The sequence below is a fragment of the Ostrea edulis genome, chromosome 5 (genome assembly GCF_947568905.1).
Source record: "Ostrea edulis chromosome 5, xbOstEdul1.1, whole genome shotgun sequence".
NCBI classification, from domain to species: domain Eukaryota; kingdom Metazoa; phylum Mollusca; class Bivalvia; order Ostreida; family Ostreidae; genus Ostrea; species Ostrea edulis.
Window position 1 is genome coordinate 11142521 of NC_079168.1, and position 115000 is coordinate 11257520.

Sequence of the window (115000 nt, forward strand, 5' to 3'; positions counted from 1 at the left end):
GGGGTTGCCTAAAAGCTCCGTGTAAAAGCTATAGTTTTTGGAGCCTGTATTTTTGATGTAGATTTTATGGATCAGCATAGAATTTTGAATAAATATGTGAAATTTCATAGAATTAGTTTTTATACACCCGTCTTAAGACGGTCGTATTATGGTATGGCGTTCATGTCCGTCCGTCTGTTAGCTTTTTCGTGTCCGACCCGTAACTTAAATACTACAAGGCCTAGAATCATCAAACTTTGTCTGTAGATACATCTTGGGTAGAAGGTGTGTCGCACATTAAATCCAGGTCACTGTGACTTTTCATTAAGAAGATATCCATCTGTCTGTCCGTCTGTTAGCTTTTTCGTGTCCGACCCATAACTTAAATACTACAAGGCCTAGAATCATCAAACTTTGTCTGTAGATACATCTTGGGTAGAAGGTGTGTCGCACATTAAAACCAGGTCACTCTGACTTTTCATTAAGAAGATATGGCCATATATGGCAAAAACTTGTCCGGCTCATAACTTGAAAACTATTAGACCTAGAATCACCAAAATTGGTCAACTAATGCATCTTAGGTAGAAGGTGTGTCGCATCCTACTTTAAGGTCACGGTGACATTTAATTAAGGTGATACAAAAAAAAATGTTTTAATGGGTACAATCTATACTGTTAACAATATGTGACGGGCGTATCATGTGCCGTGGCGGTGCACTTTATTATTACAGAGTACTCTGAACGTGTCGGCAAATTCGATGCTGAGAATTTTCATTACATTGGACAATTAGAAAATAATTTTGTGTTTAAGCAGTGAAACTTTGTACAATTTTTGATTTAGATGCGATATGTGCACTTATTAATCTGTCTGTTGTGTTTGTATCAGTGGATGGTTTCCTGTTCCTGATGATAGGCACAGCTCTTTATAATGAGCTCATCCACGTAGACTGCATTCCCTGCCTCCGACAGCCAATCAAAGATGTTGAGTACAGTGTCAACACCAGTCCTCGTCACCACGGAAACATACAAAGTGCCGAATTCTCCGACTCTGATGAAATTAACACTTCTGAAAGGACGCCATTGATACAGGATTAAAGTATACCTTAGTAGAAAACTTGTTTTTTGTCAGGACCATAAACTTTCTGTGTAAGTTACAAGTAGCATTATACATACAATTGATTATTCCATTATTTTTATACACCTGTCTTTTCATGGGTCATATTATGCTATTGGCTCGCCTGTCTGTATGTACAACTGTTAGCTTTTTCATGTATGGGTCATCTCTTTCATACTGTGAAGCTTAGGACTATCATACCTGATTAGTTGATGCATCTTGGGTGGGGGGTTAAAGTGTATCATGACCCAAAAGTAGGTCATTGTATCATGACCCAAAAATAGGTCACTGTGGCCTAATAGAATTTCATACTCGTATACATTTGAATACATACTCAATTATGTCCAGATCATGTTTTGCACGCTGTGATATTTATGACCATCAAACTTTGTCAGTTGATGCATCTTGGTGGGGTGGGGGGTCATGACCATATGCATAGTTCCTCCTGTATACCAGTATCTATAATCCCAAAACATTTTCAGCAGAATTAGGGCATGTACATATGTATATACTTTGTGTTGTTTTCACAGTTCTTCAAATCAGGAAAGTGTGATTTATATCAGGGATAGATAATGGTTCTGTTATTGATCAGCTCTTGAATGATAATTACTTATTGCTTGTGAAAATTCAAAGGAAGAAAAAAACTTTAAAAAGCAGCAATATATCTTGAATGACATTCCTCAAACATGCACTGTTTATTTTTCAAACTTCACATTAAGATTAAGTTGAGATATATTAATTGCAGACTCAAGGAAAAACCTTCAAGTGAAAATATGAGTAGCAGTTGAATTTTCGTAAGTTTACTCTTTTGTTTATAATGCATGAACAATATTAGGTACTGTATTGTTTAATCATGAATGTTCATACATGTAATTGTTTATTTCCTGTGATATTTCTATAAAAACATTAAAATTTATATATGTTGTGTGGAAAAGTGGTTTCAGTATTTTTTTTAATTTTTAATTTTTTGGGTTTTTGTTGTTGTATATTTTGAAACTTTCTCTATTTCCTTTTTGGAAGGTATTTTCATTGTATATATTCATTGTAAAATTACTCAACTGACTATATAGAATTGAGAAAATATTGTTCAAGTAATATAACAAAAGATGAAAAATTATTTTTGTATATGAGTATATGTTTTGATAATATGAAATAGAAGTATTATATGGGTGAATAGTGATATTGTTGTACAGTATGCTTGCATTCAGTCGTAGCTATAGAGTTTCAGGTACATGTTATGAACAATGGAACCTTGTGAGGAAATGTTCAGAAAATTTATATAATTGATAAAAAGATACTCAATATAGGTTATGTATATACTGTAATGATGTGCATTGTATATTTTTATGTTTGGATACAATCTCTTTTTTAGAAATATAAATTTTCAACATTGTGTATTGTTTTCATGGAACATAAATATATGTGACTTCAGACAGACTTTATTTATTTATATTGTGTTGAAATAAGTTAAAGACATATAGAACAGGCAGTATGTACAAGTATCCATCAATGGCAGATCACTAAGCATAAACGACTACATGAAACATATAATCCTTCTTGCTTTTGGTAAGTGTCCATGTACAAAAAATAATACACTAATAAATAGATTAAATCAAGGAACCGACAACCTCCAACTACAAGTGTACTGGAATGTGTGTGTGTGTATAAAAAGCACAGAGAAATTCATTATTATATGGATGCCCACTTCTGCCCCTGCTTGGGGTTGAATTCACAACCTGTGGAACCAAATCTCCTAGCAACGTGTGACCAGTGCGCTAGACCACTCGACTATCTAGTCAAGTAAAAAAAAGCTTGCTTTCGATGATGATGGAATTCTCGCCACGCTGTCACACGCTACACAGTCATTGAATATGGAAATGGGATACAGTTATTTGATGTAAATTATATATATTCACACACACACATCATGTGCTGACGTCATAATGCTTAACAGTATATTTAGAGTGAGAATGAGGACAATCAAGAGGTATAACAGTTTGAAAACAAATTTAAGAACACCATGAACATACAAAATACACATCAGAACACCATGAACATACATAATACACATCAGAACACCATGAACATACATAATACACATCAGAACACCATCAACATACATAATACACATCAGAACACCATCAACATATATAATACACATCAGAACATGAACATACATAATACACATCAGAACATGAACATACATAATACACATCAGAACAAATGAACATACATAATACACATCAGAACATGAACATACATAATACACATCAGAACACCATGAACATTCCTAATACACATATGAACATACATAATACACATCAGAACACCATGAACATACATAATACACATCAGAACATGAACATACATAATACACATCAGAACACCATGAACATACATAATACACATCAGAACATGAACATACATAATACACATCAGAACATGAACATACATAATACACATCAGAACATGAACATACATAATACACATCAGAACATGAACATACATAATACACATCAGAACATGAACATACATAATACACATCAGAACAAATGAACATACATAATACACATCAGAACATGAACATACATAATACACATCAGAACACCATGAACATACATAATACACATCAGAACATGAACATACATAATACACATCAGAACATGAACATACATAATACACATCAGAACACCATCAACATATATAATACACATCAGAACATGAACATACATAATACACATCAGAACATGAACATACATAATACACATCAGAACACCATGAACATACATAATACACATCAGAACATGAACATACATAATACACATCAGAACACCATGAACATACATAATACACATCAGAACATGAACATACATAATACACATCAGAACATGAACATACATAATACACATCAGAACACCATGAACATACATAATACACATCAGAACACCACGAACATGCATAATACACATCAGAACACCATGAACATACATAATACGTTTGCAAAATGTCAAAAAATCCTTTAAAATCACGTTCCTATCTTCATAAATTTTAAGAAAGTCTATCTTTTAAATCCAAAAAGCCTAAGAATTTGATCCCTCCATGTTCTGCGCGGTTTGACCATACAGAGTTCTTCTGCAGGAGAAAATCCCGTGGGGCTGACGAAACTATACGGTAAAGGCCTTGGTTTCGCGGGCTTGGTCTCCTCTTCTTTGCTCTTGGTGGCATCCTGGGATTCTGGTGCAAGTTTAAAGGTTTCTATACTCGACAGAAACAGCTTTCGGGGAATAAACTTTTGTATTTTCCCTGTTTCTAATGCAGCAAGATCCCCAGGTTTGTCCAATCCAAATTTGACTGACTTGGTTTTCTGTTTTAACTCTTGTAATTTAACAGGTTTCTGTAAACATTTGTTTTCCTGACTCGCATCTGAGGTGTTCACAATTTTTGTTTCTTCCAAAACACTGCCGTCATCCTGATCTAATTTCTGGACTGTTATGTCTTTGAGAACTATTGCACATGCATTTTCGATAATGTTCACGATGTATACTGCAACATCCTCTGTTTTTATATCAAGTTCTTCGCCACTTATTTTAGGAACTGAATGTGTGATTTGTCCGCTCTCAAAGGCTGCCTTGTCTTCTGACTTTTCCTCCAGCATTGCCTTTTTTGTCCCCGTGCTTGTCTCAAAGACATTTCTCTTCCTTTCCTTCGGTTTATGTAACTGCAAGAAATAATCATTATCAGCCCATGACGGCAGGAATGAAGACACATTTGCATTGACAGCTTTTAAAATTTCAATTTTCGAGATGGTCTCCTTAACTTGTTCATAAGGTACAAAGTCATTTTTCATATCATTGTCGTCTGTCATAGAGCGGAAAACATTTCTAGAGATCATCTTTTGATTTTCCATTTGCATTTTATCGCCTCCAAGCAATCACACGGTATGTTTATGTTTGGTCGCAAGGGTGAATGTGTTACGTCGTACACATTATGACGTGCTGTACATTGTGACGTAATAAATTGGTGACGTTTAAGAAATCAGATATTCTCTGAAAGAAGAGCATACACTTTCACCTCTTTCCTGTCCTGTTTTTCACTCACAAAGCATATGCTTAGTGTACAGTAAATGATTAATGTCAACCATTAATTTTTCATTTCATGAAAACGAATTCTTGAAATGAATTGATGATCATTGGGATAAAAAAAAAAAAAAAGAAAAAAAAAAGAAGCACTAAATACTATAGCAGCACCTCTTATCACATGAGCTTGAAAAATCATCTCAGGCGACCTAAAAAAAAACCACCAAAAAACGAGGGTTAAGGGTTTTTTCACAAACGCCCCATAGTTATTGATAAATTTTCATAAGATATAAAGTATTCATCTAAATATTAAAAAAAATTTAGGACTTGAAATTTGTTGTGAAGGGGGAAATTGGGTATCTAGTGTAGGGTTCTATCTAAAAACACATTTCATTTATTGTCGGGTGAAAATAACCGAAACAAATGTTCAATATAATTTTTTTTCTTTGTATGAGAATACCAAAACCAATACAAAGCTTGCAAATGGTCCCAGTAAAGCATATACGAGATTTTTTGTTTATTATCTGTGTTAGTATCTTTGAAAACGCTAAAGGGTCTCTTTTTGATATTTCATGTGCTTGAAAAACAGCATATAAAGTAAAATCTGAGAAATATTAGAATTATCAACTAAATCATTAGATAACCACACCATAGATATGCAGCCGAAAAATATACATGTAATCTCGTCTGTGCAGTCTGGCAATTAGACTCATTTGGGAAAAGTTTTTGGCCAAATAAAATTAATTAACATTAAAAGATTGTCATTAACAATACATTATATATCCAAGACACCCATGGAATTCAGGTCTGAATTATTTACAAAACCTATTGTCGTCTCTTTCAAGTTCACCAAAAGTGTTCTTTATCAACGTTTAATAGATAACTTTTGTTTACAATCATATCTCAAAAGACCAATCAACTTAAAAGGGAAAAAAATTATCCTTAAATTCAGAACGTCTTCACATTCTTTGAATATTGAAAAAGGCAGGCACAATAATGTTTTAAGGACTGCGAGGCTTTGTAAATTATGTGATTATAATGATATAGAAGATGAGTTTCATTTTATCCTGAAATGTCCATTTTACAACGATTTGAGAAAGAAATATATTAAGGGTTTTTATTACACAAAACCAAGTGTCTTTAAATTAGTTAAGCTCCTTAGTGTAGACAATACTAAAGAACTCAATAACTTGGGAAAATTCTTAGTACAAGCTGTGAAAATACGAAGTTTAGCATTGTAAGTCAAAAATGTAATTATAGTATTTTTCTAATAACATGTGCATCTCATAATGTGATTACATGTATATTATTTTATATTTGTATTTCTTTTCCTTCTATCTTCTCCTATCCACTCACCTGTTGTTTTATCTTATTCAATTAGATATATTGTGTATATACATGTACATGTACTAGATGTATTCCGATGAGTTGTATAACTCAAGGACAATAAAGAATTGAATTGAATTTATGTTCACTAGACTTTTGAACATGGAAATTGTATTGATTAGAAATGATTAATTTTCGTTATTCAAAGTCTAACCTAATTAAAGTCATCATCGTCTAATTTTGATCTTTTTTTTTTTTTTTTTTTGCTCATTACAACCGTTACCTAATAGGTATGGAGGTGGCCGGTGTAAATTCACGGTGTTGACAGGATAATTGTTTAACTGCTGGGTAAAGAACTGACCGGTCACACCGGACCCTGTCCGTGGCGTGAAGACATGATGCACTGTAACACCTCGCATCATTAAAAAAAAACGTCAACACCATGTACATTTATCTGTAATTACAAGAATTTCTCAAATTAAAGCTGTTCTGGTTTTAAAGTTTGAATTCGTACTTTAACTAGTTTTGTTTTGAAAATGGTTCCCTCATATTGAATAAAATTGGAAATCATATTTAATGATTTAAAGCTAGAAAGCAATACGACATTTTTTCTTATAGGTTAATTCACCAGACATCATACAGCCTTTATCTACATAAAGGATGTTCTAAAGGTTTTCATATATATGAGAGAATTCAACACGAACGTAGAATCACGAGACTCCTCACCGTGGATCGACGTCAGGCTTTGGGTCGATCGATATTCAAATGAAAAGTTGAACATGTTGACGGAATTTAAATAGTCATTTATATTTTCTCAATTTAAAATAGCAATTTTTTGAATGAACATATTGAATACATAAAAAAGTTAATTCAAACACACTATCTTGCCAAAATAGCACACATCTCTCCTACATATAGTATTTCTTATAGATTAGAAAAGTATGTGTACATTAAGATAAAACGGTGTCCAATCCATGGTGAAAACAGGGGACAAGGACAAATAAAATGTTTTAGAGATGTAGTACAAAATTTATTGAGATTTATTTTTTACAAATGAAATTTCAATTTTAATCACAGGCATTTATCTATATATGTGAGAGTTGCCCTTGATAGAATGACCTATGAATTTAATTCAAAATGTCAAGTACGCCTAAAATGAAAGTTTCTTAAGTAATCTGATTTAAAGTTGTGCTTGAAATGCAAATTAAATCAAACTTTAACCGTCATATTCATTAGTATGGTTTGTTGTTCGGAATTATATATACATCCACAAAGTTTTATATCTCCTTGACGTTTTCTTGTGTTACAATGATGTCTCAAATTTGTACTATGTATGGTACCTGAATTTGTGAATAAACCCATCCCTAGATACTATACACGCTCCTGTCCTACATGTAGAAAACCACAGCAGTCAGTTGTACTATTGTATCCGATATATTTACAATACTGTCAAAATGAAAGTAATAACTTTCTAATTTATGAAAAGAAATACTAGTCTTTCAGAACTGTTACCATCTCCTAAAGAAGACAAAAAATTAGATAGAAGAAATTAGTAAAAGAAAAATGTAAACTTAATGAAGAATCTTCAATTAAAACATCTCCATTTTTATCATAAAACATGTTGCATGTATTTCTTCATTCTTAACCACATGTATTTGAACTCTGTCCAGTGCACCAGGTGCAGAGAGATAAATATTGAATCAATCCACCTTCAAAGTTTACAGTCTAAAATTTTAATTATTGTGTTTAATAATATCAATTTTTTGTGTTTAATTATTCCTGCGGGTCAGCTTCATTGAGTTTCACGGTGTTGACAAATTAATTACACAGAGGCGTAATGGCCAAGATAGCCGTGAAAAACGCCCGGGCCAGTGGTCACACTTTCTTATCCCAAGGCAATAATCTCGCGTGTGCTCAGGTCATTTTAGCAGTCTCCCGATTCCAACGATTTCATTGGTTGAAATACAAGGAGTCCACAATCTTTATAAACTGTTGAAGGTATGAATTTCAGCATCATTCGCTGATTGCATTTCGGAGCAAAGAAACAAAATCAGACATGGCAGGGCTTTATTCTTTACCACAGTCTGCCTTCTATCCCAGTCAACCAGCGGTTCAGCTTCCCACTTACGACTTCTCCGCTTTAAAGTTTCAGACAACAACTGCTTCCAATCAAGCATTCCAAGGTATAATAATTTCTTATTTTCTCCACGTCCTAAACCGATTAAACGCTGTAAAGTATACTTTCATACCCTCAACCCACACGCAAGCACGCACTCATATATATATATATATATATATATATATATATATATATATGTATATTTACTGACTTTCATCACGGTGACCCGAGTGGAATACAGCAAATCGTCACTCTCTTTTTTATATATATATGGAATGCGGTATCTTTGGAGATATACTGTTAAAGCATAACATGTGTAATAATTGTGATGCAAGCAATTCATAGCTATGAAAACGAAGCTAAATTGTTTTCTATACATCGTATTTTTTTCACTTTAGGTCAGACCGGAATAAATCAGATGGGTGGGGCCTATGTTAATGGCAAGGCACTTTCCGAGTCCGTGCGACGACAGATCGTAGAGATGTCCCAGAACAACATTCGTGCTTGCGACATCGCCAAGCAACTCAAAGTTTCACATGGATGTGTCAGCAAGCTGTTGAAGAAATATCGAAACACAGGTTCTTATAAAGCTGGCTCGACAGGTGGATCCAAGCCAAAGGTTGCCGTACCGGAAGTTGTGAAGATGATTATGGGATATAAAGATGAAAATCCCACCATATTTGCCTGGGAGATACGGGAGAGGCTGATTAAAGAGAGAAAGGTTACAAAGTTTAACATCCCAAGCATAAGTTCCATCAACAGGATCTTGCGTATCAATCCATCCGACACAACCCGGCGTTCCTCCTTGGGATCTAGTTCTTCCCCGTCATCATCTGAAAGTTCTGTAAGCCCACCCATCCTTGTCAAGCGCTCCCCCGTTGGTTATAGTATCAATGCTATCTTAGGGCACCAGAATGCACCAGAGAATTCTGAAGTTTCCTCAACACCGATAATGCCTCAACTGCGGAAACGGAAGTTTGGTGAAATTGATGATGGCGATGATATTCTGAAAATTGCAGTTAAATCGGCTCGTCTGATAGAGGAGGATGAACCCCCAGAAAAAACAACAGAGAAATCGGATAGTACCGGATGTTCATTGCCAGCTGCTCCACAACCGCCCACTACTGATCTCTGCAAAGATCTGGGCTCTCTCCTTGATATGCTTCCATGGGTGCCTTCACAAATCTCCTCATTCAAAAGTAATCCTGCGAATCAGTTGGACGACTCCTTTGCTTCTCTCATTGGTTCCAATAAAGGCACATTAGGCAAAGATATCCAGGAAAATCAAACAGCACCTGACGAGAAAGAACAACACCAGTTACATGCGGTGGATATATCAAAGTCAAGCGTTCCAAAGATTGAGATGTTTCACACTTCTCTGCCAGCAGTCCAGCCTCACGAGAGTTCCTACTCTCAGCAGAAGTCACAGACCAGCGAGACAACAGTTCCGAGACCTGTACCATCATTCACGTGCTCCTCTGGGGCAGTGCCTGTACCATCATTCACGTGCTCCTCTGGGGCAGTGCCTGTACCATCATTCACGTGCTCCTCTGGGGCAGTGCCTGTACCATCATTCACGTGCTCCTCTGGGGCAGTGCCTGTACCATCATTCACGTGCTCCTCAGGGGCAGTACCTGTACCATCAACCACGTGTTCCTCAGGGGCAGTACTTATGCCATCATTCACATGCTCCTCAGGGGCAGTACCTGTACCATCAACCACGTGTTCCTCAGGGGCAGTACTTATGCCATCATTCACATGCTCCTCTGGGGCAGTGCCTGTACCATCATCCACGTGCTCCTCAGGGGCAGTACCTATGCCATCATTCAGCTGTTCCTCTGGGGCAGTGCCTAACAACCGTCCAGTTCCATCCACACCCTTCTACCCCGTGCCTTCCTGCTCGCAGCCCTTCATCACTGGTCTACCTTCCTACAGTTATCCAAGCTACGTCCCACCACCGTATGTAACAAACCAGAGGAGTCTCTACCCGGCTACCTCTTTCTCTTCGGATCCCCTCGCTTCAGCTTTCCATGCTCCGATCTCGACTTACACGGGATACCCAAGTTCATCTTATCCATATTTTTATCAACAGTAAGCGAAGTCACCTGTTATGTGTATAAATGTATCAAATTGCCAGAGAGTAATATATAGTTATTATTTATTTTTTGTAAATAAATTCTATGCACCTTTCTTTAATTCTATGCACCTTTCTTTAATATATGTAAGCAGAAAAATGTTGGCACTTTTCATTGATTTTTCGAATTTTTGTAATAAAAAATAAAGGAACAGAACTCCATGTATCACTAGTTTATATCTCTACTTTTAGAAAAGATCTTAATTTTTCGATCGTATAGGAAGGAAATACATGTACTATAATGGTGCATTTTAAACATGTTATCCAAAACGTCAAGTACTCCGTATCTCAACAAACAAAAGGCTTTTGCCGTAAAGGTCAGTTTTGACATGGCTTCAAGATGTGCTGAAAAAATACACGTAAAAAGTTTGGTGTGTGATTTGTACTTTATCTGCTGTGGCAAACTTGTACTCATACAGTATCGGTCGCGGGGATCAGTGGTCGGAGCGTTCCCCTCTTGACCGGAAGATCCTGGGTTCGAGTACCGCTCGCTTGTGGATTATTCCCTTGAATGATATACGCATCGGGTTAAATACAACTTTTAGACTTGGTCGTTGGTTGATTAAGGTTTGTGATATTTGCGACAGTACGTGTGGCGATTTTGGTATCTACATAGGTGACCTTGTGACCTACATGCACATATAACCTTTTGACCTTATTCGGGCTTGTGATTAATCCAAACAAAGAGGATATGCAATGTTGGCAATAGTTTAATGGGTTTTACTGTTATGCTAGAATGAGCTACAATCTAGCCTTTTTGGCGAGATAATGCGTGAGAGCTTCTGAGAGTTTCTGTCCTGCTACATTTACCCACGGTCATGGAAAACCATTTAATTAATTCAACACTGTCGCATTCTCTAATTACATGTATTTTTAAATGAAGTATTAGTATTTCAAGATATTTTTAACCGAAGTATTGTCAGCAATACTACCAATTAAAATTTGCTCTATGATCAGAATGGGAGGTGTAATTTAACATCCTTTTGAAGGTGTAACTGTAATCATTTAAAGCTGCATGCGTTGCAAATATTTAGAGAGCGTCACAATTGTTTAGATTTAAGATTTTTTTCCCCCAATTATGGGCCCATATTGTATAATGAAAGCACCATGTCTATCATGAAACACCAAGTTGAAGCGTTAAGTTCTCTATATCTTTAAATAATTAGCGATATATCATTAACGAAATTTAAGATATCCGTTATTTTAAATAGAGAATTCTCTAATTTATTTGGGAATACTTGAATTATTCATATCTGTGAATAGATTTGAGTGGCTGTTATAATTTGATTCAAAGTAATTTAATTGAAATTAACTGTTTTTTTTTTTTTCAAAGTGATAAGATGAAGATGGTCTTTCATATCAAAGAAAGCTGGTAAACACATAAATGCATTGTACTGAGTGCAATTCTCTTTAATGAAAGCAATTTAAAAGATGTCGTTACATTAAATTACAAGAGACGGTCAAAAACTAATTTCAACCAAAAAAATAGAACCATCAGATGCGGATCAAGGAATTGAAGTCAGTGGCGGAGGCAACTTCATGAGGCAAGGGTCTGCGGCTGGGGGCTGACTTAAGGTCTCCAATGGGTCCAGGGCAAAATCCTGGTGGGGTTAAGGGGGCGATGTCCCTGGAAGCTCCTGCATTTTCTATAGGGCTTGAAATATGTCTTTTATGTAGTAATTTTTACTATTTTCTGTCATTTTTAATGAGGTGAAATTAATTAAATGACACAAATGCTAAGAGTTTTTGGAATAAAATATAAGTTCTCCTAATAAAAGTAACAATGAATCAAAAGATCTCGTCATTTATTTCACTGAGAGTGGGAAAAATTATTCCTTCTTTTATCGAATTTGTTTTTAAAACAAAAGACCATGATTCACTTAAAACTAGAAAATTTTAGTAGGGGTGTGTGTCTGCCATTGACTATTAAAACAATGTTAGAGCACTGGGATAGAAGAAATCCCGGTCGTATCACCGTAATTAGATCACTTATTTTATCTTGTAATTTGGTACATTTATTTATTGCTATATCTAAAGATATCGATATCATTCAACAAATAGATCACATTTTGTTTGAATTCTTATGGAAGAGTCCTGTTCCCAAAATTAAGGGAACAAAATGTACACAGGATTATGAAATGGGGAGGAGTTAAAATGACTGATATCGAGAATTCTATATACATCATAAAATATCTTGAGGAAAAATTACTTAAAGGCCGAGATGATTTAAATTCACTTGGCCTGTGAACCCCCTGTCAATCAATTAAAATTAATCATCGGATTGGATTTTTAGATATATAGACATTTAGATTTATCGACGACGTTTTGTTTATTATCAGTAAAATCGTTTCGATTTTTAAAATTTCACAAACAAATGCAATCTGAAACAAATTTTAAAAGTGACAGTTTTTAATAGAAAACTCGAAGAAATGTTCATGCTGAATTTATTTTGTTTCACGAAGGCAGTTTTTTTTCTGAAATTCAGGGATATCCTCCTATTTTAACGCTAAAAATTCTTGTTAATACACGTCTTTTAAACTTGTAAAAAATGATTGAATCAAGACCTAAGTTCCAATTGGTTTTATTATATAGTAAATAACTTTATTTTATCGATCTTTCACGCAACACCTTTAGGGAAATTAACATGAGACTTGCAACACCTTTTTAATTATGATTACATACGCCAAAGAAATCTTGTTTTCAGCTGTGTACCATTTTACCAGGGGGTAAAACTCCAAACATGGTGAGAAAAGGTTCTGCAAAATGACAGGCGGTATTGATATCAAGGTTTTTACTTCCGGCAACTTTATGCTCTACAGAATTTGGAGATCTATGCAAGTCTATAAAACTTGCTTTCGATGACGATGGAATTCTCGCAACACTGTCACACGCTACACAGTCATTTAGAATGGAAATGGGATACAGCTATTTAACGTACATAAGAGGATCATACAAGATACACATTGCATTTGAAATATTTTATATAAAGCACAGAAATAGCAATGAACTCTTAAATGAACATTACTACCCTAAGTGAAGAAATATTTGATATAAAGCACAGGAAATTTCACTTTATTTGGATACCCACTTCCGCCCCTACTCGGAGTTGAACTCACGACCTGCGGAACCAAATCTCCTAGCAGCTTGTAACCAACACGCTAGACCGCTCGACTATCTAAGCAAGTCTATAATTACTAGGGACTGGACTTAATGACCAATTCATGACATCGATTTAGACAGGCTAGTCTCGTGCTTGAATTCAACTTCTTTGTAGATGGTAAATCAACATTGGACATTCCTTTATAAACTTTAATTAGGCCTAATGCATGCTAACCAATGATTTCTTTTACTGTAAATGTTTGTAAATAAATTGAAAAATCGTTGTAATTGTGTGTAATTGATTTTTGCTGGACTTAAAAAGGTGATTCCGACCCATAACAATGTTATGTTTAACCCTACAATTCAACACAATTTGAACACTTTGTGTTTAATGTACAAGTCCCAGATGTCTATTATAGAACCACGCGTTTTGATACAAATAATTTTCTCAAGATCGGTAAAGTTGGCTACTAGTAACCAGCTACTAGTAACTGGCTACTTAAAAAGAGAAAAGTTGGCTACTAGTAGCCAGCTACTTGAACCAGGAAAAGTTAGCTACTAGTAGCCAGTTACTAGTAGCCAGCTACTAAAAGTATGAAAAGTTAGCTACTCGTAGCCAGCTACTACAAAATATAAAAGTTATAATTACTGATAGCTCGCTACCAGATAAAAGTTAATGAGTTTGAAAATTATTATCTATCAGATTTATTTCTAAAGAGGACGAGGAGTCGTATGAAATTTCATGCTCAATTATCCCCAATTACATAACATTGCAATGCAAAATATGAATAAACTTTTTCAACTGAGTGTTTACTTTAAAAGTGATACGGATTGAATTCAGACCTTCAATCATTTGATATACCATCCATTTTGAGATATCTGCTACTTTTACAATTTGATTCGAGTTACCCTGAAATTTCAACATAAGTGTGAATACCGTAAGAAACTTTATGTTTGACTTTATGTTTGTATTAGATATCTGACGAATTTACGACTATACATATGGCAAGAAGTGATAGATGGTGTTTTGGTACTCCACGAATTTTCAGATATCGCTCTTTAGGAAATCAGTTACTTATACATTTTGATTATCGGTACAATGAAATTTCAAGATCCGTGTGAATACCTTAAGGAACTCCGTGTTTATATCATAAATTTAACTAACTTACAACGATACGTATGGCAAGTAGTGATATTGGGTATCGTGATATGTCATCAATTTTCAGATATCACGCTTAAGGAAGTCAGCTACTTATACCTTTTGATGGCAGGTAAACTGAAATTTCAAGTTTTTCGCAAATATCTTAAGGAACTCTGAGTTTGTATTAGATATCTGACGAATTTACAATTATCAAAGTGAAGAAGAGTGATATTAGGTATCTTGACATGCCATAAATTTCCAGATATCACGCTTAAGGAAGTCAGCTACTTATACCTTTTGATTCCTGGTATCCTGAAATTTCACGTTTTTCATAAATATCTTAAAGAACCCTGTGCTTGTATTAGATATCTGACGAGTTTACAACTATCCATGTGAAGTGGAGTGGTACTAGGTATCTTGATATGCCATTAATTTTGAGATACCACGCTTAAGGAAGTCAACTACTTATACCTTTTGATTGCAGGTAACCTGAAAATTAAAGTTTTTAGAAAATATATTAAGGAACTCCGTCTTTGTTTGAAATATCTGATTAATTTACCAATGCACATATGACAAAATCTGATACTAGGTATCTTGATATGCCATCATTTTTCAGATATCACGCTTAAGGAAGTCAGCTACATATACCTTTTGATGGCAGGTAAACTGAAATTTCAAGTTTTTCGCAAATATCTTAAGGAACTCTGTATTTGTATTAGATATCTGACTAATTTACAACTACCCACGTGAAGTGGTGTGATATTAGATATCTTGATATGCCAACAATTTTCGGATATCATACTTAACGAAGTCAGCTACTTATACCTTTTGATTCCTGGTAACCTGAAATTTCAAGTTTTCCGTAGATATCTTAAAGAACGCCTTGTTTGTATTAGATATCTGACTAATTTACAACTATCCATGTTAAGTGGAAGGGTATTAGATATCTTGATATGCCATCAATTTTCAGATATCACCCTTAAGGAAGTCAGCTACTTATACCTTTTGATTGCAGGTAACATGAAATTTCAAGTTTTCTATCAATATTTTAAGGAACTCTGAGTTTGTATTAGATATCTGACGAATTTACAATTATCAAAGTGAAGAAGAATGATATTAGGTATCTTGACATGCCATAAATTTCCAGATATCACGCTTAAGGAAGTCAGCTACTTATACCTTTTGATTCCTGGTAACCTGAAATTTCACGTTTTTCATAAATATCTTAAAGAACTCTGTGTTTGTTTTAGATATCTGACGAGTTTACAACTATCCATGTGAAGTGGAGTGATATTTAGTATCTTAATATGCCATCAAATTTTAGATATCACGCTTAAGGAAGTCAGCTACTTATACCTTTTGATTGCAGGTAAACTCAAATTTAAAGTTGTTAGAAGATAGTTTAAGGAGCTCCTTGTTTGTTTTAGATATCTGATTAATTTACCAATGCACACATGACAAGATGTGATATTAGGTATCTTGATATGCCATCAATTTTCAGATATCAGGTTTAACGAAGTCAGCTACTTATACCTTTTGACTCTAGGTAGCCTGAAATTTCAAGTTTTTCATAAATATCTTAAAGAACTCTGTGCTTGTATTAGATATCTGACTAGTTTACAACTATCCATGTGAAGTGGAGTGGTACTAGGTATCTTGATATGCCATAAATTTCTAGATATCACGCTTAAGGAAGTCAGCTACTTATACCTTTTGATTCCTGGTAACCTGAAATTTCAAGTTTTTCATAAATATCTTAAAGAACTCCTTGTTTGTATTAGATATCTGACAAATTTACAACTATCCATGTAAAGTGGAATGGTATTAGATATCTTGATATGCCATCAATTTTCAGATATCACCCTTAAGGAAGTCAGCTACTTATACCTTTTGATTACAGGTAACCTGAAATTTCAAGTTTTCAACAATAATTTAAGGAACTCTGAGTTTGTATTAGATATCTGACTAATTTACAACTATCCATATGAAGTGGAGTGGTATTAGGTATCTTGATATGCCATCAATTTTCAAATATCACCCTTGAGGAAGTTAGCTACTTATACTTTTTGATTCTAAGTAACCTGAAATTTGAAGTTTTCCGTAAATATCTTGAGGATCTCTTCGTTTGTATTAGATATCTGACTAACTTACAACCACCCACGTGAAGAAGAGTGATATTAGGTATCTTGATACCTATTATCATACCTCTTCACGTGGATAGTAGTTTACAGTCAGATATCTAACAGTTCCTTAAGCTATATACAAAACACTTTAAATTTCAAGATGTCTGGAATCAAAAGGTATAAGTAGCTGACTTCGTCGAACGTGATATCTCAAAATTGATGGCATATCAAGATACCTAGTACCACTCCACTTCACATGGATAGTTGTAAACTAGTCAGATATCTAATACAAGCACAGAGTTCTTTAAGATATTTATGAAAAACTTGAAATTTCAGGCTACCTAGAGTCAAAAGGTATAAGTAGCTGACTTCGTTAAACCTGATATCTGAAAATTGATGGCATATCAAGATACCTAATATCACATCTTGTCATGTGTGCATTGGTAAATTAATCAGATATCTAAAACAAACAAGGAGCTCCTTAAACTATCTTCTAACAACTTTAAATTTGAGTTTACCTGCAATCAAAAGGTATAAGTAGCTGACTTCCTTAAGCGTGATATCTAAAATTTGATGGCATATTAAGATACTAAATATCACTCCACTTCACATGGATAGTTGTAAACTCGTCAGATATCTAATACAAGCACATAGTTCTATAAGATATTTATGAAAAACGTGAAATTTCAGGATACCAGGAATCAAAAGGTATAAGTAGCTGACTTCCTTAAGCGTGATATCTGGAAATTTATGGCATGTCAAGATACCTAATATCACTCTTCTTCACTTTGATAATTGTAAATTCGTCAGATATCTAATACAAACTCAGAGTTCATTAAAATATTGATAGAAAACTTGAAATTTCAGGTTACCTGTAATCAAAAGGTATAAGTAGCTGACTTCGTTAAGTATGATATCCGAAAATTGTTGGCATATCAAGATATCTAATATCACACCACTTCACTTGGGTAGTTGTAAATTAGTCAGATATCTAATACAAATACAGAGTTCCTTCAGATATTTGCGAAAACTTGAAATTTCAGTTTACCTGCCATCAAAAGGTATATGTAGTTGACTTCCTTAAGCGTGATATCTGAAAATTGATGGCATATCAAGATACCTAGTACCACTCCACTTCACATGGATAGTTGTAAACTCGTCAGATATCTAATACAAGCACAGGGTTCTTTAAGATATTTATGAAAAACTTGAAATTTCAGGATACCAGGAATCAAAAGGTATAAGTAGCTGACTTCCTTAAGGGTGATATCTGAAAATTGATGGCATATCAAGATATCTAATATCCTTCCACTTCACATGGATAGTTGTAAATTTGTCAGATATCTAATACAAACAAGGAGTTCTTTAAGATATTTATGAAAAACTTGAAATTTCAGGTTACCAGGAATCAAAAGGTATAAGTAGCTGACTTCCTTAAGCGTGATATCTAGAAATTGATGGCATATCAAGATACCTAGTACCACTCCACTTCACATGGACAGTTGTAAACTAGTCAGATATCTAAAACAAACACAGAGTTCTTTAAGATATTTATGAAAAACGTGAAATTTCAGGATACCAGGAATCAAAAGGTATAAGTAGCTGACTTCCTTAAGCGTGATATCTGGAAATTTATGGCATGTCAAGATACCTAATATCATTCTTCTTCACTTTAATAATTGTAAATTCGTCAGATATCTAATACAAACTCAGAGTTCCTTAAAATATTGATAGAAAACTTGAAATTTCATGTTACCTGCAATCAAAAGGTATAAGTAGCTGACTTCCTTAAGAGTGATATCTGAAAATTGTTGGCATATCAAGATACCTAATACCATTCCACTTCACATGGATAGTTGTAAATTAGTCAGATATCTAATACAAACAAGGCGTTCTTTAAGATATCTACGGAAAACTTGAAATTTCAGGTTACCAGGAATCAAAAGGTATAAGTAGCTGACTTCGTTAAGTATGATATCCGAAAATTGTTGGCATATCAAGATATCTAATATCACACCACTTCACGTGGGTAGTTGTAAATTAGTCAGATATCTAATACAAATACAGAGTTCCTTAAGATATTTGCGAAAAACTTGAAATTTCAGTTTACCTGCCATCAAAAGGTATATGTAGCTGACTTCCTTAAGCGTGATATCTGAAAAATGATGGCATATCAAGATACCTAGTATCAGATTTTGTCATATGTGCATTGGTAAATTAATCAGATATTTCAAACAAAGACGGAGTTCCTTAATATATTTTCTAAAAACTTTAATTTTCAGGTTACCTGCAATCAAAAGGTATAAGTAGTTGACTTCCTTAAGCGTGGTATCTCAAAATTAATGGCATATCAAGATACCTAGTACCACTCCACTTCACATGGATAGTTGTAAACTCGTCAGATATCTAATACAAGCACAGGGTTCTTTAAGATATTTATGAAAAACGTGAAATTTCAGGATACCAGGAATCAAAAGGTATAAGTAGCTGACTTCCTTAAGCGTGATATCTGGAAATTTATGGCATGTCAAGATACCTAATATCACTCTTCTTCACTTTGATAATTGTAAATTCGTCAGATATCTAATACAAACTCAGAGTTCCTTAAGATATTTGCGAAAAACTTGAAATTTCAGTTTACCTGCCATCAAAAGGTATAAGTAGCTGACTTCCTTAAGCGTGATATCTGAAAATTGATGACATATCACGATACCCAATATCACTACTTGCCATACGTATCGTTGTAAGTTAGTTAAATTTATGATATAAACACGGAGTTCCTTAAGGTATTCACACGGATCTTGAAATTTCATTGTACCGATAATCAAAATGTATAAGTAACTGATTTCCTAAAGAGCGATATCTGAAAATTCGTGGAGTACCAAAACACCATCTATCACTTCTTGCCATATGTATAGTCGTAAATTCGTCAGATATCTAATACAAACATAAAGTCAAACATAAAGTTTCTTACGGTATTCACACTTATGTTGAAATTTCAGGGTAACTCGAATCAAATTGTAAAAGTAGCAGATATCTCAAAATGGATGGTATATCAAATGATTGAAGGTCTGAATTCAATCCGTATCACTTTTAAAGTAAACACTCAGTTGAAAAAGTTTATTCGTATTTTGCATTGCAATGCTATGTAATTGGGGATAATTGAGCATGAAATTTCATACGACTCCTCGTCCTTTTTAGAAATAAATCTGATAGATAATAATTTTCAAACTCATTAACTTTTATCTGGTAGCGAGCTATCAGTAATTATAACTTTTATATTTTGTAGTAGCTGGCTACGAGTAGCTAACTTTTCATACTTTTAGTAGCTGGCTACTAGTAACTGGCTACTAGTAGCTAACTTTTCCTGGTTCAAGTAGCTGGCTACTAGTAGCCAACTTTTCTCTTTTTAAGTAGCCAGTTACTAGTAGCCAACTTTACCGATCTATTTTCTCATCTAAGTACACTTCCCCACAAAGTTTCTTCCGAAGGATTTAAATTTTCTGGGTATTTTTTAAATATTGCTGATGAGATAAGCTGACCACTCTGCTGTAGCGCGTGCTACCGCCATATATGTGTGACCTCTCCGACTATTTGCATCTGAAATGGATGTAAACCAAATCCTCGATTGATTCATCTTTATAGTTTTACTAAGCAGGGAATTTCTGACGCACAGCTCACATCCTTGACACATCTAACAAAGACAACAGCGGATTACAACGTTATCTTCACTTTTCATACAGATTCTTACGATTTGTTTTTCTGATTTATATGTACTCACCGTCCAGCCCCCTCCATCTGTAGTCATGTCACAATACACATTCTTGATTTGACCATTGAGATTTATTGAATACATGTATACCTTTCAAGGTTGGGTCTCTGTAAAATCTCCGTGCAGCCTTCATGGTTCTTCAAGCACTCTGGAAGAGACATGGCCTATCAATTGCTACTAATGATATACTAGCGGAAAAAAGAAAATGTGCATTATAAAATTTTGTATATTTTTTCTATATTTATTGTTTATATTTATAAAATCTAAACAATTGATAAAAGTGATATTTTTTAACAATATCGGATAGTACCCGACTCAGGTACACGGACTTTTTCATGATTAGTGAACAAATGTTGTTTATTGAAGTGTTCGTACGCACGAGTTTTACTGGCCAACACTGTTTGGAGTAAGAAGTGTAAAAGGTTTGTTTGGACACTATTCGTTAAGGAAAGCACTTTAGTTTTGACAAAATTTACTCTTCTGTCATGCCACGCCTCAGCGAAAACCAACGTAATCGTGCTGTTGGGATGCTTCAGGCTGGAATGACACAAAATATCGTAGCAAGACACTTTGGAGTTCATCGGAACACCATCCAGTCATTATGGAGACGTTTCCAACAATCTGGTAACACTCGGGATCGACCACGTTCTGGGCGTTCTCGTGTGACGTCGCATCGACAGGACAACCACTTTAAACTTGTGCACCTGAGCAATCGTTTCCAGACAGCAAGTTTGACTGCTCGTAGCATTCCTGGACTTCGACCAATTTGTTTTGTATTGATGTCTGTTGATTACGTTTTTGATACTTCGTTTCGCATTTATGTCTGTTGGTGTAACTTTTTTGTTTGATTTATATATATTGATACTTGATGCTGATTTAATGTATATCTACATTGCAAAGAAGACAGTTGGTTTTGCATTTAGGACCATTAATTATAGGTTTTTTTTGGATTGTTGAATTTAATTACCATTGAATTTGTAAAAATGTATTTTTTTACCCTTTCCGCTGCCCATAATGAGGGTGTTCATGAGGAAAATCGCAACTAATCGTAAATGAAAAATAATGTGCACGTCTAGAAAAATGCCCTGTTTGGAAATACTGGCTATATTCGTCATCCAAAAGCACAGAAATATCCAGTGCACCTAATTTTGATAGATTTATCTAATTAAAAATTTACATACTACCTAGAGGTGAGAATTTTAAAAACTAAACACACAATATACACTGTGTAGCCCTGGGATACCGTCTCTGATTTGAAAAAAAAACCCACACATATAGAAGATAAACAGAAAACGGGCAGTGCTTTCTATCATGTATCACACGTGCGGCTTTCAAATTTCAGCAAGAAGGTACGGTTTTGGCCAAATTCTGCCCGGCTTTCGTGGGGAAAATTAATTTGCTTTCCTGATATTTTTTGTCTAATCTCTGAAAGAACACTATGTAACCATGTACAAATCAACTCATGTATGCGCATGCGTAGTACACAATCAAACAAAGTAAGGTTTATGAAGTAATTCATGGGTTCTTCTTTTATATATATATATTTTTTTGTATAGATAGTGAATTTAAACACCTCTTCTCTCGTCACCCGGTACAAATCTTATATGGATTAAAAATCTAAGCGAAAGAACAAGAGCCAAGTATGACCCTGAGTTATGAGTAAAATTAAGTATCTTCATTCCAAAATTTCATCATGGTATGGAATAGCTTAGACCTTCATCTTTATAAATCTAAAGTGTTTGTTCCGCGAAAATTCATGCATATAGAAATTATAACATTCAGAAATCATAACAGCATAACAGTAGTGTTATTTTTGCCAAAAATATATACAATGTATATAACAATTTCTAAGAATATCCACCAAAAATTAGTAAAATCCCCAGGCCTCGATCCAAAGAATATTAACGAATTGTAAACTATTATATTACATACTGCATAGAAGTAAAGAGTTTTTGTTTTTGTTTGTTTGTTGTTGTTGGTTGTTTTTTGTTTCTTTTTTGTTTTTGTTTTTGTTGTTGTTGTTTGGTTTTGTTTTTTTGATCGAAGCCATGGGGTTATGTAAACTGTTATGTCTTATATTCTGCAAATGACCGAAAGTTTACATCCCATGCACAAAATTAGAACATATTTTTCAAGTTATAGGTTAAATGCAAATCGTAATATTTAAAAAGTATATAAAGGGAATTGTTCCATTGTCTTTTTACAAAACCAGCAATTATTCATAATTAATAAGGTCTGATTATTTCAAACAATATTAATGAATTACAACCGGATCTACGCCATCTTCGGAATCAGGTTTCGTATGTAAATCGATCGATTTTTTCTCCGAACTTTCAAATATATATATATATATATATATATATATATATATATATATATATATATATATATATCAACCTACATTTTATAACATATACCGTATAATATTGATCAACAGAGTGAATTAAATCCTTACCAAACAAAACAGATAAATATTTTTTTTTGAATAAAGATACGTGTAGTTTCTCGAGGAGAAGCTCCATGTAAACATTTCTGTGTAAAATCACTGACATTAGTTTTCCTTGGAGATAGTACACAAAGTATCACTAACAAGAGGTTGTTATTGTAAACTTAAAACACGCAAAACAGAAGTGTCGGTCTATATAGGGTTGTTTTTAATATTCTTTTTAACCCTCACTAAGAACATTTTTACACTTAGTCTAGGGCAGACATCTATCCCTAGGTAGGCTTTTTTTTTTTTCCACAGAAGGTGTTTAGTGTGTTAGTAAATTTCAGAATCTATATTGATTTGAAATGACACAAATTAAAACATGCCTGAATTGTCTTAAATATCAACGCGATTTTCAATTTATTGGTGTATCATCAAATCTGCAAGTTTATGACAAGGTGTAAGCAAAATTTCGTTACATTTAGCAGAGACATATATACCATATGTCTCTGCATTTAGTAATAAATAAACTAATCAAGAAATAATTAATGATTCAACAAACATCTTCGAGATTATGCGAAGTCTATTTGGTGAGATTTACATTTCCTATGTGTTTACCTGCAAAATCTGTACCAATTGAAATGATAGCTATTTCCTCATGAATGTGAACAATGTGCATATGAATTTTGATGAATATACAATGTAGTATGACTATTTTAACGGCTGGGAATATTCCGACCACAAGAGTACCGCAAACGGTACATAATACGCCCGTGGAAATGCTTACATAAACGTCATGATTTTGATGGTACACCAATTTCATATTTTTATTCATATTTTTATTTATTTAGTTTCTACGCATTGCCTGGTGGTGTAATTGACAGGGTGATAATTTTCGATAAGAATAAAATTAAATTTAACCCAGTAGACCTGTTGTAGCTTTAAAAGTCTGATAAAATCGCACAAATTGCAATGGGAATTGAAGATAGATTATACATTTACAGGAAATATGTTTTTTAGATCAGATTTGTAGATTAGAGAGGGGTGGATCAAAGGGGCGTGGATCAAAACGCCGGGTGCCTGTGTGTTGAAAAATAAGCTTAAATTAAGGATATCTGAAGACTGCGTAACTCTTGCGTCATGTGTTATATGTGGTGTCCGGATAGAATCAATTACAAAAGCGCGACTGAACGTTAGTCACAACACACCACGCCAACAAGCAACTCACCTTCGCGCTCTCACGCCAACAAGAAACGCACCTTCGCGCCGTCACGCTAACACAACTTTACACAACTCGCCTTCGCGCAGGACGAGTCTACTTCACACTAACACAACTTTACACAACGCGCCTTCGTACCGACAAGCAACGTGCCTAATTCGCGCCGTCACGCCAACAAGAAACGCGCCTTTGCGCCGACAAGCAACGCGTCACGCTAACACAACTTTACACAACGCACCTTTGCGCCGACAAGCAACGCAGTCACGCTAACACAACTTAACACAATTACTCATGTCAGCTTTATGTAAGGACACTCGGGTCATCACCCAGGCAGCATGATGTAATTGAGAACAGAAGCGAAGGAAGATTTTCCTTTGTAGGATGTCGTGAACATCGCTAAAAAAAAAAAAACCTAAATGGGCGAATACCGTTCTAATGATCAAACAATGTGATTAGATAGTGACCATTTATTCTATGGAGCGCCATATTAGCATAAACTCAAATAACTGATGATATTTTTATTTTTTTGAAGATATCATCAATTCAATTATTGCGAAAAATAATGGAATTGATGTCCATCAAATCAGTTATCACTCTCATCAACTGAATTTATAATATCTTCAAATACGAATTAATTTAAAATAGCTTCCATTATTTAAGCTTATGTTAATTTGGCGCTCCATCTCATTCACCCGAACAATCCTCTTTTAAAGCTAAAAATTCAGAGAATGAAAGCTTCCGTCATGTGTTTAAACTTCTTACTGTAAACGTGGATTTTTATAGCAAGGGATATCACATATGTACTGAATTTGGCGATTACATTTAGTTTATTGTCGCACAATTCGCAGATATTTAGACCACGTGAATATTTCCACGTTTGCAGTAACACATTCAGGAAGCGATCATCTAGTCAAGGCTAATCCGAGATTCCTCTGACTCTTACCCCCGCTTTTATATTTGACATGTGCGGGGGAGAGTCAGAGCGGACTCCATATTGAAAAGTGGGAATTCAGTGACACCAGCTGGTGTCGCTGCTTTACCTACCTCTTACAACTTTATTTCGCGGATCTATCTTCCAAGACGTGAGAATTCAGTTAACGGAAGATAAATCTATAAATAGATCATGATTAATACGATGCTATCGCCGTTTAAACGGCCCTAACACCGACAAATGGAGCATCACTTGAATTAGGTCGCCGCCTCGCCATTTGATTTCTTTGCGCATGACGTCAGCACATGTAAACACAAAATTCCATCGTTTAAACGGCGATAGCATCGTATTAATCATGATGTATTTGTAGAATAATCTTCCGATAACTGAATTCTCACGTCTTGGAAGATAGATCCGCGAAATAAAGTTGTAAGAGGTAGGTAAAGCAGCGACACCAGCTGGTGTCGCTGAATTCCCACTTTTCAATATGGAGTCCGCTCTGACTCTCCCCCGCAGAAGTCACAAAATAAAAGCGGGGTTAAGAGTCAGAGGAATCTCGGATTAAGTCAAGGCCTGTTCACACTCACCGTTGCTTATTCTGTGTAGATTTATACACTGAGGCTTTTGAAGGGCTGGTGTAAGGGGATTCTTGAAAGCACACGCATGCACATGCACTGCTGATCAACATAGCAAATTTCCTACATTGAGTCTGCACACAAACGAGAAACAGCTACATCATGTAACTATTCTTATGCAAATTCGCTAGCAAAATTTATCTTATGTATAAAATAAAATACCATGCAAAATTTTTCTTGTAATCCTGTTCACAGATAAGCATACACATCAATTCACAAACACACGCATACACACATTAATACACACACATCAATTCACACACACACATACACACACAAACTCACACACACACACGCATACACACATTAATACACACACACACACACACACACACACACAAACTCACACACACACACGCATACACACATTAATACACACACACACAAACACACGCATACACACATTAATACACACACATCAATTCACACACACACATACACACACAAACTCACACACACACACACACGCATACACACATTAATACACACACACACACACACACACACACACACACACATTAATACACACACATCAATTCACAAACACACACATCAATTCACAAACACACGCATACACACATTAATACCCAAACATCAATACATAAACATACCACACGTATATGCACATTAATACACAAACATCAATTCACACACACACGCATACACACATTAATACACACATCAATACACACACACACACGCATACTTAATCATAAAAAGAAATCTGATTTATTCAAAGTCAAAATTGCATTGGAGGAAATGGATAGAACTGATCCACTCCTACTTAGAAAATTCCGATTTCTTGCGATCTTGCAACCCCGAGTCACGGGTCTTTCGGATTTGATCTTACAAACGACAAAGAACCCTCCCTGCTACTACCTTGGGCGCCATGCATTAGTCAAAGTTTTTGGTTCTTCACCAAAACAAATTAATTGGGATGTAAAACAGCATTCTAAAAAAGATATACAGCTACACATTTTCAAACGAATGACTGAATTTGATAAGCTACCTGTACATTGTACGTATGCACTATTCTAATTATGTATACGTACGCCTCTACTTGTATGCTTGACCTCCATTGGTCAATGTCCCGATCTTGTTTTGCCACGCTTCTTACACAATTGATTTGTACTTTAAGTACAAGAGGGTAAATAAGAAAACTATTTTTTTTTTAAAATACATATTTGTGTTGTGATTTGAACATATTAAAACAGATTAGACTTTAAAGAAATCTTTGAAGAAAAAACATTCCCGCAGAATGCGTGACCTCAGGCACCGGACCTTCTCCTCAGTGTGGATATGTGGCGGGCTATGAGTGTTCAACCTAACGGAATATTTTTATGGTTACACAAATTTTACTGAGTATGAAAGAGAGAAAATGAATGTATCTGCAAAAATAATAAGGAGAAAAAATACGTCCACTGGTTGTGTGTCTGTGAACCAGACACAAAATTATCAAGCTGATCTTTTGTAGAATCCTTTGAAAAATTGCTTTAAGTATGATGGCCAGACAGATATGAAAAATCATTGAATTCAACGTACAAGTCAACTACCTCTAAGCCGCAGTTACGCCATGTTTATAGAACTACTTAATTAGTCGAGGTAAATCTTACCATAATTATTTATGTATAACAACAACCACTAATACCCCTTTATCACTATGGAGTTTATCCAAAGAGGTTTTTAAAAAGACTCGAATCATAACCGGCATGTCATTGATGGTAATCGCACGCGAGACCTTTCGCTTAAAATCAAAGCTCCTTTTTTCAGGTTTACCCTTTTCATTACGTGCCCTGACTCGATAATGGAACCAATAATTGAATATGACTGGCAAAGGAGGACCCGGGTAACTTAGGGGTCGAGGATTGTGAAAGATTTGAGATGTAGCGATTACACGGTTTGATCACAGTTGGCCAGATAATTTAGTTGGTAAAGCAACTGATTGGTCAAATATTCAGGGGCCTTGCGGTTCGAATCCTTATCCGGTCTGTGTCATGGTCCCTCTCTTGATACACTGTAAGGAAAATAGTAATAGATTAATGATTTTAAAAATACTGTTTTATCCACATGACACGAAAACGCTAGATCGTTTTTACTACATCTTATGAATTATTCACGACGTAAAGAGAAAACGAATCCTTCAATTTAACATAAATTCCTGTATGTTTTGATTTAGTAGAATATGACAAAATAGGAATTTGAAATTGAAAAAAATATAAATATGAAAAAGAAAAGAAACACAATTTTATTTATTTTCTTGAAAAAGTGCAAAATATCGGTCATTTAATTTGAGAAAGACTAATTTATTTCGAAACAATGGACTTTTTTTATTCGTTTTTGAAAGTAAAACAAGTTATAAGGAGCATACACACCCGTTCATCAAATCATTCCTTATGACATATAAAAATTCAGCAGTGGAAAATGAAAAGGTTGAAAAAAAAATGTGTAGCATAAAAATGTTGCAACATCTCCTCAACACTATTGTAAGAGTTATAAAATGTTGCAACATCTCCTTAACGTTATTGTAAGAATCATGAAATGCTGCAACATTTCCTTAACGTTATTGTAAGAATCATGAAATGCTGCAACATCTCCTTAACGTTATTGTAAGAATCATGAAATGCTGCAACATTTCCTTAACGTTATTGTAAGAATCATGAAATGCTGCAACATCTCCTTAACGTTATTGTAAGAATCATGAAATGCTGCAACATCTCCTTAACGTTATTGTAAGAATCATGAAATGCTGCAACATCTCCTTAACGCTATTGTAAGAATTATAAAATTTGATGAAGTTGCACACGTGGATACACAAACACGCATTCCTTCAAGTGGCCATTGCTATACAGTGACAATAAACTGTTCCTGTCGTGAATGGAATTCCACAAAACCTAGCCTTTGTGCTAATTTGTACATGTAATCAAATTTAAACAGTATAAATCATAAGAGAAACCTCAGGTGAACGCAGGTCTTCGGAACGCATCGTACTTTAAACGTGTACAATAACTCAGTTGTCTAGATATTTTAATAGTATCTTTTAGATACGTTTAATCCCTTAAATCCATACTTTGTGTTATATATACTAACAGGAGTAGAGTACAATATTTCTTACACATCGATAAGTAAATAACTGCAAAACATGGATTATTAAGAAAAAAAATTCAAACTTTTCTTTAATAAAAATCTTGGGAGATTATTATGTCTTTAGGGAGAACACATTTACAATTTTCACATTTGATAAATATCAGTTTCAAAAATAATCATTAGATATCCAGTGGTCAGGATTACCAGGAAGCTAGAATAACATTTACGGCATATAAATATGATTTGCATGTATTTCTGAGTACAGTTAAGGCCTGTCATCATGAGGAGGACTTTGTATTTCGTCGTGTTCATCTCCTTCATTTTGGTTGTTCAGGGGGCAACGGTAAGTGAAGGGCTTCTGCTAGCAATTTTTCAAAGGATTCTATAAAAGATCAGCTTGATAATTTTGTGTCTGGTTCACAGACACACAACCACTGGACGTATTTTTTTTCTCCTTATTATTTTTGCAGAGTTATCAGTTTTCTCTCTTTCATACTCAGTAAAATGTGTGTAACCATAAAACAATATTCCGTTAGGTTGAACACTAAAATTAACTTTACAAAGAGGCATGCGTGGTAAAGGCCTATTCGGCTTTCTCAAAATGAATAAAATAATCTGGATTTTTAAACTACATTTCCCCAATGATTGCTTGAAAGTACTGTTACATTATGCATGGACATTTTCATAATCTCCAGAATACACAGATAAAAAAAACATGCAGTTATGAATTTTTTAAAATAATTATTCGGGAGTAGTTTTATCATACAACATGTACACGATAGTTAATTCCGAATACAGCAATATCTCGTCTATGGTAGGCTGCGTATCAGATTCAATAACCAAGCCTAGAATTACAAAAACGCAACAAATGCATAAACTATATGTAAAGTTGAATATACGTTTATTGAATGTAGATATCCACGTTTTTGATGATCTCTTCATTACATCACTGAGTATGAACATCAAAATGAAAGAAAACACATTTTCATGAAACTATTAAAACGACTTAAAGTAAATGTTGAAGAGCAATTGCGCATATGCATCGATTAGTCTTTTAAAATGTAAATTTTTGTTTCATAACTTTTCCAACACGATGACAAGTAAGCTTGATTTTAAGGTTCTCATTAGAAAAGCGTGTGGCTTTCACTTCAAATGCCTAGCAGAGAAACGGTTTGTCTCAGAGGCGGACTCTACCCGCACCAAGGAACTGCAGAACATACAAAATGTATGATTGCATTTTACGTGACCCACTACATGCTTACTCATTCTTATTGCAGTTATTGAAATTATAGTCTATTCCTTTTATTTATACATGACGGCATATTTCTGCCCTCTACATGCAAGATAATGTAAGTCAACATGAAGAATATTATGCTAACATGCAAGTTACCAATCTTTCTAGAGAATCTGATTTCGATTCTGGTAAATTTACTTACTAACGCCAGTGTCTGTCATCGTACATGCAAAAGATGCAACATGCGACTTATTCATGTCGACATGCGAGTTGATTAAGTCGAAATGCAACATACTTATATGGACAAATACGACCTATTCATAATTGTGGACGAGCAAAATATATGTTGCAAGTCAACATAATCATCTTGCATAAAAATGTCGACTTAATTAACTCGCATGTCGACATGAAATAGTCGCTTGTCAAAAATAATATTTTGCAAGTTGACATTTATAAGTCACCTTTCAATATAATTGTCTTGTATGTTGACATGAATCATGCATCGTGGCTGTAGAGAGCAGAAATATCCCACCATTAGTAAATTTACGAATATCAAAATCAGATTTTCTAAAATGATTGGTAGCTTGCATGTCGAAATAATTATCTTGCAATATGCTCCATATCTATATTTGCGTCTGATATCTCGTATTTGAGAGGTGGGTAATTGTGATGTAAAATTGATCAGAAAATGGCGTTAAATACCATCTCTCCATTACGATGGTTATATATGATTGTACAAGGCATTATGGGAAAAGATGAATTATTGCAAGTCCCCAAAATCGTTTAGAAACTAAAATTTTTCTTCAATTTCAGATTAAAAGAGAAAACAAGGAACACAAGAAAAGGGGTATGTACATATTGAGTAAATTTTTCGGGTTAGAGAAAGTGATGACATAAATTTACACGGTATTTAGAGGGAGTAAAAGATTATATCATACTTAATAAACAATTTCCTGATGAGGAGATGTGATGTCACAAAGTTAAAGTCAAGTAGATAGGAATTGGTAGTTACAGATCTGTTTGGTAGAAACTGTGTGTCTTGTTTAAAGGGGCGTTACAAAGCATTATTTCAGGGTGTTCTAAAATTCTCGACAAGTATCATTTGGAAAAGGATAAGATTGCATAGACTCTATAAAAATCATGTATGGTAATAACTTCGTAATATACTGTCTAATATCTACATTGTCATTATCGACCGACAGGAGGCGCGGGCAATTACATGTTATGGTTTTGGAAGGACGACAGTGATTTACTGCGGTCCTACATTATGAAATGATAAACATAGTTTATATAAAAAAAACCATCATTGTAATTTGATTTATCTATCAAATGAAATTACGGAAGTTACATATATTTAACAATCACGATTCTGGGTTGGTTTTTTTTAAAAATACATGAGATTTTTTTCTGCGAATCTAATTTTCGGTATACGAAATCTGCTAACTCGCAATATCTTTTTCGCATTGCTTCAGGTAATCAGCGTTTGTAGTATTCATTTTAACTTTGGTGTAAGCTCTATTTTTTTTTCTATACTCATAGATGAATACATTCTACGTGAGTATTTTTTATTTCTATAGAGATGAAAGCTTCTAAATACAATGGGATATTATCTCGACAGAATAGAGCAAACAAACAAGTGTGTTGGCAGTTTTTTGTCATGGCTTTACTTATTTTAAAATATAAGTCACAGAACAAAATACAATACAATGTATAAATGATAAATGAAAATTCACAATGAGCAATGAGACATCAATGATTATATTCCATATTCTCAATGACCAAGAATCGCCAATGCTTAACCAGTATTCACAATGAAGTCCATCATCAATAAGCGTTCAATATTCATAGGTCAATGAAGTTAAATGGTAAATGTTCGATATTTTCGATATATGATACACATTCAATGATGATCATCGACTTTTCCAATAGTGTATGACGTAGAGACAATGAAAATGGCACAGTGACGGAAGCCCAAATTATTGGTCACAGATTCTGAAAAATTAACAGAATCTGCGGCAGGGCTTCAAGCAAAATTCGGCCATATGTCCGAAGGTATTAGATCCCATTATCTGATGCCTGAAGACATGCGCCATAAGCGGGCATATTTTGCCCATGCCATGACAAAACTGCACTATTGCCGTAGAGGTGGATTTTGGAAATTTTCGCACAGTTTTGTAAGTCGGGGTAATTAATGTAGGCACCATTTCTAGCCATAATGAAATTGGACATGGAGCTGTTCATCCTAACCCTTGCTTTTTTGGCTGTGATGTGCGGAAACATGTGCCGATAATATTTCCGTGGTAAGATTTGAAACCAAATGATTCTATAGAGTGGATTTTAACAACTGATACGTTGCACAAGGTATTATATTTTGCCATTATATATACATTAACAATGTTAGTTTGGAAGCATTTAAAAAAAAAAATCATTAGTAACGTACATGTATATATACCTTTAAGATTAAAACTAAGAATTAAAAAAGTGTTAAACTGATAACTATAATTTGAATTACAAATAAAAAGTATGAATTTAGAATTGTTTAAAATTTAAACTTTATTTATTTGTCGACGATAGAATCGCTAATATCTGAAACCAAGTTACAAAGTAAAATATAAATATAAATTTCAAATCAATTACCGGGAATGTAATGGCAAACAAAAATAAAACTGTAACTATTAATCTAACTACTAGAATTAAAATTAGAACTAGAATTATTTAGAATTAAAACAAAATGAATTAAAAGTGATAACGAAAATGAAAAGATGGAGCGAGATTTGTGACACTGCTACGGGTATTTCTCCATATAAACTACACATGACATGGTAAAGGGTAATGGGGAACGATTTAAAAGATTTAAACCATTAAACAATGGGCTTGAAAATAGTACTCGTGCTAAGCAGAGAGAGAGAGAGAGAGAGAGATAGAGAGAGAGAGAGAGTAATTACGCACAACTTGTTGAAAATCCTTGTTTATGGTAATTTTTGAACGGATAATCCAGGGAAAATATATAACAATAGCACTAGCAGATAAGCTTGTGGCAACTTCGAAGTTAAAACGTTCAGCCTATATACTTTTAATTTGATGTGGCAAAATCAGATTTGTGTCGTAAGAAAATGCACAGACAAGTGATTCATCTCAAAATATATGCCGTATCATATACATTATACTGTTATATATATATACTTCGATTGTCATGAATATATCCATCCGTCCGGCAAAATGTGATGGACATCCCAAACTATTACAATCAGTGTCATATACTTACTACAACGATAAAAGGGAGATGTGTGAAAACCACTTTTAACCTTCTGACACAAAATACAATGTATATTTCTCATTACTCGCTTTTACAGCAAATGAAGACAACGGAAATGAAAACGGAGAGGAATTAACCGCAACTGGTATATAGAGTATAAGTTTATAACATTGATTATGTTTAATTCTGATTTTAATCCTTCCACCATTACTCTGTCGAAAACAATCTTATCATCTATGATAGCGACTGCGTACATGTAAGAGGTAAAATGTACATCTTCCTACTCGGTTTTTACAGCAAATAAAGACAAAGGAGATGAAGTAAAGGAGGGAGAAAGCAAACCTGTTGGTATGTCATGTCTGGTATAAATAATCCTGAGTATGTACTCTTGATTTTAATTACTCCGCCACCATCGCGTCTGAAAAGATATTTCAGAGTACAATGGTAATCTCAATGTACTCGCCTGCTAAAATAGATGTATTCATAGACTGTACATATTTATTTATTTTACCGCTTGAGTCGTAGGATTCATAGCATATGGTTTTCTTGAATCTTTATCTAGCTTTCGAAAATATCCAAGCTTGTTTTAGAAACCTGTTGTTGACTTCCTCTAATGTAGTTGTTTGGGAGTGCTAGAGGAAAGATGGTGAGCTTGTTGTAGAAGCATGTTGTTGACTTCCTCTATTGTAGTACTAGTTATTTGTGAGTGGTAGAAGGAAGGCGATGAGCTTGATTTAGATGTTGTTGACTTCCTCTAATGTAGTTGTTTGGGAGTGCTAGAGGAAAGATGATGAGCTTGTTGTAGAAGCATGTTGTTGACTTCCTCTATTGTAGTACTAGTTATTTGTGAGTGGTAGAAGGAAGGCGATGAGCTTGATTTAGATGTTGTTGACTTCCTCTAATGGAGTTGTTTGGGTGTGGTAGATATGAATAGCCATGTGACCAAGTCTATTTGCCTGACTGTTATTAACCGAGTTGCAACGAAGTTGAACTCGGCTATTGGTTTGGTGATGCGGACGGGCGGGCGTCAACAATTGGTTTCCGGATGATAATTCGAAAAGTTAACTCCGAATCAAATGAAACTTTGATATATTGTTGAGTACCAGGTTAGGAAGACCCCTAATGATTTTGGAGAAAAAAGGTCAAAGGTCAAGGTCACAGTGACCGAATATAGAATGAAAATTTCAGAAAAATTTGGTTTCCGGATGATAACTCAGAAAGTTTAAATTCGAATCAAATGAAACTTTGATATATTGTTGGGTACCAGGTAAGGAAGACCCCTATTGATTTGGGGATCAAAGGTCAAGGTCACAGTGACCGAATGTAGAATGAAAATTTCAGAAAAATTTGGTTTCCGGATGATAACTCAGACAGTTTAAATCCGAATCAAATGATACTTAAAGATATTGTTATGTACCAGGTAAGGAAAACCCCTATTGGTTTTGGAGAAAATAGGTCAAAGGTCAAGGTCACAGTGACCGAAAATAGATTTTAAATTCCAAACAATTTTGGTTTCCGAAGGATAACTCAAAAGATTTTGATTTGAATCAAATGAAACTTGGATATATTGTTGGATACCAGCACAGCAAAGCGCCTATTGATTTTGGAGAACAAAGGTCAAGGTCACAGTGACCGAAAATAGATTGAAAACTTCAGACAAATATGGTTTCTGGACAGTGACTCGAAAAGTTTAAAACAGAAATTAGGTCTTCACAATTATAAATATGCCACATCAATCCTGACTTTACAATGTATCCCATGCAACTCGGCTTATGCACCCCTGGGTGCATATATCGATTTTTGGTACTTTGAAGTGATATCACCTATGTATCATTATGCGAGGAAAAGAGGTCTTACAGCGCTCATATTGTAGACACAATAATTGTTAGCTGTCAAGTTTTAAATGAACTCAGTTTAAAAGTTGAAGTGTGAAGTAATGAATAATTTTGATCGTCAAATGTCGTGAATTCAGAATGATAATAGCTACCTTACTCAAAGGTTTCTTTTGATCAGAGGTTGATGTAGTACCATGAATTGTGATGCAGATATGTACACATTTATTTGGAAAATGATAGGTTCACAGGCGATAGTGACTATAATAGTAGAGATTGTCACATTCTAGACCACTTCCAATATCATATTGTAAAATGAATATTTCCTCTTTTAGTTTGTTCAAGTTGGCTAAAATTGAAGGACCAGAGTGATTTTGATTTTTAGAGGCGTTATCTCCCCTAGATTAAATTAAACATTTCATTTCAGCTGCATTGCCTTTGTGTATTTTGATAGTCCTGGTTTTATGTTGCATTAGACATTTTCTTTGCTTTCCATTATTTGCCAGTAATGGGTACTAGTATTTCCTATCGGATGCAATTCAAAATTAATTAGGCGGTAATTTTAAAGGATATAAATTCAAAATTCACTTGGTAAAATATTTTTATGACGGTGCCTTCACAGAGTCGCTCACTTCTGCTTCATACTTAGATATTTCATTAAAAGTAGGCAAACTGACAACTCAACTGTATGACAAACGGGATGATTTCAGCTTCTCCATCGTCAACTTCCCATATTTATGTAGCAATATTCCCTTATCACCTGCATATAGTGTTTATATCTCTCAACTGATTCGATACACAAGAATTTGTTCTGCGAATGGTCAGTTTTTAAATCGAGGCAAGCAACTGACAAACAAGTTGATGGTGCAGGGGTTTCAACAGTCTCGATTAAAGTCAGCATTTCATAAATTCTATGGTCGTTATAACGATCTAGTTTGCCAATACCACCTATCATTGGGTCAAATGCTGTCTGACGTGTTTATACCGATTGTTAGGCCGTTCTTCGCACACTGATTTTGACAACGGATAACTCCGTTTACCTGATATAGGGCTCAAGGTGGGTGTGACTGGTCGACAGGGGATGCTTACTCCTCCTAGGCACCTGATCCCACCTCTGGTGTGTCCAGGGGTCCGTGTTTGTCCAACTATCTATTTTGTTTTGCTTATAGGAGTTATTAGATTGATAACTGTTCGTTATCTTCACCTTTCATCTGGTGTAATTGTATATTGGATACCTTTAATGCAGATTTTGTTTGGCGAGCACACCATATTTATAAAATAGTCATCATGACAAAATACTGTGAACCAGAATTTACTGACTTTAAACGGGACTGTTGAAACTCCTTTAACATCAGCTTATTTGTCAGTAGCTTGCCTTGATTTAAAAATTGATCATACACAGAACATGCTCTTGAGTTGAGAGACATAAACACCATATGAACGTGATTATGAACGTAATTATGGAATATTGCTACATAAATATGGAAAATTGACGATGGAGAAGGTGAAGGAATACTATTTGTCATAAAGCTGAGTTGTTAGTTTGCCATGAACATCCATGTTCAATAAAACATCCAAATATGAAGTAGATATGAAAGATTCTGTGGTGTCTTTTTAATCGAGATCACTAGGATATATGGAATTGACATATGAATGAAAATGATTCTTAGGAATTGATGTTATTCTAATTTTAAGACTGAAGAATTTGGTTTTTAAAACTATTGTCTATTTGGATATTTCGAACACTATATCAATCAATTGTTACTCGGTTTTACAGCAAATGAAGATATAGGAAATAAAGATACAGAGGAAGAAACCACATCTGGTATGCTATGGCTGTAATGTTTATGATGATTGATTCTGAATTTCAATATTTATCATCAAATGATGCGAAAATAACGAGAAGTATTACTTGATTAGCCAGTGTAAATGTGCACGTATCAGATGAGCTTGAATTCTTCAGAACTAAACATGTTCTTTCATCTCGTTTATACATTAAATGAAGATGAAACAGAAGAGGGGAAAACCACATCTAGTATGTGAAGGTCAATGTTTGTTTGCAATGCTTCTTGTCAGTTCTATTGATTTTAATCATCCTATCTCCACACCAAAACAATTTTTCGAAAATGCGAGCTTTTTTCATTATCAATTATACTCTTCTGTAACTACAATGTTGTACTCGGTTTTAGAAAGTAAAGATGGCGGCGATCAAGCAGAAGAGAAAGACAAGACACCTGGTAAGCTATAGTTTACAATTTTATACCGATAATTTTCAAGAATTCTACTTTCAGATACCCCTATCAAACTTTTTCATATTGCAATGATTAAAATGGAAAAGTAAGTTTTCGTTTTCCCTGTTCTCGTAATGTATGAGTGTCGAGATTAAACTGTTCTGAGGTTAAACATGGTTTTGTTTCATCTCCGTTTCACAGCAAATGAAAATGAAGAATACACATACCTTGTATGTATTAGATTGTCTGGATTTGAAATAGAATTTTAATCAATGAAAATTTGCATTACAAACAAATATTAGACCCAGCATACCAGGTATGGAATTTCCATTCTTTGCTTCATTTGCATTTGCTGTAAAACCGAGATTTTAAAAAAGCATGGTTAGTTTGAAAAGAATTTAAACTCATCCAACACTAACGCATTGTACAGCGGCTAACAAAACATTTTATTTCTTTTTACAACCTTTGACAAGAGCATTTTATGCAAGCTAACCAAAAGTTTCATTTTTTTAAATACAACTTCGATAAGAATTTAAAAAAAAACCTGATTCAGTTACTATATCACCATTACAAACATATATTATAACATACCAGGTGCAGATTCGTCCTCCTCTTTTTCATCTCTTTGGTCGTTATTTTCTGTTTGAATCTTTCGCAATGAGTGGGCATGAAAACAAATATGTATATTTACATTTACTCTTCAATCCTGTGATAAAAAGCATTAGAGAAATTTGAATGGTATTTGCCTATAACTGCAAAGACCGAATCACTATAAATATGTTATGTCGATTTTGTAGCAAAAGACGACGAAAAAGATGGAACAGATAAGAATGAGGAAGAAACTACATCTGGTATGTCATACCTGTCTGTGTTTTGAATACTAATATAAACTGAGTCTTATTGAAAATATCCGATCATAAATAGTGAAATTGTGTCCTTCTCTTTGCCTTGCATTTATTTTCATTTTCGTCTCCATTTCATCTGAACATTGTCAGTGTCTTCTGTCCCTTCTGACACAGAATGTTTGTTTTTCTCGTTTTACAGCAAATAAAGACAAAGGAGATGTAGAAGAGGGGGGAGATATCACACCTGGTATGTAAATGCTGATATACTTTTGCAGTATGCTGTTCCTAGTTTTGACTTTTCTGGTACTCAATCTGTGTTTCGCCTTTGCTTTTGCAGCGAATGAAGGTAGAGGGGATAAAAAAGAGGAAGCTGCTGCAGTTGGTAGGTTATAGCTGATGTATGATCATTTGTAGCGCATGGTCAAACGTTGTGAAATGGAAAACAAACTTTGGTCACAGCCTGCATCAATGCACAAACATTGAGCTAGTTTAAAATCTTTTCAGATAAAAAAAAATGTTTTTTAATCTCGGCTTTACAGCAAATGAAGATAAAGCCAATTCTAGAAAAGCCACATCGGGTATGCTAGGGCCAATATTTGTTTGTGGTGCTAATTGTCATTGATTTTCATTTTGATAATCATATCACCATGTCCTAACAATTCTTCTAAAATGAAGATATAGTTTTTCTTTGTTGGAAGTAAATCATGTTTACAAGTATAGTTTTGTTAATTGGTTTTACAGCAAGTGAAAAAGCAGGGAATAAAACAGAGGAAGAAACGACGTCAGGTGGGCTATAGCTAGCATGTTTTGTAATGATCATTTTGAATAAAGCTGCTTTAATTAACCCATTTAACATTTTCATGTCGTTGTAATTAAAACGAAAGTGTAATTTTTCGTTTTGTCCCCTTTTCTTAAACTATGAAAGTGTCAAGCGAAATTAAACTCTTCTGCGAATGAACACTGTTCGTTATCTTCACCTTTTCTGAGCATAACAGGGGATGCTTACTCCTCCTAGACACCTGATCCCACCTCTGGTGTGTATAGGGGTCCGTGTTTGCCCAACTATCTATTTTGTATTGTTTGTAGAAGTTATGAGATTTATCACTGTTCGTTATCTTCACCTTTCATAAACACGGTTTTGCTTCCTCCCGCTCTTACAGCTAAAGTAAATGAAACTGATGATGTAGAAACTACATCTGGTATTTTATAAAAAAAAAAAAAAATCTGTGTTTGGAATACTGAGGATTTGATCCTCATTAAAAATATCCGAACAAAAATAGTCACACTGAGTTGCCCTTTGATATACTTTGGTTTTTGCTTTTACATGTTCTAAAAGTTTTCAACGGAATGCGACCCTTTTGACACAATATATGTTTATTCTTTCTCGTTTTCACAGGAAATGAAGCCAAAGGAGGTGAAGGAGACGGCGAAGAAACGAAATCTGGTATGACAGCTTGTTATATCTTGCATATTTCATATTGTAGGTGGTAACTTAATGCTGATTTCCTATATCCGACAACCATCCCACCTACGTAATGTTTGAGGAAATAAAGTTATTACTGATTATCGTTTGGACTCCCTATATATTTGTTTTCATGTCCGCTCATTGTGAAAGATTCAAGCTAGTTTTTACGCTTCTTCTACATATGTTTCTTCTTACCTGTATTTACAGGAAATGAAGACAAAGGAGATAAAAAAGAGGAAGAGGAAGCTATATCTGGTTTGTAATGGTGATAGTAATTGAATCAGTTTTTAAATTCCAAGCCTTGTCAAAGGTTGTAAAAAGAAATAAAATGTTTGAATAGCCCGCATACAATGCGTTAGTGTTGGATGAGTTTGATTTCTTTTCAGACTAACCATGTACTTTTTTAATCTCGGTTTTACAGCAAATGAAAATGAAGCAAAGAATGGAAAAACCACATCTGGTATGCTAGGAATAAAATTTGTTTGTAATGCTAATTGTCATTGATTTAAACTCTCCTATCACCACACCAAAAACAATATTTTTCAAAACTAAATCGTAGTTTTGTCATATAGTCAATACTAGAGTATTGTTACTTGATTTTACAGCAGGTGAAGAAGAGGGGAATAAAGCGACATCTGGTGGGCTATGACTTTCAATTTTTGTGATTATCATTTCAAATAAATCTGCTTTAGATACCTCATTAAACATGTTGATATATTCTTGATTACAATGAAAAAGTAAATATTGCTTTTATCTTCATTCCCGAAAGTGTAAAAATATCGAGCGAGATTTGACTGTTTTGAGAATTAAATCTCGTTTTTTAAAAACAAAATTCATGTCGAATTTACAGCAAATAATTACCAACAAAATGGAACAGATGAGGAAGAAACTATGTTTGGTATATCATACATGTACACTGTCTGTGTTTTGAGTACTGATAAAAATGGACCACAAATAAGGGAAATATCTTCGTCCATGTGCCTCATCATTTATTTTGGTTTTCGCCTCCTTTTCATCTGAACGTTGTCGGTGTCCTCTGACCAATCTGACACAGAATGCTTGTTTTTTCTCGTTTTACAGCAAATAAAGACAAAGGAGATGTAGAAGAGGGGGGAGATATCACACCTAGTATGTAAATGCTGATATACTTTTGCAGTATGCTATTCCTAGTTCTGACTTTTCTGGCACTCAATCTGTTTTTCGTCCTTGCTTTTGCAGCGAATAAAGACAAAGGAGATGAAAAAGAGAAAGAAGCTGCAGCTGGTATGTTATAACTGATATGTGATCGTTTGTAGCGCATGGTCAAACGTTATGAAATGCAAAAAAGTAATATTTGGCCCGCCTGCATAATATGCACATGCTTGATTTATTTTAGTTTCATTTCCCCTATTAAAAGTGTTGTTTCATCTCGGTTTTACAGCAAACAAAGATGAGGCAGACGACGGAAAAATGACATCGGGTATGTTAGGGCAAATATTTGTGTGTAATGCTAATTGTCTGTGATTTTGATGTTAATTATCCTCTTCGCCAAAAGAATGTTTCTAAATGAAGACTTAGTTTTCCTTGCAGTTATTAAACATTTTTGCAACTAGAATATTGTTACTCGATTTTACAGCAAATAAGGAAAAGGGGGATAAATCAGAGGAGGAAGAGGCGACATCAGGTGGGCTATAAGTAGTATTTAATTGTAATGATCATTTTCGAATAATTCAATTTTACTTGTTACACGCAATTTGATTGGTTCATTTCATTTTATCAATGCTTTATATCGTTTAAGTCCCGCTATATGACGTGATAGGAGTGACGTCACAATACGTTTGGCCGTTCATTTTCTATTTTGTTGATACGGCGATATTGGTCCACGTCATATAAAATTGAGAATGAAAGTAATTTTCATTTGTTTTATACGATATAAAGTAAGTGGGACAGTTTACGCAATTTTAGAAACCGCTTCGCGGTTTATAATGCGTAAACTGCCCCAACATACTATATATGGTATAAAACAAATAAAAATTACTTTCATCCCTTAGTAAAATATGGTAGAAATACTTGTAAAAAATTGTCCCTTGTTGTTCACTTTTGCAGCAAACGAAAACAAAGGAACTAAAGAAGATGGAGAAACCGCATCGGGTATGTGCTTTCTACTGGGCATTGATAAGGTGGTTGTATTTATTCTGATTTTTGCGCTTCTAGCACAATCCTTCAAACACTATTTGGGGAAGTACAAACAATAAGGTTGTCTGCGCGCTCTCGTATTATGTAAAATGTGATGGTCTAGTTAGGACTCCTTTCAGAATAACATTAATATTTATCATTTGGTTTTACAGCAAATGAAGATAAAGAAAGTGAAGGGGAGAAAGGGGAAACCACATCCGGTATGTTATATAGCGTATGATTGCAGTACTATTCATTCTAATAATCTAAATCTCAAGTTCTAAATTTTGGACCACTTCCCATTCTCAAGCGTTGTGTATGAAACTAAAAAAGGAAACTTTAAACCTTAGATATATACATGTATGTGTTTGAATTTGTATTTTCATTGTTACACTTTTAAGCATGGGTTATTATTCTCGCTTTTACAGTAAACGAAGACAAGGGAAATGAAGGAGAAGGCAAGTCAAGAACTTTTCTTTTCAAAAATAAACTTTATATTTGTTTATATGTAGATGATGGCGGGGTCGTTAATGTACAAGTGGATAAATCGACCTTAAATAATGTATTCTTCACAGAGACCAATGCATGCATATAGGACATTGTCAAATTTTTCTTAATACTAATGTATATGGACACTTTTTTCTCAAATGTGTCTAGTTTTGAAAAACCGATATCTATGTATCTTTCATTACAGTAAATAAAAATGGTGAAAATGTTGGAGAGGATAAAGGAGTCACAGCTGGTATGAAAGTATATATTTATTTACATTTTTCCTGCATTATAAGATTGATGATCATTTGTCATAAGACATCATTTCTGGAGAATGCATAAGAAGCAAGAGGTGTTTATGAAATACTGATGCCCTGCATGTCAGGAGAGGGATTCTGGTACACAAAGAAAGGTCTTCTCACAAGGAATACACAAATGAAATATGAAAGCCTTATCACCAACCATTCAAAATTATGTCCAATGTTTAATATTTTCAAAAGTAGATCAAACTCGCACTTCAAGGTCATTAGGTAAAGATTATTGGTACTAAAATAAAGTTCTTGTCAAAAGGAGAAAAAACTTGTGAAATAGGAAAGCTCTATCGCTAAACATTTCAAAGGTATGACCAAGGTTACAGTTTTCCTAAGTGGGTCAAACTCCAGGGTCATGAGGTAAAAAAATGTTGCCTACAAAATGTCTTAATTTCAAAAGGAATATACATGTGAAATATGAAAGCCTTATCACTAACCATTCAAAAGTTATGGTTTGTTTTATTAGAAAGTAGGTCAAACTCCAGGGGAAAGTTACAAGGTCAACAATTTTGATATCAGAAAAGGTATTGTTACAAGAAATGCGAATATGAAAGTTCTATTGCTAACCATTCAAAAGTTATGGCCAAGGTTAATTTTTTTGAAAAGTAGGTGAAACTCTAAGGTGGAGGTCACATGATCAAACATTACGGTACCACATAAAATGTTTTTTGACATGAAATACACATATGAATTATAAAAGCCCTATCACTGACCTTTCAAAAGTTATGATTTAGGTTAAATATTTTCAAAAGTACGTCAAACATCATGGTGAAGGTCACCTCACCTATCCTCTTCATGTCCACTGGCACATAAGACCCAAAAAGGTGAAGATCACAAGGTCAAACATTACGGTACCACATGAAAGGTATTATCAAAAGAAAGACACAGGTGGAATATGAAAGCCCTGTCCCTAACCATTCAAAGGTTATGGCTAAGGTTAGTGTTTTAAAAAGGTAGGTCAAAGGGATAGTAGAAAAATACATCATCAACGAATTGTTCTAACTAGAAGGTTTGTGTAGGGTTTTGAAACAAACACCTAGATTATCTTAGAGGGAAAATTAACTACACAGTGATTAAGGTAGAATGGTTATTTGCAAAATCGTGAAAACCACATTATTGAAGCTTTAGTGAAAAGAAGTCTGAAAAGTGCATCTATCCGGAGTCATTTCACTAGAGAATGCATACAGTTGCCCTTACCAGCAAGTATCGTACAGAAATGTAAAATATCTTATCAAATTCCGTATTTTATTTACTAAATTTAAAACCGACAAGTCTGACTTCGTTATTTCACGCGCTTTTGTCTTCTTGTTTTAAAATGAATCCTTGAAAACTTCCTATGGAGTTTCATTTATATTTTCATCCCCCCTTTTACATTCAGGCGCTATGGATGAAGGTGCGCTAAAACCACATGCGAGTATATCCATGATTGTGAATATTATACAAATTACGCAAACAGTTGTCCAAATTCTCGATATATCAGAGTCTCTCGACATTTTAGATAAGTTGAAAACCAAGATAGAAAAAAAAAAGACATTTACAATCCCACGAATTATTCATTATGCTTTTACTTTCACGCCCAACAAGTTAAAAAAACATTTTGTCTTTGTAGTCGTTGAAGAGAAATTTACAGATATAGTATCAAAGTGGTATGAGTTTGGTGAGTATGTCAACATACAGTATATATATAGAACAAAGTGTGTAGGTCAAACAGCGATATCGAGATTTGACAAATAGAAAAATAAAAGGAAATGTTACAACCAGTCGTAGTCATTCAAGAATTGATTCGACTTAAATATATCCAAATAATGTCATATGAACACAGTTGTTTTTTAATCACTGTGAAAACAAAACCAAGAAGATTTTCTCTGTTATGTGATTTTTTTCCAGTTACTGACAAGCCATATACAGAAGAGGTTACAGAAACGTATACAGGTATAAACGACAGAGTAAAAGAAATCCTTCTTAGTTACAGATCACTCTTCGTTATTCTCGTTTGGAAATGACTCTTTTGTGAATGACACTCTATTGTAAATGACTCTCTCTCTCTCTCTCTCTCTCTCTCGTAAATGACTCGCTATATTTTATAAATGACATGCTTAAATGAAAGGTGAAGATAACGAACAGTGATCAATCTCATAAATCCTATAAGCAATACAAAATCGAGAGTTGGGCACCTATAAGCAATACAAAATCGAATACAAAATCGAGAGTTGGGCACCTATAAGCAATACAAAATCGAGAGTTTGGCACACGAGGACCTCTGGATATACAAGATATGGGGTCAGGTGCCTAGGAGGAGTAAGCATTCCCTGTCGACCGGTCACATCCGCCGCGAGTCATATATGTCGATCAGCTAAACGGAGTTATCCGTAGTCAAAATCAGTGTGCCAAGAACGGCCTTACAATCGTTATGAAATAAGTCAGACAGCATTTGACCAAATGATAGGTTGTATTGGCAAACTAGTGTAACTCACGATGCGTTGATAGAATTACAACAACAGCGTAAATCCTTATTAAAAGTTCGTGTTTATATTTCATTCAAATAGTATAAATTGAATTGCCCTGTAACAAACAGAAAGCCGCATATGAAAATGTACATCACGTCAAATACATATATACATTTTATACATGTTATATATACATATAAATTGTATCATTTGAAACTTAGCATAAAGTTATATCAAATGATATTCAAGCACTTTAATCACAATTTTATAAAAGTGATCCACCGAACTTATTTATATTTAATAAGTGAGAAAAATAAGATTAAAAACAAAATATTGATATTATTGCTTTAGTTGACTTTTATATTGCTTAAACAGTCTAAATAGTATAACTTACCAAAGTTATGGACTTTAGGCTTGATATTTATCAAATGTAAAGCTGTAAACTATATTTCAAAGCTTCTTTGGTGCAACTGCAATAAAAGTTAAACATGCACTTTGTTAGATATTAGCAATGTAATTAAGAGCGCCAACTGCAATGCTTTTGCTTCCATAAAAACAAAGAAAAAGCAGACATACCACGATGGCGAAATAACTCCAACTATAACTAAAACTCAAACGTCTGAAGAATTCAAACCCACTGGACAATATGAAAAAATCCAACCCTGGTCTAAAGTCACATGACTATAAGAGGCGCCAAACGCTCACCAAACTTTTGGCGGGAAAATACTAATTACATCAAATTGGAAATTAAATAAAATCAAAGCTGCTTGCCATTGTTTTGGCATAAGTTTCTAGTAGAACTTTATTATACAATCTTATCAATTGCAAATTCAATTCTTTTTAATCATAAAACTTAAAAGTTATTTACAAAATTTTCACACGGCTACACTAGAATATTATAACAACCATAGATTTGCGAAATGTTGACTTTAAACGACACTGTTGAAACCCCTGTACCACCAACTTGTTTGTCAGTAGCCTGCCTCGATTTAAAAACTGACCATACGCAGAACACGCTCTTGCGTATCGAATCAGTTGGGATATATAAACACCATATGCATGTGGTAATGGATTATTAGTACATATATATGGGAAGATGACAATGAAGAGGCTGAGATCATCCCGTTTATCATAAACCTGAGTTGTTAGTTTGCCATTAATATCTATTTTCAATGAAATATCTAAGTATGAAGCAGAAGCGGAACACTCTGTGGTGTCTTTTATTTCGAGTCCACGGGGATATATCAACAAACTTGATAAAGTGATAGATTCTGATTATAAAGACTTCAAATGATACATTAGATTATGTAGATTCTATGACAAGTATTCATGCAATAATAAGTATTGTGTTCAATTTATGTTTTACATAAAGGTAAAGACTTCATGTTATCTATTAATACCAAACTATCACCCATTGAGTTAATATGCAGGTGGAAAGGACATATGAACTTCGTAGACTTTTTCGTTTTTGTTAAAAACAAGTGCATTTACGGATATTTAATTCTCAATCTTCATACCGTCCCATTACACAATCAAAAGATTAACTCGTTATCATTTACCCTTACTCCTACGCACGTGATCCCACTTCTGGTATATCCAGTGGTCCGTCTTTGTCCAACTTTTAATTTTGTATTCCTTATAAGGGTTATGAGATTGATAACTGCTCGATATCTTCACCTTTTTATTATTGCTCTTTTAATGTAATATTCGAAAATAAAATGGATTGGGGGGTTGAAGCACAAACGAAACATTTATCGAAAGTCAGAACGTTTTATATTGTGATCAAATATATATATCCGTATCACTCACTTTTAAGAATTCGAGAATGATTAATTTTGCGTATAGGATAAGACTTTATAAAAAATATATTCGATATGAAATTTTCAGATGATTTAAGTTGCCTTTACTCATAATCAATGATTTTGTAAAAATTTACAAGGTTAAATTTTGCCTTTTGTAAACATACCTCTTACTCATACCCATTTATTCCTAAAACTATGGTTAGACTTGATGTAATGGAATTGTTTAATGCTAGAAAGTGGATAGCCCTTTCAAGAGAAACAGACGAAATCGTACCGTGCAAAGCGTGCAGTGTACATGAAAGGTGAAGATAACGAATAGAGATCAATCTTATAACTCCCATAAGCAATACAAAATAGAGAGTTGGACAAACACGGACCCCTGGACACGCCTGAGGTGGGATCAGGTGTCTTGGTGGAGTAAGCATCTTCTGTCGACCGGTCAAACCCGCCGTGAGCCCTACATCTTGATCAGATAAACGGAGTTATCCGTAGTCAAAATCAGTGTGTCAAGAACGGCCTACCGATCGGTATGAAACACGTCAGACTGCATTTAACCCCATGATACGTGCATACTACCCAGTATCCCAGACATACCTTCTTTAATAAACCATCCAGCGTTCCGTACAAGATACAAGTACAGACTGAGCGTTCCGTCTGAAGACAAACTGAACTGGTGAAGGGAGCATGCTGTAGGATATGTACATGATGCAGCGCCGCAACATTGCTTTCCTATCCGAGGGATATTATGGGTTTCCTTTCCTTTGTAAACCACACACAAACAATGGCAACTGGTCATTTATCGCTATTAAAAAGTACTCGCGAAATATATGTATTCTTACTATTCTATGTTTCAAAAATGTTTTGGTTTTTTTTTTATTTGTAGAAAAAGGAAAACCAGAAGTTGATTATGTGACTCAAGTGTATGAATACAGTAAGTGCCGGAGTATAATTATACAGATATCGATCTTTGCGCTATACATTTATGAAATATAAAGAATTGTTGTTTCAATGTATTCACATTCACTAGGTTTTTCCTTTAACATTGTTACTAAAAATAGAATAAGGTTATTTGTTTTTAAAAACCAACGTTAACTATTAAAGTAGGCTAATAACTGCGTATCAATACATCTGACCTAAAGAGCACATCATGGGTTTATTTTAAAAAGCAATTAAAATGATTAAAATTAAAGTAAATATGATAAGAAATGTCTTTCAGGCTTTGGGAGTGTATGAGACTATAGAGCTCGAGCATCCTCACACTGACGTATACTTTATGAATCGCCTACGTACTACTTTCGGTTCATGAATCGCTTACGTACTACTTTCAGTTCATAAACATTCATCAGGGAAATAAACAATTAAGTTCAATTGAAATATTTAGCTGTTTAACAGTACCTCCTCCTCGGGATTTTGAGACATCATCAGATTTATGTGAAGTACCGCAAATTTTGACCTATGGATGGCGTTTACAGTTACATGTATAACAGCGAGGGTTCTTTCTCGTGAAACAAGACCCCCGTCTTTAAGGTCACGTCCAAACGATCCATGACTTTCACTTTTATTGACGGAGTTTTGGTGAAGGAAGAGTCACTACCTATCTTAAACTTAGTAGGGTTGACACGACACAGGGATCGAGAAGCGAATGGCCTAACCACTAGTCTATCTCAACCTGTTTTAGATTTAAGTACAGGAAATATATTCATATCAATATGTACATGTATGTTAGTGTCATACCTTCTGAATATTTCAAGAAATATCATTGGTGAAAATCAATGTCATTTTTTAGACACAGTAAGTAGCCTCGAATACAGTGGTGATACTCGGTCAGCTTGTCATGTTTACACTAGATTCAATTTGGCGGCAGGATAGACAGTTTACCTAAACCTTGGGAGTTTTAAACTGTATGCAAAGAATGCCCTTTTTTAGTTTAATATTTGAATTTTAGGCTAAATTTGCAAGTTTCAAAGTATTTCACGTCAGCACTTCATATCTTTATACGAAATAATACGAAAAGAAGTAGAATAGATAATAAAATGAGGTCAGCCCATAAAAAGTCAATTCATGAGGTATTTAGATAATGAAAATTTTATCTTAAAAATCCAGGACAGAAAGAACATCATAGAAGACAAATTTGTTTCACATATTGTAGTAGTAGCACAATGTCGTTCTCGGTTATACAAAATTTAGTGAATAAAATCAAATTTCAACTAACTAGATATACATGTGACATGTTGTGACATCACGAGAAAGATAATTTCAGTTTCAGCTGTGAATATGAAATATATGAAGTACTATACACGTGTATTTTGAAAATGTGTGAATTTTATCATTGATATAAATCCCCACTTATTCCAAGTATTGTTTCAACTAAACCCCTTTTCGATAAAATGCAAGCATTGGTTACTTTTACAAAATTTAATACTCTTTTTGTGGTTTTTCTAGTTACCGGATCGCCATACACTGAAACTTTCACAGAAGTATATACTGGTAAGACAATTCAATGTAAAAACTAGACATTGTTTAATGTTGTGATGACATGTGTTCAATCAATTTTTAAAAAACAGAGAAAAACATCATCAATGCATTGTCCTAAGAATATGCAACATTCAATACGTATTATGATATAATTATTAGGATGCATGTTTGTGAGTGAAAGTCTTTTCTTTGTAGAACCATATACAGAAATTGTGTACGAATATGGTAAGTCTGTATCGATCTTAATGAGGTCAAGAAAGGTGAGTCCCTCATGTAATAGCAGACGGTACGTATCTTAGTGGTAATATTATTCCATAGTTCGCAGTCTGTGTGATAGTGAAAATGTCAACAGAAAAATTATTCCAGAGAGTTTCTCCTGAAATAAGAAAAACAACCAATTCTTATGAGAAAAAGCAAAGGAAATTTTTGATTCAAGGTTGTTTTCTTTTTTCAATTGAAAAAAAAGAAGACAAAACCAAAAAAGTGTAATTTAGACCTCGTTTGATTCTTTGCATCGATCTGTTGTTTCCTTTGGGGAAGACTTTGTTGGGGGAATGTGGATCGAAGTTTTTATCACAATTGTGTGAGTTGAACGTGTGTGGATACATGCATTTATGCCATCAAGTGAATTCTCAAGAGAACGAAAGACCAATGGTAATGCCTATATAATGCATAATGATTCCCAAAGTATTTAAAGAATATCAAATCATGAATGTAAGCATGAAATTTCGTGAGAATCATATTTCACATATTTTTTATTCAATGTATACGATAACTAGGTATAATTACGCATAAATCATAATTTCGTGTTTCAGAAATATTTTGTCAATATTTTTTTTATTCCCAAATTATTTGCAGGGAATCATGGAAATCATATGATATTTTCCCCTTTCTTCTAGGTACTAAGGCCCCAGAAGCCCCCGTTAGTAAGTATTATGAAAGACAATGAATAAATGCTAATACAAATACAAGAATAAGGTATGCATGTAGTGTTTATTTGCCAGAAGTTGACGGTGTATCTTACAATTATAGGAAATATGTTCAGACCTTACGACCAATGTTTTAGTTGGTCAAAAATAAGTTCATCTGTGTATGATTTTTTTTAAAAACTGGTTCTATATGTTTTTGGTGGGTTTTTTTTTTTTTTTAGATATGCCATAAATTTGCATTTCAATTATTTAGATTGCAAAGATCATTTTCAATCTAAAGTGTTCAGATAATTTGTGAAATTGGTCACTTATTCTTGAATAATGTAATAATTAGATACGATATATCGACAACGATTTAAGAAAACAAATATTTATGATTTTGATGATGATCTATCAGTTTCCATATTGAAGTTGGTATATAGTTTTAGAAAATACGATGTATTCTTGTTGACAGAATGTGGGGGGAGAATTTCTGGAATATCAAAGGGAGAGGTCACCAGTCCGAAATTTCCAAAAAAATATCCATTGAACGTCGTCTGCATTTGGAACATAACGGTCTCAAAACGACATCTCATAAAGATGCAATTCCCTGTTCTTCGACTCGGAAAAGGCGACAGGATTGACCTTTATGATACCAAGACAGGGGAGCATATTGGAAGGCAATTACGTGTTCATTTGCATTTTACTTTTCCAGTGGTTGTTCAATTAATGGAGAACTTAATTTAGAAATGCTACATGTACTTAGTATACGATGTACCACGTTTCTCTTTTCATTTAGAGCACAAGGTCACGAGGACGGATTTGAAGAGATATCCCAACGTAACGAGGTCACGATGTCTTTCTCCTCAGACGGCGAATTCCAGGACGAGGGCTTTAAAATGACGTTTCGCGCCATTAAAGATCCATCAAGTAGGTGTATTTCAGGATAGTCTCTACATTTTATGAAAGGCAAAACATTGGTTTACGGTTGTGTTTTTTTAAAGATACCCTACGAATAAAGGTGTAAGCAATATCATTTTCGGCCATCATAGGAAGTAAATAAGTAAACGTTTTTAATTCTTTTAAATATACTTTGTTAATGTTTGATATTCAGTGTATAGAATATAGCAAAGGAAGTTAAAATTGTGTTCCGTATGTTTGTACGCGCGTGCATTCTTCATCTTAATTTTACTACCTATAAATAAAAAGAATTTTATCATTGCGCATTAATCTATCGCGTATGAAAAAAGAAGTCAGAACTACTTATCCGTATACCCTAATTAAGCCGAGTGGAAGATATCAAATTAAAAGTTTGCGGGATTTTTCTCTCTCTTGCAACAGTGTATATGTGAGAAACTATTTGACATTGATTAATGAATCTTGTATGGATGATATCGTCACACGCGGGTATATTAAGACAGACATACCCAATTATGCATATAAACAAATGGAAGAAGCTACCTAACTTTGTGTCATAACAAGGTGATAAATATTTGCTACGGTGCGAAGTTATTACATAGTTGCTATAAATAGATCCGGCTACACCTTAATAGCGAATGACCCCCCCCCCCCCCGAGTTAATTATCGAGTTAACGTTATTTACGGTAAAACGCCTAACGTTTATCCAAAGTGTTGCTAGAATCCTAATGTTTTCAGCAAAAACGAATTATTAATCATGTCAGCACGAAACCACCTCAGTTTCAGTTGTTTTACACTTTACACTGATGTTCTATAGTTTTCTTTGAAAGTCTTCTGAACAGATAACACTAGTAAAAATTTCCATGAACGTTAGTTTACTACTTTTCACCCAGCGTATAATAAGACTTTAACATTATTCGGCGTAGTTTTATACTTTCGTAGTTTCATTTCAGTGTACGACAGACAAAAATAAGACTAACATGCTGATTGGAATCTTTTATCATCCATGAATAAATTCGCAGTGTTTCACATAATCGAGATTATTTAAATTTATATCAAATAGTCCGTATTGATTTTGATACACCCTGTAGGTCGGGTCTACGTGACTTTAGCGGCTAGATGGTACAAGTTAATTTGTATGCACTACGTCACACTCGGTACTCCCTGTGATCGAACCCATTCATTACACTTTTCCAACCGAAGCATGGATTCCTTAATTAATATATGTTCCATGTCATTTGTCTTAAATGCTCCATATTTTGTCGATATTCACATGACACACTTAACAAATTCTTTTCATGTTATGTCAACTTCACTTGATGTACTATTATGAAATTAGCAGCAGTCACAAATTACACAACAGCACTGAGGCATTATTATTTCTTTCCATCGTAATAGTTAGGCATGTATAATTAATTTTATGTGTAAATAAAACTTACAAGCCATTAGAACTGGAATTATATGTAGATATACACGCTTAGTGATTTACTTATTTCAATTAAGCAATGACGTCACATTGTTTTACGGATTTTATCCCAGGCAATTTTCTTTGATTTGCCTTCATATACCCGCGTAGGAACTGCGTTGGTAAATGAGTATTATTTCAAACTTTCACATTTTACGTTAATTTTGAAAAGTTGTTTGGTTTGGAAGGTGTAAGATATATCAAATTAAACTGAAAACTCTTTTCAAAATTATCGTCCATGCGCACAAGCATGATATATGGCAACTTAACACTGGGTGCTTAATTTTCCTCTATGAAATTTTTCGAATACTACTTGACATTGGTTGATGAAAGTGACATAGATGGTAGACCTTTGTTTGTTGACTTCTGATATGGGTCTGACCTTATTTATTAGGCGTATTCGTCATGCTACATGTATATTTCAGAAACTATTTGACATTTGGTTACCAATTTTGAGTGACATAAAATGATTATAATATCAAACTTTTGTACTTTCACTGCTTTTTGGTGTTGTAGTATAGAACATACCAAAAAAGAGGTTAAAAGTATTGCCAGATCGAGAATAAAGGGAAAGACCGAGAACAGAATACCTTTTTGAGTAATTAATAAGATTCTAATTGATTATCTTTTTGTCTTTACTTTCAGAATCTACAGCGTCAGATAGAACCAAAATACAGAAGATTAAACATGGTTTGTGTCTCTGATAATCTATATATCATATATGATATTCGTTTATTAGATTAAAAAGTTTCAATAATTCAATAACGTATGTAGGCACAAAACATGATTTTTTTTTTATCGCAAAAATACGTGTACTGTTGAACGTTTAGGAATGGGAAAATCCTCAATCTCACCCAAAATGAAAATTTAAATACTAGTATACTTGATTAATTCAACTAACATATTTGATTTCTGTTTTTAAGGCTACAAAACTGTATATGCAATGAAGCATCATCTAAAATATAAAACTGGTAAGTTCTATATCACTCGTATGATACAACCTAGTATATTTGAATCAAAGACTGTCTGACATGTTTTATACCGATTGTTAGGTCGTTCTAGGCACATTGATTTTGTCGACAGATTACTCCGTTTACCTGATCAAGATATAGGGCGCACGGTGGGTGTGACCGGCAAACAGAAAATATTACTCCTCCTAGGCACCTGATTCCACCTCTGGTATATCCAAGGGTCTGTTTTTTTCCCAACTCTCTATTTTGTATTCCTTATAATAGTTATAAGATTGATCAATGTTCGTTATCTTCACTCTTTGGTAAATAATTGGCAATAGACCAATTTTTGAAAAAGTCCTGCATGGTTTTGTACTATGATCTTTATCTTTAGTAATAACATGAACACTTTCATAAAGATCTTGTCATAGGCAGTATCAGTTCTTTAAAAGGCTTCTGATTTATAATCCTTATGATCCTTATCATTCGAACAAGAAATGACCATACATTTCTGTCTCTTGTATTTTTCATGTTACCTGGTTATTTAAGAGAGAAATTGCTCTTCGTGCCCGCCCGGCATTGTTCTTCATGCATCCCTCGTAGATACATGAACAGTTCAATCTTCCTCTAACCGTTTGTCACCATAGTTGGAGTATAACAACTTTTAGGGGTAGGAAAACAACACATCTGATCTACAGTCAATGCACTCTAATTGCTCTAACTGAAAGGCGAAGATAACGAACAGTGGTCAATCTCATAAACCCCACAAGGAATACAGAATAAAGAGTTGGGCAGACTCGGACCCCTGGATATACCAGGTGGGTTCAGGTGCCTAGGGTGAGCAAGCATCCCCTGTCGACCGGTCACATCCGTCATGAGCCTTATGTCTTGAACAGGTAAACGGAGTAATCCGTAGTCAAAATCGGTGTGCCAAGAACGACCTCTAACTGTGATGCCGGAACTTTAAAAAAGACAGAGAAACTGAGTTTACAGATGTAATAAACATAAATGTGTCTATTAAAATCGTGAAATCCATAAATCTTGAATAAAAGTGTCAGATTCCAAAACAGACCCCAATAGATTATATAGAGAAAATTGTATGTTCTATTACTCTTCTAAATTCTTGAACATGTTGCAGACAAACTAGCTTTAAGTACCTAGTTGTAATAATTATTGAAGCCTCTACTGAAATTGTAAACTCGTTATTTAAAGGCCAGAAGTTCCGGTTCCAGCGCAAGTCTGTGTCGGTCAGGCGGTGAAAATGTTTGAAATCTTCGACATTTTCGTTATTCCAGAACATGTACATGTGAGACAAACTGAAAACACAATTGAAATGAACATGGAAGTCTGAACAAATATGGAACCCCTTCATCAGGGTTCAACCCTCAGAGCTAAATAGACAATCTAGCATAAATTAACCTTCAAAAATCTTGCTTTTATTTCGTAGCATGTGTCACAACATATCTCGGATTTGGTGTGTGGATGAAATAAAATTCTAAAGAACTTTAATTAATTTTAAAATCGGAAAACTTTTCTCAAATCAAGAACATGAAAAAATATGACTTTTAACACTTCACGATGAATTAAAGACTAGACTTTTTGACATCATATACAGTTGCTTCTTCAACAAAAATGGAAAAAGTATATACTCATATCTAGTGATCAGTCATCCAAAAAAAATCACTTTGTTAAACGCCACTCTGATTCCGCGCACAAGTACTCTAAAGTTGAAATGAAAAATATGCTGGAGTCCCTCATTGACAATATCTTCGTGATCTTTGGTGATGAAGTCTTCCAACAGTCTGTTAGAATTCCCATGGACACGAATTGTGCTTCTTTGTTAACTGGCACGTTTCTACATTCTTATAAGATATATTTTATTCAAAAGCTTTTACATGCACATGAGAAGAGAAAATCTTCAACTCGACATTTAGATATATCGACGACACTTTATCTTTTAACAATATATGTTGATTCGATATATCTCTGTGAATTCGAGATGAAAGACACCACAAAATCCTCCACATTTACTTCGCACTAAGATATTTTATTGAAAATGAATATCAATGGCAAACTAACAAGTCAACTTTATGATAAACGGGATGATTTCAGTTTCTCCATCGCCAACTTCCCATATTTAGGTAGCTATATTCCATTGCCACCTTCAAATGGTGTTTATATCTCTTAGCTGATTCTATACGCAAGAGCTTGTTCTGCGTACGATTAGTTTTTTAAATCATGATTTAAGACAAGGAATCACTTTCTTTTTTCTAGATTAAAATCACAAATAACAATACCAGAACTTATTACCAAAACTATGTCTGTAATATAGAAACTTTGAAATGATTATCACCAAACAGCAAATAAAGGCAACATCAAGTTTTCGCAGTTTATAACATGATATTGTTGTTCTGTGAATGCACAATTGTTATAATTAAATGGTTTGTTGTGTGATATTCAGGTTACTGTCCGATGCCATTTGACATGTTTTTGGTAAAATTAGTATTCAATGGCAATATATACAAAGAATTCGAAGTAATAAAATTCCACGACTCGCTCATTTACATTGCTACACAGTGATCATCTCAATAAGGGTCTGTCGACCTAAGGTTTTCCTCTAAGTTCTGTAAATCATGGAAAATATGATTTGGAAAAAAAACCTGAATCATTTTTGTTTGAATAATTTTCTCAATAATCATCATGTTGTAACTTCAAATCAATAGAATACGGCCATATTATAACAATTTGATTTCTTTTATAAATGTACACTGTATTAGAAATTTAAAAAATGTATTATCATACTCAGAATGATCAATCCGTTTTATTTTTGTTTAGGTATATTTAATTGACATGAATGGGATTATTTACAGGTAAAAAAGTAAAAGCCGAAGAAACACAAAACCGTGAGTTGAAATATAAATATTATTTCGTATTTCATTTGCATATCTTAAACTGAATATAACAATAGCTTACGAATAATAGATTAGATACAAAAGATATAAATTCAACATTTTGATAAGTGGGATGAAAATTTCTCCATCTTCAACTTTACATATTTATGTAGCAATATTCCATTCATTTCCATATGATGTTTGTGTCTCTCATCTGATTCAATACTTGAGAACATGTTGCGCGTATGATCATACTTTTTAAAAAAAAAATCGAGACAGGTTACTGACAAATAAGTTGATGGTGCAGAGGTTTCAACAATAAATTTTAAGATAGCATTTGGTAGATTCTATAGACATCATAACAAATACGGCGCGCCATAGGTTGAATGCTGTCTGACGTCTTTTATACAAATTGTTAGCTCGTTCTTTATATACTGAACTTGATCATGATATAGGGGTAACGGTGGATGGTACCGATCAATAGGGGATGCTTACTCCTCCTGGGAATCTGATCACGCATCAAGTGTTTCCAGGTGTTCGTGTATGCCGTACTCTCAATTTTATATTATGTCTGACATGTTTCATACCGATTGTTAGGCCGTTCTTGGCACACTGTTTTTCACTACGGATAACTCCGTTTACCTGATCAGGATATAGGCTCACGGCGGGTGGGACCGGTCGATAGGGGATGTTTACTCCTCCTAGGCACCTGATCCCACCTCTGGTGTGTCCAGGGGTCCGTATTTGCCCAACTATCTATTTTGTATTGGTAGTAGGAATTATGAGGTTGATCACTGCTCGTTATATTCTCCTTTCATTCTTTATCGTGATATTTATAAGATTGATAATTCGTTGTCTTCCCTTTTTGTTACGCTTATGATTAGTTTATAAATCAAGGCAAACTGCTGACAAATAAGTTGATATTACAGGGATTTCAACAGTTTTGTTTAAAGTTAGCAAATTCTATGGTCGTAATAATAATTTAGTTTGTCCATATATCCTATCAATGGACGAAATGCTGTTTGACATGTTTCATACGGATTGTTAGACCGTTCTAGGCACACTGATTTTGACTCCGTTTACGTGATCAAGACATAGGGCTCACAGTGGACTTGACCGTCAACAAGGGATGCTTATTCCTCCTAGGCACCTGATCCCACCTGGTATGTCCAGGGATCCGTGTTTGCCCATCTCTTTATTTTGTATTCCTTGTGGGAGTTATGAGATTGATCACTTTGTTATTTCATCTTTCATAATGCTTTTTGTGTTCTAACATGAAAGACTTGCAAGTTAATATTATACCAATATATTTCTCTAAATTATCTAACTAAAACTTGAAATTCACAAAGATTGAAAAATTTAAAAAAAATGAATTTAAAGAATAATCAACATTACTAATTTGCAGTAGATGCTGGAGAAGGTTTTACAAATAGTGATTGATGAAACCAAAACTCATAAGTTTATATTGTATCGATTCCTCCATATCATTCAATAAAAACTGAAAGTGCACTGATAATTAGAGATAATGAAATTGTTTTTCCCGCTTTACATATTCAGAGAGTTTCATTAACAAGGACCGTATTTTCTGAAAACTGAAACTATACTCGCATGCTGAAAATCAAAGATACGTTTTAAGTTTCCATTTCAATTACCAATTGAATATTTTTGAATACATGTAACAATCCTAGTTTACAGGTTCATACCTCTTTTGCGTTCATACATTTGTCGTGGTTGCTTTGATCGTGTGTATTAGAATTAATCGTGTAATGAAAGGTGAAGATAACGAACAGTGATCAATCTTATAACTCCTACAAGCAATACAAAATAGATAGTTGGGCAAACACGGACCCCTGGACACACCAAAGGTGGGATCAGGTGCCGAGATGTAGTAAGCATCCCCTGTATTGCACTTTTTCAGCTACCGAAATCCCACTTAATTAGACCAAAGCTCATTGATAAAACATCTCGCATCAAAATATGTGCAGAAATATACAATGTGATTACTTTAATTTTCATATACAACATTGTTATTAATAACAATGATAGTGTTTGCTAACAGCAATCGAAGCGCCAGTTAAACCGACCGATGTTTGTAAATTCACATTGTCGTCTGCTTCTTTCATATTGCGTACCGTAACTGCTCTTCTTGAACAATCGATATCTCTGGTTTGAATATAACAATTGTGAAACGACAAAAACTTACAATATATATGTACCAGCTTCCTGTTTCATATGTTGTATAGAAATACACAAGTGAATATTTTTTATTATACCCCCGCAACAAGTTGTAAGGGGGGGGGGGTATACTGAAATCGGGTTGTCCGTCTGTCCGTCCGTCCGTCTGTAGACGCAATGGTTTCCGGCCTCTAAAGCATTATCCTTTCCACGTACCGTCACCATATCATATATATGGACTACCCATGGGATGAAGATGTTCCCTATCGATTTTGGGGTCAAAAGGTCAAAGGTCAAGCGCACTGGACATCGAAGTAGCAATATAGCTTCCGGGCTCTAAAGCGTTATCCTTTCCACCTACAGTCACTATATCATACATATCGACTGCCCATGGGATGAAGATGTTCCCTATCGATTTTGAGGTCAAAGGTCAAGCGCACTGGACATTGAAGTAGCAATATAGCTTCCGGGCTCTAAAGCGTTATCCTTTCCACCTACAGTCACTATATCATACATATCGACTGCCCATGGGATGAAGATGTTCCCTATCGATTTTGGGGTCAAAAGGGCAAAGTTCAAGCGCACTGGACATTGAAGTAGCAATATGGTTTCCGGGCTCTAAAGCGTTATCCTTTCCACCTACAGTCACCATATCATACATATGGACTACCCATGGGATGAAGATGTTCCCTATCGATTTTGGGGTCAAAAGGTCAAAGGTCACGCGCACTGGACATCGAAGTAGCAATATGGTTCGGTTGGTCATGGCATTTCTTTTTTACACTCAGAAAAGAGGTAGTTTATACCTATTACCAACACTCTTTGGGAGATTGGGGTAAGCAGGGGGTATTCTTAGTGAACAATGTTCACAGAACCTCTTGTTTCACTTTATATATAATATTGGAGAATCTTATCAATAATCATTGCATTCTATTTTCAAAGCAACGGAAGCAACAGTGAAAGAAATTAAAGCTCGTAAGTTTATATTATATTAACTGATTATTTCATGTTTTGACGACGGATAACTCCGTTTACTTGATCAGGATATAGGGCTCACGGCAGGTGTGCCGGTCGACAGGGGATGTTTACTTCTTCTAGGCACCTGATACCACCTCTGGTGTGTCCAGGGATCTGTCTTTCCCCAAATATCTTTTGTTTTGCTTATAGGAGTTATGAGATAGATCACTGTTCGTTGTCTTCACCCTTTCATTGCTTCATAGAAACTGAATATGTATAAAAATGAGGATTTCAAATAATTAGTATGTTTATTTGGTTTTATAATGTTTTGGATTTCTTCAATAATGGGTGTATTCTGTGTTTGTAGCAACCGAAGTTCCAGTCGAAGAAACAAAACCACGTGAGTTTACATAATATTTAGGATACCAAATTTTGATTTTACATTACCTGCTAAAACAGTCATTCTACTCGCAAATTGAAACTTGAAAGACGTGTTTCTTGCTTTCGTTCACAGCTACCAACCAATCATTTTCATTAATGAGATTGTTTATTACCTTCATGCTGTTCTTTGATATCATGACCAAAACCAATATGTTTGTAGTATACCTGTTCATAGCATACCAGTCTTTTGTTGATGTGTAGGTCGTTTTTATTTTCATCGAGAATATCTCAATTAATTGTGTGTTGTATCCTCGCGTCCCAGTCAGAAACCACCAAAGCTCACTACTCCACCAACGTGTCGTATATTGTATGAATTGCTTCTTTCTTATTAATTAATAAAAAAAAAAGATGAAACACATTGAGAATTTGGAATGATGATTTTGTTTATTTCTTTTACATATTCATGGATTTTTACACATAATGAATATTTCGTTTTCACAGCAACGGAATCTCCAGTCGAAGAAGCAAAGCCTCGTGAGTTCATATCATATCAACTGATTATTTCATAGAAACTGAATGTGTATTGATGATTTCAAATGATGAGGGTCTTTATGTTTCTTCCCTTATTAATGGATTTTTACACATGTCATAATTACTGCATTATGTGTTCACAGCAACGGAATCTCCAGTCCAAAAACCCAAAGCTCGTAAGTTCCAATTATATCAAAATATGTCTTCATATTACTTGATAGAAACATAATATGTATTGAGGGTTTTAAATAATGAATATCTTAATTTTTCTTCACATATTCATTGACTTCTACACATAATGAATATATTCGTTTTCACAGCAACGGAATCTCCAATTGAAGAAACAAAGCCTCGTGAGTTCATACATGTATCATCTTTAGTATAACATCTGACGCTTTCTTATAATATCCTAAAAGTTATAACTGCTCTCATGCATACATATTACAAGATGTGTTTTAAGTTTCCAATCACAGCTACCAATCAATCATTTGGAAATAACAACCACAGTCTAGAAGTTCATATTATACCACTTTTTCACTAATTTATCATATCGTTAAGTTTACATCAACAACATTACGATTACTTTCGTTTTGTCTTACTACTTCCCACCTGTCAACATCCCACTCACCAAACTCCCATTCAAATTGACCAGACCTCACTATTCAATCAACTTGCTGATACTGACAATGTTTTCTTTTTTCTGTACATCTTAGAAATTCTTACAAGTAGATGTAACGATGATAGTCTGTGTTTACAGTAATTGAATTTCCAGATGGTACAGGGGTTTCAACAGTCTCGACTGAAGTCAGCAGTTCGCAAATTCTATGGTCGTTATAACGATCTAGTTTGTCAATACAGCCTATCATTGGGTCAAATACTGTCTGACGTGTTTCACAAGCCGTTCTTGGCACACTGATTTTGACTACGAATAACTCCGTTTATCTGATCAGGATATGGGTCTCACAGCGGGTGTGACCGGTCGACAAGGGATGTATACTCCTCCTAGGCACCTGATCCCATCCCTGGTGTATCCAGGGGTCCGTGTTTGCCCAACTATTTATGCTGTATTGCTTATAGGAGTTATGAGATAGATCACTGTTCGTTGTCTTCACCCTTTCATTGCTTCATAGAAACTGAATATGTATAAAAATGAGGATTTCAAATAATTAAGTTTATTTCGGTTTATAATGTCTTGGATTCCTACAATAATGGGTGTGTTCTGTGTTTGCAGCAACCGAAGCTCCAGTCGAAGAAACAAAACCACGTGAGTTTAAATAATATTTAGGATACCAGATTTTGATTTTACATTACCTGCTAAAAAAAGTCATTGTACTCGCAAATTGAATCTTGAAAGACGTTTTTCTTGCTTTCGTTCACAGCTACCAACCAATCACTTTCATTAATGAGATTGTTTATTATCTTCATGCTGTTCTTTGATATCACGACCAAAACCAATATGTTTGTAGTATACCTGTTCATAGCATACCAGTCTTTTGTTGATGTGTAGGTCGTTTTTATTTTCATCGAGAATATCTCAATTAATTGTGTGTTGTATCCTCGCGTCCCAGTCAGAAACCACCAAAGCTCACTACTCCACCAACGTGTCGTATATTGTATGAATTGCTTCTTTCTTATTAATTAATAAAAAAAAAAAGATGAAACACATTGAGAATTTGGAATGATGATTTTGTTTATTTCTTTTACATATTCATGGATTTTTACACATAATGAATATTTCGTTTTCACAGCAACGGAATCTCCAGTCGAAGAAGCAAAGCCTCGTGAGTTCATATCTTATTAACTGATTATTTCATAGAAACTGAATGTGTATTGATGATTTCAAATGATGAGGGTCTTTATGTTTCTTCCCTTATTAATGGATTTTTACACATGTCATAATTACTGCATTATGTGTTCACAGCAACGGAATCTCCAGTCGAAGAAGCAAAGCCTCGTGAGTTCATATCTTATTAACTGATTATTTCATGTTATTTTATAGAAACTGAATGTGCATTGAATATTTCAAATAATGAATATCTTAATTTTTCTTCACATATTCATTGACTTCTACACATAATGAATATATTCATTTTCACAGCAACAGAATCCCCAGTTGAAGAAACAAAGCCTCGTGAGTTTATACATGTATAATATTTAGTAAAACATCTGACGCTTTCATATTACATCCTAAAAGTTATAACTGCTCTCATGCATACATATTCCAAGATATGTTTTAAGTTTCCAATCACAGCTACCAATCTATCATTTGGAAATAACAACCTCAGTCTCGAAGTTCATATTATACCACTTTTCATTTATTTATCTTTTCGTTAAGTTTACATCGACAATATTACTATTACTTTTGATTTGTCTTACTACTTCCCACCTGTCAATAGCCCACTTACCAAAATCCCACTCAAATTGACCACAGCTCACTATTCAACCAACTTTTTTCAAAATATATGCTAATACTTACAATGTTTTCTTTTTTCTGTTCTTCTTGGAGATTCTTACAAGTACATGTAATGATAATCGAATCTCCAGACGAAGAACCCAAAACTTGTAACTTCAAATTATATCGACCGACTTCTTCATATCAATTAATGCACGATTAAAATGGAAGTACACTGATAATTTCAAATCACGACCTGTTTATCCCGTTTCATGAATTCCTACAAAGAATGCGTGTATTCTATGATCACAATAAACGGATCTCTAGTGGAAGAAACAAAACCACCTGAGTTCACATATTCTTTAGGATACCAAATTTTGATTTCAATTTACCTACTCAAACAGACATTGTATTCACAAATTGAAAATTGAAAGATGTGTTCCATGCCAACGAAACATTTTCATTTATGAGATTATTTGTTTTCTTCACCTCGTTCTTTGAAATTACGACCGAAGCCAATAAGTTCAGATAATACCAATCTTTCGCTTATGTATCTGGGGTTTTTCATTAAGAATATCACAATTTTGTGTTGTATTCTTGCTTCTCCGTCAGAAATCACTATTCAACCAACTTCTTATAGATTGTTTGAATTGCTTCTGTCATATCAATAGAAAATGAAAACACAATGCGAATTTGGAATAATGAATATTTTTATTTTGTTTTACATATTTATGGTTTCTTACCCATAATGAATGTATTCGTTTTCACAGCAACGGAATCTCCAGTCGAAGAAACAAAACCTCGTGAGTTCATATCATATCAACTGATTATTTCATAGAAACTGAATGTGTATTGATGATTTCAAATGATGAGGGTCTTTATGATCCTTCACGTATTAATGGATTTTTTCACATCTATTAATTACTGCATTATATGTTCACAGCAACGGAATCTCCAGTCCAAAAACCCAAAGCTCGTAAGTTCCAATTATATCAAAATATGTCTTCATATTATTTCATAGAACCTGAATATGTATTGAGGATTTAAAATAATGAATATCTTAATTTTTCTTCACATATTCATTGATTTCTACACATAATGAATATATTCATTTTCACAGCAACAGAATCTCCAATTGAAGAAACAAAGCCCCGTGAGTTGATACATGTATAATATTTAGTATAGCATCTGACACTTTCAAATTACATCCTAAAAGCTATAACCGCTCTCATGCAAACATAATCTAACGTGTTTCAAGTTTCCAATCACAGCTACCAATAAATCATTTGGAAATAAAAACCTAGGTCTAGAAGTTCATATTATACCAAATTTACATCGACAACATTACAATTAGTTTCGTTTTGTCTTACTACTTCCCACCTGTCAATATCCCACTCAAATTGACCACAGCTCACTAATCAACCAACTTTTGTTTTCAAAATACATGCTGATACTTACAATGTTTTCTTTTTTCTGTACTTCTTAGAGATTCTTACAAGTAAATGTAACGATAATGTCTGTGTTTACAGTAATCAATTCTCCAGACAATGAACCCTAAACTCGTAACTTCAAATTATATTGACCGACTCCTTTACATCAATTAATGTACGATTAAAATGGAAGTACACTAAGAATTTCAAATAACGACTCATTTCTCACGTTTCATTAATTCATTAACGGCAAATTGACAAATCAACTGTAAGACAAACGAGATGATTTCATCTTCTCCATCGTCAACTTCCCATAATTATGTAGCAATATTCCATTACCACCTGAATATGGTGTTTATATATCTCAACTGATTCGATATGCAAGAGCTTGTTCTGCGTATAGTCAGTTTTTAAATCGAGGTAAGCTATAGACAAACAAGTTGATGGTACAAGGGTTTCAACAGTCTCGATTGAAGTCAGCATTTCGCAAATTCTATGGTCGTTATAACGTTATAAAGTTCGTCAATACAACCTATCATTGGGTCAAATGCTGTCTGACGTGTTTCATACCGATTGTTAAGCCGTTCTTGGCACACTAATTTTGACTGCGGATAACTCCGTTTACCTGATCAGGATATAGGGCTCACGACGGGTGTGACCGGTCAACAGGGGATGCTTACTCCTCCTAGGCACCTGATCCCACCTCTGCTGTGTCCAGGGGTCCGTGTTTGCCCATTTATCTATTTTGTATTGCTTATTGAAGCTATGAGATTGATCACTTTTCGTTATCTTCACCTTCCTACAAAGAATGAGTGCATTCTATGTTCACAGTAAACAAATCTTCAGCTGATGAAATAAAACCCCGAGCGTTCATGCAATATGCAGTTTACCAGTTGATACTTTCATATTTTGTTTTAATTGTACTGTACTCGTACTTCGAAAATAAAAGATGTGATATAAGTTTAGACTGACACTTAACAAACACTAACCTTTTATTTACGATCAAAACCTCTAAGATTGTGTTATATTTCTGTTTCCGTTCACATTTGCTCCATATTGGTTTTCATACAAAATATTACAATTGATCCTTTTTTGCTTCACTACATATATGTATATCCCAACTACCAAATCTAACTTTAAATTGCCACAATTCATTATCAAATCAAATTCCTTTTTTTTTTTTAAATATATGCAAATATTTGCATGGTTTTCTTTTTGCTTTACGCAATCAATATTGTGACAAGTAGTGATCATGTTCTATCTTCACAGCAACCGAATCACCAGTTATACCGACAAAACCTGGTAAGTTCATATCATATTAATTGAGAATTTGGATGTTTGTTTAATCTCTAATTAATCTCATTTTTACGTGTTTATCAAAGCTTAAAAGGAAATCTCAACATATTTCCACAATATAGTCTGTAATTAATCAGGGTTATGTCTGAGATTAATTGGGGTTGTGTTATATGCGTCCGAGAATTTGGCTCCACTTTTTTGGCACGCTGTTTTTGGCTATATTTAGCTCTAAAACTTCATATTTATTTCGGATTTCAAACATTTCGGTTTAGCATCACTAAAGAGACATTATTTGTCGAAATGCGCATCTGGTGCATCAAAATTGGTACCGTATAAGTTTTACATTAATCAGTGCTTTCTAACTTTCTCGAAATTAAAGCAATAATCATGCACCAATCTGGTATGAACATTGGAATGGCACCCTAGCTTGCATTCATGTGCTCTCTTTTTTAGATACCAAAACTCCCAATGAGGAAAAGCCTATGGGTGAGTATGTGTTACTAAGTAATGACACATCTTTCTTATGATAACTATTTTTTACAGATATGTTCTCGACTTTGCAATCTTTAAGGGATTTATGAGATTAATCACTGTTTGTTATCATCACTGTTTCATCTTACATAATATGCAACATATCTATGTATGAAAAAGTCGAAGTATATGAATATACTATATTATATGAAAAATTCATAATCTGTAATGACCAAGGACATTAATGATAGCGAATTGTCACATATTCAGACAACCAGTCCTTTTTCCATGACAACAGCAAAATTACATAGGAAGGAAAGTCAAGTTAATGTAATAAACACGAAGACAAACAACTAAAACTATATTAAATGTACAAAGGCTTTAAACAGAACCAGGGTGTCTACATACCGAAACGGTAAGTTTTTTTTATGGAGCTATAAAACTACGTTTGTTCTCAGAGGGGGTCAAGAATGAACTCAATTACATTAATTTGACTTTCATATCTATGAAAATATTCTGCTGTCATGGAGAATTGCTGAGTCTTCCCGAAAATTTTACAATTCCATATTGTTTGTGTCGTTGGGTCACTTTAGTATTTATATATCTTTATTTATTTAACCCCGTATCTGTATTCAGATCCGACACTTGGGATGTTGAATGTTGTTAGGTCTATATAGATCAATATATAAGACTGACGGCGGGTGTAGCTGGGCACCATCTGGTGTATCTAGGAGTCTGTCCTTGTCTTAATGTTGTATTCTTTATCAGTTTTTGTTCGTTATCTCACCTTTTTCATTCTGGATAGGACTCACATGCCTGCTGGAATTACTCACGGTTCATTGTGTTCTTTTTTTCAGGTACAAAACCATTAAGTGCAGCATCGTTCTGTTAGAGATATTTTGTAAATATTATTTCGGGGATTTATGCATATTGTGTTAGCAAAATTTGATACAACATTCTTATCAAATTAATTATGTTTTCAACATTCACATACGTACTTCACATGTCATGGGAAATTCAACCAGTGTACCCAGTAGTATTTGGATTCTATGAATTTACTTATTTTAGATACCACAGGACATTTAACCATGTCGATAACAGTATATGACTCTGAATTTAGAAGGAGTTACTGATTATTCCTTTGATTTTATCATTGAAATCATAGGATTTTAAATGACAAGAATAAAATTTGTTTTTAAAGATATATCAGACGGACTATCTCCTGTTCCATTAATTATCATTTCATCCTCTTTTTCAGGTAACAAAACACCAACACTACCCTGGAAATGCAGTAAGTAATGTGATGTCTAAAATTGTGTTTAACAGTGTTTCATATATTGTACAGAAGAAAAGTCATTGTGTTCAATGTTTCCTTTTAAAGAAATTGTAATATCCAATCAAGTTTCATCTAACGTGCAATGTTAATTCATTGATATGATAACCGTGCTTTGGATTCAAAATATAACAGGTGTAGACATTTTTATTTTCATGTTCGCATATTCAAAGGAAGCTGAATGATTTATAGTACATGTACAGTCATATTGTGAATTCAATATGTAAAGTTTCATATTCCGGAAACGAAGACGGTCAGTAATGTATATAGATAAAATAAAACGTGTTCTTTTGTCGACAGATTGTGGAGAAAATATTTCCGGAAAATCACATGGAGTAATCACCAGTCCCAATTTTCCTAGGAACTATCCAGTAGAGAGGCTTTGCAGCTGGAATATATCTGTACCGGAAGAACATGTTATTTTGTTAAATTTTCCAGTTCTTCGAGTTGAAAAAGACTACGATATGGTTTTCATTTATGACACAATCACCGGCGACCATATCGGAAGGTGATTATAGGATTTATGGAGACCACCTTCAATTATTTCTTTCTCTTTTCCAGCTTGCAAGAGATTAATTTTTTATTGCTCTCTAATTACCATAAAAAAACTTAAAGGGGAAGGCAACCCAAAAGATTTTTACATGATAAATGATAGGATTGATTATACGATAAAGATTTGTCATACTATTCTGTTGATATACGGCATAGATAAGTTTCAGTACTAATTTGAAAACGTTAAACATTGAAATTCCCGCTATCTATAGAGGCTGCCATGATGTAGAACTCTTTTGTATGCAAGACCACAAAAAAGATGTGCATGTGGTAGATCTTACGAATAAATTTGTTGATGCCTTCCTGTCAAACAGTTAGTTACACTAATGCAAAGGGGAGATGTAAAAAGTTTTTTTTCGAAATTCCTCATCCAACCAAGTCATTTGAAAAGAAAAGACGACGTAAACTGTGGATCAATCATTTGCGTAATGACATTTGTATGAAGAAACGATTACTGTCTGCCTGGTCTGCAACTCGACTGAACGTCTTCTTAATTTCTTCTTGCAAAAGAACGGGCTCAAGCCTAAACGGCTCCAAACTTAACTGTTCATGACTTGTCATGTTTACAATACTACTGCAATCGTAACTACTCGGCTATTTCCGTACCCGCAAATAAACCTTGTGTGTGGATGGACGCCGACAGCGTTTGGTTGCTACGTATATATAAACGTACCTATGACGTCACAGTCGTACAACACTATGAAACGTGAACTTTCAAATGCATCTAAGATATTATACACATCTAAGGTATTGTACCACTATCAATTTCCACTTATATGTTTATGTATTAGATTGAATAAAACGTTAATGATACCAAAACTGAATCTGTGGTGAAAATATATATAACACATTATTCAGGGATTCGGTTCTGGCCTTTTAACCTCATCCACGGGCGCGATTCCGGCGAAGAAATGCATCGATTTGATGCCATTCTTGCGCCGATCCACGTTCGAGTATTCTTACCGGTTACGAAAAGGACGAGGAAGTGATCCGATTGAATACTACTGATGAAATAAACCGGAACAGACGGTGTGACGTCATAAATTAAACTTCAATGGCCGCTCTCTTACAGGCGGGTAATCTAAAATATGATAGAATAATATTGATTTAATTGTTAAGCAAGGCTTTTTGTTGTTAAAGACTGTCATTTACGATATCGGTAAGTAATACTTTATTCATAAAAGCAACAATGTGGTTAGGGTTGCTTTTCCCTTTAAATCGAGTTTGATGTCAACATGTTTTAAACATTACTTGTCTAGAAGCTTGGAAGCGCCTCTAAATTAACCTACATAATGAGAGTGTTCGAAAATTGGACAGTACATATCGATTTTAGTATTATTGGCATAATAACATCGAATTACCCACTCTTATGTAAGGAATGATTCCATGGTATAGCAAGGAGTCCGTGTTTGCCCAACTCTCTATTTTTGTATTACTTATAGAAGTTATGGGATTGATCACTGCTCGTTAAATTCACCTTTCATTAGTGAAAACCTAAGCAAGATATATGCATGAATTGAATCATAACAACATGTTTTTCTAAAATATATTACAATTACTCAGACATTCTCCAATATATTTCATTATGACTCATTTTTTAAAAACCAAATATGTTTATTTTTTTGAAATAGGTTAACTGGCAACAAAGACGACTTCCAGACGTTATCTCCGAGTAACGAAGTCACCATATTCTTTTCCTCAGATGATTACAGGGGTGATATGGGCTTCAACATGACATTTGAGGCTATCAGTCTCCATCCCGGTAAGCGGCATTGGTTTTACATCATTTTGTAGATACGTATTTGGCCAAAACGTAATATTCTGAGATAGAATGTAGAAGAGTATACTTTATCTTAAATTCTGCTTTTCGAAAACAGAATAACCCATTTTCTATATAAATGTAAAACGTAAAAGGTGAAGGTAAGATGTATAATGAAAAGGGTAAAAAACTAAAATAAACTAAAAAGAATTATTTTCTAAAATACATTTTGTGCTGAACACAGCATATCAAATCCAATGTTCGAATATGGAAATGTTTACTGCTTCCCTATATATTTAATTTGTACTCAACTCATAATTTTATTGGTTGATTGACAGTCATTAAAATGATTTGTGCAATGTAATTATGCTTTATTTCGATATACCCTATAGCGGCAAGAGTAACAAAACAAGATAGCGTTGTTATTGCCCCGCTTCATATCAAATTAATTTTTCTTTTGATAAGAATGCTGATGAATTATAATAAATGTAGCTATGTAAACCATTTTATACGATAGAACCTGGCTTGGAATAGTTATTATTCCACTCTTCGTTGTTGTACTTTCTGTCCGTCTGTCCATCAGAGAGAACCTTGTGAACACTTCTCCGGTATGGCTTTTCGGATGGACTCAAAACTTTGCACAATGCTTTATTGCCATATGCATAGTATCGGAACGTGAAAACTCAATTAATTTCCTAAACGTTATAGTGGATCTAATAGGGGTGGGGGATGTAAAATTGCTAGTGAACATTTCTCCTTTCATATGGGCAATATGATGGACTTGAAACTTTGAACAATGCTTTATTGCCATTTGTACATATTGTCGGGATGTGGGAATCCAATTATCAAAGTCGATCTAAGAGGGATGGAGGATGTAAAATAGCTTGTGAACACTTCTCCTAAATAACTTACCCGATAGCCTTGAAATTTCGTACAATACTTTATTATCATTTAATGATGTTCACATTGTTGTGACCCAAGCATCTAATATTTTCATAAAATTCACAGTGGATCAAAGAGAACTGTTTTATACCTTTTTTCATGTACTGGTGCTTCAGCAAAACAGTACTATACAACAATGACATTGGTCACATCAATGTTAGAAATTTTCTCCATCTTTTTCCTGAATGCACAAAGTGCAATTCATGATGTCTATGTTCCTGCTCATGTTTTATCATCCATACCATTAAGTACATCAAGGGGAGGGGTGTGATTTGGAGCACTTTCAATTTGGGGAGTTGGGGAGACATTTGTTTTCAACAAAAGCAAATTATATTTTACATTTTTTCATACACCTATTCGCGGAATATAAGGCGTAAATCACTCAAAAACAAGGCATACGTTCATATCGTTCTTTGAATATTTTCCATGACAATAAATGCTAAGTAATCTTCTGTGTAATCAATGTATTATGTATCATTGTTGATTTCTTTCTTTTATATTTTCATTGCAGCTACTGAAGCACCGACAACAAAAAGCTCAACAAGTGAGTTCATTAAGAACCCAATTACAATCTAGTACCATTAGTCTTGCCAAGATTGACGTCTACGCCGACGATCGGGAGGGTCCCTGATAATTCATATCTAGAAAGTTTCCCACTACCATCTAGCTGGATGTTACGGCATAAGTGTCGGCGCCCAGTTTTTCGCCTGCCTTCTTTTTCTCTATCATTATTAAACATGCAAGCCTCACCTTTAAAGAGTGAAAACTTCCAACAGTAATTCCAGCAGGCCTGTTTTCTGCAAAAGTCAACATGGTCTCCACACCATACATAATTTCCTATAAATCTTGGAGTATATTTCAAAGTAATCTGATAAAATTAGCAAAAACCAAAAACGGGGGAGGTGTATCTTATACGAAGAAGAGGTGATTTACACTTTCGCTTTCACTTTAGATTGATGTTCTCAAGAGAAATGATTTATATTCCAGCAACCAAAATTCCGACCAATGAAATCATTACAATGAGTTCATTTAAAGTTATATTTCATGTAAACAGTTATAGTGTCCATCTATTCAACTGGATCAGTGTAACCTCAGACACTGTGAAGTAGTAAACCATATATACAACCAAATATACAACCAACTGGATCAGTGTAACCTCAGACACTGTGAAGTAGTAAACCATATATACAACCAAATATACAACCAACTGGATCAGTGTAACCTCAGACACTGTGAAGTAGTAAACCATATATACAAAAAATATACAACCAACTGGATCAGTGTAACCTCAGACACTGTGAAGTAGTAAACCATATATACAACAAAATATATAATTTTCTTTCTTCTTTCAGTTTTCACGTTTTCTTCAAATCATAAAATACATGTGTATAGATGGTACCTCTGCAGAAATTTATTAAGAAAACACAATTTTTATTTAATTTTTATGAATTAGGAAAATCATTCTTTAAAGTAGATGAACTTTTAAAGATATTTTCTACAAAAGAATTTATTCATTATTACCGTTTCAGGCACTGTAGCACCAACAACACCAGCTCCGATAAGTAAGTTCATATATATGATTTGTGATAATGATAGAAATGTAAATCATGTGATTCAATGATTATTTACCAAAACGAAGAAGACAAAACGTTCAGTTGATATTATGATATAGAAGGAACACGTCAAAGTCTTGAAGTGTGTTTTAACAAATCACGTGTTTCTATGATAAATAATTTTCTTGACAGAATGTGGTGGAGATATTACTGGAGAATCCAGCGGGGAAATAGAGAGTCCAAAGTTTCCCTCCAACTACCCACCAGGAATCACCTGCAGATGGAATATTACAGTGGCGGAAAGAGAAATTATCAAACTGTTCTTCCCTGTTCTGTGGACAGAGGCTGACTTCGATAAAATTGTTATTTATGACACATCAACTGGCGAGTACATTGAAAAGTATGTATATCTTCATAAGCAGTAAGGAATAAAGTGTATAAATTGTATAACAGGAAAATTGTATACAATTGTCTCATTTCAATAATATTATTTTCTATAATACCTTTGACAATCAATTCAATTTGATTAGAACAAGAGCACGATTTGAACTAAAACTTTTCAAATTTTATTTTCCACATGTTTACATTGCTTAACTACGGTAATTCTAATGGTCAGAAACATTTTGAATGTCAGTTGTTGAATTACAAATGAGGTACAGCACTCACAATTCTTTGTATTGTGAACAAGGCTTGTGCCATGGTGTTTTTTTTTACATAAAGATTGCTTAAAAGGAAATATCATGTTAAAACAAATTAAGATGTGACAAACACTAGAAACTGTTCAATTATGTTCAGAATTAACTTGAAATTGAAAAACAAATCTTGTACTAGTATATTTAACGTTGAACCATGATAAGACAGTGTATGGCCTTTGACTTTGGCCTTTTGTGTAAAGGTCAAATGGTAGAATTTTAGGGGCATCTTTATCTTGACCATACCGTTTTTGTCTTTTGACATAGGGTATATATATTTGATATGTTGGTAAGTTTAATTTACTATCACATGATCACAATACTGTCACCTTAATTAGGTGACTGTTATGTACTGTAACTTAATTTTCCACTTTAGAGATCGTTCCTAAAAATGTTTTGAATACTATGGAAAATGGAAGGGGAAATGTCAGTTTTTAGTGTACTAAAACAATTTTTCCTAGTTCTATTTGTTTTATGAAAACTTTTCAAAAGTAAGTTAAATTCGAAATTTAGATTTGGGTCTATTCTCACGCTATGGTATTGAGGCCTGAACTATGCATGTTCAATTTTATGGTATTAAAATTCCGTCTTGCTGATAAATTATTCATTTCCTATTTTAACAGCCTCAGTGGTCATCGAGACGGATTTGAGACCCTCTCAATTAGCAACAGGGTGACGATATTCTTCTCTGCAGATGATAAGAATTCGGAAATGGGTTTCAATATGACATTTGAGGCTATTACCCCTACACCAGGTAACTAATTCTGATTTCGTATATATATATATATATATATATATATATATATATATATAAACTCTAAACACTTTCTAGAAATATTTCGACCGTGTTACCGGTCTTCTTCATTCATGTTTATCTGTCATAGAAACGTAAGGCAAGACTACATACACAAAAGTACTATGGCGTCACAGTAATTATTATACAATTGAAAATTAACGTCAGCAACAGATAAACACGACTGAAGAAGACATGTAACACGGTCGAAATATTTGTAGAGAATGGGTTTTTTTTAAAATTTTACTGCAAAAAAGAGACTATTTCATATATATATATATATATATATATTATATTAATTACTGATTTTCATTGTTGTTTGATCAAATAATAAAGCGTTCCACGTAAAAATCCTACTTCAGTTGATGAGTTCAAAATATTGAGTATCCTATGACCTTAACTTTTATCAAAGTTCTCAATTCATGGGCTTATTTTTTTTTTTTTTGAAATCTTCACAAAACGAGATAATTTTTATGCAATCTGCTTCCATCTACAGCTGAAGTCAAATCTACTGTACCTCCATTCCGTAAGTATTATAACATATTATCCAATGAATTCAATAAATAGAATAACGAATATGATATTCTAATACTCTTCACGTCTTAGATATAATATTAGATACTTACGATTTTAATTGAACATTGTGCACATGTTTTCATGTTAATATTATCAAACGCAGTCTGTTCGTCTGTCTGTTACATATCGACCTATAATTTTCTAATGGAAAGACGTTACTGGCGCAAAAGTTGCTTATGATGATCTAATATTTGTCCTTTTATCATATACGAAGGGAATTTTGCCATCAAATTCACTTTGTGATGTTTGTCAAGGTCAAAATTTGTAATGAAAAAACAACATAAACACAGATTGTACTTGGCATACAATTTACATACCTGTATGATGAATTAAGGTATTTTGCCCCAAAACAAAAATGCCACAATGTGGATAAGCCCTTTCAGGGGTATTAGTACCGTTATAATAATCTAATGAGGAAAATTGTCTTCTCAACAGAGTGTGGAGGAGATATTTCTGGAAAATCGGAAGGAGAGATTGATAGTCCGGGATTTGGAGTTGAAAATTACCCAAAGGACATAACCTGCACTTGGAAAATAACAGTTGAAGAAGGAAAGCTCATCAAGATATTTTCCACATATGTGAACACCGAAAGCGACGCTGACATTATATACTTTTATGATACAACCACAGGGAAACTGCTGGACAGGTTAGTTCCCCCGGAGGATCCATTGCAGTTCTATTCATATTTTTATAGGTAGACGTTATGCTGATATTGCTGTGTCTTGAGATTGCATCAGATAAGCGTCATAGCGAGTATAATGTCAATGGTTTCAATAAGGGGGGATGTACACAAAACGTACTAGTTTATAATTTCCATTTCAATGCATTGTCAAAATACATAAATATATTTTCTGATTTTGCTTCGGACGCTAAATGATACTTACCGACATTTCTTTACTGACCAACTGAAACCTGATAATTCCATAATACCGAATGTGATGTTATGTAAAGCTCTAAGAGACCAAAGAATGTTTTTTTTCTGTTAACAATTATTCTTTTTGCAATGATCACACTTAATTTGAACATTTATGACGTAACAGCCTCGCTTGAAGGGTGGACGGGCTGATATATCATTTAAATATATGTTTAGAATTATAAATTGTGCCTGAGCAGTATTTACTGTGTCATTTTACAGGTTGTTGACTGAATATCGGGAAAATACCCGCTGTTCGACCGGGCAACAACATATGTTCTGTCATTAAATGTTTTAGTGCACATTCCCCAATTCTACGCAATTTAAAATTCTAGAAGCGCACATTCCTATACATTTTATCGCAGGTGAAGAGTTTACGTCCATCATTATTTGTAAGTTGTGACGATACAATTGAGTTAAAGGAGGTTCCGGTCATTTATAGTGCAGGCTTTTGTAATAAGGGAGGGGGCACTCTTGGTAGAATCTATACGGAAAATATCAAAACATGCAATAAATGATTTCTACCTTGAATATCTTTATATATCTATATATTTACATTCAAGGAATCTTTTATTAAATGTTTTTATTGAAATTGACCTTGCTTTCATCTGCGACAATGAATGTATGTTTGTTGCAAACTAGTTCGATCCAGTTTTTAGTACCACCTATCTGTGTAATCATTACGAAATATGGAACGTCATCAATGTCAAAGGATGCATTTCCTGTTCTGTTTAACGTAACGAATGGTCATCCATATATTTTAGTACTTAAAACTAGTTTATATTTTAAAACAATGCATAAAAATATAAATATAAACAATAAAATGTCTATCTTTGTTGTTTCATCGGGTAGCAATCATTGCGGAAGCATTCACATAACCCACATAATGCTAATTATCTTCATCACCCGATTAAACAACAAAGGAAACATTTTATTGTTTAAATAATATCAACTTTAAGTGTCCCTAGATTATGTTAGAAAGGGGCTCTACAAACCTGAGAGAAGAAATGGAAGGCTTCAAAAATAAAGTTTGAATATAAGTGAAAAGATTCAAATTAATCAAACTGTAAAATAGTAGGTCATTTGCATTGTGTATAAATACAGATATTGTAGAATAAAATATATCCACGTTACTTTGATGATTTGAAAATGGATATTGTTATAAATTGAATAGGACTGTGTATTTGAAGGTATAGATTGAATAGGACTGTGTATTTGAAGTTATAGATTAAATAAGACTATGTATTTTAAGTATATATTGTCATCTTGTTTTATCATTTTAGTGTTAGTGGCTACTCGAAAAGTTTTGAGACTTTTTCGCTCAATAACACCATTACTGTATTTTTCTCATCGGATGAAAACACGACTGCCACCGGTTTCCAGTTGGAATTTAAGGCTTTTAGTCCTGCCACAGGTACACATGCACAAATAATACTAATGTCTTGCTTCCTTTAATAAATTTGAAAATTATGAATTTTATGATGTTTTCATATTCATGGTATTCAAGATTTACATGTTTGTTTTAATATTACGGAATGCTAAGAAGTTATCGCAAGATGTATTATGACATAGACCATATATGTAATATAATTCAAGCATTCTTTTATAGAAAGGAGCAAGTATTTCTGTTACCTAAGTGCTACATATCCGATATCTTAAAGTGTTATATAATGTTTTAAACTGCAAGCTCTTTTTGTTTCTACAGAAGCTCCTTTTACAGCAGCATCAGGTGAGTTTCACATTTTCCGCCTTTGTAGTTCACAACATAAATTGTCTTGTTATAATCAGTGATGTACATTGGAACCACGGACAAGTTGTTGCATAGTTCTTTCAAATTCCATGTGACAAATTCTAGCCCGCCATTCCTTTACTAAATCAAGTGCGATCTAAATCAACATCATCTGATCTGCACATTCTTCAAAACTGTCATTAGTATAGGGCGAATGTTCAAGATTGTGAGGTGACAAGGGGTGAATAAAAAGAATATAGGAAATTATTCCAAGAATTAAATGGAAAACTTGAGGTTCTACAGAAGATTTAATTTCCTATGGGAAATAATAATTTCATAAGATAAAAAATTCCCTTAGGAACATTTATAACACCTAAACATCTGTTGAAATCCCAAGATAATATAGTTTTTCCTCATTATAAGTCATTGACTTTTCCTCCAAGAATCTAAAAAAAAAAATGAAAATTTCAAGATATGTCATCTGGAAGGTTATTCCAGAAATGTGCTGCAGCCCAAATTAGTTAGCGTTTTTCGCAATTTTTGCACTCATGACTTCATCAACTTAGGCTTGATTTAAAAGACTTCTATGGAAGGAACAATATTTATATGTCAAAATTTTGAATTGGGGTCAATAATGGAATTGAAGCCAAAGGAGGTTCACCAGAATCAGAAATATGAAAAGTCTATTTAAGGGTTTTGAAAGTAACCATTGGATTTTTCTAATCCCGTACGAAATTTAACCCACCGGAAATGCATTTTCCCAATAGAATATATTTATTTTATTGGAAAGATGACTTTTTAAGTTGACATTTGAACTATAGTCAGTAAAAGGTAATCCATTGTATGGCATTTTGGGGTTTTCTTGGTAAAACACTGGTGGGGTTGAATTTACTTGCTTGGCAAATTTATCCGAAAACGTGAACACACCTTTAATAAAACATGATTCTTTGAAATTTCAAGTCATTTGAAGATATCTTGATTCAATTTGACATTATTTTCACAATGACAACCTTCATATAGCTGAATATTTCAGAATATTTTATTTGTTAAAATCACTAACGAGTAGTTATTTGCAAGCATTGCAAATTCAGAATGCATTTATTTACAAAATTAGAAATAAAGTATTTATGGACATGATCACAAAAATGCATTTATTACTAAAACATGTCACATATTTTACACAGTATGTGGAGGAGAAATATCGGGGAAATCCGAAGGAGAGATTGCAAGTCCTAATTTTCCCTCCGAATATCCATTGGATATCAACTGTACCTGGATTATAACGGTCGCAGAAGGAAAGTTCATAAGGCTGCTTTTCCCCATTGTTCAAACGGAAAAGAATCATGATCTCATTGTCGTTAAAACGGGCAATTATTATGACGAGTAAGTTGATATATAACTATAGTACTATATATACTCATATCCATGAATTTCCGTGCACTTAATGATGCATTTTGTTTTTCTAATCACAACATTGAAGTTCAATATCCTCTATAAATGATCCAAAAACAGGCCCAGTAACAACTTATCGGTCACCTAGTGCAAAAGTATCACTACTCCAACGGGCTATGAAATCTAGAAAAAAAAAATCCTATTCTGAATACTTAAGCTAAATTCTAATGTTCAGCAACAGTGTAAAAGTGCATACACTGATGAAAGGCTTAAAAAAAAGGTGTATTAACATTAAAACATCAAACGATATGACTAATTTGGACCCATCCACAAGTCATAACCCTGGGTTGTGAAATTCACCATTTTTTGTACATCCTTTTCTGCTTAATTCCTAAGTATGCATTTATATTTTATACAGTATCAGCAAACTTACACATAAATACTATATACTAGGTTTGGCCCCACCCTGGGGGTCAGAACCCCATCTCTGGGGATCATCAGATTTACAATTTTGGTAAAAGATTACCTGCTCCATCCATTTAGTTTCAATTTAGTATCAATAGCACTAATGAAGATGTTATTTAAGTGTTTTATGCATAAACACTATAGACCAAGTTTGGTCCCACCCTGGAGTCAGAAATCCAACCCAAGGGATCATGACATTTACAATTTTGATAGAGGCCTTCCTGCTCTACATCACTATGCATTTAGTTTGTCTTACATGTGTGCGGTTCTTAAGAAGAAGATTTTTGAAAATTGGTCTATTTTGGACAGTTTTTGCCCCGCCCCTAGAGCCCCAGGGGTGCAGAACTCCTGAAATTTACACTTTATGCCCCCCTTATTCCAAATATGTTTCATACTAAATTTGAAAAGAATTGGAATGATAGTTATCAAGAAGTTAAAAATGTCTATAGTTCACACATTCAATAACTGACCATTTTGGCCCCACCCTGATATCAAAACCCCTACCCCTGGGATCATCAAATTTACAATTTTGGTTAAAGACTACCTGTTCTTTCTAAATATCTATTTACTTACAATTTAATATCAATAGCACTAAATATGTTATTTTAGTGTTTTACACATAAACATTATATACCAAGTTTGGCCCCGCTATGGGGTCAGAACCCCTACCCTGGGGATCATTAGATTTACAATTTTGGTAGAGGCTTTCATGTTCTACATCACTTTGCATTTAGTTTTTCTTACACATGTGTGGTTTTTGAGAAGAATTGGAATGATAGTTATCAAGAAGAAGTTAAAATGTCTATTGTTCACACATTTAATAACTGACCATTTTGGCCCCACTCTTATACCAAAACCCCTACCCCTGGGATCATCAAATTAACAATTTTGGTATTAAAAAAAAGCTATCTGTTCTTTCTAAATATCTATTTACTTTCAATTTTAGTATTAATAGCACGAAAGAAAATGTTATTTAAGTGTTTTACGCATAAACAATATATACAACTGTACCAAGTTTGGCCCCGTCCTGCGGTCAGAACCCATACCCCGGGGATCATGAAATTTACAATTTTGGTAGAGGCCTTCCTGCTCTACATCACTATGCATTTAGTTTTCTTACGCGTGTGTAGTTCTTGAGAAGATTTTTGAAAATTGGTCAATTTTGGGCAGTGTTTGCCTCGCCTCTAGGTCTCCAAGGGTGCTGGATTCCTGAAATTAACCATTTATGTCCCCATTGTCCCAATGATGCTTCATACTAAATTTGAAAAGAATCGAAATGATAGTTATTAAGAAGAAGTTAAAAATGTTCAATTGTTAACGCACGACGGACGACGCACGACGACAACCAGTTGCATTCATTTTAAACTCTGACTTGAGCTGAGAGTCAAGTACATTGTAATCTTGTTGAAAAATGAATTAACTGCGACGCTTCACGCCGGCATACTGCATGACGTGCGTTAACGTTAGTGCTTCATGGAGAGTATGCCGCCATCAAGCGTTCCAGTTCATACCTTCCTGTATTTTCAAAATTGAAATTTGTTCTTCATATTTACATTCTATTCATATTTCTATCGGAATTCCTAGCTGTTACATCGACATACTATATTTATCAAGATTCACAAGTACATGTACATCACCTTCGTGGGAAATGCCTATCAACACAATTTGTAAAGTTATCAAAGGCGTAACCATTGGAAATGTAAATGAAAGGCGAAGATAACGAACAGTGATCAATCTCATAATTCCAAAAATCAATACAAAATAGATAGTTGGGCAAACACGGACCCCTGGACACATCAGGGGTGAGATCAGATGCCTAGGAGGAATAAGTATCACCTGTCGACCGGTCACACCCGCCGTGAGCCCTATATCCTGATCAGATAAACCGAGTTATCCGTAGTCAAAATCAGTGTGTCAAGAACGGCCTAACAATCGATATGAAACACGTCAGACAGAATTTGACCCAATGATAGGTTGTATTGACGAACTAGATCGTTATAACGACCATAGAATTTGCGAAATGCTGACTTCAATTGAGACTGTTGAAATCCCTGTACCAAATACAATAAAATAATTGTAATGCGATACTCCTTGCCCTTGTAGTCCCGTGGCACTAGTGCATGCAAAGCTACCGTAAAGTACCATATATAATTCTAGAGCGATCCGAATTCCAATATGTATTGTAAGAAAAACATTAATGCCTGATATTTTATCTGTCAACAGTTTTATATAATGAAATGTCTTTCTCCAGCAATAAAGTATTATAAATGTACTATTTTACAGATTAAGTGGTCGAGAAAATGATTTCGAAGTGTTTTCAGAGAGTAATAAGGCAACCATATTCTTTTCCTCGGATTCCAATGTTCCTGATATGGGTTTCAACATGACGTTTCAGGCATTAAATCCCAAAACAGGTTAACATTTTCAATATTCATTCTCAATGGATTATTTATGGATAATTCTTTTACTTCAATACTCTGAAATTACTTGAAACAGAGTTGTAGTAAATCACTGTGGTAGCATGGTCTGCGTTAACTGTTGTGGTACCTCCGGCAATTTTAAACCAATATGGTAACTGTCGGCACAATCGATACATCTACAAGCAGAACCTCATCAAATGTAAAGGTTAAACAAAAGGCTATCATTTAGGTTAATACCGCCTAAGCATTTGAAGCGAATATTTTAAAAGCAACTCAAATGTTTTGTTTTAGTTAAAATCAAAAGTCTTTAATTTCTTACACGAAAAACGTCTTACAATTTTGCTTGGTTTCTTTCAACAAGTGAAGTAGACACGCGAAATACATAAACGGTCATCTTACTTGTTTAAGCCGAATATATGTAGTCCTGTATGCATCAGTCTTAATCAAAACGATCATCTTTTTCATAGCACAATGGTTTGAGGACTGTATTATCCAAAATCTCAGGTCTATGATGTTGAAATTTTGAAAACAAAATATATGGGACATGATATATAAAATTCCAATTACAGAACCAATCTTAAAATCGTGTCTATAGTGTGAACTATTACGTGAAATAATGAAAACATTCTTCTTTCCACACCCAAACTCCAAACACTTATCTTTATAGTAAAACAAAAGCTTGCAGATAAAGAGAAGGAACGAACAGAATCAAATTCAGGTATGTTATCATTATTTTGTTGTTGTTTTTTGGTTATTCAAAGATATTTTCTTGTATGAAAATCTTGAAATCATGTCAGGGTAAATATTAGTGTCTACATGCATGCAAATGCCAAAATAGAAGAGAAATCGAGATGTATGTGATTATCAACTGAACAGCATTGAATTTGACGTATTTACACTTAAAATTCAACATTTATATTTCATATTTGTCAAAAGCAGCAAGATACTGAATTTCATTTTTGCTTTTACAAAAATCATAATTATGCAACTTTTGAAGCGTCGTATTTAATGTTTTCATGATAGTTCGTCTTATCAGCATTTCTGCATTTCAAACATTCCTGTATATAATTTCTTAAAATTCTTTTCAATTTCTTACATTTACGTTTATTTCCTCAACATTTTCATTTGAAAACATCTGTACATTAGTGACATCCATCAAACATTTGTTCAATAGTAACATACATCAAACATTTGTTCACTACTGATATCTATCAAACATTTGTTCAATAGTGGCATCCATTAATCATTTGTACCAACCACCAAACATTTATACAATAGTGACATCCATCAAACATTTTACATTAGTGATATCCATCAAACATTGTACATTAGTAACATCCATAAACTATCAGAATAACTCAGTTTTATTCGTTTTCACAGATCAAGAAACCCAGCAAGGAGATGAGACGGAGAAAGACAGCACTAAATCTGGTACCCTAGTCTTTCTGTGTTTTATGCAAGGACAATTTCACTGTGTACCAAGATTGTATGCCATAATATCATTTTCAGCCAGTCTAATCAAAAGAATTGTCCTTTTACAATCACCAGAAATCATTCTTTGTTGTAAAAATGAGAATTTAAAATTCAACAATCAAGATCAGGGGTAGATGGGTGTATATTAAACAGAGAATCAATTATTTTGTGGTTTACAGTTTTAATCGTTATTATGCTGAAATTTTTCTCTATCTGAGATGTGGAAATGAGAAAAAATTAACGAAAAGATTGAAATGTGAAATTGGGGAATGTAAAACTTATACGGTACCAATTTTGATGCACCAGATGTGCATTTCGACAAATAATGTCTCTTCAGTGATGTTCAACCGACATTTTTGAAATCCGAAATAACAACATACTTGTTAGAGCTATTTTAGGGAAAAACAGAGTGCCAAAAAAAAGTGGAGCCAAATTCATCGAAGGATAAGAGCTATGCATGAGGGGGATAATCCTTAATTTTGAAATGAATTTCTATATTTTATCACTGGAACTAAATATACATCCGTATTTTCAAAGCTAGTAACGAAGTACTTAGCTACTGGGCTGTAGAAACCCTCGGGGACTAACAGTCCACCAGCAGAGGCCTCGACCCAGGGGTCATAATGTAAAACTTATACATTATATATATATATATATATATATATATATATATATATATAATATAATTCTAGAAATCCAATTTTCTAATTATGTCCATAGAAAACAAGATGTAAATATGATTATGGTGTACATTTTTCAAATAGTATCCTACATCTTATGAGCAAAGGCTAAAGACACGTTTTTTGGTTGTTGTTTTTTTACACTACCACCTCCTTTTAATTGTAGACAAAAACTTGCCGAATGGTAAAAAGACAGAAGAGAAAATATCCAAATCGGGTGTGTTACTTGCGTTATTTTCTAGATCACTTGCCTTATTTTTAGATAGATATTCTTAAAGTCTTTCTGTAAACTCAACACATATTTCATTAATCGTGAAAATGAATAATTGGAAAATAATTGCATTTCGTTACCTAATAAAAGTTTTCAAATATGTTGATCACAATAAAAACTTTTAATAAATTTAAACAAACATTTGTACATTAGTAACATCCATCAAACATTTGAACATTAGTAACATCCATCAAACATTTGAACATTACTGACAACCATCAAACATTTGTACATTACTGACAACCATGAAACATTTGTACATTACTGACAACCATGAAACATTTGTACATTAGTAACATCCATCAAACATTTGAACATTACTGACAACCATGAAACATTTGTACATTAGTAACATCCATCAAACATTTGAACATTACTGACAACCATGAAACATTTGTACATTAGGGATATCCATCAAACATTTGTACATTAGTAACATCCATCAAACATTTGTATATTACTAACATCCATCAAACATTTGTATATTAATAACATCCATCAAACATTTGTACATTAGTAACATCCATCAAACATATGTACATTAGCGACATCCATCAAACAATGTACATTAGTGATATCCATAAACCATCAGAATAACTCTGTTTTATTCGTTTTCACAGATCAAGAAACCCAGCAAGGAGACGAGACAGAGAAAGACAACACTAAATCTGGTACCCTAGTCTTTCTGTGTTTTATGCAAGGACAATTTCACTGTGCACCAAGATTGTATGCCATAATATCATTTTCAGCCAGTCTAATCAAAAGAATTGTCCTTTTACAATCACCAGAAATCATTCTTTGTTGTAAAAATGAGTAATTTAAAATTCAACAATCAAGATCAGGGGTAAATGGGTGTATATTAAACAGAGGATCAATTATTTTGTGGTTTACAGTTTTAATCGTTATTATGCTGAATTTTTTCTCTATCTGAGATGTGGAAATGAGACAAAATTAACGAAAAGATTGAAATGTGAAATTGGGGAACATAATTCTAGAAATCCAATTTTCTAATCACCTCCATAGAAACAAGATGTAAATATGGTTATGATGTACATTTTTCAAATAGTATCATACATCTTTTATGAGCAAAGGCTAAAGACACGTTTTTCTTTGTACATTAATGCCTCTTTTTAATTGCAAACAAAGAAGTGCCGAATAGTAAAAAGACAGAAGAGAAAATATCCAAATCGGGTGTGTTTTTGGATTTTTTTTCTAGATCACTTGCCTTATTTTTAGATAGATATTCTTAAAGTCTTTCTGTAAACTCAACAGATATTTCATTAATCTTCAAAAATGAATAATTGGAAAATAATTGCATTTCGTTATCTAAAAAAAGTTTTCGAACATGTTGATTACAATAAAAACTTTTAATAAATTTAAACAAACATTTGTACATTAGTAACATCCATCAAACATTTGAACATTACTGACAACCATCAAACATTGTACATTAGTAACATTCATCAAACATTAATTTTGAACATTATTGACAACCATGAAACATTTGTACATTAGTAACATCCATCAAACATTTGAACATTACTGACAACCATGAAACATTTGTACATTAGTAACATCCATCAAACATTTGAACATTACTGACAACCATGAAACATTTGTACAATAGTGACATCCATCTAACATTTTACATTAGTGATATCCATAAACCATCAGAATAACTCCGTTTTATTCGTTTTCACAGATCAAGAAACCCAGCAAGGAGATGAGACAGAGAAAGACAACACCAAATCTGGTACCCTAGTCTTTCTGTGTTTTATGCAAGGACAATTTCACTGTGCACCAAGATTGTATGCCATAATATCATTTTCAGCCAGTCTAATAAAAAAAATTGTCCTTTTACAATCACCCAAACTATTCTTTTTGTTTTGCAAAGATGAGTAATTTAAAATTCGTCAATCACGATCAGGGCAAAATGAGTGTATATTAAAGAGAGGATCAAACATTTTGTGGTTTACAGTTTTAATCGTTATTATGCTGAACCTTTTCTCTATGTGAGATGTGGAAATGAGACCAAATTAACGAAAAGATTGAAATGTGAAATTGGGGAACATAATTCTAGAAATCCAATTTTCTAATCATCTCCATAGAAAACAAGATGTAAATATGGTTATGGTGTACATTTTTCAAATAGTATCATACATCTTATATGAGCAAAGACTAAAGACACGTTTTTCTTTGTACATTAATGCCTCTTTTTAATTGCAGACAAAGAAGTGCCGAATAGTAAAGAGACAGAAGAGAAAATATCCAAATCGGGTGTGTTTTTGGATTATTTTCTAGATCACTTCCCTTATTTTTAGATAGATATTCTTAAAGTCTTTCTGTATACTCAACACATATTTCATTAATCTTGAAAATGAATAATTGGAAAATAATTGCATTTCGTTATCTAATAAAAGTTTTCAAATATGTTGATCACAATAAAAACTTTTAATAAATTTAAACAAACATTTGTACATTAGTAACATCCATCAAACATTTGAACATTAGTAACATCCATCAAACATTTGAACATTACTGACGACCTTGAAACATTTGTACATTACTGACAACCATGAAACATTTGTACATTACTGACAACCATGAAACATTTGTACATTAGTAACATCCATCAAACATTTGAACATTACTGACAACCATGAAACATTTGTACATTAGTAACATCCATCAAACATTTGAACATTACTGACAACCATGAATCATTTGTACATTAGGGATATCCATCAAACATTTGTATATTAGTAACATCCATCAAACATTTGTATATTAATAACATCCATCAAACATTTGTACATTAGTAACATCCATCAAACATTTGTACATTAGTAACATCCATCAAACATTTGTACATTAGTGACATCCATCAAACAATGTACATTAGTGATATCCATAAACCATCAGAATAACTCCGTTTTATTCGTTTTCACAGATCAAGAAACCCAGCAAGGAGACGAGGCAGAGAAAGACAACACCAAATCTGGTACCCTAGTCTTTCTGTGTTTTATGCAAGGACAATTTCACTGTGCACCAAGATTGTATGCCATAATATCATTTTCAGCCAGTCTAATCAAAAGAATTGTCCTTTTACAATCACCAGAAATCATTCTTTGTTGTAAAAATGAGTAATTTAAAATTCAACAATCAAGATCAGGTGTAAATGGGTGTATATTAAACAGAGGATCAATTATTTTGTGGTTTACAGTTTTAATCGTTATTATGCTGAATTTTTTCTCTATCTGAGATGTGGAAATGAGACAAAATTAACGAAAAGATTGAAATGTGAAATTGGGGAACATAATTCTAGAAATCCAATTTTCTAATCATCTCCATAGAAACAAGATGTAAAAATGGTTATGATGTACATTTTTCAAATAGTATCATACATCTTTTATGAGCAAAGGCTAAAGACACGTTTTTCTTTGTACATTAATGCCTCTTTTTAATTGCAAACAAAGAAGTGCCGAATAGTAAAGAGACAGAAGAGAAAATATCCAAATCGGGTGTGTTTTTGGATTATTTTCTAGATCACTTGCCTTATTTTTAGATAAATATTTTTAAAGTCTTTCTGTAAACTCAACAGATATTTCATTAATCTTGAAAATGAATAATTGGAAAATAATTGCATTTCGTTATCTAATAAAAGTTTTCAAATATGTTGATCACAATAAAAACTTTTAATAAATTTAAACAAACATTTGTACATTAGTAACATCCATCAAACATTTGAACATTACTGACAACCATCAAACATTGTACATTAGTAACATCCATCAAACATTAATTTTGAACATTACTGACAACCATGAAACATTTGTACATTAGTAACATCCATCAAACATTTGAACATTACTGACAACCATGAAACATTTGTACATTAGTAACATCCATCAAACATTTGAACATTACTGACAACCATGAAACATTTGTACAATAGTGACATCCATCTAACATTTTACATTAGTGATATCCATAAACCATCAGAATAACTCCGTTTTATTCGTTTTCACAGATCAAGAAACCCAGCAAGGAGATGAGACAGAGAAAGACAACACCAAATCTGGTACCCTAGTCTTTCTGTGTTTTATGCAAGGACAATTTCACTGTGCACCAAGATTGTATGCCATAATATCATTTTCAGCCAGTCTAATAAAAAAAATTGTCCTTTTACAATCACCCAAACTATTCTTTTTGTTTTGCAAAGATGAGTAATTTAAAATTCGTCAATCACGATCAGGGCAAAATGAGTGTATATTAAAGAGAGGATCAAACATTTTGTGGTTTACAGTTTTAATCGTTATTATGCTGAACCTTTTCTCTATGTGAGATGTGGAAATGAGACCAAATTAACGAAAAGATTGAAATGTGAAATTGGGGAACATAATTCTAGAAATCCAATTTTCTAATCATCTCCATAGAAAACAAGATGTAAATATGGTTATGGTGTACATTTTTCAAATAGTATCATACATCTTATATGAGCAAAGGCTAAATACACGTTTTTCTTTGGACATTAATGCCTCTTTTTAATTGCAGACAAAGAAGTGCCGAATAGTAAAAAGACAGAAGAGAAAATATCCAAATCGGGTGTGTTTTTGGATTATTTTCTAGATCACTTCCCTTATTTTTAGATAGATATTCTTAAAGTCTTTCTGTATACACAACACATATTTCATTAATCTTGAAAATGAATAATTGGAAAGTAATTGCATTTCGTTATCTAATAAAAGTTTTCAAATATGTTGATCACAACAAAAACTTTTAATAAATTTAAACAAACATTTGTACATTAGGAACATCCATCAAAATTTGAACATTACTGACAACCATGAAACATTTGTACAATAGTGACATCCATCAAACATTTTACATTAGTGATATCCATAAACCATCAGAATAACTCCGTTTTATTCGTTTTCACAGATAAAGAAACCCAGCAAGGAGATGAGACAGAGAAAGATAACACTAAATCTGGTAACTTTGTCTTTCTGTTTGTTACGGAAGGAAATTATTTGTTATGCTGCTCATATATTTCTCTATCTGAGATGAGGAAAATCAGACAAAATTGAATAAACTATTGAAATGTGAAATAGGGGAAGAGAATTCTAGAAATCCAATTTCCTATCAATGTCCATATGATTATAGTGTATATTGTTTCAATAGTATCATACATGTAATGTGAGCAAAGCTTAAACAAACATTTTATACACTGCCGCGTCTTTTGAATTGCAGACAAAGAAATACCGAATGGAAAAGAGACAGAAGAGAAAATATCCAAATCGGGTGTGTTACTTGCGTTATTTTCCAGATCACTTACCTTATTTATATAGATATTCTTCAGTCTTTCTGTATTCTAAACACATACTTTAAAGTAAACTTTATTTCATAAATCTCGAAAGTGAAGTATCCGGAAATAAGTGCAATTCGTTATTTAAAACAAGTTTTCAAATATGTTGATCAGATTGAGGATTTTCAATAACTTCAACCAAACATTTGTACATTAGTAACATCAATCAAACATTTGTACATTAGTGATATTTATCAAACATTTGTACATTAGTAACATCCATCAAACATTTGTACATTAGTGATATCCATCAAACATTTGTACAATAGTGACATCCATCAAACATTTGTACATTAGTAATATCCATCAAACATTTGTATATTAGTAATATCATCAAACATTTGTACTTCAATAATATCATCAAACATTTGTACATTAGTGATATCCATCAAACATTTGTACAATGGTGACATCCATCAAACATTTGTACATTAGTGACATCCATCAAATACTTTCACATTAGTGATATCCATTAAACATTTGTATATTACTAACATCCATCAAAGATTTGTATATTAGTAACATCCATCAAACATTTGTACATTAGTAACATCCATCAAACATTTGTAAATTAGTAACATCCATCAAACATTTGTACATTAGCGATATCCATCAAACACTTTCACATTAGCGATATCCATCAAACATTTGTATATTAGTGATATTTATCAAATATTTGTACATTAGTGATATCCATCAAATATTTGTATATTAGTAACATTATCAAACATTTGTACAATGGTGACATCCATCAAACATTCGTACATTAGTGATATCCATCAAACATTTGTACATTAGTAATATTTATCAAATATTTGTACATTAGTGATATCCATCAAATATTTGTATATTAGTAACATCATCAAACATTTGTACAATGGTGACATCCATCAAACATTTGTACATTAGTGATATCCATCAAACATTTGTACATTAGTAATATTTATCAAATATTTGTACATTAGTGATATCGGATTTCAAAGATTTCGGTTGAGCATCACTGAAGAGACATTATTTGTTGAAATGTGCATCTGGTGCATCAAAATTGGTACCGTATAAGTTTTACATTATGACCCCTGGATCGAGGCCTCTGCTGGTGGACTGTTAGTCCCCGAGGGTCTCTACAGCCCAGTAGCTAAGTACTTCGTTACTAGCTTGAAAATACGGATGTATATTTAATTGCTGTTACAAAATTTAGAAATTCATTTCAAAATTAAGGATTATCTCCCTCATGCATAGCTCTTATCCTTAGACGAATTTGGCTCCACTTTTTTGGCATGCTGTTTTTGGCTATATTTAGCTCTAAAACTTCATAGTTATTTCGGATTTCAAACATTTCGGTTGATCATCACTGAAGAGACATTATTTGTCGAAATGCGCATCTGGTGCATCAAAATTGGTACCGTATACGTTTTATATTATAACCCCTGGGTCGAGGCCTCTGCTGGTGGACTGACATTCATAAAATATTTATATAATAGTGACATCATCTAACATTTGTACATTTGTGACATTCCTCAAACATTTGTACACTATTGACATCATCAAACATTTATACACTAGTGACATCCATCAAAGATTTCTACATAGGTGATATCCATCAAAGATTTCTACATAAGTGATATCCATCAAACATAAACCATAACAATGACTCAGTCTTATTCATTATCACAGATAAAGAAACCCAGCAAGGAGATGAGACAGAGAAAGACAACACTAAATCTGGTAACTTTGTCTTTCTGTGTTTTATGCAAGGACAATTTCACTGTGCACCAAGATTACATTAGTGATATCCATAAACCATCAGAATAACTCAGTTTTATTCGTTATCATAGATAAAGAATCCCAGCAAGGAGATGAGACAGAGAAAGACAGCACTAAATCTGGTAACTTTGTCTTTCTGTTTGTTAGGGAAGGAAATTAATTGTTATGCTGCTCATATATTTCTCTATCTGAGATGTGTAAAATTAGACAAAATTAATGAAACTATTGAAATGTGAAATTGGGAAAGAGAATTCTAGAAATCCAATTTCCTATTGATGTCCATATGATTATAGTGCACATTTATTCAATAGTATCATATATGTAATCTGAGCAAAGTTTAAGCATACGTTTTTAGCTCACCTGAGCTGAAAGCTCAAGTGAGCTTTTCTGATCGCTTTTTGTCCGTCGTCTGTCTGTCTCTCTGTCCGTCTGTCTGTCTCTCCGTCTGTCTGTCTCTCCATCTGTCTGTTAAACTTTTCACATTTTCAACTTCTTCTCCAGAACCACCGGGTCAATTTCAACCAAACATGGCCAAAAGCATCCTTGGGTGAAGGGCTTTCAAGTTTGTTCAAATGAAGGGCCATGTCCCTTTCAAAGGGGAGATAATCACAAAAATGCAAAGATAGGGTGGGGTCATTTAAAAATCTTCTCACGAACCACTAGGCCAGAAGAGCTGAAATATACCTGACAGCTTCCTGACATATTGCAAATTCAAGTTTGTTCAAATCCTGGCCACCGGTGGTAGGATGGGGCCACAAGGGGGGATCAAAGTTTTGCATACAGATATATAGGGAAAAACTTTAAAAAATCTTCTTCTCAAGAACCACTAAGCCAGAAAAGCTGAGATTTACATGAAAGCTTCCTGATATAATGCAGATTCAAGTTTGTTCAAATCATGGGCCCCTGGGGTTGGATGGGGCCACAATAGGGGATCAAATTTTTACATACAAATATATAGGAAAAATCTTTAAAAATCTTCTTCTCAAGAACCACTGAGCCAGAAAAGCTGATTTTTACATGAAAACTTTCTGACATAGTGCAAATTCAAGTTTGTTCAAATCATGGCCCCCGGGGATAAGATGGGGCCCCAAGGGGGGGTCAAATTTTACACACAAATATATAGGGAAAAACTTTAAAAATCTTCTCAAGAACCACTAAGCCAGAAAAGCTGAGATTTACATGAAAGCTTCCTGATATAATGCAGATTCAAGTTTGTTCAAATCTTGGGCCCCGGGGGTTGGATGGGGCCACAATAGGGGATCAAAGCTTTACATACAAATGTATAGGAAAAATCTTTTAAAAACTTCTTCTCAAGAACCACTGAGTCAGAAAAGCTGATTTTTACATGAAAACGTTCTGACATGGTGCAGATTCAAGTTTGTTCAAATCATGGTCCCCGGGGATAGGATGGGGCCACAAGGGGGTATCAAAGTTTTACATACAAATATATAGGGAAAAACTTTTTAAAAATCTTCTTCTCAAGAACCACTAAGCCAGAAAATCTTAGATTTACATGAAAGCTTCCTGACATAATGCAGATTCAAGTTTGTTCAAATCATGGGCTCCGGGGGTTGGATGGGGCCACAATAGGGGATCAAAGTTTTACATACAAATATACAGGAACAATCTTCTTCTCAAGAACCACTGAGCCAGAAAAGCTGATTTTTACATGAAAACTTTCTGACATAGTGCAGATTCAAGTTTGTTCAAATCATGGTCCCCGGGGGTATGATGGGGCCACAAGTGGGATCAAAGTTTTACATACAAATATATAGTTAAAATCTTTTTCTCAATAACCACTGAGTCAGAAAAGCTGATATTTACAAGAAAACTTTCTGACATTGTGCAGATTCAAGTTTGTTTAAATCATGCCCCCCCCCCCGGGGGGTAGGATGGGGCCACAAGTGGGGGGGGGTCAAAGTTTTACATACAAATATAGGAAAAAGATTTAAAAGTCTTCTCAACAAGAACCATTGGGCCAAAGAAGTTGACATTTACATGAAAGCTTTCTGACATAGTGTAGATTAAAGTTTGCAAAGGGTAGTTTGGGCCATAATAGGGACTAAGGTTTTACATGCAAATATATATGGAAAGTCTTCAGATATGGGCCAAGGTGACTCAGGTGAGCGATGTGGCCCATGGGCCTCTTGTATACACTGCCGCCTCTTTTGAATTGCAGAATCTGGTGTATTACTTGCATTATTTACTAGATCACCTGTCTTATTGTTAGATAGATATCCTTAATATCTATCTGTCTATTAAACATATACTTTAAGTAAAATGGATGTCCTAAAACTTAAAAATAAAGAATCGGAAATAAGTGCATTTCCTTATGCAATAGGTTTCATAATTGTTGATCATAATAGGGACTTTCAACAAATTTATCTAGACATTTGTAGAATAGTAACATCCATCAAGCATTTGTATATTAGTAACTTCCATGAAACATCTGTACATTAGTAACATCCATCAAACAATTGTACATTAGTTACATCCATCAAGCACTTGTACAATAGTAGCATCCCTCCAACATTTGTACATTAGTGATATCCATCAAACATTTATACATTATGATTGATTGATTGATTGATAAAACATTTGTACAATAGTGACATCCATCAAAAATTTTACATTAGTGACATCCATCAAACATTTGCAAATTAATAACATCTATCAAACGATTATATAGTATCAAACATTTGTACATTAGTGACATCCATCAAACATTTGTACCTTAGTGACATCCATCAAACATTTGTACATTAGTAACATCCATCAAATATTTGTATATTAGTAACATCATCAAACATTTGTAAATTAGTGACATCATCAAACATTTGTATATTAGTAATATCAAACATTTGTAAATTAGTGACATCATCAAACAGTTGTTCAATATTGATATCCATTAAACATTTGTATATTAATAACATCCATCAAATATTTGTATATTAGTGACATCCATCAAACATTTCTATATTAGTGACATTCATCACACATTTGTACATTAGTGACATCCATAAACCATTAGAATAACTCAGTTTTATTCGTTTTCACAGAGAAAGAAACCCAGGAAGGAGACGAGACAGAGAAAGACAACACCAAATCTGGTACTTTAGTCTATTTGCTTTTCATGCGAGGGCAATTTTACTGTGTACCAGTATTGTGTGCCCTAATATCATTTTCAGCCTGTCTAATTGAAAAACAAACGTCCTTTTACAAATCATCCCAAACTATTACTTACTATTTAGGGTGGATGAGTAATTTGAAATTCTGTAATTCACGATGAAGACTAAATGGGCGTATATTACAGTATTAATTGTTATTTTGCTGAAATATTTCTTAATCTGGAATGTGGAAATGAGACAAAATTAATGAAAATATTGAAATGTGAAATTGGGGAATACAATTCTAGAAATTCAATTTTCTATCGATGTCTATAGAAAAGAAGACGCAAATGTGGTTATGGTGTACATTTTCCAATAGTAACATACCTGTTATATGAGCAAACATTAAACAAACGTTTCTTTTTGTACACTGTCGCCTCTTTTTAATTGCAGACAAAGAAGTGCCAAATGGAAAAGACTCAGAAGAGAAAATATCCAAATCTGGTGCGTTACTTGCATTTCTATTGTGTACAGTGCTTAACTAACGTATTTCTATTGTGTACAGTGCTTAACTAACGTATTTCTATTGTGTACAGTGCTTAACTAACGTATTTCTAATGATCAACGAAAATTTGAATATCAGTTTTTGAGTTACAAGTGAGATACAGCACTAAGAATTCTTTGTTATGTAAACAAGGCTCGTTCCATGTATTTGTTTACGTGTAGATTGCTTAATAGAAAATAGTATGTTTAAACATAATAAGATGTTCTAAACACTACAAACTATAAAATCATGTTCAAAATTAACTTATAATATGAAACATCTATCAAACATTTGTACAGTAGTGACATCCATCAAACAAAAACCATACAAATGACCCAGTCTTATTCACAGATAAAGAAAACCAACAAGGAGACGACTCGGAGAAAGACACCACTAAATCTGGTACCTCAGTCTATTTGTTTGTTTTGCAAGGAGATGTTCACTGTGTATTAGGATTGTATGCCCTCATATCATTTTCAGCCAATCTAATTAAAAACGAAATGTCCTTTTTCAAATACACCCCCAAACTCTTTACTATTGTGGGAGGATGAGTAATTTAAAATTCGCCAATTCACGATAAGGGCTAAATAAGCGTATATTAAACAGAGGGTCAAACATTTCGTGGTTTTCAGTATCACTATTTATGTTGATGATATTTTTCTCTATCTGAGATATCGAAAAAGAGACAAAATTAATGAAACGATTGACATGTGAAATTGGGGAAGACGATTCTAGAAATCCTATCGATGTCCATATAAAACAAGATGTTAAAATGATTATGTTAAAACAGCAGTCATTTTCTAAAGAGTTAAACACGCAACCTATCCGTCCATGCTTAAAAACCCTCCTGATGATCAAAACATTTTAGAACAACTCGAGCTTAACATATCATAAATACATCCTCAAAGGACATGTAAATGGTTTATAAGTATTTAGGAATCCAAGATTGTTTTGAGCCAAATCCAAATTTCAATCAAGTAAAGTTCTGGTTGGTTGGTTGAATATTGTTTAACGTCCCGCTCGAAAATCTTTCACTCATATGGAGATGTCACCATTGCCGTTGAAGGGCGGCAAAATTTAGGTCTAAGCTCGGCGCTTACGGCATTTGGGCAGGGAGGGATCTTTAGCGGGCCTCGGTTTTTGAGGTCTCATACGAAGGACCGCCCCATTTAGTCGCCTCTCACGACAAGCAAGGGGTACTGAGGACCCATTCTAACACGGATCCCCACGGGACGTTGACTTAGGCCAAATTCAGGTAGTTCCATCCTCATGTGACTTATAAATATTAATGGTTGAAAGTGTAAAAACTGTATTAATTACCACTCAATATAGTTAAATTTAATTAATAACCAAAGCAAATGTGTATGTTGCCACCTTTTCAAAACATGTCAGATATACAAAAACAAAAGTATATATCAACATCAGAAAATCACACATTTTGTGAGCTCGAAATAAAGGACACCACAGAGTCGTCCACTTCTGCTTCATACTTAGATATTTTATTGAAAGTAGACATTAACGGCAAACTGACAACTCAACTGTATGACAAACGGGATGATTTCAGCTTCTCCATCGTCAACTTCCCACATTTATGTAGCAATATTCCATTATCACCTGCATATGGTGTTTATATATCTCAACTGATTCGATATGCAAGAGCTTGTTCTGGGTATAGTCAGTTTTTAAATCGAGGTAAGCTACTGACAAACAAGTTGATGGTACAGGGATTTCAACAGTCTCGATTGAAGTCAGCATTTCGCAAATTCTATGGTCGTTATAACGATCTAGTTCGTCAATACAACCTCGCATTGGGTCAAATGCTGTCTGACGTGTTTCATACCGAAAGTTAAGCCGTTCTTGGCACACTGATTTGACTGCGGATAACTCCGTTTACCTGATCAGGATATGGGGCTTACGGTGGGTGTGACCGGTCAACAGGGGATGCTTACTCCTCCTAGGCACCTGATCCCACCTCTGGTGTGTCCAGGGGTCCGTGTTTGCCCAACTATCTATTTTGTATTGCTTGTAGGAGTTATGAGATTGATCACTGTTCGTCATCTTCACCTTGCATACAGAATAAGAATAGATAAAAATTTCCTGAAATGACAAAATTTTAAATGTCAACGGTTTAGAAAAACTGCTAATACATACATATGTATAAATTAATTGTAGATATTGTAGAAATCATTGTATAATAGACATGCAGTAGACGAAATACCAGCATAGGAATTATTGTCCTTGACAACATTTTTTAGCTCTTCTGAGCCGAAGGCTCAAAGAGCTAATCATATGGCCATATGTCTGGCGTGCGGTGTGCGTCAACTTTTTGGGAAAAGGGCTATATCTCAAGAACCCCTTGGCCAATTTTTGTCAAATTTGTCACAGGGTATCTTTGGCCCAAGGGCTTTTATTTGTACTAAACTAGGGTTGTGACCCATTAAAAATAAGGGGAGATAATTAGGAAAATGCAAACAAAAGTAGTGGTTGCTAAAAAAAATCTTCTCAAGAACCACTGGGCAAATTATCACCAAACTTATGCATAAGGATGAGGATAGGTTATAGATTAAAAATTGTTCAAGGCATCATCCTGGAGCAAAGGGTGTGGTCTCAAGGTCACTTCAAAGTTGACCTTAAATTTTGTTTTGTTAAAACTTTGATATTTTGCTTAGTATAAGGACTAGGGTCATCAAATTTTGTCAGTTGATGCATCTTAGCAACTAATATCATATTGTCACAAAAGTAGGTCATGGTAACCTACTTTTTGAATTTCGCAGGTAATTATTATTAAATGGATTTTGATGCATATCTTGGACACTTTTGAGCCTATGGTCATCAAAAGTTGTCAGTTGATGGATCATGGGACCTTGAACTGCGTCATGTGAAAAGTATGTCACCATGACCTACTTTCTGAATTTTATGGCTAATCATTTATGAATACATTTTAGGTTGTTATTTCAGATACCGAGAGGTTTAGAATCATTAAACCTTGTAAATTGATGCTTCTAGAGGCCTCAAAACATATTTATTTTAAAAAAGTAGGTCACAGTGACCTACTTTTTGAATTTTGCAGACATTCAAATTTCACATTTTCAATTTTAGATGCATATTTTGAACACTATGATAGCTAGGATTATCAAACTTTGTCAGTTGATGCATCTTGAATCTTCACAGTTTGTTGACCAAAAAGTAGGTCACCGTGACCTACTTTTGGAATTTAACTGCTATATTTTGATATTTCAGATACTATTTGACTGACAATTATCAAACTTTGCCAGTTGATGCATGTTGAGTCTTCAGAGTGTGTTGACTAAAAAGTAGGTCACCGTGACCTATATTTGGATTTTGACGGCTATATTTGAATATTTCAGATACTATTTGACTTACAATCATCAAACTTTTTCAGTTGATGGGTCTTGAGTCTTCACAGTGTGTCGACCAAAAAGTAGGTCACTGTGACCTACTTTAGGAATTTGACGTTTATATCTGAATATTTCAGATACTATTTCACTTCAGTTATCAAACTTTGTCAGTTGATGCATCTTGAGTCTTTGGAGTGTGTCGACCAAAAAGTAGGTCACTGTGGCCTTCTTTTGGAATTTGACGGCTATATTTGAATACTATTTGACTTGTCAGTTGATGCATCTTGATTATTCAGTGTCGACCAAAAGTAGGTCACCGTGACCTACTTTTGGACAGTTACATTTAAATTTTGACTTGACATCATCAAACTTTGTTAATTGATGAATTTTGGTTAGTGAGAATTTTTGCTTGTTCTACAATGTATCAGAAGAGCGATTCTAGGCCCATGGGCCTCTTGTTTTTATTATAAATAATTGATTATCTATGAAAAATATTTTTAAAAAATCAGCATCAATAGTTTACCCAATTTTTTAAGATACATTTTTATCATGCGCAAAGTCTAATTTGATAAAGATTTTTGCAAAAACCTATGGCATCACATGAGGATTCATCTTCACAAGTCAAGGGTTATTGATTCGCTACCTCGCACTAACCCTTGACATCAGTCGCTATTTAAAAGTTGGGCTCGAGAAGAAGCATATGATTGGTTTGCAGCCTGAAGCAGATAACGGCTTTTATAATCGGTCGAAAACAAAACTAAACAGTAAACACGCATGTCGACGGCATTATGGTGTAGAATTTGTGGCCAATTAGTACAAGACAGATACCGTCGATTGATTTTCGGGAGTTCGTTTTGCTTGAAGAAACAATTAGACGAGGTTTTGGGGTATGAGCCGAATGAAAATGATGGATTGTCGAAGTACGTTTGTCGACTATGTTTTAACAAATTAAACAAATTGTCCAAAATAATGGGAACAACTTCGTAAGATAGCGAATTACCACTGCCGGTTTTAATCCCAATAAAAACATCTTTTCCTTCACTGATACATGATATCGAAAGCTTTTGGTTTTCAGTCAAATGATCGATTTGATGTTTTTCATATATCTTTTCGTCAACGGACGCCATTTTTTACTTTCTGTTTATTCCCTTACCAAACTCTCATCTGAAACAAGAAATCCCATTGGCTGATTAATTTTAGCGTATTGCGTCATCCTTCTTCTCGAGCCCAACTTTTAAATAGCGACTGATGTCAGCGTTACCGCGAGGTAACGAATCAATAACCCTTGACTTGTGAAGATTATGAGGATTGATCAATCTTAATTAGAGTAAGAGTTGACGGAAAGAAATGTTATTTATGAGGAATCCAGCCATTTTTTTCTCTCTCAACTCTTATTTCACTTCTTGTTATTTTCGCGGTTTTGTGTCGAAAGTTGTTTTTCACTCAATTTTAAATAAAGATTTTTCGCTCAGTCCATATATATGTTACGGTCATGTTATATTCACTAAATCTTTAATGTCACAGTTTCTTTGTCGTTCTACAGAGAAAATACACAAGATTAAATTCATTAGATTTGTTCCTATAGTCCGAATTATTGCCTTGTATTACAGATTTATTTGCTATTCAATGGAGCATGTGTTTGGTATGGAGTTGGTTTGTGAAATATTTTCATTTATTTCTGCTTATGAACTTATTTTCTTTTATTCTAGAAAAGAAATCTGAAGAATTGAAGGTGGCAGACAAACTTTAATGCACTTCCTCGCAAAGATCTAATGTGAATAAAGTTCACAGCGGAACATAACGAACTGAGGTTTACGGAGACGCATTTAATTGGAGTATTCCAATCGAAATTATATATTAAGCAGAGACTGATTGTAACATGACCTGCTAAACACTGAAAAAAGTCACAAGAATAGAATGTGTAAAACAAAATTGATATTGTATATAGTTAATAGAAAACATTTATGTAGTACTTGTTGAATAAATTGCATCGATAATCCTTCTTTCTGAATTTCAACAACAAAGATTGATGTATCACAGGTACATAAAGGAGTATGTCTACCTTTACTTACGTAAGGTCAAATGCTGTCTGGCGCGTTTCATACCGATTGTTAAGCAGTTTGTGGCACACTGATTTGACTACGGATCACTCCGTTTACCTGATCGACATATATGGATCATGGTAGGTGTTGGCAGGGGATGCTTACTCCCCTTGGTCCCACCTCTGATATATCCAGCGGTCCTTGTTTGCCTATCTCTATTTTGTATTCCTTATACGAATTATGAAATGATCACCGTTCGTTGTCTTCACCTTTCATCTAGTTTATCATATATTGACTGCAAAACAATTTATATGCCGTGATTTTACATTTAACAGTCTTCATGAAAAACTTTGTGAAGCACAGGCCCTTCGGGCCTCCCAGTATAATAATTTTGCAAGCCCGAACAATATTTTAATGGCCCAAAATGTTTTTTTCTAATTTGACCACTTGTCATTTGCAAGGTACAAGCATGTTCTACTGTAGGAAAATACATATCCAGATGACCATAGTTAAAGAACAACTGACATTATTATATCTTATTTTATTTTTCAACAGATGACATCAGAAGCTCATGTTCTACTGTGTTTTGTATACACCACATACAAAACATTGTTTTCTCCCGAATTGAATCTCAGCAAAGGCCCACCCTCGGTCCAATGGAGCTTAACTTTTCCATCTCTTTTTCTCCTTGTACTACTGGGTTTTCTTTTTATTTATTTATTTGGATCTGATGGTTGTGATTGCGAAATACGCTTGTGGGGTTTGGAATTTCACTGACGAGCCCCCTCCCTACACGTGTTGAATATTATTTTACGTCCCTCTTGAAAATATTTCACTCATATGGAGACGTCACCACTGCCGGTGAAGGGCTACATAACTTAGGCCTATGCTCGGCGCTTATGGCCATCGAGCAGGAAGGGATCTTTATCGTGCCACACCTGCTGTGACACGGAACCTCGGTTTTTGCCGTCTCATCCGAAGGACCGCCCCTATTAGTCACCTCTTACGACAAGCAAGGGGGTACTGAGGACCTATTCTAACCCGAAACCCCACGGGAATCCCAACACGGACATTGGAAGTTAATGTAAATATATATAGTATGTGCATGTATTTTTTTTTTATATATGCACATACTATATATTTACATTAACTTCCAGTGCTATTCCTCCCTATATTTCATAAAAGACAGGATGGTTGATCATTTTTCGATGCGAAATTTCATTGCTACATGTAAGTCATGACAAAGTCTGAGTCAATCTCACGCTATATGTGTAATATATACAAAACATACAATAAAACATTTACAGGCGAAGAATAACACACTTTAAATGAAATCTAATTCATTGAATGCACATGCAGTTAATTCAGTGAATGGGTAAATATTTTGGCATTATTTCCGAAGTTACAATGCACATTTAAAAGAGTATCTATTAACTCCCCATGGTGCAAAATTAAAGAGGGTTATACACATGCATCATTTAATTGATAGTAGTATCACCAATTCAAAATATTGAGCAGATAATTTCTTCCTATGTCAAGAGTGGATTGACTATATTACCTAAAAATCAATAGGGGTCATCTACTTCTTATATATGCTGTACCAGTGTACCTTCAAGTTTGGTGTCAATCAAGCAATTAATTCTTAAAATATAGGAACAATATATTATTATGTCCAGTTTAACCCTTGACTTTTGACCATGTGACCTCAAAATCAAGAGGGGTCATCTTCTCCTGAACATGTACCAGTGTACCAAGTTTGATGTTTGTCAAGCAAAGGATTCTCAAGATATCGAGCGGACAGTATATCCCTATGCACAGTTTGACCCTTGACCATGTGACCTCAAAATTAATAGGGGGTCATCTTCTCCTGAAGATGCACCAGTGTACCAAGCTTGATGTCTATCAAACAAAGGGTTTTCTAGACATTGGGTGGTCAGTATATTCCCATGTCCAGTTTGACCTTTGACTACATGTATGTGACTTCAAAATCAATAGGGGTCATCTACTCCTTAGGATGTACCAGTGTACTGTGTTTGATGTCTGTCAAGCAGAGGGTTCTCAAGATATTGAGCGGATAATGTCTTCCTAAGTCCAGAGTAGATTGACCTTTGACCTTTTGACCTGAAAAACAATAGGGGTCCTCTTCTACTCATAACCAACCCACATATGAAATATCATTACCATCAAGTAAATGGTTCTCAAGATACTGTGCGCACAACATGTGGTCTACCGACCGACAGGTGCAAAGCAATATGCCCCTCTTCTTTGCAGGGGGGCATAATAAATCTGTTAATTTCTTACTATGGATAGTAAACTTCACTTTAGTTTTCATTGGTTTTGTTTCAGTCTGTCTTTCCCGCTGTATCTCCTCCGGGTTGAACACTAATCCGCAGGTACGAACTTTCACATAAATTCATCCCAGATGAGGCAAACCTTTTATATACACAGGACTCGTGCGCTTTTGAATTTGATGTGATACATGAATGTATATTATACCAGGTGTAGAACTAAATTCAAATTCAATTATCCTAAAAATATCTACATGTAGTTAGAATAAAACCAAGGTCGATTTAAAAAGGCTATGTTTGGGGGAAATTGTTTTTAAAAAATTTATTTTATTTTTTACAATGTTATTTTCGGGTGGGATTGAGAGGGGGGCTTTGATTCATTGGATATAAAATTTGAAAGGGGTTACATTATAATTCAAGTCTTTTTCAGTATGTTTATTCTTTTTTCATTATTTGTGAAAGAACATACATGTACTGTCTTCATTGGGGAAGTGGGGGCAAAAAATGACAAAGCCAGGGGAAAACGGGGGGGGGGGGGGGGGGTTAGAAAATGACAAAGCCGGGGGAAACGATGGTACCCACAGGCGCTTCATTAAAATTTTTCATGGTAAGTTACTGGTTTTAAAATACTTAATTATGCATTAGTATGAAGTATATTAAACGGTGGATTCTGTGGATTACTTCCCGTTTTCTCTGTAATTTCTGCTTTCCCTATTCATAATAAGCCTTTTGATTTCACAGGTGCTTGTGGACAGGACTTCCGGTACCCCCCTTCTTGTATTTTTAAATGTTCAATTCCTTGGGTATTTCGGACGTATTTTTGATAAAATATGTAACTTCAGAGTTTATATATTTCAATGGAATTAAAAAATCTCGTATAGAAACCGTTTTTAAAAATGTCATATCACCGATAATGATCGGTGATATGACATTTTTAAAAACGGTTTCTGTACGAGATTTGTTAATTCCATTGAAATATATAAACTCTGAAGTTACATATTTTATCAAAAATACGTCCGAAATACCCAAGGAATTGAACATTTAAAAATACAAGAAGGGGGGTACCGGAAGTCCTGTCCACAAGCACCTGTGCTCTCTAACAGGAAACATTGGAATACATGTACACTAGGGTGCTTTGGATACAGTCTTTATAAAACCTGTTATATAAACAACTTTAAATATAATGTTTTCTTTAGTTTTTGCAAATATTGCAGGAAAAATGCATTACTCGCAGTGCAGTTTAATGCTAGTTTTCCCCCGCATAGTTTCATTCAGATCGTCCTCAAAATTTGTCTATTGTTCATGTCGTTGACCATTTTAGTACCACATATATATTGATTGATTGTATATTGTTTAACGTCCCTCTCGAGAATTTTTCACCCATAAGGAGACGTCACCACTGCCATTGAAGGTCTGCGACATTTAGATCTATGCTCCGCGCTTACGGCCTTTGAGAAGGGAGGATTCTTTATCGTGACACACCTGTGGCACGGGGGCTCGGTTTTTGCGGTCTCATCCGAAGGACCGCCCCATTTAGTCGCCTCTTACGACAAGCAAGGGGTACCGATGACCTATTCAAACCTGGATCCCCCCCCCCCCCACACACATATATATATATATATATATATATATATATATATATATATATATATATATATACACATTCAAGTACGGGAGGGGGTGGGGGCCTCCGTGGCCGAGTGGTTAGAGCATAACGCTCAAAATCACACGGCCTCTCACCTCTGTCGGCGCGGGTTCGAATCCCATTCGCTCCGATAAGTGAGAAAGTTTCCCAGTTTACTTTTGGAAGGTCGGTAGTCTCCTCCCAGGTACATTAAAGTTTAGATATCACTGCATTGACCTGTAAGTTATATATACATATAATATATATATATATATATATATATATAACTTAATTTTATGTTTGTGTAAATGTTTTAATGCAGGACCACAATGGAAACTAGCTATATGCTAATTTGTGTTATCCTGGATAAATAAAGGCTATTATTATTATTATTACAGGTCAATGATATCTAAACTTTAATTTTATGTACTTGAATGTAGTCACACACACACACACACACACACACACACACACACATACACACACACACATGAGTTATGAGATTGATCACTGTTCGTTAACTTCACCTTTCATATATAACAAGTGAAAATCACATGACCTTAAGTTGTCCCCATACTTGGTGTTTAAAACGATGATAAAGGGGAAATAGTCCCAAAAGGAATTAACCATCATATCATTAAAAAGAATCAATATTTGTTTGTTTTTAATGAATGGTAGTAGTTCAAAAAGTAGCTCTTGAAATTTATATATTCATACACGGCAGAGGGCACTAAAAGCCGGATCGAACTAGTACTAGATTGAAACAATATGTGTTTTCATTGTTGCAAATAACAATCTACGGATTTCAATAGAAATTAAGCAGAAAACACACAGTGAATGTGAATATAAAAGAGGTATACAGACTTGTTCGAGAACAGTATTTTTATTTTCACCATTAGTTTAGAACAAGTCAATAGAATATGTCCATGCATTATAACATTTTTATTTGTGAAAATTCTCAATAAAACTTAGACGGTCCGTTGCAGTGGCCCTAGGTAAACAATTGATCGTCTTCGATTGTCGAGCATGTCATATATATATACTTTCGCATGAAAAGGATGTGAATTTCTGAATTTAACTTATTCCATTCTATCATTCTATCAGTAGGTAACGTATACCTGAATGTTCGTGCAAACATCTAAAAGTAAATTTTTTCTTGACATTGTGAATCATTGTGTCTAAATGATCCAAACACTGTAGAATGTCCAAGCAATTAATGTTTTGTAAATTTATGATCAATTTTAGCAATCCGTAGTGTTTTAAAACTACATCTAATTAATGATGAAAAAAAAGCAATATCAGTCCGTATACATTTGGGGTTTGTTCTGTTTTTCTTAAAGTAGAAAAGATGGAACAAGATATAATTGTGAAATAGCAGTTGTCAATAGATACATTGTAGATGAAAGAGAACACAGAATATCTAGAATTCTCATAGTGCAAATTTACAATCAATTTCCCCACACTCCATCTGAACTAATACCTCTATTTCATATACGATTTTTTTTTTTAAATGAAGAAAAAAATCCAGAATCCATCAAATACAAAACTGGGTCTTACAATAAAGTTTGCCTTTTTCTTTTGAAATAAAGATCCTCAGAATGCTAATATCTTTTTACCAGAAGTATGCAAAGGCTCACTTCGTCCCGGATGGACCGGTCGTAATAACATCCGCCACGGGGTCGGCTTGCCATAATTAACACTGATATCAATTTTCCTTGGCACTGCGATTTTCTTATTTTGAACTGTCGATTTTAGGAAAAACTCCTTTTTAGTAAGATTGAACTTTTTGAAATTTCTGGAATGTTCAAATGACACAGAATCGCTGATATGAACATTCGTATCATCTGCATCCATGTACCCTTTGAAAGAAACGGGGGTAGAGGAGCGAGATTCCTCTCCTTCTCCGTCAACCTTCTTATTTCGTGTGCACAATGTCGTCTGCTGTCGCCAAAGAAATTCGCGTGCTTCTTTCATTGAATGCGATGTGTCAAACATAAAATGGTATGTTTGTTCTCTACGACAAGGGAACTGCAAACATTTTTTCCCGGAACAAATGTCGACATTGACAGATTGCGAATGAGTATCCGATAATCCACCGCAAAGTTGTGGCGATACAGTATTCTTTCTGTGGTGTGATCCAACTAAATGATTGAATTTCGTTTCAAAATACCTATCAAAATTCGAGACGACGTCGTTTGATAACTTTTCCTTGTGTTCCATCTCTAGTAACTTGATTCTTCTAACATGTTTTCCATATGCGGACGTTGCACCCAATTCCAATTGACGAAGTGATTTTTCGAGCTGACGTTTTCCTCTTCTTTCGAGAAGCAGAGCTAAATTACAAGTTGATACGCTTCTCCCTCGAGCTCTTTGTAGTCGGCCTGCCATTCGCTGTTGCATATATTTTTAATTCTAATATATATTCTATGAATTTTTCAGGGCAAAGTTGCAAAATTGTACAATACACCAATAAGTACACGAGATTATGCTGCTCATATCAAATTGTGGCCAGGAGAAGACGTCAATTTCCGCCCATTGCACAATTGCTAGAAAATCGATGGCGATGAATGTTTTATACACTTTTAAAAGCCCCATTAATTAGTTTAAGCTCCGCGCTGAACACAAATTAAATATGAATTCTATAAAAAATAAACACACTGGCCGGATCGAATAAACAAATTGTGTTTGCAGAAAGAATTTCTATTCAGCAGTATTGATTCATTTTTAACTTTTCGCTCTTTTTAAAATCACATTCGCCATTACTATGAATATTCCGTGTTTTTTAACAGTAAAACTTCCAATGCCATTAACAAGTAATAAGGAAATGAATTTCAACTGATGTCTGGTAGGCAGTTTGATGAAATGATCCCAATCGATAGAAGAGGCAGACTGTAAGCTTGGTTTGATATACATGTACCTGTATACCAAACAATCAGATCTTACAGCGATATCTGATATATATGTTTTGCTTTTCATTAATCTGTTACTGTAGAATGTGTATCCACATAGGACTCGTACACATTAGTATATATCAATGTCTGTGTGGATTAAAGGAAACAAATTGATGAATGATGTGGAGTTATTTTCAATGCGTTAAATCTAAATCTGTTTTCACTATATATACGGTGTAGTGCCATAAATGAGTCAACGTTCACGGTTTACGCTATAGTTATAATTCCATTAAGAAATATCCTTTCTTTGAACAATCATTCTAATGCCTCGTTCACACGGATGCGCATTAAATTTTACTTCGCATCAAATTTGATGCTAAGTAAAATAATGCGCATTAAATTAATTCGAATTATATAGCGTTCACACGGCGGTAATATTTAATGCGAAGTAAACTAATGCGCATTAATTTCGTATGCATCTCTATTAAAGGGTGCGCGAAATAAATTGAAAAATAGACTATGTTATTGAAAATTATTTTTATAGATATTTTAATGAATATTGTGTAGATACAGGATTCTTTGTTCAAAACGCTATATATATGTAGTATACTACATGTTTACAATTTACATGCTGATCTACACATAAGGAGTTTTGCCGTGTTTATTTATATGTTCCTAAGAAATCACTTGTTATTTCCTCTGACGACCAGCATTCAATCTAGACAATATATTGTTTCTTCATGGGCCCAATTTTAAAACTTTGGAACGTCTTTTTCAACATTCCGCTGACTACTGTTGTGACGCAATTTTTAATTACTAATACGTCAAACTTCCACCAGAGTTCTTCCACTTAGGCATTATGGGATAGCGATTTCTTAGGCCGCGTATACTGTGACGTCACTGTAGAATGACGAAAAAACATAACGTCAAACGTAAACAACTTTCAAAACAAGAACGTAAACATCAAGTTCATTACTTTACACAATAATTTGAACAGAGTCTCCCTACTTTTTAATGATCTTTTGATCATTTTATATTTAAGATAAAATCCATACTTTTATATTAATGTTCTTAATATTAATATCTTCAAACTTTTAACTGCGAACTACTTCTTTAGTGTAATTTGTCTGCGCGATAATCGCGGACTCACAATATACAAATCTGTATATTGTGGTGCGTCACATAGGAGAGGTCTATTCGTAGGTGACGTAATGAGGCCTCGACGGGGAGTTTGACTAATACGTAATATGTATACGGTGTGACCGTTGGACCGAGCGAAGCATGTAATGGTCATTGGAGTATCCCAAGTGGTAATCATAATTCTGTTAAGTACGGTAGATTATGATTCATTTAAAAAGATATATTTTTAATGAAATTTTCCTTGCGCTAAAAACCCAGTAACATCTCAATATTCAAGGGTTTTATATGGGGAGAACAGTTTTACAGGATCCGCCTATTCATTGAACGCGGGAAATAAAACGCAAGGCGACGTCAACTATGCATTGTGACGTCACATTTAGCCTCGACTTTTTTTTCTTTTTCAAAGCAAACTACAATAATACATTCCGTATGCAATGAAAAAGGCCGTTATAAAACTAAACAAAATTAAACAATCAATTCAAAATGGTAAAATGTAACCGTAATTTTATCGTATATTCTTATTCAAAGAAACTCATGAACTCGTTCATCTATTTAGTCGTATTACGGTTTTATATGTAATTATTTGCTTAAACCTGTTATAATGATAATTATACAATTCACTTTGAACAAATTGGGTGTTTAAATTACGAATTGCACGTCAGAGCCTTCTATTATTGGCATTCAAAATAAAACACGAATAACTGTTGAAGCAGGTAATGAAAAAATAAATGGCGGCGCCCATATGGATCACGAAAATTTCAGTGAACGTATATAGAGATTATCTCTTTTTATTTTGCTGAATTTGACTTTTTCTTTTACATACGTGTTACCTTTAGAGCCTTGCTTCGCGGACGGGCCTTCGGCCCGTCCGAGCTTTGCTCGGTATTATAAGTCTACTATGACGTCATATGGTATAAAAAATTAACAATGAGCGGCATATTTGTTTTAAAAAATGTAAAAAAGAAAATCATATTATCACTATTTTAAAACATTTTTGTCGTATTTAAAAACAATTCCTTCCACATGTATTACTCAGTATGCCTATGCAGAGCACATATTTACGTATGACATTATCTAATGACATGCTGTTTGTACATGTTTTTAGTGATTATTATCATTTTGCTTAGTTTTTCGTACAAAACTGACATTAATATATATAGCTGACCATGGGTTTGATGCATGTGACCCAAATTTGCCATTACGCATGCGTGTACATTTAATGCGAATTAGCTTCGCTTAGCGTTCACACGGAGCTAATGCGAAGTAAATTTAATTCGCATCGCGACGTCAATTTTAATTCGAAGTAAACTAATGCGCATTAAAATCTCCGTGTGAACGCGGTTCAGATTTAATTCGCATTAATATACGTTTAATGCGAATTAAATTCTTCGTGTGAACGAGGCATGAACTCAGTTTTGCACCAACTTTTATGAAATTTAAAACATATATTACAAAACATCTGGACATAAATTCTATTCATGATTTTCAAAACTTTTACCAACAATTGCAGAATTATGACTAATAAAATTTTAACATTATATTTTAGCATTCCATTTTCCTTATATAATCTTTTTGTAAGAGTGGAACGAAAACCGTGAGTGTGTTGTTCTTACAGTCCTATAATATATGTATGGTTGGGGGGGGGGGGAGGGAGGGGGGGCACCGAGACCATAAACTGCAAATATAATATCAGTGCTGTTAATGGTGTAAAAGTTACTATAAATTGAAAAATTGAATCTTGATAAGTTTATGAAAGTGGTTGTTTTCAATTAATTATGTGGTAAAATAAATAAAAGTTTACTCAAGTATGGCACTATGCTGTACAACATATATTCAACGATGACAAAATACACATGATGCACTATTATTTAAATATGGATTATGTGTTATATATGGAGTAAAATTTGAAAAAAATCTCTAAACACTTTCTAGAAATATTTCGACCGTGTTACCGGTTTCTTCATTCGTGTTTACCTGACATAGCAACGTAACGCAAGATTACCATAGAATTACGTTGCTACGTCAGGCAAACACGACTAAAGAAGACCGGTAACGCGGTCCAAATTTGGTAATGATGTCCATATTTGAACAATGGTAAAGCGAAATAGTCCAAGATAGACAAACTCTGAATTCATATGATAAACTGTCGTATAATGTATGCAAGCGTTATTCGGTTATCTAAATTCAAATAAAGCGTTAAAAAAAAAAAAAAAAAGCAACGATTTCAACAATGCCATGCAAAAGGTCGCGGAGTTCGACAGACGACTCTAAAACCGATTTAACTTGATTCAAACAAAATGTGTCTTGATATAGCAATTAATGTAGAACTTATGCAGAATACGCACAGTGAATGTAAATTTATAACTATAAAAAACATAAAGATGTGAACCAACATTTTGACATTTTCTACCCCTGTATCAAGTTTTCTGGATTTACGATGGAGCTCAAACTGAATATTTATATTAGTATATCAAATAGTCCTCTTCACTTCTGTATATTGTAAATGAATACTTTATGATTCGTTATGAAGACCAAATGTATAGCCCTAAACCAAAATTGTGAAATTTCCTAACGCTGCGTAAGGGGTTCAAATTCTATAGTATGCAACCGAAAGATGACAGAATGGTGCAAATTCTTGAGAATTCACGCTTCCACTGTCGTCAGGGGAGGTGAGGTTATCATCTCCGCACAGCCAATCAGAATCGCAGAAGAATTGTCCGCCATTACCTCCGTCAAAACTTGTGATGACGGAGGTTTTGAGGTACAAATGTTTTAGCCTGATTAACTTCGAGTTCTCATAAAATTGGTGGAATTTTGTGCGTCGGGGAAATGCAACAGTGATTCACGTTACCCAGAAAGGATATTAAAAGTGGTGTTTATCCTATTTCCAAAGCCAAAATCACAAAAAGATTAATGTTTACGTTGGATAAAGGCGTGCGGTAGGCCCCACAGTAAGAGCAGAATGGACCGGCACACAAAGTAAGTTAGTCTTAGCAGACACTTATGTATTAGATAATAGTAATAGTTAAATCAGGGACTGATAATAATACATGCCCATGTCATGTGTATGAATGTACTAAGAGCTACAGGTGCTTGGGTTTAAGACCCCCCCCCCCCCCTTCTCCCGAATAACCTGCACGACTTGATTTAAACTATTTCTTGTTGAAAATCTCACTAATGCATGTCAACAATGTCTTGCATACCCCAAAATAGCTCTTTTTAAAAAATTACCCCCACTGGATATAACAATTCGTGTAGCTAGGTTATTCAAGGGGGGGGGGCGGTGTCATGAACCCAAGCACCTGTGCTAAGAGCTACACAATACTTTTTTTTTTTTTTTTTTTACTATAATATTATCTATTAAAAAGAATCCCATATCTAAACTATTTTCATATCTAGGGTCAATTCATTTAATGTTTACACCAATATATATGCAGTTTCTGGTCTGGTGTCTTAAATTTTCCTTGCTCAGCCATGTATATCATAACATGACTGTAAGAGCGCCATATTCAAGGTTTTCTTTTCATGATTCCTACAATAGATCATACCAGGGGATAAAGTTCTAAAGTTTCAGTAATCAGACTGATTCAGTGGTCAAAGTTTTTAAATATCAACAGAATTTATGTCCATATATATTTTATAATACATGTAAATGGTTTTAAATTAGAATTTAGATTTCATAATAATTAGAGCAAACTGAAATAAGTAGTTAATAAATTGTTGGGTGTAATGTATGCATAGGAACTTTCATATAATAGGTCAGGTCACCTTTTAAAAATTCCATGGCCCCTCTCAACATCTATGTTTTACTTCCAAATGCTAAAAAAAAAATTGTTGTTTCTTTATAGATTCATTGGATATACTTGTAACAGCAGCACGAGTCAGAGAATTTACAAGACCAGTTAACAACAGCAGAAAATGTCTTTCATCAACAGAGCATACTTAATCATCACCTGCAACTCCAGTTATCAATGGAAGCCCAAGATTAACCCCACCAACAGGCCACCCCTTTTGACATTAACAGTACTCTACAGCAAGAGAAAAATAAACCAGGGTTGTTTTTATATTATATCAATTTGAGACATGCCACATTTTGTACTTTGTTAAGAGGTTTTTTTTATATACATCTGAGCAAATTCCCCAGTGTGTAAAAAAGGAGGGACATAACAAATATGACAAAACAATCTCAGTTGTTATTAACACTGATGAGGGTGAGACATAATTTTGAAATCAAGGACTTGGCATCAAGATTTTGTATTTCAACACAGTGTATCAGTGATATGTTCTGTGCCTGAATTGACCTTATGTTGTGTTAGGTTGTGTTTCAATATAGCCCTATAGGAATGATATTAACAACATGACAACTGAATAAAAGCTCATTTCCCAACAACCATCGCTATCATTGATTGTGCAGAAAGGAAATCACAGAAACCATCTTCTTTAAAACTGCAGTTACAAATTATACATTCTGACTACAGATCAGCTACAACCTAAAGGGGACTTGTGGATTGTGATCCTTTAGGGGACACAATGGAAACTAGATGTATGCTGTATACTAATTTGTGTTATCCTGGATAAATAAAGGCTATTATTATTATCATATTTGTTTGTGAATTATTTACTGGATCAGTGTCAGATGTCGCTGTTACAGAGAATAGTGGATTTTACAAACTCCTTTGTTAACTGATTGTGCAGGGTTGGCAAAAAAGTGGTCAATATGAGTATTGACCGGGCCAGTGGTCAATACTGGTTAAAACCGGTCAATAGTGGTTAATACAGGTCCATTGAAAATTATTTGGTCATAGTCTGTGTTATTCATTTTGACCATTATGGTAAATCAGGAAACTATATACTAACTAGTTAGTATATAGGTCCCTGGGTAAATACTGTAATTCATAACATGCACTATCAGTTTATAATATACTTATAAGTCATAATATTAAATAAATAATGTATACAATGACTGTTGAATTGGGGATGATGTAAAAGTTTCTGTTCAAATTCCTTAGTTTAACAAGAACTACCTATAAGTATTGTTTCATTAATCTTCATTTTAACTGTTGAATAAACATTTGAGGGGGTTGGTTGGTGATGTTTTCATAACAATAACAGTCACACTGGTCATCTTTGGTCCCAGCCTATGCTTATTAACACCTGTCAACTCTGCTTCCTGTGCTCAGGTAATGTCCAGCTACCTTTTACTCTTAATCTGCCCAGGTACATGTATTGAGAGGTCTGTCTCAAATTGTCAAGCTATGCTATAGAACTGTGACCCTCTGGTAGGTACTGAAGATATTTCGGTCAGTTTCAGCAAACCAAATATATTAAATTTATGAAATTACATTTGATTATCTAATGAAAAATATTAACCCATATAATGAAAAGACTTAATTTATCTTTATCTTTGCAAGAAATGTACAAAAAAAGGTAAATAAGTAAATCATAAATAATAGTAAAATAAAAGATGCAAAAGCAAGCAAGCAGATGAAACATTTTATTGAACCGGTCAACTCAGCATATATGATATAGTTATTCAGTTTCAACCGGACAACAAACATCGTCAATTCCGTAACAAAACAATTATTCAAAACTCGGAAAACGTTTCGTAATTAACCCAGCTGTGCACGAACAGTAAGCATCGATGACAGCCGATCCTGTTATTCGATGGTTAGACGATGTGGTGTTTCGAATTCTTTACTTCAAATGCAGCGAAAGCATCTAGCGCTAACAAATAAGTTATATTATAATTACTGTTTCGTCCGCGTTTTTACTCACTGAAATTATGTTAACATAACCTTCTCTGAAGTATGTCAGACCCTTTGACGGACTTTTCTGTGAAAATTCACGAGTAAACGAGGCGATTGAAAAGATATCCTGTATAAGATCTAAATCGTCCGCCATGTTGTTTACACAAGTTGACGGAGTCTGAAAACATGTGACGTTCGTTGTCATCGGTGGGCGGGGCGTGGAAGAGTGAATTATTATCTTTCTTTTTTTTTTTTTAATTGTGCTGAACTTTGACCTTTTAGTTTCAAATTATCGACGTCATTTTTTATGACGTAATTCGTCACATTTCCATTATGACGTTTCATTGTTGGCAGTACGATGTCGTCAACGGAAATAGAAGCGAATTTAAAAGGTGGCACAGTGAGTACAGATATTCTCACTTCTGAAGAGAGGTAAATGTTATATGACCATACAATATTTCGGCGTGTAATTTTAAAAGATCGATACACATGGAATCATAACAGATCTACAACTGAATTGAATCTTTGTATTGTTAGGCCTATTGTGTACCTTTGAAGTTTTGATAATATGATACGAGCTAACGAAAACATGACTTCATTCTAATATTTATTCATCGTCAATACATTCTCTCTTTACCAACATATTTCTAAAAAGCAAAATTATGAATACGTGTATATCTTTATATCATAATTTTCTTATTTGTACAATGCAAATACAGTATTGTGCCATTAGTGATCGTCCCAATACAAAACGGCCACCTTCATTGCGCAACTCGCTTGAATAATCAAACTTGAAATAAAAACTAAACAACCATTTTTTCTTACCTTAATATTTAGTTATGTAGCCTTTAGACCTTGATACTCTTTGTATACGCCGAAAGATGAATTTGTACAGGCTCTGAATATACAAGTTCGCAAAATGGCCGACCGTCACGTCAACCGCAATAACACCTGAAATATTCTAAGCGCCTGTTTTGTATTAATAACGGAAAATTCACTTACCAGATGGAGTTAGTACTTTGTAATATGGCCTCAGGTACGTAACACACTGCGAATTCTCCTTGGAAGAGTGTTATAAAGACTCCAAATATAATGTAAAGG

The 115000-nt window shown here is 34.1% G+C and overlaps 4 protein-coding genes and 1 long non-coding RNA gene across 6 annotated transcripts in view; all 5 read left to right on the forward strand.

Annotated features, from left to right (window-relative positions):
• The window catches only part of LOC125651918 (solute carrier family 35 member F6-like), a 46435-nt gene extending 43912 nt beyond the window's left edge, over positions 1-2523 (forward strand). Inside the window, exons 13-14 of one of the 2 annotated variants that reach the window (XR_008803385.1) lie at positions 865-1124; positions 1838-2523. Coding sequence is in view for 1 of the 2 variants with exons in the window: in XM_056166653.1 (XP_056022628.1) it covers positions 865-1073 (209 nt within the window). In the remaining variant the exon portion in view is untranslated. Of the gene's footprint in view, positions 1-864 lie in introns of both variants that reach the window. The other variant, XM_056166653.1, reaches the window with a different exon arrangement.
• A 6505-nt stretch (positions 2524-9028) lies between these two features.
• LOC130055128 (paired box protein Pax-9-like) lies at positions 9029-10708 on the forward strand. The gene is made up of 2 exons (XM_056166654.1): positions 9029-10083; positions 10444-10708. Exons 1-2 carry the CDS (start codon positions 9032-9034, stop codon positions 10706-10708), a joined length of 1317 nt encoding a protein of 438 aa, XP_056022629.1. The 5' UTR covers positions 9029-9031.
• Positions 10709-37671: 26963 nt separating this feature from the next.
• On the forward strand, positions 37672-100164 carry LOC125649013 (uncharacterized). Its single transcript, XM_056164495.1, has 70 exons — positions 37672-37738; positions 38530-38583; positions 38657-38824; positions 38915-38959; positions 40648-40680; positions 41123-41170; positions 41261-41305; positions 41463-41501; positions 41658-41705; positions 42128-42172; positions 42370-42417; positions 42625-42654; positions 42891-42938; positions 44606-44653; positions 44884-44928; positions 48129-48176; positions 49688-49732; positions 49916-49945; positions 50620-50646; positions 51104-51308; positions 51428-51558; positions 53657-53701; positions 53935-53982; positions 56832-56864; positions 59970-60002; positions 60352-60384; positions 60867-60899; positions 61040-61072; positions 61217-61249; positions 62128-62160; positions 62645-62677; positions 62818-62850; positions 62995-63027; positions 64059-64091; positions 64232-64264; positions 64409-64441; positions 65988-66020; positions 66468-66500; positions 67744-67776; positions 68119-68326; positions 70002-70132; positions 71583-71615; positions 72601-72633; positions 72817-73024; positions 73940-74070; positions 74606-74635; positions 75121-75331; positions 76882-77012; positions 77304-77327; positions 78512-78710; positions 81468-81598; positions 82272-82322; positions 82985-83035; positions 83924-83974; positions 84649-84699; positions 85169-85219; positions 85731-85781; positions 86255-86305; positions 86979-87029; positions 87499-87549; positions 88059-88109; positions 88583-88633; positions 88970-89020; positions 89279-89329; positions 91068-91118; positions 91229-91279; positions 94217-94267; positions 94718-94768; positions 95160-95210; positions 99877-100164. The coding sequence occupies exons 1-70, from the start codon at positions 37672-37674 to the stop codon at positions 99915-99917; spliced, it is 4347 nt and encodes a 1448-aa protein (XP_056020470.1). The 3' UTR covers positions 99918-100164.
• A 10610-nt stretch (positions 100165-110774) lies between these two features.
• On the forward strand, positions 110775-112750 carry LOC125652627 (uncharacterized). Its single transcript, XR_007361626.2, has 2 exons — positions 110775-111131; positions 112001-112750. It is a non-coding gene; the product is annotated as an uncharacterized LOC125652627 (long non-coding RNA).
• A 1507-nt stretch (positions 112751-114257) lies between these two features.
• Positions 114258-115000, forward strand: part of LOC125651334 (leucine-rich repeat-containing protein 74A-like) — a 40454-nt gene continuing 39711 nt past the window's right edge. The window contains exon 1 of the mRNA XM_056164496.1: positions 114258-114331. Coding sequence (XP_056020471.1) covers positions 114258-114331 — 74 coding nt within the window. The remainder of the gene's footprint in view (positions 114332-115000) is intronic.

What these genes read in the sequence shown, in the direction of transcription:
- LOC130055128 (XM_056166654.1), top strand. Translation starts at nt 9,032, where the DNA reads ATGGGTGGGGCCTATGTTAATGGCAAGGCACTTTCCGAGTCCGTGCGA. An exon ending in AGACCTGTACCATCATTCAC is followed by an intron (nt 10,084 to 10,443) that starts GTGCTCCTCTGG and finishes GCCATCATTCAG; the next exon opens with CTGTTCCTCTGGGGCAGTGC.
- LOC125649013 (XM_056164495.1), top strand. Translation starts at nt 37,672, where the DNA reads ATGTTGTACTCGGTTTTAGAAAGTAAAGATGGCGGCGATCAAGCAGAA. An exon ending in GGCCCCAGAAGCCCCCGTTA is followed by an intron (nt 50,647 to 51,103) that starts GTAAGTATTATG and finishes TCTTGTTGACAG; the next exon opens with AATGTGGGGGGAGAATTTCT. An exon ending in AACACTACCCTGGAAATGCA is followed by an intron (nt 67,777 to 68,118) that starts GTAAGTAATGTG and finishes TTTTGTCGACAG; the next exon opens with ATTGTGGAGAAAATATTTCC.